The sequence below is a fragment of the Dromaius novaehollandiae genome, chromosome 1 (genome assembly GCF_036370855.1).
Source record: "Dromaius novaehollandiae isolate bDroNov1 chromosome 1, bDroNov1.hap1, whole genome shotgun sequence".
In the NCBI taxonomy this organism is placed as follows: Eukaryota; Metazoa; Chordata; class Aves; order Casuariiformes; family Dromaiidae; genus Dromaius; species Dromaius novaehollandiae.
In genome coordinates, this window is record NC_088098.1 from 198,715,112 (window position 1) to 198,859,290 (window position 144,179).

At 40.5% G+C, this 144,179-nt stretch overlaps 1 long non-coding RNA gene across 1 annotated transcript; it reads right to left on the reverse strand.

Moving 5' to 3' along the window:
* Nucleotides 1-38,536: 38,536 nt before the first annotated feature.
* LOC135330395 (uncharacterized) lies at nt 38,537-118,309 on the reverse strand. Its single transcript, XR_010392449.1, has 3 exons — nt 118,194-118,309; nt 72,931-73,011; nt 38,537-38,599 (listed from the first exon to the last, which is right to left on the reverse strand). It is a non-coding gene; the product is annotated as an uncharacterized LOC135330395 (long non-coding RNA).
* Between the last annotated feature and the right edge of the window lie 25,870 nt (nt 118,310-144,179).

Genomic DNA, 144,179 nt, shown 5'->3' on the forward strand with positions numbered 1-144,179 from the left:
TGATGTCAATATTTGTGCTCTTTCATAAGAGCTTTACTTTAGCAAAGACAGCAGCATCAAGCCTAACACCTTGGCCAAAACTTACAAAGGGAAAGGAAAGCTTTTTCCATTTAAGTTTGTATCAGCTGAGCCAGCGGTAAATTCCTCATCATGGAGGGAATCCTATAATCTTACATAGTAAATGTTTTACAGAGTTTAATCTCCATCATGAAAACCATTCATACGCAAGAATTGACCTTCTGCCAGTCTGTAAAGAAATCAGTTACATACTGTAAAATAAAGCTATCGCTAACTAAAAATAATATTTATTCTTTAGCTCTTATCTATTTTTTCTGAAAGCAAAGTAATGATTCTATGATTGTGTCCTTTTTGTCTCATCAAATTAATTGCTTCATGCAGCCAGAAATCCTTCAGTGAACTACAGCAAAACATCAGGTTAAAGGTGTTTATTTTTGATGGATTGATTATTTCATAGTCATTACATATTTTCTTCATTTGCAGCCCAGCTCTAATTATGAAAATGTAATGTTTTCTTAGTGGGAAAATGAGAGATTCCCATATTGAAAAGATTTAGAGGCTAAAACATGGATCCTATAACCTCTTCTCTTGGCAACATCCACAGTTCAGGTAAGCAATCAAAAAACATTCCGTTTGCCCTATGGTTGCTCCCTGTGCAAGTATCAGGTGAGTGAGAAAAATGTGAGAAGTGGAAGTATAACCATCTCCTTCCCCATTCCCTTATTCATTATAAGATTGCAGACAAAGAGTTGAGTTGTATCTTCATCACACCTTCTCCAGGGAATGCCATGAAGGAAAAGCACTGAAATATATAAACTTATTTTGTTCTCTCTATCTATGCTTCTGATTTTGATCATTTGGCATATATTATGATCTGCAAAGTACCATCTTCCCAGAAAAGGACTAGGAGCCAATTTATAACATCAACATTACAAAATGGGACCTGCACAAGGAACTCATTGTTATACATTAATTAAAGTTATCTCATTATATCTAGCATGGTACCTTAACCACTACATATATATTAATTCCTCTTTGATAACAGTACAGGTCCAAGAAAGTCCAATATCATTTATGAGTATCAGTGCCTACCTATGGGCTTTTAGTTGCTTCCTTTGAACTCGTATCTGTACTATCTATGAGAGAAAATTATTTCAGTTTCCAAAGAATCCATCACATGGCTGGCATTAATCAAGTGCCTTGCCAGTGATTTCTAAAATGCCAGGTCCCCATCCAACTGTCATCTATCAAAACTTTTGCAGCCACTTCCTACGTCCACCACTGACATTTGAATTATGCAGCCAAGGTGATTCAGAAGACCATTTTCCACAGTCTTGTAGGCAATCAGGACTCTGGAGCACAGTTTGGAAACTACTCCCATATGCTATCATGGGGCAGGTTAGAAACAGGAACAGATAACACTTTCACCAGTATATTGCCAGCGTATTCATCAGCAGATTGGGTGCATTCCCCTACCTGTGATTCTTCCTAATAAATCGTGATTATTCAGCACCTCTGTAAATACAAAGTCTAAGGTTTTCATTTGATAAAAAAAAGTTCGAAATAGCACAAAGAACTCCTAAGTGCTCATGACTTTCCTAATTCCTATAATCATCACCCTAAAATACACCAGAGAGATGACAACTGTGGAACCTCACTGTCTGAAGTGTGCTTCTAAGTACTCTCTGCATTAAATACATCACCTTTGTTGAATCAACTGCTTAGCTGTATCTATGATCAAATAAGCAAGTTTTGAAGCCTCTGAAGTTCTGAAGTATCTGTTAGCCTGGAGTGGGAATATTCAGGCTAGTGATTTCATTGTGGTTATTTCTAATACTAATACTATGAGTCAATTTACTATGCATTGCAAACATTCGGTTCTGTATTACTCCAAGATTTTTACTTACAGCATTTCATACTTCTAAAGTGTTCTGTGAGTGCAGAATACTAAAGGGTATAAAAAGAAAGAAAGACACAATGTATTCGTGTCTACTTTGATGGGAAGGATGATGAAAGTGTTTAGCAAAGATCCTAACAACTGATACACTCTATACAGTACAGTTGACTCTACTTGTGAATTTGAGTGTTTCCACATGTGCTGGGCAGCTGGCACCTGTGTCACTCTGTGCCTGCTCAGAATTACTGGACTGGGGGAATTTACCCTGTGAGAAGGGAGCAGAACATAAGCAGAGCTCTCTCAACAAAAGTAACCATCACTGATTAAACTTACCGTTACTAGGGAACCATAATAAGATGACATTAAATAGTCATTGACTCATTTCCCAATGAGCAATGAGAACTGAAAGGGTTACCATATGCCATTAATTTAAACAATATCAGAGGGGTCTCATAAGAATGAGAAATGACTACCATGAGTAATTTGCACATATATTAGGTCAGGTTATTTTTGAGTCTTGAGCGTTTGCAAATAAAAGGAATAAAGATTTTAGAGATTCTCCTTTCCTACTAAAATATGATTCTCTAGCATGGAACTCTAAGAGCAGAAGGGACATAATTTGTTACAACCTCAAGTAGATAATCACTCTATTGAGACCATAAATATCTATATGTAAATAATTAAGGGAACTAATATTGTCTTTGACTTACATATGTGAGGATCAGATTCTTGGCTGGTGCAATAATCAGCATATCTCCATCCAAGTCAGTTTCTATAGAGCTGCACTGATTTACAGCCATTGGAGACCCAGACAATGTAGACAATAGCTGTTCTTAGAAAGCATTCATTGGAAGAAACTGTTATGGTGAGGCCAAGCTCTGTACCCCTTACTCAGATACATGGTCCCAATGGGATTAAGAGCAAGAAGAGAAAAATGTGGCCCATCTTCTGAAGGTTACGTCTGAGAGTTGAACATAAATTCTGATGCAGCATAATAATGATCACATTTGAGCTACATGCATGTGTAAAACCGCATAGAAGAAAGCTTAAATTTTAAAAGCAGTGGTGCCTGAAACACAAGCAGGCCTGAGCTGAAAAGATAAGAAACCAATCCAAGACATAGATGCTGACATTGTTCTCCCTCTCTTACTCGACAGCTGCTTGTCTGAGGATCTGTCATACGGAAAATATGTGAATGCGATGAAACATCTGTTATTGTATCTCTGCTCCCACCCAACTCCTTAAAAGCAAAAACTGCAGGCTTGTTGCTATTTTCAATAGTGCCCAGACACTTGTTGTACGTATGTATTGGAGTATCTGAACTGTAGATAGCATGGTTTCAGGGCTGCCTGCATGGGGGTGGAAGGGCAGAGCCCTGGACACTAATCTCAGGCATGTGAGGTAATACAAATACAATGTCTTAAAGCAGCATATAATCCTGAAAAGTGTCATTCCAGCAGATTTCCTTTTGAAAATGCTTAGCGGGAGGATCCCCAAATGCACAAGTAGCTAGTTTTGCTTGTGGTATACTCTAACTAGGGAAATAATTACTAGCCCAGCTGCTTCTGTTGCCTCTTTTCATCTTATCAGAGAGCTACTTCTCTGATCTCTTGCATGTTGACAGCACATGGCATTTGTGTCTGCTGGAGAGACAGACAAATTATTCCTGGCATTGGTTATTATTGTTTTGTTTCTCTGATGGAGAAACTGGGAGAGTGTCAGCAAACTGGGTGCAATTAAGAAAAAAACAAGGAGGCTCCATTTTCAGATAGGAAAGGGGAAAAAAAAGCAAAGAGTCCAAATGTTTGTTTCTGTCGGCTTTAAGCAATAGCTAGGCAGCTTCACAAACTTAATAAAATGTGCTCCCTACTCCTTAATGCCTATAAAATATATATCCCTGTACAGAAACACCATCTCGCACCAGGCTGAGATTTCAATGAAAAAAGTATGTTTGTTCAACTGAGTGTTATTTCTTTTACTGACAGGCAAGGTACTTTGTGTCATTTCAAAATCAAATAGCCAGTATGTTCTCATTTGGCTGCTTTTTCACAGTCTGTAGACGCAGCGGTAAGCAAGTTTAACCACATTAGGAAATTTTAATTTTTAACCTAAAGATGAGACGACAATCTGTCTTGGTTGCTGTCATAATCTTCCATCTCAAGCTGACATGTTTATTCTTGGGCATTTACACTGGTGGAGAATGCCATGAAGGATCTGAGTTACAAATGTTAGTTTTGATTGAATATGACACTGCAAATAAACATGCCAATGCACTCTGTAGCTTTGTCATCCTCTTTCATCCTCACCAGGCTGTATCTGATACTGCTGGGCACCTGCTGCCAATAAGTCCATAGAACTGGTATGGGCATCAGACAGGCATATATGAAAATGGCCCAGAATATCAGCTAATAAGAACAGAGATTAGGTGTGAAACCATAGCACTGTGAAAAATAATGTAAAAGCTCTGGAAAAAATAGCTGACGTTCACTGTGAAACTTCTTGCTACCTAGCCATCATACTTCTGCTTAAGGAAGAGAAAAACATAGCAGCAGAAAGAGAGAATTTGCACAAAATATCTACGCACAACCTCAGATCAGCCAAGAAAAGATTTCTTTTAAAGAGCAGTCTTCATTGTGTTACTCTCCCTGTAAAATGGGTGTAGAGGCAAATCCCATACAATGACGAAGGTGGAAAAATCATAGTAAATCTCCATGTCAGTGCCTTTTGTTTTTACTGCTTTGGATGTGCATTTTGCAGAGCCATAAAAGCATGGAAAAACCTACCAAACAAGTAAATGCTCTTCTTTAACCCTTTGGCACTGGGCAAGGAGTGTCTGGAAATCTTGACTTTTAGTTTCAAGGGTATCAAAACAAAACAACAAAAAAAAACAGCTCACAACCCTCAAAAGTCTGGCAAGAGAAGTAAAGAACATAAAAGCTGTGAAAATGAGGCTAGCTAGACAAAAATAAAGAGAAGGATTGGCTCTAGAAAATATTAGTCTCTGACTGATTTCTGAAGAAATACAAAGAAAATTATTTTTTTAAAAAAGACACATTGCTTCTGCTTTGAAAAAGTGGGATTTACAGCAGAAAATGAGGGATTCATTTTATTGCTAATAAAATAACAGTAAACTAGTCTTCGTAAGCTGTCATCTTTTTGTCATGTTCCCCCATTCTAATCAAAGAAAAAGTTCCAAATAAGGTGATATGACAAAGCATTTTTGAGCATTATAAGGTCACTTTGCTTCCCAAGCTTGAAATTCCAGTGGGATTCGAAAAGCTTAGCACCATGGCTTCAAAATAAGAGAAGAAGGAAGTAATCTCTATTTTGACACTGAGTTATGAATAAACAGAAAGTTAGCTGGAAAACTTCCTTCTAGCTCTGACACACAGAAAAATACTAATAGGTTGCTCAGGTAGTATAGATAATTTAAATAATAATCAATATAAAATCATATGAAATCAATATAATAATGTCAACGTTAGTAGATAATTTGGTGCAATACTGAATGTTTATATGTTCATAACAATGACTAAAAGCAGGCATATTTTTTTTGTGTGCATGTGTGTACTGCCTACAAGTGTACATCTTGATTTTACCAAGTTATTTTGCATGGCCTGTCCTCGTCTCTGTATTGTCTTGGCACCTGCTTTCCCAATGCACACTTTGCCTCCAGGACTCCCTACCAATCCCACGTCTCTCCAACTGTGTGAGTTTTGCTCCTCACGTATCACAGGTACATGGAGTTCAAATAAAGATTACCAGGGCTGCTGGACATGGGGCATTCAAAACAGCAAGCACCCAGTGCTTGGGTGGTTTAACTGATGACTCCTAGCTTAACAGCAGCCCTAATTTGTTAACACTGAAGTGTCTGGCTATGCATATGGTACTTCTGGGTGCTGCAGTGCTCCAGCCATTACCTTTGTTCAATCATTTGAAGCATTCAAGTGTATAATGCAATAAAAGGGATTGATGTGAATAACAGATCAACCATCCAGAAGGAAGTTGTTTACTAAAAGAAGAGATGATAAGGAGAAGGGTGAAATCTTAGTATGGGCATCCTGATAAGCTTGCTCCCATAGCTGTGCCCTCATTTCTGAGCTAGCACTCCACCGTTACCAGCTTGTGCCTGCTGGGGCAGGCCTTAACCAACATCTTCTCCAGCTGTGGCCATGGGTGAAGGTGAACGTAACTGCTGCCCTCTGAATTGACCTCATCACTTCTTGAATGCATCAGGTGCATTTAGTGGAGCTGGGCTGTGGTCAGGGACCTTGCTGTCTGTCTCTGTACTGCTGTGGCACACAGGTGGCAGGAGAGGGACCAAGTGGTGAGACCCATGGGAGCTCCAGGAAGATACAAGGGAAATCGCGGTTCAAAATGGTGGAACGGAAGGATGTCAGGGGCCCCCCAACAGGGAGGTCCAAGAGCAGGCTGTGCAGTGAGCTTTCCCTGATCAAAGTGCCTAAATCTGTCTTCAGCATTAAATCAGGCAGTCCAAATAATGACTGCAGTTCACCGCTTGTAAAATGAGAATTATAAACACATAGTTACTTGGAAGGGCTGTTATGAGGATTAACATGTGAAAGATTGAGAGGAATTCAGATATGACAGTAATGGGGACAGAAACAGGAACCATTTCTATAAGAAAGCTGAAGTACAATTTCTGATGTTCATGACAAGAATAATCTAGCTCATTCTTCTTTCAGTGCTTTTTCTGTTCAGTGAAAATAAATGTTTGGCCACACTTCTGGATATAGAGAGTCTTCCCGTCTCCCAAGCAGAACAGCAGAAGCCTCTAGTTCTGTGCTACATGTGTGTCACTAAAGAAAAGAGAAAAAAATAGGTAACAGCAACTGTGACTACAAGACCTGCAGGTGTGTGTCCCATGATCACAGGCAGAGCAGCTGCGAGGTTAGGAAATTGCTGGTTTCAACTTTGAAGAGACTGTATAATAAATTTAAACTAAAATTAAACCATCTCTCCCCCTGGGAAAATCAAAAGCATTTGTTAAACCTGCAAACCAACAGATTGTATATTTTACCTGTACTGAATTTGAGCCATTTAACTCTTCCTTCAAATTACATTTACATTAAAGGACATAGAGCTATAGTATACCTTTTTGTTCTTTCAGCCTTCTGCCTTGATGACTATTACAGCTGCTGTAGATACCTAAAAAGTAAATAAGAGGGAGAGAGTTCTTTAAAGGAGCAGTGCAAAGTCCAGCTTATATGATAGTATTTCCAATTCAGCAAGTAAACTGAAGCAAGCATTTGTAAACTTCCCTAGCAACTTAGAACACAAAAAGGATGCTTAATTTTTAAACCCCTTACCTTTTCCTCTGTGAATATGAAATACATGATTCGCACTTTTGCCTTCTTTCAGTTAGTCAGGTTTCAGGTCTTAAGACCTAGGATTTTGTTATTCGACTTGTCCTCCTGGTTCAATGATTATAGCAGTTTATACTTTTCATGACTCATATGAAACAAAGGGCTGAATTTCTCATGTCAGTATTATAGCATACAAAGAACTACATTAGGTGACTATCGAGCCTGCAAAGTGAAGTCCTCAGAGTTTCGCATCAAAGACAACAAAAGTTGTTTAGACATTTAAAGTTATGTGTGTAAGTCTAAGCTAGTTAGCCAGACTCCTTCTATAGACAGCAGAGTGAAACAGATACCTCCAGAGTGACTGCTGCCTTCCTAAAGACAGTTCTTCTAGGGCAGTTCGGATGAATTGTCCTTGGAAGGAGCCTATTTCTTTTCATACGGACAAGTGATTTGCAAAAATGTGGACAATCAGTTAAGGTACATCTATCTTCTACTCACAAATATGGGAGAACTGGTTAGGGATGTGGTAGTCAGTGGCAGCCTTGGCTATAGCAGTCATGAGATAGTTGCATTCAGGATCCCAAGGGGAGTGAGGAAGCAGACCCTGGACTTCAGGAGAGCAGACTAGTTAGGGAATTGGTAGGTGGGATCCCATGGGAGGCAGCTCTGAAAGAAAGCTGGCAGGTCTTTAAGGACAGCAACCTCCAAGCCCAACAGTCTATATTAATAGTCAGGAGAAAAGGTATCAAGAGACAGGTTTGGATAAGCTTCAGCACAAAAACACAGTACACAGGATGTGGAAGCAGGGACAAGCTACAGAGGAAGAATTCAGAAATATTGCCTGGGCACAGGTGTCAGGAAAGCCAAAGCTCAACAGGAGTTGAGACTTGCAAGAGACATCAAGGGCAACAAGAAGAGTTTCTACTGCTATGTTAGTAGTAAGAGGCTGAACTTGGAAAATGTGGGTCTGTTGCTGTATAGGATAGATGATTTAGTGACAGCGGATACAGACACGGCTGAGGTATTCATTGTTTTCTTTGCCTCAGTCTTCACCAACAAGGTCTCTCAAGCCTCTGTGCTTAGTGAAATAGTTTAAGGAGGAGAAGAACAACTGGCAGTAGACGAGGATCCGGCCAGGGATTATTTGTGAGAACTCAACCCAAGCAAGTCCTTGACACCAGGTCGGCTGCCTCCAAGGGTGCCGAGGGGTTGACTGATGTCCTTGCAAGGCTCCTCTCTGTCATCTTTGAAAGGTCGTGGAGATCCACAGAAACTGAGGGGAAGCAAATAATGCGCCCATCTTCAAAAAAGTGTAAAAGGACAATCCTGGTCAGCCTCACTTTAATTCCTGCGAAAATCATGGAGCAAGTCCTCTTGGTAAACATTCCCGGGCACAAAAAGAAGAAGGTGGCTGGGAATAGTCAGCATGAATTTACCCAGGGTAAACGATGCCTGACCAACATTGTTGCCATTTGCAATAAAATCAGTGGATTTCTGGACAAGGGGAGAGCAGTGGATATCATTTAGCTTGACTTTAGCAAGGTTTTCAACATTTCTTTCCTGCAACATTCTCATATTCAAGTTGGCATGTAATGGTGTGGATGAGTGGACAACAAGATGAATAAAGAAAATAGTGGGATAGTTAGGCTCAAAGGGTAGCGGTTAATTGGCTGCACTCGACCTGCAGGCCAGTAAAAGTGGAGTAGTATAGGGTCTTTCCTAGGACATGTGCTGTTTAACATCTTTATTAATAAACCAAAAGAGGCAATGGAGTGCTTGCTCATCATGTTTGCAGATGATGCCAAATTAGAGGGGAATCAATCGATACACCTGAGGGCAGGCTGCCATTCAGAGAGTTGACTGCTGGAGGAATTGGCCAACAGGAGCCTTATGATATTCAAAAAAGACAAAGGTAAAATTTTGCTCCTGGAAAGGAAGAACCCCTGGCACCAGTAGTCTGGGGACAGCTTGACTGGAGAGCAGCTCTGCAGAAAAGGTCCTGGGGTTTGGTGGGCAGCAAGGTGAGCATGAGCCAGCAGTGTGTCCTGGCAGCAAAGAAGGCCAACAGCATCCTGGGCTGTATAAACAGGAGCAGAGCCAGAGATTTTCCCCCTTTACTCAGCACTTGCTAGACCACATCTAGATACTGCGTTCAGTTTTGGACTCCCCAGTAAAAGAAAGATGTAGGTAAACTGGAGTGAGTTCAGCACAGGGCCACTGAGATGGGCCGTGTGAGGGGAGGCTGGTGGAGTTGGGCTTGTTCAGCCTGGAAAAAGGAGTTTTTGTGGGGGAACCTGACAGCAGCCTGACAGTGATTAAGGAGGAACTAAGGACGAACTTTTTCCCCATGAGGACAGTCTAATATTGGTATAGGTTGCCCAGAGAGGCTGTGCACTCTCCATCCTTGGAGGTTTTAGAGACCCAACCAGACATAGACCCAAGTAACCTGGTCTGAATTCAGACCTGACCCTCCTGTGAACAGGAGGCTGGACTAGAGACCTCCTATGATCCTTCTGACCTGAATTAACCTGAGATCCTGAGGTTCAATCTAATGTTAGTTAAAGTAAATCCCATCCCTCTGTCTAACAGCCCAGTCATGCGCATGCACAGACACAGTCCTCTCTTCCAACAAGAGAGAATATTCTTTCAATACATCTCATCTAGAGGCAACAATGAGGGAGCCAGCGGCATTTTCTCACATCCTTTCCTTGCTTCCAGCTCTTTGTCCTGTGCCCCCTACCATCATTTTCCCAGCCTGCCCCTCTGCCCATCTCGCCTCCTCAACCTGTCCCTTTTCCCCACTCCATCTTTTCTCCTTCTTTTCCCCTGGTACCAACCAACCCCTTGTCTGTGTTCTCTCCTCCCAGCTTTGGTCAGCCAGTCAGGCTGTCCACAAAAACTCAATGTTTTCTCCTCTTCCCTCTAAGTTTCTGAGCTGCAACCAGGAGAGCACTAGGAGCAAAAGATACTAAGTGATGAAGTAACAAAAATGTGGCAGTTGTCTTAAAGCTGGGCCCTCTTAATCCATCCACCTTAATCCAAGAAGCAGTTATGCCCGTTAAAGATATCCACAGTTTTACCGTGTTCTATCAGCTTATAAAGGGAAGGCTTTTAATAGCATTTCAAGAAAAATGCAGCATTTTTACCAAGATTTGAGATTTGTTCATTTAGTATTAATGAAACACGAAATCTGCCAGTTGCCAAACTTGCCAGTGTAGGCAGGTTTCCAGACTGGCCTGCTTTAGTACTTTATTTTCTTTTTTCTTTAGTGGTGATATGAAGTAAAAATAACATTGGGGATTTTGTTTTGCTATACTTATTTTTTATCAGCATCTGTGGAGGCTTTTTTTTACTGTTATTGTTCAATATCATATTCTCTGTGTAGCTTCATCCATTAGCCAAAGATAGCTTCAATTATCCAATATAGACTATGCAGGAAAACACAGCATTATGGATCCTTTTTCTTCATTCTATATTTTGCATCTGTAATCAAGCTCATGTGCAAATAATGACATTTAGACATCCTATTACTTGATTGTGCCTTTAATTTGGGAAGTGAGATAAATAAGTGGTATCAGCTGGGCCAGCAATTAATTGCACATTAAACTGCAGTTTCAAAAATAGAGCCTGAGTCGACACTCCTAAAAAAACTAGTCCCAGAATATCAGTGTATCATGTGCATTTGTACATATATTGTAAAAATGTAGGCAGTCATCAAATGCTTTTTTTTAATATGCAGAGGGTAATATGAAGTGGATATGTACTACTGAGTACGAGAGAGCACTCTAAAAGACAAGAATGGACTCAAGGGCTCACATCATGAGTGACTATCTGACATCTTCAGGTCATTCTGGGTATGTCTCCGTGACAAGCTGCAGTGCTGCACATGGTCCTCCAGGCTTGAGGAGCACCAAAAGCAGCATTGCTGCAGTGGTAGGGTTCCCCTGTGGCTGAGCGCAGCACGGAAGGACCCCTTTTCGCTTCCAGTGCCTGACCTGGCTCTTTCAGTGCTAGCTTGGGTGGCTCAGCCCATGAAATGCATTGCATTAATAGCATCTGGCAACATGAAGGTAGCCAAAGTACAACACAGTCATCTCTAGTCAGACTGGTGTGGAAAGGCCATAACCTGCTCCATTCCCAGACAGTACTATATATATATGCATATATATACTCAATACATATACATGCACACTCTAGTTGCCCCTTCTCTGAGCAGGGGGGTTGGACCAGACAATCTCCAGAGGTCCCTTCCAGCCTCAGTGACACTGTGATTCTGTGATATATGTCACTGTGCAAATGTCAACACTATCCACCTCCTCATTAAAAGGCCAAGATATCACTACTTTGAAGTACATCAGAGTAAGTGGATGGAGGAGGAGCTGGGTTGATGCAAGGGGAAGATGTGAATGGAGAGGTCTACGAATGATAAAATCTGAAATAGAAGTGCACGATGGGGGCACAGGCAGCTGGTCTAGAAAAGAGTTAAATACATTTTCAGCAGTCTTGTTTTCTGAGAAAGAACTTGACATAGTTACTGTGAGCAAACAATCTGAAGACTTCAGCTATGTTCTTCTCTTTGTGAATCATTTGCAGACATATCCTTAATTTTGTAAACTTGCCATAGGTAGTTGTCCAGTAATTTATGGAAATCTATTTCAACCATGTACAGTGTTCGTGGAATATTGGCTATTATATTTTTAAGTTGTAGTTAGCCTGCTTTGGATGATGATTGAAACTGTTTAAGTAGGAGAAAATAAACAATTTAGGAAAAATGAGCAACAAATACTCTTTCTTCCTGCACAGAAATATCCAGTTTCTAGGTGAATACATACTGAAAGTCACCATTCTTTGAACAGATATAAACAAAGCTCCATTCGATAAATGTACATAAATAACAAACGGGAAAGGTTTGTATGTAGCACAGTCATCAGAATGCAAAGAAAAATTGTTACAAATTCTGGATCGGATATCCTAGGCTGGTGTAAAATCAGCATCATTCTAGTGCCAACAACGGAATCACTGAAGTTGCACTGATTTATACCAGACGGAAGTCTGGACTTCCTTTTTTCCATTGTTCAACCAGCTTCATTTCTGAAGATTAGAAGGAAAGGATTTAGGAAGACCATAATAACAGGCAATTGGAACAATGAGCTGTGACTTGATTAAGGTATTCAAGCAAGGCAGAGAAAAAGAGAAGCCAAAACCTGGCAATGTTACTGTGGTAGTGACAAGTGGACTTAGGGATGAGGGAGATGAAGGAGAGAAAGGAACATCTGGGGTCAGAGATGAGTCTAAGTTTTATGGGTTTAGGAACAAAATAAAAGTTTGATTTAGCAAGGACAGAAAACTGGGAGAATGACAGTCAAGCATTGTTAGAATAAAACGGACATTTAGGGGCCAGAAGTACAGAATGATCCAGGTTCTGCAGTGATTTGATACTAACCTTAGAGAGCCAAAAAAACTCTTAACAAATTAACTGGTAGGTCAGAGAAGCAGAATAACTGATCAGCAGCATTAAGGCTGGCCTTATTTAGGACAGGATTTATTTACCAGATTTACTATGGTGCTGGTTTTGGTTAAAATTCTTTTTTTACTGAGAATGAGAACTATGAAAGCGTTTTTCCCACTGCCTGGCTAGTATCATTGTGACAGCAAAAAAGATATTTTTATTGAGGTATTAGATTGCCTGGACATGTGAAGCCGTTTCCCAAATTTTCCCGGCTCAAAGGAACCATGAAATGAGAAGAAACAAGCTTGCCTCAATTTAAAACCAAAAAGACACAGTGTACAAAACCACACCAGTGGCAGACCCATTGGACCAGAACATATGCTTCACCCACTATCTCTGCCATAATCTCTATATACGAGTGTGCACCAGCATTTATATACGCACATGCATATACTTGGCCATCCGAGAAACCTGAAATGAAGAAAGAGATGAAATTTTATTTTTAAAATGCTTTAATCCACAACATTATAGAAAACATGTGGGAAACAAGAAAAAGCAGAAATTTAGGAAGAATTACCATTTCAAACCCAGTTGCCTATATGCCATGGCATATTCACAGGAACCCACTATTTAATAAATCAATACTATTCATATATAAAAGTTAACAATCTGAACTAAATACAACCTACAGCAATGCTAGTGAGAAGTAATTTACACTGACAGCTTTCCAGAGCAGCTAGTTTTGCTTGATCCAAAATACAATTTTTAGGAATACACCACAGCTATTTCTAAACCTGCCCTGTACGTTGCTGAAGGGGAAATGGAATGGGAAGAAAGGATAAGAATGAACGAAGAGAGGGAAAGGCATGGAGGGAAATGCCTGGCCTCGTCCCAGCATGCCCTGTTGCTCTATGTGGCTCCAGAGCAAAGTAAAAATGAAGAAGGCAGGAAGAGACAGGATGTGGGCCTGGACGCTAGTACCATGCATCAGGGGAACCACTGGAGGCTGTGCCTGGTCTGGTCTTTACATGGGAGTAAAAATCAACCCAAACTGAGAAAAAGCAAGAGGAAATAAAAGAAACAAAACCAGTAGTCAATGCAGCTTAGAAGACATAAGAAACATAGGAAAAACCCTTTGCATGGCCCAAAAGGGCAAAACAGAGATATATTGATAGTAAACAGGCACAAATGGACCCAGAGCTCACACTCCAGGCAGTGCCTCACCAGCATGCCCTGCACAGCAGAGCAGAGGGGTCTGCACCACAGCAGAGTCTGTAGCCTCAAGCAAACGGTTCTGCTCACAGGACTGGTCAGATCTTGATCTCCTTGCACTGCTCCCTCCCAGTTCCTCATGACTTAATGCCAGTTTAATTGCATGATAAACCTCCTGCAAGGATACAGGGCTAAAGGCCAGCCAAGGCCCAAAGAGAAGTGTGTCACTCCTCCCCTAATTAATTCAAGCAGAAGGAACCTGATCAAAGAAGGGCTGACATTCAATCAAAAGTCAGACAATATGCTCATGAGTAATAAGCACTGTCACATTTTCAGCATGTGCCAAGACTTCCACTGAAGTACACACTGGAAAAGGGGGAGGAAGGCCAGAAAGGCAATTGCACAACATATGTAACAGAGGCTCAACAGAAGTAAATAGTTCCCCAGACAGAAAACACCCCTCCCTGATTCCCCTGTGCACTGCAGGAGGGTCAGACAAAACACTATTCACCCTAATAAGACTGTATTTCATCTATAATAACTGAATGCAGGAGGCTGATCCGGGTGCAAATTCTACAGGTACCATACTGTTTGATAAAAACTTTCTCCAGCACAAATGAAAACAACACAGTATGTGACCTTAAAATATCAAAGGCCAAGAGGACAAAGAAAAGGTTGGCAAAAATTGACCGGTTGGGAAAACAAGTCCACACAAGAACAAGCCATGGTTTCTGGTCTATCAGTCAAAGCTGCTGAAAATCTGCCTCGCCTCACTGGAGTGAAGTGGCAATAGGTCTCCAAGTCTTCATCATCTTGAGTCTGTCCTGCTTTTTAGGTAACAAGATCAAAAAGCTTCAGTGGCAAGACAACTGCAAAACTTTCTCCCTGATGCTCTTCCTAAAAAACATGTAGCACCCAGGCTCAGACATGAGCAACAAGGCATATAGGACAATATGGGAAAATCATCAAAGAGGTTGTCTTTCTCTGGAGCTATTCTGCCTGAGAAAAAATCAAACCCAGAGCATGTCCAGTCCTGCTCAAATCTTTCATTGCCAGTGCTGAAAGATGTATGTGGCATGTATGACCAACAAAAATATTGAATATTTACTTCTTTATCCTCATGCCATTGCTTCCTCAAATAAAACTCTTACCATCTCCTATAAACACTAGTCCTCACTAGTTAAAGGACTCTTAGTCTGACTATTCATTTCCGTAGTCTAAAGCAATTTTGACTGTCTCAGGCACCTCTTATGGCATATTTATCAGACAATACAAGACGGTAAGTTCTAAAAATCATGCCATTAACTTTCTCCCATACTTCCTTTTAATCACAAAAAAATTTACGACATCTTCCAGGATACATCCCACTTCTTGGAGACCAGATCCCATAAACCACTAATAGGTGATATTGTCTCCATGTACAAATGTTCACCTCTGCAGAAATTTCTGACCATGAACATATTAATCAAGCAGAAAATGTCCTCATGAAATATAAATGACATATTCTTACTTGAAATCAGGCACACAATAATTTACATTAGAAAAGTGTATCTATGGATGTGATGGAGTCTCCTGTCTTGGAGCTTTTAAATCAAAGCTCAGATACTAGTTGCATGAACTTGACACAGAAATTCCTGGTTTCTGTGGCCTGAGAACTAGGGGAGATGACCAGAATGGTGAGTGTCTCCCTGCACCAAAACCTATCTGAATCACATGGAGTGCTGGGAGTGGACAAGCCATGCTATATATATGTGTGTATATATGTATGTGTGTATATGTATGTGTGTGTGTATATATATATTTAAAGAGCTCGTTAAATGCTGTGATACCTGAATACCACTTTCATGCCTGTGCATGCTATTATAACTTTTCTCATATAAAATAGCAGTTGCTGTCTGGTTCTACCTAACAAATTGGAAGCACAACTGAGGGAGAATTTGGTGTCACCAGTTCTTCACCTCAGTGCCAAGAATAAGGAGAAAAGAAGCTATAAGAGCAGACGAATAAGAAAAGGAACCTGGCAGGGAGTGTCTGCGAGTTTCTTGCCTCCTCTTAAGACAAGGAACATATGTGTTTCTAATGGCATCTTTTTATAAAGTACATTCAAATAAGGTTGGGTTTTTTTATCAGTGCATATCCTTGTTATAAGCTCTTCCATCTCTTTATCTGACAAAATAATCAAGAGTAGGTGGTGCCTGCAGTACCTGTAGCTCTAAATACGAGTCAAAGTACAAATCATTGCTTGTAATTTTTTACAATCCTGTATTATTTTACCACTTTCAGACACCAGCCACATTATGCAGCACACAATGGATATTACTTTCCACAGGTCCAATGAAATGTGTCTGTATTCAAATTCTTAAGCTGATGTTAACAGCTAAGGTCATCCCTATAATGTCAAAGTAATTCATATATGCCAGGGATGTAAAGGGTCAACTCTTCTCACATATTCAAACATTTTCCATGTCTGAGAAACACTGGGTCTGATGTTCTGTAGAAATGAGTATTCATCTCTCCAACAAAAATTAACAGGAGCCACGGACACTCAACATATCTGAAAATTAAAATCTAAAGTTAACAGAGCCTTTTCACAAACATACCTGCAGGTATGTGTGAGCAAATTTTAGATTTTGGTGTTTCAGAAAAGAGATAAGTAAAAAGAAAATGCATTTTGGGCCAGTTCATCTAACATGAAGCACTTGAGTTTTATTACGGGCACTTTTTACTGTTTTAAAAACATTATCCAATGAACAGAAAGAACATTTGGAAACACATCCATTCATTCAATTGAAACATCAAAACATTTGGGGTAGTATTCATCTCACTTAGCCTTGGAAATTTCCAGTTACACATCTAAATCTGAGTAAGTCACTCTAGGCTCCTCTGAAGCCAATAGTAAGGAAGAAGTGACTTTGGATGAGATATTATTTTTGTTCTTTGTTGTTGTTACTGTTATTTTAGAGGTAAGGAAAAACTAAGAGACATGTATTTTGGAAGTATTTGGTCCTCTGGGAAAACATAACACAACAGTTTCCTTACATTATATCTACATCGAGTGGAAAGAGGGGAGATTGACTCATCTGCTGGGGTATGAACCCTCAGGGACACTGATCTCTGGATGCATCAGGCACGAAATAAGGATCAGTGGCTTACCAGCATTGCTGTGCTTCACACATTACAAGACAGCAACAAAGTGCTGAAGTTCCCAGGAAATTTCAAGTGGCACGCATGGTTCTTTTAGGCAGAAACACAAATATTCAGCAACAATGAAAAAGAGGTAAAAAAAATAAAATAAAAAGGGGCAGGTGGAAGAGATGGGAAGGGACGCAAAAAAGTCATAAGTCATGCCAGGTAATGGCTCGTCAGGAAAATGTTTTTACACCTCAGCCCACTGAAACTAGATGGAAGCTCCACCCTGTGTAATGTCTGCATTTTAACTGTTGATAATTGAAATGGAACACACCAGCCTTTACTTATCCTGCCTAATGAATGTTATCGTGTGGAAAAGGTAAATCAATAACAGCTGAGATCAAACATACCAATCTCTTTCTGAGTGTACAATGCTCTCATTTATATAAACCTTTACAGCCTGACTGCCCTTCTCATTTAAGCACAGTGAGTGAAACATGGCCCAGCACAAAAGACCTTCTCTGTCTTAAGAATTCTCCATGCTGTTTGAAAGGGTAGCCCAAATGAACTGCTGGAATGACCATTGAAAGGGCTACTCGTTAGCTATGATTGTCCTTGGGAATTAGCCAGATGTGAGGTAACGAGACCACAAAGTGCTGTTGGTGTTGGCAGCAAAGCCCAGGTTCATCATAGTACCTCTTGTCTAGACGAGGGATGTAAAAGGAAATAGAAAACAATTCTTCGACTATATGCACTTGATGTTCCATCCCCTTTTTCTATAGAAAAATGCAAGACATTTGGAATTTTTCACTTTTATTTGGGAAAGACAAATTTGGAAACCAGAGTGACTCATGCTGGAAAGTGTCTTACTGGCATGTGATAGCCAGCTAGCTCCAGAAAGTTAGGGCTGTAGGAAGAGTTTGAGGAAGGCCTTGGGATTCAGATTTTAATGTGAATTAACTCTTAGTATCCTCATAACTCATGTTCTTTTTATTCACCGTGTAGATGACGGAGAGGTCCATTACAGGCAACTTATTTGTTTACAAGCAAGCTGACATATATGAACAGGTCCACATACCCCAAGAATAAGAGCTTCAGTTTTAGGTGTGTATTATGGGTCCATTCCCAAATCCATTGCACAAACATCCTTCTAGGTAATTCTGCTGCACAGATAACCATGGATGGGAAGCTCAGATTACCCCTCTATTTCCAGTTCACTCATGGACCTGAAAAACAATAGGTTTTCTATGCAGAGCATACTGGCACTATGCTACCCTGTCTAAACTGAGATCCACCCACCCTTCATGTAAAGTCACTTCTCATTTCCAGCTGCTGCACTGCCTTCCCTAGCCCCCTTAGGTTCAGTTACAGAGGGTCTGGCTGACTGAAAGCTATAGTCTGAAGCAAAACGTATTCTTTTTTCAGGATTTTCTCAGGCAGCTGAATTGCGCCTGTCTGGGGATTTTCTTCCATCCAGTGGAAGCTTTACAACCTTCCTCACTCTCCTTTTCCCCTTTCCTTCAGCGGGGTTCTGATAACCTCCCCTTTCATCCATCCCTCATTTTTGGGGAGAAGGCTAGGCAATGAGCTTCTTCAGCCAAAATGTCTGTCTTAAGAAGTTTTCTCTCTCAGCTCTCAGCATTTACACCTTGTCTTATTTCCTAATAATAAATCAATAGGAAAAATTCACGATCTTCATCCTCGATTCTTTTTAGCGCCCCTACTAGTGGAGGCTACGGAGAGGATAAGTGCTCTGGGCATCACAGAGCACTTTACCATCGTCTGCGATATGGAAAAAACGTATTGTATTCCTTTGTAGTTTCCAAAAGTATGTATTGCTTCCAACTTTCTGTTCCAGTGAGAGGTGTCAGTGTGGTCTTCATTGTGCTGACAAGTTCAGAAGCTGACCTTTCCTCACCTATTTATCATTCCTGCTGCCTATCAAATATTGCCTGAGAAAGACTCTTTGCTTTTGGCTAAAGTGTATAAAATTCAATGTCTTTGCAGACAGGCACGATTTAGCAGCAGGGCCAGTGGGACTCATGCATTTCTCCCTAAACCCACTGCATGCATGCTGCAGGTCATACGACACAGTAATGCTTGTTTGTCTGTCCCCGCTGCCACAGTACCTACACCCAACCCCCCTCACAAGGCGTTTTTTCATGATCCTCACATTCCAATACTTCAGTCCCAAAGTGCTACCATAGGGTCACGCAGGCCAGGACAAGCTTTCTATGCTGGACACTCACCATTTGCAGTGTCAGAATCCTACCAAGGTAGGCAGAGATGCTCCTCACCTTCATTAGGCCTGGGTAGCTGCCTCTTGCCAGTTTCTTCGACCTGCCTGCATCCTTCTCTGGTCTTTTATTGTCACCTCCTCACAGAAATGGCACCCTCACATCCCAGCCATCCTAGGCCCTTGAGGCTGGTGTTTCCCCTCCAGCTTCTAGTGTGAGCATGCCACATCAGCTGGGGAAATGCTTTTTGTTTACAGAAACCTGGAGCAGTTCTAAGGAAATAAAAACTTTGAGGAGTACGCTCTTTGCCTAGAGAAACAATTGCACAGATGTGGGCAAAACTGACACAAGCACACACTCCCTGCCTCCTTGTCACTCTTCTATTACTCCTTGAGCTGAGGTGGAGTTTGTTAAGGAATTAGGGTTCTTCCTCTCCCAGCTCACCCTCCTTTGACAGTTTGTTTTCTAAATAGCTCTCTAACCATATGGCTTCTTCTCCACTCTTGCCCTTCCATTTGCGTGTTCAAACTTCACTTGTGTGGTCTGTGAAAGACTCTCTCTTTGACAGCATCCAGCATCTGACGTGTGACAAGAATATGCAGGATGTCTTCAATGTGAAGCAGAGCTCAGTACTCATCCAATTCATCACAGAAACCTTGAAGAGCAGGAGTTCTCCTCTACATGTTTGTTTTATGAAAAGGAATGACAGAATAAACTGGGAGGGCTTTAGATAAGGACAAGACAAGAATGGGAATAAAGACAAGAACAGAAAAACAGAACAATCTGTGTAGCTGCAGCAATGAAATCCTAGTCTGGCTCCTGAATCACAGGCTATCTGCCATGGTGCCAGACGTGTGTCTCTTCACAATTCCTTGATTTTTACTTTGAGCTTTGCACGTGATTGCATTTATTGAGATACTGTGTTTTGGCCATGTATTTCTAAGATTTTTTAAATTTCTTTTACACACACCTTACCCATCCTACTCAGGGCCTGGTGTTGTATTTGATAGGCATTCCGTGTTTAGGAAACATGCCCTTTGGTTTGCCCAAGAAATGCAGTCTCCATCTGGTGTCCTGTTAATCCATAGATGGAAAATTCATCCTTTTTTTAATCTGCTCTGAAACTAGTCTTTATCTCATACTTTTGAGTGTTCAAGACATTTTTTCTCTAGCCTTTTGCATTTCTCATTCTTTCTGGACCAGAGCTAGAAGTCTTACAGGAAAGCATCTCCGCATGAGAATAAAAGCCCATTTTAAAAGTTTGGAATAGTTTGGATCAGGTATATGATCTAAAGCCAAAAGGCTTTCTCCAGCGCTCTTATAGTTATTTACACTCAATCACATGTCAAGACCGTAAATCAGATCTGCCTAACTAACTTTAATTCCCTCTATTAGATACAGAAATGACAACAAAATAGCTCTCTTATCCAGGTTTATTCACTGGCTTTTGTCAGCTCAGCTGAAAAAAAAAGGTTGAAAATGCAGAGACTGAACAAAGGCTAAGCAACAATTTTGGTGTAATTTATTTCGTCACAGAAAAGAACAGTTTGGGATTGACAAACAGAATTTCTAAATTTGTGTTGAATTTAGCATATAGTGAGCCCCCCAAAAAAGGAAAAATAAGAAAAAGAATTTTCTTAAATATGTTATTATAAAATGCGTCAATTCTTCTGGTGCTTCATTTGTATTAAATTTGAATATAATTAACTAAGCTTTCAAAGAATTAGACAATTTAATTTAGGACCAAGTGTTGTAGTCCACCAAGAAAAGCTTCTTTTTTTTTAATTTTAGATATAAAATAAGAGAGATTTTTCAAATTGAATTGACCTCATGTTAATTTTGTTTTCAGATTGTTCAGTTCAGCTGTTGAATGAAAAAATCATTTTTTACAGAGCTCCAGGGACTTCAAGATCCAGAGGTAATTAGTATCTTTATGGCTTTGAGCTACACCTGCAGAGTTGTTGGTTGTCCTGCCTTCAGAAAAGTAGAATAATACTTTCTGCTCCCATCTCTGCTCTCTTGACCAACGTGTTTGAAGAAAGTCATAGAGGAAAAATATTAAAGTGTTATCTATCATATTGTGTTACATATTGTTGTGTACGAGTGCAATGTAATATTCTCTGATACGTCATTCCTTTATCGTTTTAAAAAGACTATCAAAATTATATGTCTGAAAATAAAATTTTCCATTCACTTTTCTCTATTTAATCAAGTTATCACTTGGATTGCAGCAGAGGTACTGCTCACATCCTAGACCCTCTTGTGTTAAGCTCTGTGGGCAAATATAAAGGGCATTTCTTTTCCTAAGGAATCTTTACTTGCAAGTATTTTTTCTATTTGCTATCATAAGTAGCCAGATTGATTTCAGTGAAAGGAAATTTTACTACACACATATGTATCTGCACAATTGAGATAGAAAATCAATTTCTGTAGACAAAAAAAATTAAGATTAGCACACATGTCTCAGGAGGAGGATTTATTTGGATATGAAGGTGAGTGAATAAGGTGAGTTAAGATTAAGACAATCTTATTTTGCAGTGAGCAGCTAACTCCTGTAAGAGAGCTGGGCTATATTTCCCTTTACCCAATATTCATTTAGCTATCTAAGATAGTGTAACTTATCACAACAGTTTTCTTTGAAGTGAAGCAGTCTCTCTATATCACAGTAGTGGACATACACTATATCCTATATGACATACATTATATCCTATATAAAGGATATATTATTATTATCATTATAATTATTATAAAAGGCAGTTTTTGCAGGTTGATCTACAAAGAAATGAGATTAGCATAGTTCTTTGTTTAGGATAAAGAATTCAGCACAAGCATTTGCTCCTTACTTAGCTCCATGAGTGACTTCTCCACATTAATCCCACACTAACCAGCCTGTATAACATTGAACAATCACAGTACCATAGATCACAGAGTACTTTAGCTTGGAATGGACTTCCAAAGGTCATCTAATTCAACTCCTTGCTCAAAGCAGGGTCAAACAGACCAGACTGCTTAGGGCTGCATGCAGTGGAGTCTTGAATACCTCCCAGCATGCAGAGTTCACAACCTCTCTGGACAACCTGTGCCAGTGTTTGACCACTCACACAGTGAAATTTTGTTCCTAATACCCAATAAGAATATTTCTGTGTTTCAACTTACGTCCACTGTGCCTCCTCCTCTCACTGTGCACCTCCAAGAAGAGCCTGGCTCCATCTTCTCTACGCTCTCCCATGAAGCGGTTGAAGACAGCAGTAAGGTCCTTTGCCATTCTTTTCTGAAGGCCAAAGAAGCTCTTTTCCCTCATCCTCTCCTTGTCTGTCCTGAACTCCAGCCCCCTGCCCATCTTGGTGGCCTCCGCACTCCAATTTATTGGAGTCTTTCTTGTCCTGAGGAACTCAAACTGGACACAGTACCCCCACATGTAGTCTAACAAGTTCCAAACACAGCAGAATAATGACTTTGCTCAACCTGCTCGCTACACTCTTGCTCATGCAGCCAAGAATGCAGTTTGCCTTCAGTGCTGCAAGGGCACATTGCTGCCTCATGTTCAGCTTGCTGTCCATCAGGACTCCCAGCTCCTTTTCTGCAAAGCTGCTTTCTGCCCAGTCGGTCCCCAGCCTGAGCTGTTCCATGGGGTTATTCCCTCCCAGATACAAGGTGTTGAATTTGTTTTTGTTTGTCACGCCATTTCTCCAGTACATCGATGTCCCTCTGATTAGCAGCCCTAGCCTCCAGCATATGAACCACTTTCCCCAGTTTGGTATATTGTCTGAACTTCTTGTGAATGCACTCCATCCCATCATCCAGGTCATTAATAAAGACACTATACGGTACACATTATACACATATAACCTATATATTGTTACAATATACACATGCACATATTGTTTAGTATACTTGCCCTGGTCAGTCATCAGCAGAACTAGGGCTAAACTCTTACCCTCTTTAGCCAAATGGCTCACACAGGTGCCTGCCCTCATTGCAGGCATTTCTGGAAAACTCAGCTGAAGAGACATGGTGTTGAATTCAGCTAGAGAAAATTTTTATGTCAGGTCTGGAGATGGGGAAAAAGTGCTTTTAAATGTAACTTGCCTTGAGAAACCTTTAGGCTCCATGCATTTGAACTTCAAACATGTGAGCTGTTCCTTCTTTGCCTATCCTCTCACTTACCTTCTTTCTCCTTCTGCAAGCTCTTTACAAAAAAGGTCAGGCTGAGGTAAATGGAGGGAAAGGCTATTTGCACTAGAACACTCTAATTCTTTCTATTGCTCTTCCACAGCTGTGAGGTTCCATAAACAAGCAAATGCACTATGCAAATCCACTTTTCCTTTCAGGAAAGGAAGCACCATCCATTGTGGCTTGCAGAGAAGATATTTCTCCCTCAAGGTAGAAAGGACCTGATGACTCATCTTTAGTACTCCAGCTTTGGGGTTGCCAGTGGACATCTGAAAACCTGGCTTTATGCCAGGTATATAGGTGATCCTTCAGGCAGGCATCTTTACCAGCTGAATGTCTCCTCTTAATACACGTCCAGGTTGTACATTCCTCGCCCCAAATTCTGCAGGGATAAAATGTGTTTCTGTTACCTTGTGAATCCTCTTTGAAAGGCCTGCCAGCCTTTCCTCATTACTGTGGTTTGTGCCCCATGGTCACTTGGCCACAAAGGCAGTTAGGCTGAGCGTCTGTGCCCTTCTCTCTCTCCAACAGCTTCAGCACTGCTGATGCCCTGAGTCGAAATCACGAATGGCTGTCTGAGCGGGACACTAAGGTCAGAGCCATCTGAAAGAGCAGTCTTGTTCACTCACCTTCATATCCAAATAAAATCTCCTCCTGAGACATGTGTGCTAACAAAAACTGGTCACAGCAATTTCTCCAGGAATGCAAACAAAAGGGGTATGAGAATGACAGGACTGAATCACGATTTAGGTTTCACAGAACTGGCAGGAAGTTGGCTGTGTTCTAGTGTTTACTTACACAATTGCTCTGCTGGCTATAGTGACTCAAGGTCTAGGAGTGAATGAGCCTGCACACTTGTTGGCTTGCTCTCTGAACTATATTTGGCCAGTAATGCTGTGTTGACTGCGACAGGTCATGCTACAACCAAAATGTCACTTGCAACCACATAGCAAGGAAATTTGTCTTGGGGATTAGAGTTTTGTTCACGAAGTCACTGAACTTCTCTACTCTCTGCTCTCATTCCTGTGCAGCAGAATGAATATTAATAGTGATGGTGATGGTTTGATAACAATAATGGTTTATTACTAATACCTTTGTGCACTGTACCTTGAAGCAACAGAACGTAAACAAACAAGTGATGTCAGTATGTGTAGTAGAGAAAAAAAAAGTCTATGAGAACATACCCTTTCTTGCATATAATGACATGTTTTTGTTGCAGAAAATCCCTAAGGCTGATTTCTTACTTGCAGTTCCAAAACATCATCATTAGCAAGACACTGGGGAATAAAACTGTTCCATGAATCCATTTATATTTTTACTGAAAACGCCACTTTTCTGTATGAAGAACAAAGAACAGCAGTCACTCTCAGTTTTTTCCCTCACAGTCTTCAGTATGGTGCAGAAGACCATTTCGGGTAATACGCATAATATACCCTGTTAATCAATGTTGGCTTCCTAACTAACAAAAGAAAGGAGCCAAACATAAAATCTGCTGTCATTCTCATGACCAGTCATATGTTATTTTTACTACTGTAGGGCTTTCTGTTTTAATTTGACTTTTGTTGCCCTCATAGATATTTTGGGCTTATACTGAATTAGAAGACAGATATTTACTAAATAAGTCATCACTGAGGCAGGAAGATAATTTGGCAAGGTTCTTTCCCCCCCCCCCCCTCAGGCTTATAAATTCCAGAATTTGTTTGCCCCACCTATTTGGCACATCCTTCCTCCTTCTTCTTCTTCTTTTTTTTTCTTAAGAGCAGGAATAACAAGATTAACCCTGAAAACCACAAACTAAGGGAAATGCTATAGCATTTTTTTACTTAAACCTTTAATTGAGGCCCAGTCCTAACCCCTTGAGTCTTTTCATTCAATTCACTTAGTTCTGGATCCAGCCCATATACAGGATTGCTTCTGTTCCTCGGCGTGTTTCAGCTGACAGCCAGGACTGCACAAGAATGCATAAGAGAACCCTCTGTCCTTGGCATAAACTGGCCGGGTGTTAATCATTTCTCACTGACTGACATTTTTTTATGCCTTCTTACTTTCCAGGTCATCTGTTTCTCTCTTCCTGGTGCTCTCAGACACACCACATTCTGGTTGCTTCGGGGACTCCAGCCATTCTCTGCCGCGTTTCATGTCTGAGAGTCTCCCGGTAGCCAGTGCCTCCCTGTAAACATGGCTCTGCCAGCCTTTGACTGGCTCCGGTTTGTGCAGCTGCACGGCACTGGGAGAAGCAAAGAATATATTTCATTTAAAAGTGAAAGAAAGGCTAGTTCAGTAATCTGATCTGCTGCAAAACCACACTCTCCACTGAGGGCAGTCAGGTAAAATCCATTACACAAAGAATTTCAAAGATTCTTTTTTCTAAAGTTGTCAGTAACAATGCAGCCCATTGTTTACATTTTAATTAACTTCTGTTTCACTGATTTTTAAATAAGATTAATTAACTTAATGCTTTCAGCTGAATTATTGTGAGCTGAACCTGTTCAAGACTTAGCTGAGAGCTTTAAAGACTACCACAGCTTGTTTATGTAGAGGAAATCAAATTAGCAATGCCTTTATAGTGATTTAATAGCTCATGGACACTGCAGTGATGAGAAATATTTCTTGGAGAACCTTTCCTTCACAACTTCAGCCCTTAAAGCAGTTTTATACTTTATCTTTGTGGTACATAAAAGCATAGCAGCTACCTAGAACATAAGAAAAGAGAGGTTACTCGTGCTGTACAGCAAAAGATCAATACTGAAAAAACAGAAATACCCCTCTTTTTGTGCCAAAAACAAAGAGGACACCCGCTTTTGATGTTACCTCAATGAATATAAAAACAGAAAAGATATGCTGAGGGCCACTGTTCTGTACTTATTACCCTCTCACCTGTAATTTCACTGCCAAAACTCTGACCCATAAGCTTATTGCTTTTATGCTCTGCTTTTCAAATACAATTTTCAAGACCATTACTAGCTAATATTGAATAAATATGGGTAGAATTGGGGAGACTATGTGTAATTGTGTCATTCTGAGAACAATGCTACATACCTGAAAGGAAGTATACAATTGACTCATTTATAGAAAAGATATGTATATATAAAACATGTCTGCATTCATGAATCCCTGATATGAATCATTATGGCCTCTTGATGGTATACATGTAGAGCCCTAGATCTTTGGCTAGAACTACAAAGCATGTTACACAACACAGGAAATGTGAAAAGGGAGCTTCAGGCCAAACTTACAATGTGCCACTCCCAAGGTAGTGACGTGCTGATCTGATCTTCCAACATAAGTTGTTTGCTTTAAATTATCCCTCCTGTCAGTAGCACAAAAGTGCTGTGACAGCAGCCAGGAATTGCCAGGAAGAAAGGAAGTTCCCAGCCATGCCATCTTTTTTCTAGCTACAGTCCCTACATGTGCATTGCCATCTTGCCTGGCTCCTTCACTATTGTCTCCTGATCCTCAGTCCCCTTCCTGTCTGCTTCAATTTTTATTCTTATTTTTAGCATGTATTTTCTTAACTAAATCTTCTGACTCTCCATATAATACATTAAGAGCAGAAATAAATCAACCAAGAGTTGATCAGTCCTTTCGCCATTGCCCACAGACCTCCCAGAGAAAAACCCATCCCTTTCCAACCGGATTTCTTGCCCTGCTGGCAGGCTCTTCGTAGCATTTGTACTCTCACGGGCAAATCCGAAGAATGTTTTGCCATGCGTCCCCACATAGCAATGTTGAGTTCACATAGGTAAACCAGCTAGACTGAACACTGGGGACATAAGAGGTTCTTCCCAGTTCTGATCAGTCAGTTCTGCAGTCTTATGTCCATTCCACCCAGGAAATGAACAGCAGAAAGGTTACAATCTAGGAAAAAGTTTCATTTTTCAGCACATCCCCAGAGGATAAGCCAGTCAATCACAAGACCAATAGGCTAACAAGCTGGGAGAAACCCATAATCATCCGATGACCTCAAGCAGCAATGCCTTGTCCCCTTGCCATCATTTCTTCCACAAACCAAAAATATCCCCACAGTTCACTGAGGCATGCAGACAAACAAGTAACAAAGGCTAGACAGGATTGCCTATGGTACCAAAAACACCTTGAATCTACCTATCAGTAGCATGAGAAAGAGCAAAGGAAAAGTTTTCCTTAGCTGTCATCACACCAAAAGCATCCCAATGAACTGGCTAGTCCCATGGGCATAATACAAATTTCAATCCTGATCATTCTTGGGCTTGGTTTGCTAAGAAAATGGAGTGAATTGGAGAGGACTTCCCTAATAATAATAAAAAGGTCTAAGCTGTCCCAGGCCACTTTTTCCATCAAGCTACTTCAGAGCTTAACAGCTTTTAACTTAACCATTGATTGTCAAAAAGCCTTAGAAAATGCTGAAGTCACTATGCCAAACAGAATCGCATCTGTTTTTGTTGGTGAATAAACAGAAAAGCTTATGTTTGCTTAGTATTTACAGATATCATGGCCACAAAATACCTCTGAGGTCATCCAATCTGATTTTCTCTTTAACAGAAGCCATATGTTTTCCCATTTTTATGACTTTTTCATTTATAATAGCTCTATGTGAGTTAGATTCTATCATTTAGAAGTCATTCCATCAGTACCAGAATGGATGAAATAGGTTTCCTATGAATTTGAGCCTCTTGACTGATTGATTGAGTTACCTGTCCTGGTAGTTTTGAACTCTGATAAGAGTTTGTCCTTTAAGGATTCACTCTTTTTAGAGTAATAATCACACAGTACGAATTAAGTGTTAGAAAGCAAAATTAAATACATTCAGAATAGGCTTAACACTTGCATTTTTAGCAGTGAGAGAATTTAACAATCATGTGGATTCTTTGGTCATAATAATTTGTGAACACATGACACATCTAGGATCTCCTCCTTTAGGCTGCCTTTTTTCAGAACATTATGAGAATGTTGCCTTCCTGTCAAACTGACTGGCAATTAGCCAATAGGTTTGAAACTGAGCAGAGTAAACACAGACAAACAGACAAACACAATTAACATGATCATGTAAACATAGTTTCTACATGAAATCAAACTTAGATCTCCAGCCTTGATTTAAAAAATATTGCTTGCAATGGAGAATTCATCACATTGCCTGCTAAGCTGCTCTAATAGTTAATTTCTCTCACTGCTAAAAACATGAATCTTAAGCCTAAACTCTGTTTTGCTTCAATTTTATCACCCGCTTCATACTGTATGACTGTTTGAAGACCTCATTTGTTATCATATCACTGTTTCACAATGCAGGTACTTCAGAGATGGTGAGCAAGCCATGTTTGATGGTTATATTCAATAAATTCAATAGGTTGCACTTCTTGAATTGTTTTGTAATCCTCTAATCTTTCCTGTGGTCCCTTCCAGCCCCAACTATTCCGGATTCTGTGATTCTTCCCTCTCCAATTTTTCAATACACTTCTTGAAGATGGGACACCAGAATTGAGCTCTGTATCCCAACATCTATCACATCAGAGTCAGCTACAGAGGCAAAAAGGTGATACCCATACGATTCTTTTTTCTGGCAATATATTCATTTTCACATAGCTGTTTTAAACATGATTTCACATTAGTTAGATGACCATTGCCCTCAAGTCTTTTAGAGTCCCTATTTACAAAATACAGTTAGTTCTCCTCTACAAGGTCATTCTATGTTTTTAGGTATACAGCAATGCAGCTGGTCATGTTAAAGCTCATATTATTTGCTTGTTCTTGATTTACTAAGTGATAGAAATAGGCCTGTATCAGGTCAAGATTCATCTCTCTTACCTTCAACCACCTAAAATTCTGGTCTGTAGTTTAAACTAGCCACATGGGCTCCTTTTAGAGTCATTGGAAAGTCAAAGGTTCCAGAGGGCACTTCCTCACATCTGTTTGAGATAATGACATGGGATGAATTGTCCCCTGGAGGTGCCAACAACTCACCATTGACTCTACAGGACAGGACAAGCAGAAAAGATTACACACCTGACTTTGTGGTGGCTAACGATGGGATGTAAGACAAATCCCATCCCCAGTGATGTCTCAGTGTCATTATTTAGCTCTCCCCTGATCTTTATGTGCTTTCTAGCCTTTTTTAAGAATGGTTTTAGATCTTTGCTTAAGCCATGAATACAAGTTTTAAAATGGAAAAAGACCAAGGACTTATTTCTACAGGGCTCTGTAGAGACAGATACACAGTCTTAATGATGGTATGACTGTTTCCAATTACATTTTTAAAACTCTTGTTAATTTAATTGTATCCAGATTATATGAATTGTTTTATATTGTTCTAGGATTTTTTCTTCAAAATGTGGCGTGATTTCAAATAAAATCCAATGCAGAATATAAATACTTTATGATAGCACTTATCTTTATCAAACAGTTTATAAATTAATGAAAAAATCAAGTTAGTTTTATATGTTATCCATAAAATTATTGTGATTGGCAATAATTACATTACCCTTCTTCGGTTTTTCCTTTGTGGAATCCCATTCTCCTTATTCTTAGCATCAGGGTCAGGCCAATACATTTTAAAGTACCTGATACGACAGTAACGTTCCTCCATTCCTCTGAAACTTCCCTATTGTGGCAAGACTTATCAAAAATCAGTAGTAATGGTTCAGACAGCTAGCTCTCTTTAAACAGTTAGCTATTTCAAAATATCTAATTTCAGTATGTGTAGTTTAACATTCTCTTCAGTCATTATTAGAGTAAAAGATTTTTCATCAACCTGATTTGAATTTCTAGCCTATTTTATTCAATTGATAATAGAATCATTTAATAAATACTTTTGCCTTTCTGCCTTTTTACTAACATCACTGACTTCCTTCTACAAATAAAAAATAAATGTCATTATTGTGATTTTTCCTTTCTTAATGGCTCTTACAAGCTCCTTGCTTTTTCTTTCCTGTTTAGAAAAATTTCCATTTCTGAGGTCTACTGTTCATAGATTTTTTCTTATGTCTTTTTGCTTACCTTGTTAATCTTCTGCAGCTCTTCCCCCTTAATCGATAACCTTTCCTCTTCTTTATTGTTAATGTTCCTGTTATAATGAACCAGACTACTTCAGAAGAGTACCTTGAAAAAATGCAACAATCCATCCAATCTTCAATACAATGTAATGCAGAAGACCTTATCAGCTATCCCATTCCTGGTCCACAGCCATCCATAGTCTTTTGCTCCCAGACTTTAGGATCATGTAAATTGCAGAAAATTTCTGCAGCATGTGGTATCTGCTACTATGCTGGATACTTTGATATGAAGATTTTTTTTTTTATGTATGTCCTCAGTTTAACTGTTTTTTAATTCCAAAAATATCAAAGATGATACAGACCCTTTAAAATTTCTTGCTTAGTTATAGAAAGATGGCAATGATCTCATAGTATTGCATGCTAAATTTTTGAGGTGCAGAAAAATGCATACCCATTTTTATCCTTGTAGAGGTTTTTGAACCCAGATAAGACCCTGAATAGCTCAAGTCACAAACAAGAAAGTACCACAAATTTCCTAAATCTCAGGCTTGAATGAGATGAATTGGGAAATTTGAGGAACTTGAATGCTACAAGCAGATGCAGAACAGAAAGATATTTGCTAGGAGAATTAGGTGTGCAAGGAGTCTGGAGTTATATCATGTAAATGATGAGAAAAGACAGGGAAATAAAAGATTCCTTTTAAAAATTTTAAGCCACGACTATTTTTTAATAGAAACAAATTACTTTTTCACTTTCTGTGAAATTCCCTTGCACTAATCACAGAACCTAGCACCAGCAAAAAGAGCAAAGTGGCCAGGTTTTCCAGAAGAAAAGATCAAAAAGAAGCTGATTTGGAAGACTTAATATGCTAAATGTCTACACTGTAGCTGCGCCATATCCAAAATTCTAGAGCAATAAAATCATCTGAAAATGTATCTAGTAAAAGAGGATAAAAGGTTACACAAAATATATACTTGCTATGCAAGAACACAAACATATCTCAACTTGCCTATAAAGCTAAAGCTTACATTATATTCTTAAAAAAACATGCTCTCTTGGATGGTTTATCTGAATTGTGAAATACGTATATAACAACGGTCTGTAAATCAGCATTCTAATACTTTATTACAGGCCACTTAATATTGTCCATCCGACTGCAGCACCACTGCTCCTGCTGCAGAATCTATGGGCCTCAAAGCACTTACAACAGCGAAACAAGTCAAAACACCTCTTTCCAAAGTAAGCAAGTTACTGCTAATATACTTCAACTTATCTGTAGTTACAAAAAAAAGTACCAAAAATTCAGAAACTGAAATGGTCTGACCTGAAACTTTTGAATAGAAAAGTTCATGTCAGCACAGAAATTTTGTAAACTTTGGTTCCAGTTGGCCTATTTTCATTTATTTATTGTGGCTTAGTCACAAACCTGGAAAAAAAATCACCTGTTCACCCAGCTCTACCAGTAAGTCTGAGAGACATTTGGGAACATAGGAAGAGAGCCCCAAAGCCTGCCCCAGCCCCTCTCCTTTCCTATCTCTTTCTTCTTTTTTCCTCATGCTAAAGCAGAAAAGGAAATAAAGCAGCTGCTGGGCAGAAAGCTAAGTAATGAACTACCGGGCCAGAGGAATTTACTTACGAGGAAACACTACAAGCTAAATGTGGATAACTTGACTGAATAATGGATTGTAGGTGTAATAAAATCTACAAATATTTGAAGTGAATACTGTCAAGGAAGAAAAGGGATGATTTAAAGTAGAATAAGCTACTTTGTGGAAAAAAACAGAACAGACATAGTAAGACACACAATGACTCAAAACGCTCATTGCATGGAGTGAGATAAAATAACACCTGTTTTTACACTGGTTCTGTGGAATTATTGTGAGGTTAGTTATTTTCTAGTGAATTACTGGCATGGAAAAATCAAAGGTCTTCAACCGTCAGCATACAAAGATTCAGGAACAGCCTTCCATGAGGGAAAGTGGACTTAAGTTTCTAACTAGTTTTAAGAAGGCACTTGGTAAGCTTACAAACAGAATTATATGACATGGTTGTTACTCCTTTCCAATGTGCTTTCAGTATCTTTAGGAGTTCCACTGTACATTGATGAGAACTCATTTTCCTCTCTCTGTCTTAGCAGGTATTTATAAAATACTTGGTGATCTGGTACCTAAGTGCTGAGCAAAATTAGGAAAAATAAAATACGGAGGGGAGAGTCTTGTCTGCCTTTGTTCCTTTAGTCAGAGATAGGTGTCAATGAACATGCCATATGTCCATCTTTTTTTTTTCGTATTTTTTCTATAGAACAGATCCCCAACTTGTATCTTTACTAAGATAGAACTCTCTCCACTGAGAAAATCAATAGGACTTTGCTATTGATTTAAATGGGGTCAGAGCTCTGTTTTCAGTCCAGTTTCTGCTCGATCGGACTACAGCAAAGAGTTCAATAACCAGGGTCAAACTGCTGAGAAATCTGTCCCTCTGCAGTCAACAATCTAAATGCAAGGCTGTTCAGTTGCACGATGTGCTGTGTGCATCTGTCAGCCATCAGATGATCTCTGACACACACAGATTTGTGAATGAGCATGCAGGGGAGACCGTGGCTTTGAACCCTGTTCCAAAGTGAAATAGAATCAGTGGCATTTACAGTGCACAAATGCGTTTATTGTTTGATTTCTTCAGGAAAAAGGGTCACCATGACTTAGGAAAAACAATGATCTCTGTACTGGCTCTGACTTACAGTCCTGCTGGTTCAGTATCATGTCTCCAACAGTGGGCAGCACGTGACTGGTCGTAGGAGAACAGAAGAAATACTCCTGTAAACAAAAGGCAATAGCACACCTCCCATGAATGTCCTAGCCTTATTTGAAAGATCTGCTGGTGCTCTGACACATAAGGTTCATATTCCTTCTAGAAGTTTGTTCCATTATTTAAAGTTCTATTATTTCTTTGCCATAGTCCAGGATACCTCTTCCCAGCAAGGCAATAGGGTCCACAGACTAAAATTCATCCACTTTTAGAGTTCTGATTTGGCCCCAGCAAGCTTCAGTGTATGTTTCCTTGCTCAGGTGCTACAGGCTGGAGGAAACAGAGATCCAAGCCTGCCTTCTCTGAACCACTTACTCAAATTGGATTTTATTCCCTTGGTTATATTGCTTTGGGGTACCCAGTCCAGAGCTCCCATAAGACAAGTTGTATCAACAACTCACCCAAAAGAATTCCAGTGGAAGTAGCTTCCTTGGAGGAAGGAGCTAATTTGGAGAATCAGTAGAAGACATGGAAGTTAACTTTTAAACTATGCACAGATTTGATCAGCAGAGGACCATGATGTCCTTGTAGTCTTAATTTCAGTATAACAGTCATTCCAATTTCATCCAGCAACTCCCACTTCAGGCCTGCAATTTCTGGCCAGGTAAATCTTCCAGAAAGATACTTAGTTCTGACTTTTGATGCTGTTTTGCCATAACTCAAGACATTGCATAGCCCCAGCCACAAAAAAGAAAGTTACATAATTGCAGAAATGTAAACAGGGAAAATAAGTTAGTATTTCTAATTTAAGTCTGTTATACCATCTCTCTTGAAATTTTGCTGATTAAAACAATAAACTCCACTGAAGCAAAATAATAACAGATGTACTGTAAGTGTTCCCAGACCTAAACACCTTGGAAGGTTCGAGGTCACATGCATTAAAATTGATCCTTATCTTAAGCAGTTTTGACACATATTCTTAGCCTTGGTGGTAAGCAAGTAAGTCCTTTGAAGTATTCTGAAGCAGGCAAACAAGGATACAGGGCTCTCTTGACCTTATATTTTTGCACAGATTTCTCCAGCTTAGTTCAAGTCATAAGGATTTTTCAAGTGATACTTCATGGACATGACATTTTAAAGCAACAATGCATCTGCCTGTGCATGTGTGTGTGTATAAAATAGAAAACAGCACTTATATATTCAAAATTCATGTTAAAATGATAGAATAAACTGGAGGTGACTGCGCCCTCAAATGACTATAAAAGTATTATCTAGTGACTAGATTGGAATATATTTTCACTAGAGGCATAGTATCTTACTTCCTTCACCTTTTTCCTGATTATTACTACACCACTAAATGTATGAACAATCTTTTCTGATTCAATATACTTTTTAGTTCAGTATTAAAAAGTGTACCAACTATTGCAATATTACATGATGCACATGATGAAAATCATCCTTCCAAAGGGTAGGGTTCAGAATTTAACTCACAATGTTATGCAATGGTTCCAATTACAAATGCTGACATTCATGTGTTGGTGGCATAAAGAGCACAAAGGGCAGCCTCACCAAATCTGTTTCAGGAACAGGTTCATTATTACTTCCCATATATTTGTAGACAACCCCAAAATCACAGCTGACAAGATCCTGGGTCACTCAGGGCATTACCACACAACAAGCTGGCATTTGTACATCCTAAGGCATTGACTTTTAACTGTGGCTTTACATTTCTGCTAACCAATATGAAGTTTTAGATGAAAACCTTTGTTAAGAGGAAATCCTAAGGATCAAAATAAGAAAATACAAATGGAATAAAGAAGTATATGTAGGTTAATGGGAACAGAAAGACATTATTTTGATATATACATCTACAGTAAAAATTTTCAATTATGAAAAGGCTATCAGAAATTGCAATAGCTAGGTATATAGCTAGATAACCAGCAGGGACTACTTGTAATTATTTGGTGTTGAACTCAGTAGGACAGTTCTTATGTCCTTGTTACATAATAGATCATAAAAAAATTAAGGACAATCCACATAAAATATGCGCTTTCTAGAGCTATATAACTATATCCTTTTTACCGCTTCTTATGCTCCCTCTTTGTTATTATTTCTGTTTTCTTGCCACCCCTCCTTTTTCTTCTTTATTAGGATGAATTTCTTGCAGCAAGAATCTTTTTTCTTCCGAATTATATAGAAAAAGTAAGACAAACTGGGTTGTGATCCTGACTTGCAACTATAGACACTTCCATAGATGCTGCTCACCTGATCAGCAGCAGAGTAGCATCCCTCATCCCTCACCCTGGTACAACATGCCATTAGGTGTTTTGTGGAATGCACCGAGCGGTGAAGAAAAGCCTGGTTTCCAGCCAGTGTTGTCTGCGTAGGGTTAGACAGAACTTAGCATGCAACCCAGCTCTCTCTGTAAACTCCCTGTACAGCAAAGCTGTGGGTTAAATAGCTATTTGCTTATTTTGTAAGCCAAAAGGTTCTAGTGAAAAGTTGCTATCTTTTTCTGAAAAGGTTTCTGGTGAAGTGAACCCAAGTCTCTTGCTAAGGCTTGTTTTCAGCATGGAGGATCGGTTATGGGTAGTGAACAGTAACATGTCAAAATATAGAGAAAAGCAGAATCCTAATTCAGATCTAAATTAAGGCTTTTCAGGCAGGCAGGCAGGGTCTCCCTTCAGAGGCATCCTCTCCCCATCAGCTGAGGAAGGAAATTGGGCACTTATCTGGGCAGAACTGTCTCACTAAGGGCCTACAATTCAGCCTTAAGTTAAGTGCCTGTAATTATGGTGACTGGACCCCATCCAAAATCACTTCAGTTAGTCAGGACCAGGCAGCTCTAAATGAGCTGAAAGTATCACTGATAAATGCAAAGTAAAGCACATCAAAGGAAAAAAGTGAAATTACCTTACAAGGCTTTAGATGCTATGTAATGGTTCAGCCCAGCAGGCAACTGTGGGTGCCACTGCAGACCGCACAGTAACAGCATGCTTGTGGTCCCAAAAAATCTAACTGCCCTTGGAAGCATAGACGAGATGATAGAAACAGCATGGAAAACATCATAATGCTTTTAAGTATAAAAATGATAGAACATATTTGAGATATTTCTTGCAGTGCCAGACATTGTGCCCCATAAAACAATAAGAGAGACTTGGTGAGACTTCACAGAAAAATGACAGAAATGGAAATGTGGTCATATGAAGAGAAACTGGAGAGATGGAAGTTTTTCCCCTTATAAATGAACAAGTGAGAGGCAAAATGAACACATTTTACAAATTAATGTTATCATATAAAACAGTACAGAGAAAGCAGATCAGGGGCTTCCACTCTGCCTCTGGAAGGAAGAACAAGGCATTCATTGAAATTAAAAGGTGGGCAAGTCAAAACTGATAAAAGGAAATACCTTTTTATATTACGTGTAATTAAATTGTGGAACTCATTGCCAAAGGAAGTTGTTGAGACCAAAAACTTAACCAGATTCATAAAGAGATTGGATATTATATCAATATCATGGATATTCAGAGTTATCATAATTAAAGAAAATAAAATTTTTGGAAGAGATATTAAACTCTGTTCTTCAGGGCATAAGCTAATCTCTGACAATTAGAGATCAGGATCAGGAGACCTTTGTGGAGGCGGATTATTCTGCCTCTGCCTCCTGCAGGGTTCTTCTGTCATTCTTTGCAGCATCTGGTACTGGTTAGATCGGAAAGAGTACTAGACAAAATGGCTTTCCAGTCTGACTTAGTAGATGATTCCTGTATTCTTACATTCCTCTGTAAGGAAGCTGTACCCAGATGTGGGTGTGTGCGTGTATCTTAAACCCTTGTGTGAAAGCACAGGATGAGGCCACAGTTTGGCCCTTAGTCACATGCGAAGGATACGTAAACACAAGATTACGTGCTTCTGGGGTTTGATTGCTTTCCAGATTTTGGTTTGAGGTTTGCCCAGGACTTCAGGATTTGTTCCTCTGCACGAAGATATAAAACAGTCTTTGAGAGGTGTTTAAAGGAGTTATATTTAACTGCCAGACAATCCAGATCATTTATCAACATGTTTGTGGTCCCCAAAATAACAAAACCTGTGAAAAGAATGAGTCAATACCCAAAGCACTGAAAGAAACATGTTTTGAAAGGACATCATTCAAAAGTTGTATTTCCCCTTGTTTTAGTTTCACTGACTCTCTGCATAAAGTTTGGATCCTTTCTTCCTGCTATGGGGGGCCTCTATATGAGTCTGGGCACTCACATAGATCAACAGTGAATTGACCAATTCCTTGACTTCTCGCCCCAGGCAGGTATCCTATCCCCCACCTGCAGGCTAAACTTTACAAACCATCAGCAGTGAACTCTTCTAATCCAGGGCTGGCAAGAGGGAAATGCCATTATCAAGGAGGTTTGTGAAGACATCCTGCAGTGGACTGTCAATCAATGGGAAAATACGTCTTTTGTACCATTTGCGTAGTACAAAATGGGGGGGAGGGGGGGGGGAGCCCTTGGAATTGATCCAGGCATAATTTTTGCCACTTTCTGAACTAACAATAATTGACCTAGTTTTACTCCAAACAATAACTGACCATTACAAACATAGGGAGAGGCCTTTAAAAGCTGCCTTTTCATCTCACCCACCCACCCAGGCACTTTCTTTGGAGAATTAAATTGCCTCAGTATAAAGAATTCACACTAGCTTTAGTTTTGGAAATCTGATCCTACATTTTTTTCCCATGAAAAATAATTCCTTGATCTGTTATCTTTGGCACTTTTCCTAATCCTTACAAGCATTCATTATCTATTTTGTTTGGTTGGTTTTTAAGCTACATTTGGAAATATTATTGGCAAGTACTTGCAAATATACAGTAGCCTAGGTAACCCCTTCTTTTGTGTTTACCTTCACCCACTGGGTTAGTTTAAGCTACTTCTATCTGCCTGGGTGAAATTTAATAAAGTTCATAACTAGAGCTTTACTCCATATGAACATCCTGGAAAGTAATTCATTAAAAAAGACACAGTACTTGCAGACCTAAATTAGAAACACTAAAGACATAAAGATTTGTACACTTTTTATTGTTATTTTTGCCCTTATCTGAGTGGATTTAAAGATTTAATTCTACTGCCAGTTCAAGCTTTTCACCTCACATGCAAACTTTTTCATTATTTCCTTTTTAAAAGCATTCTAACAATGGCAACTAGTTGGAACATTTCTGCTGTCATTTCATCTGTCCCCTTGTAAAATACGCATACTTTCAAAAAAATTGGATCAAGAAGTCAGGTATTCTACAGAAGCATTGCAATTGAAACACATTTTAAATTCATAGTTGCTTAGTCTTAATTTCCAGTACCTTATTTAAGTTCATGTAAAATATAACAATCTGGAATTCTATTCTTTACACCTGGATCTTCAGATTTTTCCCTATTTTTCATCCTCTCCTCCTGTACATCGCCCTGGAACAGGAGACAGGAGACAAAAAGTGTGTGAAGATGAGGGAAGAGAACACTTTCTGCATTTATTTAATTCTCCTAAATGGGGAAATTAAGAAGAAGATGAGGGTGAGAAAAGCATGTCTGAGGTGATAAATAGTAGCAAGAGTAATAGTATTGTGACTCTATAACCACATAATATACATATATACAAATATATATATATACACATAGTGCAAGTACTTTTAATTTATGAATGTAAATGAATATATACAAACTCCCCTGCAAGCCCTCAACCCTCCTGCTCTAACCCAAGTATTGCTGTCAAATAATGCAAAATTTTAGCCTGGAGAGAATTTTTATAAGTGACTCATAACCCACTGAAAATAGGGGTATTTTTAATGGGAATGTTGACACGATGTCATCTATTCTAGCTCAGACAGTGTTACACAGCTTCTTGTACATAAAACTCATTTAAATGCAGTGATGACAAGAGCTTGTTTTTTCACAAGCCCTATAAAGTTCAGTTCAAACAAATACCTGTTATCAGGCTATTCAAGAAAAGGAATGTGGGAGGAGGGGTTGTTTTAATGTTTTCCTTAGTTTTGAAGTGGTTGAATGGTTCATCAACCCACTGAGTAGTTTCCTTACTCATTTTCTTTTTAATTAATAGACTTGTGAACAACCACAACTGCTTTGTGGGACATCAGAAACACTAAACAGATGACTAACTTGCAGTGGGCAATCTACTCAATACAGCCTGCCTTAATTTAAGCCATACCTGATGAAAAATAAAAGCATGGCAAGTATGCTGCTTATTGTATAGTTTTGTGTCTGTTTTAAGTTAAAACAAGTCCCTCGTGAGCAGAAAGTAACATTTGGAAAACTGAAAGCAGTATTTTGGATTTACCCCACCTGTGAGCATGATTTTGAGCCCTGGTGGGGACATGCCTTATCAGCCAGGTTAGTGTCACATCGATTCTCCATAGTGCTGATGGCAGTCATGCCTGCAGGAAGGAGCAGCCACCTCAAGTGACAGCCCCCAGGCCGGAAAGCAGCCTGAGATGGCATTAGCATCTGATAGCAGGAAAGACAGCCCATGTTATCTCTGTGCTTCTTCAGTCCTGCTTCTGGGTAGGAACCATCTACTGGGGGTTCATTAGAAACCAGCCTCGAGGCAAGCCGGCTCTGTAAACTACAGCTGTCTAATTGGTTTTGCTTGTGTGCACTGTCTTTGCTTTTATAATGGGGGAAAGCAACACAGCCTTTCTAATTAGATTGTTAAACATAATAGCTGAATGGCACAGCAGTAAAGAATTTGCCCTACTCTTTGTAAATCCAGAATAATGCACAGCAAAGATCCAGGATTTTTCCAGCCCATTTCCCCCATCATCATACCCAATGGTAATGAGACTGGGTTTTTTTTCCCTTAAATTAAGGCAAAAAATTGTAGGCCTTGATGAAATCCAAAATAAATGTCAAAACAGAATTCCAGGAGCAAACACATATCTCTCTTTATTCTGTTGTTTCTCCTTTCATTCTCTCCAAATGCTGAGGCTATGCACTAATTGGTGCCTTTGTTGGCAGTGAACACAGGAAAAAGCCCGAATGGGCTTGGAAGATGAACTCCCCTCTCTGCCTGGAGGTGGTCCCCCTCGACCAGGGCTGAAACACACTGGTACTGTGGGGAAGGTTCCAAAACTACCATTTGCTGTACCTGCTTTGTGTATTAAGAAAGGAATTCAGTCTGTCAGTTCAGCACCTTTCATAAGCTCTAAATTGATTCAGAGGGAAAAACAAAATTCCATGAAGCCAATTTTCTTCCCAATGCCTTAGATTCAAAGTTTCTACTTTTTTTATAGGTCCTTGCTGTTTTTCACATAAGGCTTCTCTATCAGGATGCTGAGTGGCTGCTTAAGGATGCAGAAAGGCCTCTGCTTCCATTTGCTTTCTGCACAGTAGAATTCAATGCAAATCCTTACAAAGATGATGTGGATATTCAGAAGGATTCCTAATACAGTTGCAACTTTTCCCTTTTCTTCCAGGTCAATCACGTTCTCTTTCCCCTTCAGGAACTGATCCCAGCACAAAGAGATGACAGGTCTCCTCAGAATAAAATGGAGGAGTAGACAAATACTCAAAGTATTGTGCAATTTGTATTGATTCTAGGGTTTAGGTCAATCCTGACAACATGCCAGTGAAATATCAGCATATTATCTTACCACAGCCTTCAAGACGTTCAATGACACCTCAGTCAGACATCCTTTCTGATATTTTCCCAATTAGGAGATGGGAAAAAAGAGCATGGTTTGATAGAATAATCAAAAAATGAACCTCCTCATTAAAACCTTGTTTGAGAAGGTACATTTTTCAAAATGTCTTCCCATGCTAAAGAGTCATTCTTCTGAAACAGCCAGAAAGTAAAGTTTGAGATGATATATGAAAATGTGTCAGGAATTATCAAACTATTCAGTGTGCAACTCCAGTAAATAACTATTCAGTGTGCAACTGCAGTAAATAACAGCAACCAGAACCAACTGAGCAACTTTTGTGTGGGCATCTCAAAGGAAAAAGAAAACAAATAACAGAAGTGAAGTGCCCTGCAATGAGCTAGCAGCATGTATCTCTGCTGCCTTAAGCCTTCTGAGTCAAAATGAATTTGATTTCTAAACAGTGACACAATTATCTCTCAGGGTTGCATATGACTTTGCAGAATGTCAGGGTATGAAAGGGAGAGGTTGAACCTCATCTTGCATGGTCTCTTTCTATTATGTCATGGTCCCATATTACCAGAGCAAACAAAACCAACTACTCTTATTGTTTTCAAAATCAGAGACTTCTTACCTTCGCTTTTGTCTGTAAAACATGAGTTTATATATATATAACTATATATATATAACGATATATATATTACTATATATATTTATGTATATATTACAAGTTTCTTCACTCTTAAGAAGTAGTAATGCTTGGTAGGTGCTGTAAATAACAAATACTGAAAAAAAGTTTTTGTTTACAAGACTAGGTGATCCCAAAAAGCATGTTCTTTACTGTAGAAGAATATTGCTGAATATGGATGTGACTACTGGAGACTTTTAAGAAACTTAACAGTCATTCTATGAGTGACTTTGCCTCTATCTCATCCAATTATTACACAAACATGGTTTTCATAAGTAGGTTCAGCACTACCACAATTGTATTCACCATCCTAGAACTCACAAGAATGGTAACACCTGATAACAAAAATTAACTTTCTAGATCTCCATTTGAAACCTCCACCATAAGTTGTGTGTGAAGAGAACTTTGGGAGTCATTTGGCCTGACCTCCTAACAATTTTATTGTTACATGAGGTTGCTCAGGGCCTTTTCAAGTCAATTTTGAGTATCAGGATGGAGATTCCACAACCTCTCTGGGCAACTTGTGGCAGTGTTGGACCTCATGGTGAATTTATTTTTATTTTTTTAGATGTCCAGTAGGAGTTTTCTTGTGCTGCAGTTTGTGTCCATTCCTTCTCCTGCTTTTTCTGTGCACCTCCAAGAACCTGGATCTCTCATCTCTATACCTTACTGTTAGGCAGCTCTAAACACCAGCAAGAACTGTTCTTTGTTTTCTCTCCTTCAGATTGAACAGACCCAGTTTTCTCAGCCTCCCTTGTACATCAAGTACTCCAGCTGCTTATTATCTTGGTGGCTCTTGGTGGCACAGTGGACTCATTTCAGTATGTTGGAGTCTTTCTTGTCCTGGGGAGCCCAAAAGTGGACACAGTGCTCCAAATGCAGCCTTAGGAAGTGCCAAACAAAGAACAGGCTAGTCCCTCAGTTTGGAGACTATGCTGTCACTAATTCAACTTGTCCACCAGGACTTCCATGTTCTTTTCTGAAAAGCCACCTTCTTCCCAGCCTATATGGTTATATATTATTCCAAACCCCACTGCAGGAATGCGCATCTGCCTTCGTTGAACTTCACAAGGTTTATGTAAGCCCATTTCTTCAGTGTACTGAGAACTTCAGAGTGTTTCCTACCCCTCTCTCTTGCTGCTTTCTTGTAAGAGAGAAACCTGCACTACAGATTACCATGACTGCTGGGGAAAACCTTCTGTTAAAACCAAGTGAAAAATTTTTGCTTTAGAATCAGTTAGTTACATTCAAGTTCAGTAAAAGCTGCAGGTATGAAACTCTCACCTATCTGCAGCACAACTCCACAGGAACAGGTGAAGTAGGAACCACAGGAGGAGCTGCAGTGCTCCTGCAAGTGCTGTAAAATTCCAAAAAGATGGATGCTGCACTTGGTCTGTAGAACCTGGAAAGAATATGTTCTACTGGCACCCTACTCAACAGGCACAGAGAGGGCAGAAAAATGAGAGCTGTTCCTCAGCTGGCGGGTCTTGAGACAGCTGCCTGGGAACAGTACAAATCTGCTAGCATGACACTGTGCATGAGCTATTAAACACTGCAAGGCAGGAGTAGAAAAGCTAGTGTGCGTCTTCATCTTTCCAGGTAGGTGTTCATCAAATGGAAGGAAAGTCTGGTTGAAACCATTGGCTGCTACTGAAGAACTCTTGTTCATTGCCAAAGACCATCACACTTCAGTAATCCGTACTTTTTCTCTGCTTTTTCTCCGAATGGAAAGCAGTCAGACTAGAGTGTATCCCATGGAGGATGAAGTTCATTTAATAAACAAACAAATGTGTGCAGCTCGTTTACACTAAGTTTTCCCACAACATTTTAGTGAAAAGTAATAAAGAGGGAGAAAAGGAGAAACAACAGGGGTAAAACATGGCTGTGTATCCAGATCTCCAACAGCAAGGCAAGTAGTTAATTTTATGGTTTTCAATACTGTTGGCCAGGACCTTCCAACAACATATTCTTTCGTTAGAAAGTGCCAGTTCTCAAAACCCAAGCATTTTGTGGCACCATATCTGTTTTAAGAAAATTTTGTGAGGAAAATTTCTGTACTTAATGAGAGGACAGGTGAGAAATGACCTGATAATACAGTGAGTAAGAGTTTTTCCATAGGCAAGAGGCCCTTCTAGAAGATACTAATCAGCCTTGATTTAGCTTCTCTCTTCCCAGTCCAGTGAGGTGAAAGAGGCCCAACAGCAGACACAGACCCATTTGTGAGGGCACTCACCTACATTAAGTAGCCTTGATTCCCCACTGTGAATCAAGCCAGGCAAGGGCTTGGCTCTCTCCCAAGCACTCTTCAGCAAATGCTTTAGCCAGAAGCCTACTGTTCTGGGTAAGACTCTCACAAATTCCAGAATTTCAAAGACTGTTTCTACTTTATTCATAAGTGAAATGTAGCTATTGTTTTCTAGCCAGACCCAGACACAGGTTCTGCCAAATACGCAGAAGACAACAAGGCTGGGATTCATCTCATTTAACCCCAAGCATGATCTTATAGTCCATGGAAAGAATTAGGCTTTTCTGAGGTGTGATACATCTGGTCTGTCTTAGATACTTTGGGTGAGGTTTATCTTACCAGATGTACTTACAACTAAGCCAGTCTTCCAAAGCCTTCTTTTATAGCCAATGGACCAGAAAAGGTAACTCCAGAGCACAATTTGCCCTGTTCTAAGGTAAATGTCTAAAACGGATCTTGTAATTCACACCTAAAAGTCTCTCCATTGACTACAAGGAGAAATCAGGAGGACAGTTCAAGGTTAAGAATCTTTCTCATAGATATCTGATATTAGATGTGATGAATCCTATTCCAAGACAAAAAGTTCATGCCCATTTAATGTGAAGTTATGAGGTCCAGCTTTAATAAAAGGAGTGGGAAAAACAGGGATTTGAGAGAAGTTTTAGGTTGTTTTTTTGTGTATGCCATAGGCTTTCGTAGGCTTTGGAAGAAAATTTATATTGTATTCTTAGGATATGTGCTGAAACATGTGTTTATGTTGTCAGAGATTAAATAATTAGTAGAACATGGTCAAGATCAAAAGGCTGTTCTATGTCATAGCCAATTAGAAAGTTACCACAAGTATGACAACTAGTGATTCCTGCTGGTCTGATACCTGCTGTAGCTAACCATGTGGATTCAGAGTGAAATGTAATACGCTCACATTGTGTTTTAATTCAAATACTCGTAAGTTGTTAATTTAAGAATTGATTATATTTACCATTCTGATCTCCCAGTTACTGTTAACATAAAAATGAGCAATTGGTTTGAATTCTAAGCAAGAATAGTAAGTGAGGCACCTGGCCAGTGACCTCTGAGAGATCAGTTACAGAAAAAATGTGTATGCAACAAAAGCGTTATGCTGATTTTATACACAGCTTTACCAGAAGATAGTCTCACAATACTGCTATTGTATCTTTCTTTTTCTTTCTTTTTTCCTTCCTTTTTCTTTCACTCTCCCTTTCTTCTCTTCTTTTCTTTCTTTTTCTTTTCCCTTTTTCTGTTTTCTTTTTTTCTTCATTTCTTTCTCTTTCTTTCCCTTCCTTCCTTGCTCTCTTGCTCTTTCCCTTTCTCCCCTTCCCTTCCCTTCCTCTCCCTCCCTCACCTCACCTTTCTCTCTTCTCTCTTTCTTTCTCTTTCTCTTTCTTTCCCTCTTTCTCCTCTCCTCTCCTCTCTTCTCTTCCCTTCTCCTTTTTCTTACTTTCCTTTCTTTTTCTTTCTTTATTTCTTTCCTCTCTTTCTTCTCTTTCTTTCTTTATTTCTAGCCTTCTTTCCCTCATTCCCTTATTCCCTCATTCCCTCTTTCCCTCTTTCTTTCTTTGTTCTATCTATCATATCTGGCATATTTAGGGCATCCATTTATGTAGTGTCTAAGAACCAGTGTCTTTGTTATGCTGCAAACACAGAAAATGATTGATTTAAAGGATCATTTCATTCGGCATTATTCATAGATTTGAAAAGCTGTAAGCAAGAACATTCTATTACTCTGAGGCAAAAAAATAGTCACTCTGTGCCAATGACTCATGCATCAATGCTTTGATATACATAAGCTGAAACATTCACCCCCAAATTAACCTTTGTATCTTGCTGCAATCTACCCACCTCCTATTTTAACCCACAGATGCTATTTGTATGGAGTACTGTTCCTACACACTTCCTTGTACATGTACATGAATGCATATGCTATAAAATATAGTCTTAGACTTCTAAAAGACCTCTGATCTGGATATTTTGATTTCAGGGAGAGAACTGGCATAGGCTGATGGCCAAAGGTGAGAAGCACTGTTAACTCTTCCAGCTGTTGTTAACCAACTTGGTATGGCAGCTGTTCTGAGGTAGCACTACCAACCACCATGGGAAGGAGAGGCAGTTTTGAAGATCTGGACAGTAAAAACTGAGTCCCACTATCATGTACATCAAGCTTGACATGACTTTCAATTATTCAAGATGAGACTGCTACGCTTAATCTTTCAGAGGCTGTCATATATCTCATCTCACTGGGAAAAATCAAGTTCTATCAGAGAAGTAGCAGGCTTTCATATCACCTGTCATTTTCAGCTTTTCCCACCTCTTCTCTCTCCCATTCTAAAGTTATAAGTCTGTTCATTCTTCCGTATTAACATGCAAAATAAAATCCACCTTTTTTTAGTGGAAATGGGCTTGTCCCTGCTTAAACCTCTTACCTTCAATATTGCTTTTAGGTACTAATTTTTCTCTCACATAGCCTCAGCACTGACCTCAAGACCTTCCAAAAGACTGTGACTCTCTTTTTACCCTCGTTCCAGCCATGATTCCAGCTAAAATTGTTGGGAATGTTCCATTAAATATTTTTTTGGCTTGAAACAGATATAGCAAAACTGAAACTTTTCATTAGAATGTCTCAGCAGTGATTACATGTAGCAGACTCAGGGCAGCATGGCACAAGACGTTACCTTTCGCCAGCTGAACTGGGGAAAATGTCAGAGTGTGTTTGAATTTTGAAGGTCACTGAAGGTGAAATAAGGCAGCTTGCTTAAATGTCTTTATCTTAATCTGCAATGAAATTCAAATTACATTACATTTGCTACTAATTTGCTATGCCGCTCAAACTTGACTGTATGCCCAAGCATTTTCATGAAGAAAAGCTTCTGAAGGCCAAGAATGAATTTATGGTCAAAATAAGAGATTGAAGAAGAATCCACTCTCCAGTTACCACAGCTTAGTGGTTAGGACACTTGCCTGCAGTACAACAGATCTTGACTCAAGTCCCAGGTTGACTTTCTTTCTCTCTCTCTAGCTTTTAGCAAGAAAAATGCGAAAGATCCTATTACTGTTTCATACTGGGACTGAGCCATCTGGAAATTTTGGTAGAGAAGAAAACCATCGCCCTGCTGAAGTGGATATACAGCTTCTGACTCCAGAGGCACTTGGGGTTAGCTGCATTGCTTAGTGTAGGAATGCTTTTAGGCTCCTCCATTTCTTTCACACTTTTTTTGTCATTCACATCTTAAAATCCATGTGTATATTTATTTTGTAAACTATGTCCTATGACATAGGTAGGATGTTATGTCAATTTTTAACATGTAATGTGACAGCTATCCTTATTATTCTGTCTTCTCAGACAGGCTCTGGTCACCTTACTATTTCCCTTAGTGGGAATGCGAAAGATATTGCAGAGCTTTTGGATTTCACCTTCACCTAATTGTCCTTTAGCTCTCTTCCTTCAGTTCACGGCTGGCTTTTAACTGTGTTCCAAACTGCACTGATTAATTTACTTTGGAATTTTGTTTGTCTTTGCTTGCTTGTTTGCTTTTTTGTTTCTTAAGAAATATATAACAGGGAGTCCAGAAGAAGGTCTTCTAAAAACATCCCTTTTTACTCTTTCATGTGTCAAGATTCACACCTCAGCTGTAATGGTGTAATTTCAGTGAAGACAAAGAAAGTGAAATCAAATTAGCCCTCAGGGCAGAGGATTCAGCATTGCCGCAGGTACCGCTGTGAAAGACGTCTGAACCACAGTTTACTTTGGAGAACAGGCTGGAAGATGCTGACCCAGATCACAGGGTAAGAAAGCTGAGCAAATGCCATGGCCCTCTGCAGAAAGTGTAACCTTTCAAACTGCTGTCAATCTGAAAAACAATGAACTTTATTTTGAAATCATAAGAGAGAGATGAATTATTAGAGTGAGCTCAATTCTGCTCTTTCTGACTCTAGGGATGTGTTTAGAGATTTCTGTGGAGAAAAAATATAACAACATGGCATCTTTTTTGGAGTGTATGTGAGGGTTTATATGTGAGAAAGTATGTAGACATTGCCTGTCCAGCTTTTATTTCTGCAACTCAGTATGATCAACATTATCATACAATCATAGTCTTTATTAAGTCTGGATAAAGAAATTATTTGTGTATTTTAACTTAGGCGTGCATGAATAATGGTCAAAAATAATGGGCTAATCTCTTTTCTCAGTTTTTTAATATTTGCTTGGCTGAGGTCCAGAGGGATGAGCTGAGATGTGCGGGCCATCCCTTTTCTCTGCAGCCTCCCAAGCCAGGCAGCAAATCTGTTCCAGTGGGAGCCCGCAGGAGCCCAGGGCCGAGCACAGGGACCCCGTGCTCCTCATGTGCCAGTCGGGGATGGGACAAGCGATTCACAGCAAGGAGCGGCCGCTCTCTACATGTACTGTGCCCATACGGAGGAGGTTTAAGGTTTTAAGGGAGAGATTTAAAGCACTCTGGTTGCTGTCACACCGCCCCTGCCAGAAGGGGTGGAGGAGAGCATCCAGGGAACAGGTGAAGTGAGGAAAGGACACATCGGTGCGTGAGCAAGACCTGCAGGGCATGAAGCTGAAAAACAGGCCTCCTCCAAGGGAGAAGACGAGGGACATTGCCCACAGCAAAAGGCTATAGAGAAAGTTCTGTGAGAGGAGTCTCCGGGCCCTGCAAAGCGCCACCAGCCCTGCCTGTCCCTGCCCGCCCTAGGACTCTCCCTGCCCAGCCCGGGGCCGCCAGTCACTGCCCTGCGATGCCACAGCAGTGCCGGCTCCAGCCCCGCCACGGCCCAACCCTGCCCAGCCACCGGACCCCCAACCACCAACCCGACCCGGCCCGGCCCAGCCTGGCCCCATGGCGGTGCCTGACACCCCCCACGTCTGGGGCTGCCCCGCTGCCCCCCGGGCCTTGCTCTCTCGGGGCATGAGGATGGCCCCAGTGGGGCAGGCCTTGCCGATACCAGCCCCGGGAGCCACCAGCCCACGCGGCACCATGTCGAGGAGCTTTGCTCCGCCATCTCACAGGCTTCGCCTCTTCTCCTTCCAAGGCCCACACAGGGTAAACAGGCCTTTCTTCGTGCTTTAGGGTACTTCAGTACAATTTCTTCACTTTGGGGCTGAGATGGTAAAAATCTGTTACTTATTTAAGAAGGCAGGAAATTCAGATTATCCTTGATTTTATCCCTAGTTCTCCTTATATTTTGACTCCAGCCTGCGCATTCCCTGCTGCAAGCAAGCAATCCAGAGCCTTGGGAATGGGAAGTGTGAGGAAAGAAAGGAAACCCGCGTGTCACCCCTTCATTTCTGTGCCTGGCTGGTAGCCCTAGGCGAAGCTACAAGAGGGAAAAACAGCAAACCCCTTCCCCCGGGTCAGGAGGAGAGCAGGGAACCACCGTCCTCTGAGCCGCAGCTCCTCTCCTGGCCTGCTCCCTGGGAGCTGCAGTCACAGCCCAGGCCTTCATCTGCAGCAGGGAGAATCTGAGATACATACTTATATACATATATATACATATACATATATATATATGTACACACACACACACACACATATATATATGTCTGCTCTGTGATAATTTTTCATTACCATTTTTTTAGGGAAAAATATACAAATACTTATGAACACAATTCGTTATAAAGTATCAGTTTATCAATACATTCTCCTATAAGTTTTCTTCCTCGTGTGCAAGCTATTAAGTATGATCCTTTAAAAAAAGATCAACTGGAACTGTTAAATATTTTTGTTATGTACTTTTGGAGAGACTAGTTGTTTTTCCCTGGGCCAATGAACACGCATATCAGAATTTACAGAGTATACCACATATATTCTTGGCAAATATAAGTGTGGAGATGTAATTACAGTGCAATAATTGATTTCTGTTTTCTCTCTTGTTTTAATGATAGCACCAAAAATATTACAAAGGAAATCTGACTTTAAGTAAGTGTTTTAATTATGTGTTTCAAAATACTACTAAAACACTTTCATGTCACCTTTCCCTAAGAATTTATTTTGTTGGTTACATGTGAGTGTGCATATGCATGCACAAGTCTGGGGGGAGGTGTATGCGAGGCAGTAGAAAGCCCATGGAGATGCTTTCTGATTTATTGGGTTGGGAATTATCAAAGCAAAAAATTTGCTACAAAGTCTTAGTTTTTGTACTTGAAATGAAACATGACAGTCTTTGTTTTTATTTTACCTACTTTCATAATGCCTATTAATAAGAAAACAAGGGGAATATCTGAGGGGAGAAATATTTCTATTGCAAAATGTTCTGAAAGATATTAGAAGAGCTTGTACTTTTACGAAACTATTTTTAAAACAGCAGTAATTTCCAAATGGTGGGGAGAACTGGTGTAACAATCAGCTCAGTTCTGAAAGTTGTAAGCATATAGAGGGCTAAAGACAGCTAATTGAGGTCTCATTCTATACTTAGCAGAGTACCATCAGAGCAGTTACACTACAAGAAAGATTTCCACTTTTATCTTGCTTATACTAGTAAGAAAATACATTGATGAGAATGAATCTGAAAAAGGGTAGTGGTCAACATGAAACTTATATCCCAAATTTCTCTCTAGCCTTTACCATTTACCTGTCAACATATAGCTCCATGCTTTCTGTTTTCTAATGCAAAAAAAAAAAAAATTATCTACTACCTCACAGTAAAAGCTCCAGCTCATCACCATACATTTGTATTTTTGGTTGTGCACATGCTTAACTTCATGTCTATCTTATGTCTCAGTAAAATGTGGTTTTCCTGATTCTTTCAGCTCAGTACTCATCTCTTAGTTTAGAACTAAGGTTTTGAACAAAAAATAAACCCACTTAAATACCAAATGTTCCTTCTTGCAATACACAGAGGCATTTGCTCCCATATTATCTTGAGTTTCAGTAACATCCATCAAAGCTAAATCAGAAGGCCATGCTGCTGCTGCAGCTTGTGCTGCTGTTCCAACTGCATTCCGGGTTACTAGATACAGGGGCACAGTATCACACTCCAGCAAAACAACATCTGCTATAGTGATTAGAATTACGTCAACGCTGGTGGTTAGTTGGAGAAATGTTTGTAAAAGACTTTGAAGATGAAAAGTCATATGCAAACGACACTTGTACACAAAATTCTGACAAAACACACAGATTCCATCTTCATACATTTTCCTCTCTACTAAATACCTTATCAAAATCCCCATGACTTTGTTTAGAAATGTTGGACTAAATTTGTCTTTGTTGTGAGGACAGATTAATATAAACTACTGAAATTATACAGGTGAAAATTTCAGTTTATTGAACTTGTTTCAAATGATGGGGTAGTTTTGTACATCTTCATGCCTATGATCATGTGTTGTCACATTAGGCTGCATTTGTGCATATTTGGCTCTCACAGAATACTGCAATGTGCGTCTAGGGACTTTGAAAGCAAATAAAACATGAACAGCTCCTCGGAGGTCACATGATATGCCTTCTCTTCTTAATGTTATGTAAATATATAGCTGGACCAGGCGAAGGACCCTGTATCTGAACTTTGCAAGTGTCCAAAACGTGGCTAACAGTCCTCGTATACTGGCAGACATAAAGCATGACCACCCAGGCACTGACGATGAAATGCACCAAGGAGCTACAAATGCAGGCTCCAGCTGGAGAAGCGGCTGAGCAGATCACTGGAGAAAGAACTTTTCTGAGAACAATTTCATCATGGATCTGCTGAAGTCCAGAGACAGCAGTTAGCGACAGCTGTCCAAAAAGACAGAATAACCCTCCCATCTGCCGGGGAGCTCAGATGATGTGCTTCCAGCCTCCACCTTTCGTGTGTACGTGTGTATGCACACAATATTGCATTATCTCATCTAATGACTAGGACAGGGCTGCCTGAAGTTAGGTTTCATTATCCTGTTATAGATAGATAGATAGATAGATAGAGAAGCCAAAGAAGGTAGAGGGAAAAAAGAAGTTTATATTGCTGAGGTCAATGTTGTCTGACTCTGACATTCAACTTTCCTAAAATAAAATACAGGTTCTTAACAGCAGCCATGCATATGATACTGTTATTGCATAAGCACAGCAATAGGCTAGATGAAGTAAAGAGATTTTTCTATCTGTAATTTTCCTCATAAAATAGGCAAGGGTTACCATCATCAGAGTGCAAAAACTTAGCAATTTCCCTGTGCAACATCCGGCACAAAACCCCTAATCTTCATTCACTTATCACATTGGCAAATGTCTGTTAAATTTAATAGCAATCTGCCTCTCATATAGAACAAATACAAGCTGGGAATTTAGGATTTAAGGCCTACTGGGCTTGCAAGGACTGACAAGTCTTCAAAGAATCTGTGGCATGGTTGGAAGAAAAACCTTTGGTCTTTCTGACTCTCTCCTTCTATACTCTCTTCTACTTTTATCTTTACCTTCTCCAGTTTCTCAGACATTGCCTGAGACTTCCTTGTCTCAGGAGAGACAAGGACTTGCCTAGTCCCAGATTTAGCTGTCTAAAGTACAAGTGTTTAATAGAGACTGATTGTCTTGGATGGGGAAAGACTGGCATTTCCAGTCCCATCCAGCCACCCAGCACCCATCCTGCTTTTGTAGAAATTTCCCTTCAGGTGTGACAGGACACTTGGTGCCTGTCTTTGTCCTTCAGCTGTAGAAGGGGTTTAAAGGACTTTAACTAGTCATGGCTAACACCAGATTAGATGAATATTACCCTTCCAAATTTATGCTCAGGTTGTAAGCAAGTTCCCATATCCCTGTAAATTTATGCTGTAATTCCCCAAACGATGCTCTTTTTGTTTATTCCATTCCATTTATGTCTGAATTATTCACTGTGTTGTGTTTTATAAACATTTGCTATGTTGATAGGTTCTGAAGGGTAGAAATAACACTTTGCCTGCTACGAATGTAGGCATGCCTGCCAACTCCAATACCATTTGTACAGAGAAAAATGTCTTTACTTTCCTCTTCAAGATATTGATAGGAAATACATTAAACTTCTAGAAAGAACATTTTTTTGCTAAAAAGTAGTATTCAGTACATAAGCAATTCACTTTTCAGAGGAGCCTGAATCTAAACCATTGCTTTAGGAAAAATAGTTACAACAAACTGTATCAATAACTGTAGCTGTTTTTTGCTCTGACATTTCGTTGTCATGAAAAAAGCACCTTTTGACCTTTTTTACCTTGAAAACCATTTTGTCAGAAGAAAAGAAACAAAAATAGAAAAATGAAAAATGAGGAACTAAAGAAGAAATTTCTAGAATTAAATTAAATGGTTCCAAAAATATTAAAAGTTTGGGGTTAATATAGGGAAGTAGAAAGTCTATGACAAAATTTCTCACAAAGATAATGGTTTGTTCAAGATCCTTTAAAAAGGCTTTGAAAACTGACAAAAATTGTCAAGCAGGACTGTGCACTCTGGATGGCTGATCTGTTTTGGATTGAAACTGCTGATTTTTTTTCAGTACTGAGGCATTGCCACAGGGGATTATTATTCCACAGGATCCCTTCAGTGTTTGGCAAAAGTAAGAGCAGGTTCCCAGGCCAGAGAGCAACAATGACCATGCCTCCGCAGCCCCACGGGAACTGCCTCACTGAACACTCTTAGCCACAGGGCACCTTTCAATGTAGCCTAGTTACTAATGAGAGAGTGATAAGCAGCCTTATGCTTGTCATAAAAGTGAGACCAGAGCTCAGAAACTGGTAGTTACCACAGAGCAGCCAAGACAGTTATTTTCTATGGCCTTTGCATCTGTAGTTTCATACACGTAGTTCAGGAATGCTAGTGAGGACTGATACTAAGACCAAACTCTCAGTCCCTCCTACCTGAGCACCATGGTCAATTGTTGTAGCACACTAGCTAAACAAGCCTTCGTCCCAAGTCTCCTGAGAATTACCTTGGAACAAGCAGAATACATACTGACACTGCCATCGTTACAGGATTCAAGCAGCACAAGTATGAACACTTCCCAGCTCAGCAGAAGGAATATCTTGGCTTGCCCCACTGCAGCCAGGCACTACTGTATGACTGCCCCTGGGGAACCAGAGAGCTGTCCTCACACCCTACCAAGGAACGCTTTCTTGTAATATTCTAAATGTGTTTCTTCCATCTAGGTCACAAAGTTAGGTTTAAGTGTATCCTCCTTCTAAGGTGATGAAGATCACCGTGGTACAACAAGGGTCCTGACACTAGCAATACTCCCATTTCAGTCTACACAAAATCTTCACTTCCAAGCTGACATGGCTCTCCTTCCATTTCTTTCTGAGCCCTTGTGCAGAGATGGGTGGAGTGGTAAAGAGACATAAGTCAAACATACAGACCTGCCATCACCTAGAAATAAGCAGTAAGAAAAGACAGCACTAGTTAGGATAGCACCTTTGTTCAAGAGAGAAGACACAGGTAAAACACTCTCTCATCTTGATTTTGTTGTGGTTCTCAGAAGGATGGTCAGAGATCTGTCTTGGGATATGAAACTTTCTCTTGGTCCACCCCAAAATTATGCTGTCCTTTGAGCAAGTGGATATGTCACTCCTACAAGACAAGGAGCACCTATTCTGACTTTCAATGGGAAGCACAGTAAGTTTTGCTCCATGTTGCACTCACTAGCATTCTCCCTGTACTCCAGCTAGCTCATCAGAGGCAAGCTGGACAAGCTCTACAGGGCCCTCTGCACAATGCTGAGTGTACAGGAGAGCTGCAGTCCTTGAGCTTTCCTGAGCACAGAAACAAGATGTCAGCCTCTTGCTTCAAGATAGATGTTTGTACTAAGGTAGTGTGAGGGGCCTCGCATCTACTGAGGAGGGATATGGGCAGCTGTGTTTTTCTTTGATGATGAACTGTCCTAGCAATAAGACTATCTGACAGTTTGTTTTAGAACTATTTTTTTTTATTAAATACATTTTTTGTGAGAACAAGACATTTTTCTCAAAAAAGAAAAAAACTTGACAAATTGAAATGAAATCTCTCCAACAGCTTCAAATGCTGGAGAATGGGTATTTCAACAAAATCTTGCAATTTTTCTGCTGAGTGTATCAGTAAAAATGAGACTATCTTCACTTTGCTTTGTGAGTGTACAAAAGGCAGACCAAAACAGTAAGTGATATGCTCATTACGTGACCTCTCTGGAAAATAAACTACCAGGAAGAAAAAGCTACTTAAGAGCCACAAAGTCTCTACTTAAACTCTTTGGGAGTTTAGACAGAATAAGGCCTCCAGGGCTTGGCTTTGGAACCTACACACCTAGAGTAAGGAGGAAAAACAGTCAGGAAAAAACATGTGAGTTTAATGTAAATAATTATATTCAGTCTCCCATGTTTGAACATTCTTTCTAGTATGAAAGACTTTCTTTAAGGAGAAAGTCACTGCCTTGTACATTTTGGATCCTACCCCTAAGGAATACACCCCCTCTGATCTACACCCTGAAATCATATCTCTGCCATTAATGACTCTGCATGAAGACTAAAAGCCTCTTACATTTCTCCTGTCATACTGCAGGGAAAATTTAGGACTTGCACACAAAAGCAGAGGATTTCTGTTCCAGGACTGTGATCGTTTTTCAGCTGGCTGCTGTGCTGATGGTCACATTTGCTTTGTAACTGAAGCATGCTGGAAAGCTTCCCTAGTTTGAATATCCCTTCCAGAGCTGGTGAAAGCATGCATCTTTTTTTTTACCAAGTTATCTTGTTTAATCAGGACTAAGTAAACATATTACACACTAATAATAAAATCACTGGAAATTCTCCACTTAATCTCTCTGATTTTCTTTAAAGGGTTCAAACAAAGACCAGCACAATGTCTAATCTTATGATCAACAAAGTTACATCACAAAGCAGCCTCTGTTATATCTGTTTACAAATGAGCCTAATGTTGTTAGAGAGTGGTGACATTAACTGTTACTGTATCAGCAGATAATGCAATTGCATTAGGCAGGCTGAACCTTCTTGCTTCTGGTTGCAATTGCTTTGAGGAAACTCTAGAGATTATTTTTAATACCGTAGGACGTGGTTGCAGCTGGGAGATCCTGGCCTGAGTTTGGAGCCTGAGTTTGGAGTAGGTCACAGCACTGCCATAGAAGAAGCTGTAGGAGGACCAGTGCCTTCAGCAAAGCCTCCAGTCATGTAGGAGAAGGCTCCCGGCTGCGATCCCTTAGGCTAGTAGCGCATGCCCTTCTCTATGCTCAGCTAAGTGGTATGGAGAGAGGGACCAGAGGAAACCAACCTGATCTACTCCTCACTCCTTTGACAGGCTTTACCACCCTGCCTCGTCTCTAGGGGAGGCTGGGTGCAAGCTCAGAGGGATGAGGGCTCAGCAGGCAGTGCGGGCAGTCGCTCACGAACCCATGAAACAGGCAGCTTGGGCCAGGGCCTGCCTGCCCCTCACCCAGCGCTGCTTCCCAGCACAGTGGGCTGGGGGGTGGGGGCGCGGCCGAGGGGCTGCAGCAATGCCTCCCTGTGCCCTCCCCACTGCATCCTGGAAAGAGCCACAGCTGATTATCATCACACCTCCCACATAAGAGGGATGTGCTGGAAGGAACGTTACTCCAAAGAGCCTCCCACAGCTCCCTGCTTGAAGTTAGCCTGATCTAGCCCTTAACAAACAGGAATAAAAGTGCTAAGGAAGGAATTTTAATTGGCCAACTCTGTAAATGCTTTGAAGATGCTGCATCATTATTGACTAACTTTCAGTGCACCTGAGCCAGCCAGAGGGCAGTGATGTTGGTTTTGAACATGGGATGTTACTGTTATTGCGCCTCGGCACCCCACCGCTGGCCTGCATCATCTGCTTTCAGTGAACAGACCCGTTGTGCCTCACAGTATCAATAAAACCTTGCCTTGCTTCTGCATTGAGCTTGCAGAGAGGGTGGTGCTGGTTTCTTCTCATACCTCTGCCTGGCTCCGTTCCACCACCGGCACATGGATCACCCACGTGCAATTTCTAGCATCTGCAGAGAGCAGCAGCACAGCTAACCACCCCCTCCATACTGCTCCATCAAGGGGACTCGCCTCCCTGGCCTGGGCAGAACAACACAGCATGAGTTGTTTTTTCTCCCTACAGCTGCCAACACAAAAAGAGCAGGCATAGGCAAGGAAGGAGAGTTCATCTGGATTGACACAAAACCAAAAGTCTTTTGGTTTGTCATCCAAATGGGAACCTGAAAGGATACACACTGAACCCAACAAAACGTTCCATAGGGCACTCAGATACCAGGTATTTATCAGATAAGCTGAAGAAGTTAGAGTTAGATTCAGAAACTGCTGTTTTACAGCTTGTTCACAATGGTTTTCTAGCAAATATGAGAACCATTTTATCCTCTGCTGAAGGAAGCCTGAGCCTATATTTCCCATTCTTCACAGGTGAGCTAACCACAGGATTGTGGAAACTTTTTCTCTTTTTCCTTTAGAAAAGGTTCTTTTGATTAAAAGCAAATGGCATCTGACATTCGGGTGTCCAAAACCTCTGTGCCTATTTTCTCCACCTGCCCACTGCAAGGACATACAGGACTAAATCTGAAGCTTATGCACAGATATAAATAAGCCATTATTTATGGGAATTCTGCAGATAGTGATAACTGGAAAAGTTCACTGCTTTACATTTTTGGTTTGCATGCAACATTGTTCACACATATGTTTTTAAACATCCAGGGGAAAATAGCAAGCTTTTATTTCACACTCATTAATGCTTTCTTGGGAATTCCAGCTTCCAACAAGAAATTTCTTCTGTGCTTTTAAATCACTAGTTACAAATTTCTGAGAATCATTTTTACTCCCATTTCCTACCCTAGCTGGGTAGCACCCTGAGAGGGTGCAGTATGCGAATCCAGGAATAATCAGGCCTAGATGCAATCGCAATGGGGAAAAGGAACTGCAGTGTCAGATGGGCAGACCTAGAACTAGGGATGGGGGAGGATTCCTGCACCCTCAGCCCCACCAGCAAACTGTCCCTGGTGACAGCCCTGTCCTCATAATGGCAGCAACGACAAAACTGTGCATAGAGAGTTCTACTATTAAAAGAAAGTCTATTCATTTTTATATTCAAATCTCAGCGGGGGGTTTAGAAAAGTTGAGCCTGTTCCTCCAAAGGTCAGTAGGTGGTACATGTGTTATCCTGAGATGTTGAAATGCCTGAGTAAAAATAAACTGTTGAATGAGAGACCTTCTACAAATGAGTTTTCTAATAGCTTTGATATTGTTGTCAGCACAGATTTCATGGATGAGCTGAAACTAGCCTGAACTTGCTGTGCCACCCAAGTTCATCAAAAACTGCAGGAGGAGTTTGGGTGGGGAGGGGAGAAAGGCCCTAAAGGGGATTCTCGCCACCTTTAAACCTAGACCAGTTGTCCAGAACAGCTCCAGTGGTGTCTTTGTGGTTAGCCATCATCTGGAAGAAATCATCTGAACCATCACTGATCCCAGACATGAGACCATGCAAAATAGGTGAGAGACAAGTAGACAGAATCCAATAACATCAGCCTGAGAAAGTTCAGGTTGGATGTTTCTTTCAGACAAGCACTTCATATACATCGTGACCTTCAGAGACTGTAAACTCTTATCCTGTTGGGGTTATTTTAAATCAAAGGCCAGTGTGCCAGCAGCTGCACAAGTGAGGAATGCCTAAGAAAATAAATACCAGTTAAGAGTGCTATTTAATGCCGTTAACTGCAGTGGGTGGAGGCTGGAGGGCAGTAGCTTTTAACAGGTTTTATTTGAAAGACTAACTCAGTGTGGTTGTCACGACAGTTGTCTTTGTGGCTGAAGTTGTATTGCTAACAGATGGAAATCTGGCAGCTTTTTCTAATTTATGCAGATGCTTTGCAGAAGGAGTAACCATCCTAAGTGATTCTAACATTAACCTTACACAAACCTTTCTCCACTGTGTTAATAAACAGAACATTTTAGGGCTGTTCTGCTAAAAACACTCACAGAAACGTTCAACTCCCTTTTCATCTCTTCAGTTACTCTTAGAATTTATCACGAAAATTCTTTTACATAAAATCTCTTACTGAACTGAGAATTGGATATGTAGCAAAAGTCAATCTAGTCCTCAAAATATCCATTTTAATTATAAAATTACCTACCAGGTTGTGTCTTCATTAATGAGCTAAGCTGGTGGACTGTCTTGTTCTTGAAAACTGGCATTCAGTAAAATATCTAACAAGCATGATTTAACGAGAGAAGTATCTAAATTGGCAATCATTTAAAAGGACTGAATAATATTCTTAATAGCTGCATAATGTTTCATCTTTTTGCTTTGATTGGCACTTTTTTAATTGTTAACACTCTTTTCAAACTGGCAACACATTGCCTCATTCTAATCTACAGTGAGTCCAACTGTATTACACACCATCATGAGTGCTAAGCAGGCTCAGGAACAATACACCACTGAGACTTTTTATAGACATAGTGTATGTTATGGCTCTCCGGCTGTTCTTTACAGCAGAGTTTAGGAAATCAAGGGACCATATACTTTTGTTTTCCCCTTTGACAGTGGTTTGAACATGTATGTGTTGCAGAACTTACTGATTCAAATGTGCTTGTATAACCTGTGTCCTGATTATATAAGACGAGTAAAGTGGATACTTGCTCTTACAACTGTGGTTCTTCGAGACGACTGTTTGCAGAGATCCATGCTGTAGGTGCCTTACGTGCATGAGAGCAGAACTCTTGAAACTGGTATTCACTGTTTCTGTGTACACATGTAAGTCTCCGTTCCTTCCCTGAGTACATTTAAATGGATGATACTTCAGCCCTCACTAACTGAAGAAACTAGTAATATAACTCTGTAATGAATGCAGAAGAAAATATGTAACATAGAGAGTCATGGAGACCATAGGAGCATTTCAGAGAATGAGTCAAAGTTAGTTTTGATTCTTTGAGCATTATCTGCATGACTCATGAGCCATCTTTTGGGTCTGAGCAACCTAACTTGAACCAAGAAAGATGCCTTCCCTTAAATAACACACGCACCCTAGAAAATAAATCAGCTCCTAAGTTTAGATACCTTATTTAGGCAGGCCAAATCTTTCTATGGAGGCCTTCAAATGCATTTCCCTCTGGCCATTGTCTCTATAGGAAACACAGACACTTCCTTTGGGAGACCTCTTCCATCACAAATGTTTAAAGCTAGGCACAACTGAGTTTAGTCAAGAAGATCACCCGGCCTTTATTCCCATGTTTACAAGGAGACTGACTGATCTGCGAATGAGAACTGTGTACCTTTTCAGGTTGAATCTTGAGTGGTAGCTCTTGAAATGTGAAATAGTCCTCCTGGCAGCCCTAGAGCACGGAGACTCAAGGGACAGAGAAGAGAAGTGGGTGTTGGTTGCAGTTTTGGCAGCAAGTTTGCAGGCATGTGGCACAAACTTCACTGAAATAGCCTGTCTTTCATGCCTAGCAAACTCAGGCAGCCTTCCAGAGAGAAGTGCAGCTTCCCCAGCTGGGCAGTGGTACCTGCCTCCTGCTGCTTTACATCTCCAGGGAGGATATTGGCACATGAGTCTCTCCTCCTTTTCCCCTAGTGATTAGAGCAGAAGAAATCTCAGGTTGTGGTGACTAAACATACCCTGGAACTACTTGTAAGTGAAAATTTCCACCTCCCTCCTAAGGGATATAATTCTTCTGGATGATGCTGCTGAAGTGACCAGACCATCTGCTATTTCTCATTTATTTCTCTGTCAGGACGTTTCATCTGAAGAATGTCAAGAAAGTGACAAATTTTCTTTTATATCACTAAAAATTTAACATCCTATGTCCAAGATAACTTCTGCTGGAGTTCTGCAAAAGGAATACAGACATTCAGGTGGAAGGACACTAACTGTGTTACAATAATGACTAAAGATGAAAAGAGATGAGAACTGTAGGAATATTTCCCAATTCCTCTGACTGTGAAAGCTCTGACAGCTTAGCAAAGGAGACAATCTCTGCTTGATCACGGATTTTGTTTTTCCACTACAGGGACTGGGAGATTACAAACTCCATAGAGAGTGGTCTAGCAGTGCCCCAGCTATCTCTACATGGGGATGGGAGAGTCAGTGGCCACTTCTAAAATCCAAGGCATTCTGAAATAGAAAGATCTTTCAGTTGCTTGACAAATGTTATAAGAGTCCTGAGAGTTAGACAATATGTCAGGTGGGGAGTACTGTTGGTCCCAAACAGTTTTACAAGAAATTTAAACCATAAAAATCCAAATTCTGTGCATAAGTAATACTACACAATTGAGTCTAGTAAGCTTTTATAGTACTTTGTGCCTCAGGCGTCTTGTGAACTAAAAAAGATCAAAGGCTGAGTGCCCTCAGCACTCACTCAGACCTTCAAGGAGTCCAGTATCCCTCCTAGTCGATGACTGCCTCACAGGAAACACTGAGCAGCTTGAAGAATAGGGCCCCAAATGCATATTTGGCACCCAGTTAAATTTTAAAGTATTTAGGGTTTTTTTAATCAACCTTCACTAGATCCCAGAATAAACCACAGCTAAAAGAAATCACATGCGCCTGGTTTAAATCTTGGTCATTAATTAACTAGGCTGTCACTAGCTAACAAGATGTCTTTAGAACAAGAGCATATCTATTTTAGTTAACCAATTAATGTTATCGTTCATGTTCCTGCAATTTTTGTCCTTCATAGGGCCATTTATTATATATTTCACTTATGAAATTCCACTGCTTATATAGATAAATAGTAATAATCCATGAAGTATGTCCCCAGCTGTTTTCAGCTGTTGTGACCTATGTAAAAACTGATCTTTGAAATAATTTATGTTAACTTCTACTGAGAATAAGTTAATTCTGAGGCTGACTGATTCTAAGTATTTTAAAGGCTATAAATACGTGTGGTCTCAAGTGAGTTTTAATTTCGTATTTCATCTCAAAACAAAGCTAACACATTCACAAGTTTAGCTAGCAAGCTGTAAATCAGTACCCTCTCCTCATGATATTTGTATTCTCACAGGTTTTATATCTGTATTAAAAAGGCATCTCTAACATTTGCAATACATTAAACTCGCACTGCAGATTTCCCCTGATAACAGAGTGCCCTGTCAAGTACTACACAGTAATTTCAGTTAATTCTACCCAGATAAACAGCAAATGCATTGTGTCATATTCAAATATACCTACTATAACTTTTAAAATATGCAATGAAATCTGTCAGGCAGTCATTTCTCTCTTCAAGCCCAAGAAATAGAGCCCTTCAGAAGCAGAGTTCTGAATCAAATGATATTATTTGTAGTAATCGAAATACTGGACAAAGGCCCATATCTTGGTTTATTCTACTCCATATTCCACTCTTTCACAATACTCCTGGTTTTGCAGAATACATTCATTCTGAGATGACATTTTCTAAGAGTTTAGAGTCTAAGAGTTTGCCGACTCCTAAGAGTCAGCAAAACTAGATCAGCAATTTTAGGTTTGTGTGAGTGTGCAAAAGAAGCAACACTTCTCTACATGATCCAGTTGTAAACCTATATAAGCCACTCCTTGTGCTGATCCACATACACAGGCCACAGCAACTCTGCATGCAGAAACTCTGGGGGGACAGTCACGTTTTCAAAGGGCAGAATCTACCTTTGCACAGTACAGCCATGCAAGAATGTTCAGATGAAGGCTGGAAGCAACACAAAAAAATGGCTATGCCAAGAGCATAATGAATGTTATGGGGAATAGCAGGGGGAGACCCTGCTTCAACTACCAGGAGGTTTGAGTAAATGATGAGTAGATGGAGGACTGGAGCTCATTCTTTACTCCCACATGTATGCAAAACTCATGAAACCACAGTTCCTCTCTTCTTGTGTTTTCAGTGACAGCTGTTTACCAGACAAAAATTTCAGCCTTGAAATATGTATTTCCAAAGCTTTTTTGTTTATTCCTTTGCAAATAGACCTAGATGAGATGGTCGTAAGTGTCTTTTCTAAGCAAAGCACTCAACAATCAGATTTCACATCCTTGACAAGTGGCTATAGAGGTTTAATTTCAGCTAGAATTTTCCTGAGTGACTCGTGCCCATCCAAAATTGTTATTCCATTTATTCAAGTTAATTGACATTCAGTGCTTCAAGTGCTGGGCTGAATGACATTCAATGTCATGAATTAATATTTTACAAATTGAACAAAAATTAGCCATGCCCAAGATTTCTCACATTAACCCATAGTGAAGGTGCATGGTACATGACACCAGACTGTCAATTCTGATTAAAAAGCTAAATTCTATCTGCTTTGGCCATGAAATCCTACGTCAGTAAACAGAGCTAAGTGGACAGTAAACTGAGGGTGAGAGGAAAGAAGGGACTGCTAATGACTGCATTAAGTTTAATGGAGCTGTGGAACATAACAAAGTTACAACTGCTACCCAGAAATATAAGTATTTAATGCATAATCCATTTCTTTAAAATTTATTACTATAAAGAGAGTAACATTGGTTCTTAGAGTCTCACCTCATGGTCTTCAAGAAGAAGGGACACTTGATTGGATCATAAGGCAGGACACTGCATTTGAAGAATGGGCTAAAACAAAAGCGCACATCCCTCCTCTCAAGCCCTTGCTACCTCAGCCTGTAACACACCCACAAGAAGTTATGACAGTTTTCACTTCCATGTTGATCCTTCCAGTAGGATGTCAGACCAGGCTTTATTATGAAGTGGTTTCTCTTGGCATTACCTTGAACATAAGCATATTTTGGAAAGAGGCACAATTAACCTCTTTTTTGTACTAAAAAAGCTAGTGACTGAAGAAATTTTTTTTCCAAGACAAATTTTTGTGACAAAAATTTTTTTTCCAATATCAAGACATTGCACATCATCAGTTTGCCAGAGAGATCTTTGGTCAGTTAATACAATAATAGCAGAAGTCCTTGTTAAAGCATACTAAAGTCAGACCAATGTAAGTTTCCAGGATGTTATGTCAAAAGCCAGAAGCATTTTTCCACGGGCATATTTTTGATGCATTTTGATGCATTTGTACATAAGGGTACAGGCCTAGTCTTTAGGTTATACAATTCTGAGTAAAGTATCTGTATTTATATTATCTGTGGTTTGATTCTATGCTGTGTAAAACTAAGCAAAATAAAGTCTTTACAGAATGAGGACCATATGTCTTGGACAGAAAAAAAACCATTTAAATAGTCTTCATCTAGCTCTGTCCCTTCTCAATAACCTAATATATGTATGTGTATGTGTGTATACATATGCACAAAATGTTTATTTTTTTAACTGATATTTTGTGGTTACTGATTAATAAAAGTAGAAAAATGGGGTTACCTGGTAATAGAAAATCTGGCATTTAGCCACGGCAGCATCGGTGGAGTATCAACTGCCCTTGGGAGTCCTGTAAATTCATTGTGTTGGTCGATCCTCCTATATGGCTGTTACACTTACTGCAGCACATGCAGTCTCACAGAATGTGTTGCTATTCGGCGCAATATTTTCCCACACTGTGCCTATATGTTCTGATTAACCTGGCTGTCTTTCCTTCACTGGTTCCAACAATCAACTAAAACAACAGACACTTCTAGTGTGAGATCAACTAAAAGATTCTTTCAGCAACTGTCAGCTGAAAAGCTTTGTAGAATCAATAAATGCTTCCAATCACGTCCAGAAATCTGTGAATCACCTAACATGTAATTCATTTTTCTCAATAGAATAGCCTAAAATTCTCATTTTGTGTGTTTATTCCTTTTGTTTATTTGTTTGCGTAAAGGCCTTGGTATTTGCATGTGTGTGTTTTCATCATGAAATCGTGTAATTCTTAAAGGAAAGTGAAGAATTAAGTACTTTTCTTCGTTCATGCACAGAATGGCAGTAACATAAGCACCAACAGTTGAGGTTCCTCTGTCTTCCTAACACATCTTGTAGTTCCACCCATCTCTATGAAAAGATATCTTAGCTTTTTAAGTCTATTAACCATCACTCTTTTCTACTGAAGCTATCAGTTAGACCCTCATTTGTTCTGTACCATTGTTATTTGTACTACAACCTCAAGGAAAGTTTAACAAACTCATCGTAATAAACATAGTTCCTTACCAAGAAAGCAGTATAGAAAAGTCTTCTATTAATTTCCAAAAATACTGGCTCACCCATACAACCTAGCAGACAGATGAAACAACGGTGCGGTGTTTGGGAGGATGTAATAGCAGAAACAGGAAAACCAGAAGTCACCACTTAATAGTACCAATCAAAAGCTGCAAGTGTTATGGATTTCAGAGCAGCATTCAACAGAAGGCAGGGCTACAGATAAGAACAGAAAATATAGGACTAAATACCAAAGAGCTATCCTTTATGAAAAAGGATAGATAACAATCCAATGGAATCCCAGGGTGCTCCCAATGCCTTGAGCAAGGTCAGAGTTCAGTGCCTGAGTTTGTGTTTGGTACAATGAGAAGTGTTGAAAGCAAAATGGGGATGCAAGGGCTGCTCAGCAGGAACTGGATGAGGTCCTTAATTCATTCTTCCTGCTTTAAGCAAGTGAACAGCCACGGAATGGTAATGACTTTCAGTAGTTCCTGAGCTTATAAGTCAGTGACCTAGTAGTCATAGGCATCGTATCACACTGCAAGTCAGTGAGTCATTCAGGATTCCTGTGTATTTAGCATGCTCAAAGAATTTAATTCTGCCTGACACAGAGCCAACAGAAGGTGCTCCAAACCAAAACATAAAGATTTTTTTGTATTTACTAACTCTTATTAATCAAAATTCGAAGAAACAAGGTTGTTCTGATTAAGTTACTACTGTGAAAATTAAGAGAGGTGATGGTAATTGTACTGACCTCTGAAAAAGAATTATCTGCTTGAAAGGACTAAAGGACTGCCCCATATATTGCATATCACCACAACTGCATAGTTATCATCCACAAATTATATATGCTTCTCCTGCATGATAATGCCATAAACGCACTTGGCACATTTAATCTAGAAACTGACTATAAGTCCCTGTAAGGCTGTAAACACAAAGCCAAAAGCCTCCCCAACACAGAAAAGAAAAAGAAAATAAACCATGTTAGACTGGCCAGAACAGATTTTACGTCATAAAAATTAGATGGCTAGCTATGCGAAGGATACAGGATCGGCATGGGATGCTTTTTTGCAAGTAGTGAATGAAGAGGAGGTGCAATCAGGTAATATCAGAGTGAAAGAATCTCTCAGCAAGGAGAATCTTGACACAAACACTGACACAGGTTTGAAGAATGCAGAGGTTCAGGTGAGAGCGGGATGAGATGAGAGCAATGGAAAGGATTTTGTCAGCTGCCTCCTAGATTGACTGTGAGCTGTGAGAGGAGCAGCCAGGAAGGAGGAGGTTGGAGATATCAGGAGAAGGTAACTAGTCCATCCATTACCTTCGTAGTTGGAGATGAAAGGGAGAAATGAATTGGAGATGTAAAGAAAGCTACCAAGATAAAACAAGGACCTGGAAAGAGAAAAGCGAAGTATACTTCCGTAACTAATTACATTATGCACAGAGGACAATAACAGCAGTGCTGCAAGAGGAGAATTTTGTTCTTAAGCTCAATCTACCACAATTGGAGGGTAGTGGAACACCTTGGCCCTCTGTGTATAGGAGAGTGCCAAGAGCAACGTGATCTGCAAATGGCGTGATCAAGCCCAGTTCTCCAGGAGGAAGGAGAAGCTAGATTTTGAACTGGGCTATGACTATCCAGTGGCTACAGATGTCATCCAACTAATGGACTGGAATTAGTCTGGTAGGAATAAGCAGGAGTAGGAGTAGAGGTTGCTCAATGTAGCAATAATCACTTTTGAAGTAACAGTTCTGTAAATGTTTTGAGAGGTGTGCAATCACTGTGCACTGGAGCAGAAAGCTGAGCTCTCTCAAAGCAAATGCCATTGAAAGATGTTTGGCGCTAACACAGCTGCTCATAAAACTGAGTAGGATGTTGTTGGGAACATGAAGATTGAAGTAGCAGCTGATGCTGTCAGATTGGAGAGTTATCACATTTTTAAGTGATACAAGTCCTTTCTATTGGGAGTTTTCATTCTGAGCTTTAACATTTATTTTAACAAAGTGTTGGCAAAAGAATCATCACAGAAAGAATCTTTCTAAGGTTTACTCCAGGGTGGATACTGTTCATTGGGGCACGTTTTGTAATAATTACATCAATAGTTTCCTCTCACAAAATATTTTCAGAAATATTGCATGAAAAGTGTTGTATTCACAGCTGACAAACAGCAGCAAGAAAAAGGACCTATTCTTGTTAAGGCAAATTTCCACTCCTCCACAGAGCTACTAATGAAAACAGGAGCTGCCTGGAATGAAGCTCTGTTTTACGTAGCCTTCCTCCCTCTGAAATGCTGACTAGGAATTGAAAACTAAAAATTATTAGTCAGTTAATTTACATGAGGCTTGGCTTTTGGTTTGGATAATTTAAAAATGATGATGTATACAAATGCATTGAGTGCTTAGGGCAATGTGTAAGGTCTGTCTTTCTGATGTCCTGTTTATCACAGAATGGATTTTTTTATTTTGGCTTGTAAAAGAACAAACTTTAAAAATTCTCATTCAAACTATATGGGCTACTTTCAGAGCAAAAAGACTCCTAAGACTTGGATGGTTCTTTCCAACATCCTTCTGAAACTTTTCCAGTTTTCATTTGGTACCTCCTGGGCCCTGTGAAGTTATAATTAATGAAATCTTGTCATCAGGAGCTTCCTATTAAATTAAATCCTTTCACAGAGTCTTCTCTCCATTTAATTCTCCTCTTTTTTAGCTGAATGTTTACTGATGAGTCAATTAGCCGCTATTTGGTTTGTTCTACTTAATGTCATCACATCACCATGAGATCACCACAACAAACATTCATCAACAACAGCACTGTCATCTCTGTCCACTGCTACAGCACTCAGGGTCCTCAGGCTGTTCGCTGTTCCAGGAGACTGGCTGTCCAGTGTGGCCTTGGTCAGACTGAAATGGGCTCAGCAGGATCCATGAGGGGCATGGGGGTTGGACTTTCCTTTGTACTCATTGCTGAGCTGCCTGTGGTGCAGCTCCTCAGTCATATTCTGGAGCTGCACAGTGGATTGCAAAGGCAGCCATGATAACAAAGTGCAAGTGAATTGATGGTCACAGCTGGAACAGATCTTACTGTATGGTGAGAGTGACTGCAAGGAGCAGCTATATTTTTAAAACACTGGCAATTATTACAGAGCAAGGTTCCAGATATTTAGACTTATATCAATACCAACATATATCAACACATATCAATATACCACATCAGCAAGTTCTCAATATGTTGATATACCTGGACAAAGATAGCTGAGCATAAGCTAGCTTTGCATGCACTGAATGGTACCACCACAGACTGCAGTATTCTGGAGTCGAACAGAAGATAATAAATGCAGTCACTCAAACTTACCTGGTAACTTACTTCCTCAAGGATAGCACACATCTATCTACCCAGTCCTCACAGACTGTGCTCAGAGATTGTTCTCAGAGATTGTTTTCTCAAATACCTGTAAATGGTCAGCATCCAGCTCAAGATATAATCAGGTGCACCTAAGTATGTCAGGTTCAGGTATATGCAGTGAATGATAGGTTTCAGATCTTTTGAAATGGAAGTATCATAAAGATAGAATGCATTTGCTATTGTTTTGGCTGCTCTAAGTGGAAGACACCACAGATCTCAGTATCAGGGCAGATTGGCTATGTTGTCATTCACACTATCATGTAGGTCATAGACCAGTCATGCCTGGATGCTGAAGCCAGTACTTTCTATACAGAGGGCTACTAAAAGGTATTTTGGCGCAGAGCAAACATTTGTGCCTCTTGGCACCTCCAGTACTGTTGCTGTATGACCTGATTGCTGAAGCACTGGTAGTCTGGATTTTGTGCAACTGTGGGGAGCAAATAGCCTTTATTAACTGATTTTTGCACAAAGTCAGGGAGGAAATCTCAAGTGAAGCCAAGCTTTTCAGATGTCTTTATCTTACCAGTCACGTCAGCAGCACCCACTAACACAGAGATACTCCATCCCAGTGGAACAGTGTAGGACTTCCTGGGTGAAGACCAGGAAGACAGACCTAGATTCATCTCACCTAACTACAGGCTTCAAAATGAGTCTTTTTTGTTTTTGTTCAATGGAGATAAGATCCTCTCACAGAGATACCTAAGATCTGAATCATTCTCCAGAAGTACTTGTTGCAAGTGTTTAGGCAAGGCAATTGAGCTCCTAACCCAGAAACTTCAGCTAGATAGACAGGATGAGCCTGGAGCAGATTTGTCAATTGCCCCTTTAAAAAGAGTGCTAGTTTCTTTCTCTCTGCAAGTCTTCTAAAACCCTGTAATACATCCTCAGATTATAGTGGGCATAGGAATAGTGAGAAGCTGTTTCAGAGGGAGAAAGATTTGGTGTTGATACCCAGCAATGAAGCATATCTAAGCTAACAAAGTCAAATCAGTCCTGAAATTCTATGTTTTGGGGAAGTGAGAAAAAGAATCAAGTAGCTCCGCAGCATCCACAACATGGTCTGTGTCCTCTGTGAGGTGCAGGCTCTAAGGCCTAATAATATTCTGGCACCAATACATAGCAACAGTGCAATTTCAATAATCAGCACATTTTGTCAAATAATTGGTACGCTGAACACTGATGGTTATAAGAGGTGACACTGCCAGTATCTCATAAAGGCTGAAAGAAATATTTCCCATTTCCACACTGCATAAACAAAGCATGCCAGACAACCTCAGGAATGCTAATGATCTCCAGTACTTTAATATATTAAGTATTCATCAATTGAGCACAAACCACAACAATGCACTGAGAGTCCTTCAACACATAAGAAACACATGAGAAATGATGTAAAGTTTATATGAGCTCATATAATCTTGTTTGGTTATGGTGTCAAGCATAAGATCATAGAAATAAGGTCATGCGTCCCATATCTTTCCTACTACAAGGTTGTGCCCTACATTATATTTGCTGGTGGCAGATCCAGCCCAGATATAATTGACTCAGGCAATGAATCATCCATTACATCTCCTACAGCATTATTCCCCAACCTAGCAGATGACATTGTTGGGATATTTTTCCTGATAATCAGACTTCTCTGTCCTTAATTTCATCCTTTTATATAATACTTCACACTTATATGGTCACTTCCATCCACAAGCTTTGCAAGTGTTAATTAATTGAGTTTCATAACAGCCCCCAATAAGATAGCTAAGGTCTGAATCAGAGATACATACACCAAAGCTGCTCACTGTAGGCCACATATGGGATCATATCAAGCACAGCTGGGTCTATCTCATTGACAGAGAGTTGTTTGGATGCAGTTTATGAGATAATCAAGTCATAAGTCTCTTTTCTAGGATGCAACTCAAAGCTCTCTCCTACTAGTATCTGTTTGCACAACGAAACACAGTTTACTCCTTTATTAGTAGTTGTGCCTTTAAAACATTCATATGTATATCTTTCCCTAGTCATTATTTCTGTACTGTTGATATTTGCTCTGTCCATAAATAAACCAAGCTCTTTATTATTTTTTTTCTTTCCCAGTGACTCTTTCATGTGGAGACATATCTTCGCAGATTATGTGCCCAGAACTGTACACAGTGGAGTTTATACGGATAAGACATGCAGTGGCTGTTAGCCTCCCAGGCTGTGATGTGCTACTACAGGCATAATCCATCTGGTTACTTCAGACTTTGTCAGCTGAGGCAGAGTAGCTCACTGTGCATGTGCTGTTATCCCACTGCAAGGCAAAGTAAAGTGAACTCATATGTGTCATTAATGAACTGACCTTTCTCCATGCAGTGCAGCAATGCACCTTTCTCAGTTACCACATCTCCAATGAAGAACATCTTACAGCTGGCAGACAGTAACCTCTATAGGCCAATACAGGCCTTCATCTGACCAAGCCTTAATTTTCCTTAATTAATGCATTTGTTTTTAAAATACAAAATTATAAATGACATTTTATTACATGCAACAGTGCAGGATCTCAGGTTTACAATCTAAACAACTCAGGCAATATTTTGGATGATAATGCAAATACAGGAATGAACAAGAAACGTTGCAGCTGCTTTGCAAACTAATCTGTGCTCTGGTGTTCATTGCTGTCACTGAACATAATTGCTTTCTAAGTGTTTCTCTCCACTAAATTTATGAGATTTCTGGTGATATTTATACAACAAGTGTTTTTCTAAATCAAATTTAACCCTATTGCTTATCTTTGTTTCTACAACACCTCACTCCCAGATTATTTTGCAACATATTTCTACTGTCCTCACTGCTTTTGGTTGCCTCTCTTCATGAACTGAAAGACAGAGTGGATGATGAAGATTCCTGTCATGTAAAGTTCAAGATACCATAACATGGCAGAAATGCACATGTGCAAAAATTTCAAAAGTGATGATTAAGTGAACTCTTTTCTGTGTTCTGCTACATACTTTATTACAACCTAAGTCTTCATAATAGAAGCAAAGAGAGAAAATACAGCATTGTCTCCTACAAGCAGGTTTTTGGTACACAATCTTCCTCGAAAGTATCTTTATGTAGTACCCATCACTCATTCTCCCTACTAACAAAGCAAACTCTCATAGGAGAATGAACAGTTCTCCCTTGCCAGAGCAAACCAGCCCTGAAATACCAGAAAGACCTTTCTTTCCAGGGAAAAACAACAATAAGAGACAGTTCAGGGTAATTTTCCAAAATCCCCATTGGAACTAATAAACCACAGTGATTGTCACACCTGCATATTTAACGGATATTGCTGAGCTATTTACCTATCTTTTAATTTGATTTCAAAAAAGTTGTCGAAAACGGAAGATAACATCTTTCATTAGCCAGGACTGCAGCACACAGACTACGCAGAAAAATCTGCTACCTGAGCATAATTAAAGGATCTGCAAACTACCAGTCAAGATAAAAAGATCAAGGGCTACCATAAATCTTGCAGCCACATGGGATGAGCTCACCAGCAGCAGAAGACATGTATTTTTCTTTCTATGAGGATTAGTCACTCAGGTATGGTATAGGAGTTTGAAGATTTCCTCTCCAATATCTGTCATGGAGCTCTACTTTGGACACAACTGAATGTGTTTTTCTAGGACAGCTCCTGTATCCACACATGCAGTCAATTCTTTGGCTGCTAGGTCTGCCATTTCAGTGAGTGGACCTACTGAGCAGGGCTAGTGTGGAATTTTCTTTATTTATTTCATGAGAAAGTGTTTATGGGCCAATGCTGAAATTTTCATGGAAATGTATCAATTCAGATAAATCTTTCAGCAGGAAAGTTTCCTAATTTCCAAAACCTAAGTTAGAGAGACCTGGGGAAGGACAGAGGTCTCATGCTGGCAGTAGCAGAAAATTCGATATCTATCTTACACATATATTTTGCTTTAGATGAGAATCGTAATTAGTAAGCCAGAGCCATGCTGCTCTGCATCTCTCTTGTCAATTTTTAGCAAATGCTGAAAGAAATTAATATTCTTTTCTCTGTATTTCTTATTTTCAGTGTGTGAAGGTTTGGTTTGATCATAATGTGGAATACTGAAAAAGGCTGGAGTATCTGCAAAATATTTCTTGCTTTTCATTAATCTCTAATATTGTGCCTGTAATTGAGATCATCTTCCTCTTAGGACTCTATGTAATATCAGGTAATCTGGAAGCAAAAATTCTTATCTCTTTTATTTCCTAATCTACAGAGAAGCTGAGGAGATAAAACCATATGATCCCAACACCACTTTTCTCAGGAGTTAACCCCAAATTACGTCCTTCTTCCACCAAACTCTGCTATTTTCTCCTATTGTCTGTGAAAGTCACATAAAACGTTGGAATAATCTGTGAATGGAGGTGTAGTTTCTGAAATAAAAAGTCAAATTTGCCTAGTTACGAAAGACCACCTTGGGTGAAGAAATCATTTAGCTGGAAATGAAGATGGTGCAGTGAACAGGAAATGAGAGAGCAAGAGACCATGCAACACCAGTCTTCTTTAAAAGAATGAAGAATACCTATTTTTGATCACTTTTGAATGAGCAACTTTAACCATCCCTAGTTTTTAATACAGACATGAAATAAAAGCTATGTCAAAATCAAATTCGGTTTTGTAGCAATTATTTTTTGCTTGACAAAGTAAGCATTAATTCCTCTGATTTATTCACTTAACATTAAATTTATATATTTCTTTTTGAAACTGTTAGGAATAGAAATAATGTTGATTAAAAGTTTTGAACTCGAGCTCTATACAAGCCTAATCAATCACAAAGTGCTTTCAGACATGATGCTTTGACCCATTGTACCTGTTCAGGGAGATGCTTCCAGATTTTCCTGTGACTGTAGCAACATTTGGCCCGTCTCACTTGAGTTCATGCCTTTCTTCACTATAGAAAAGAATGTTTAAAGGTAAGTTTGATATAGCACACACCAATGAGCACACAGACTTAACCGCCTCTTTTAACATTAGAGTGAATGCAGTTGCTGCAACTAATCATGACCATTCTCAGATAAACTCTAGTAATACTCATCTGGACAATCTTAGTTTCTCCATAAGAGCCAAATTAGGGCATATTAAAAAGTAAAAGTAGTCTACAAGTCAAAGCTGAGAATGTCCAGATGTGTGTTGCTAGGGGTCATCTCTATGCCTGTGCTACTTTTTACTGCCACACACACACATGCAAAACAAAATACATTAATCATGGTACTTACCACATCCAACCTACTTGGATTCTGCAGCCCTTGGCCCCTATAGAGTCCCAAGGCATAATTAATTTGCCTCAGCATAGGTCTCATGCCATTTTAGATGCCGTAGAGTATCTGGTATGGCCTCCAGCTGTGGCTTTCAAAGGTTGTGGGTCTCCCATGGATCCTGAACCCTTTCTCCCAGCTTTGTGTGGGTGGCTCAGATAACTTACAGTATCTCTAAAAGGGCATGAGAGACCTGTATTTTGGCAACCAATTCCTGCTCCCAACGTTGCAAGCTGTGGAGAAGCCATATTTTCACTTTCAGGAGAACCCTACCTGTGAGAGAGGAGAAATGAGGAAAAACCTCATTGGGGGCAGGTTTGCTGTTGCAGATGTGCAGAGGGTTGGTGTGCTGCACTTCAGCAAAACACTCATTACCTTTTTTGTACATCTAGAGGGAGAGTCATAACTACAGTGAGGAAAAGGACTCCTATGAAACTGCTTGCTGACAAGTGCTCTGTCTTCATGTCCAGAGTTGAAGTCTTTGGGAACTACCCTATAAAAGAGAAACCACCTCTGTGCCTACTGCTGCTTGGAAGTGCAACCTAGGACATACCCTTGGCAGTAAATGTACCAACATGCCCTGTCTGGGACTGCAGAGGGGTGCAAGTCACAGCACACAGGGCCGCATGGGGCTCTCCCCGGTGAGAAAAAGGTGCCATGGCTATCGCTCACCCAGCTCCTGCCCTCCTCACAGCACCCGCTGAGGGGCCCATGCTGGCCCAACAGCCGAACAGCCCCGGGAGAAGCTCCAGGAGCACTGTTTCCCACTGAGCAGATCTGCTGCTCAGGCGGCAGCAGGCTGGCTTTCGGCTGACATCACTGCGAGCCCGTTAAGTGGAGCTGAGGGAGTGCAGGGGAAAATTCTCACCTAGCAAGCCTTAAAAGAAAGGTGCAGTCTCAGCTCCTTTACAGTCAAAGAGGGAATGGGCATAACTTTAAAGCTGTACAGCTTGAAAAAAAAAAAAGGAAAGAAAGAAAATCACATTCACCCTCTTTTTTTCTCCACACTTTCATCTGGTGGAAAATCTGATTCAAATGGGAGTTGTGTGCTTCGGAAAATCTGGCTAGTGTGTCAGTTCACTTTAAAAAAGAGCGGAGAACAAAAAAGCCAAGCTCTCATGCTCATGATGACCCTCAAGGGAACTTAATTAGAGGTGATGGCGCATGACAGGTAACCAGTTAAGTATCTACCCCAGACAGGATACTGTAAGCCAGACTATTCAGTGTGTGTGAAGATAATGTTTGTTTCTTGTTCCTGTCTCTCCTGCCTTCCTCACTCCTCTGCTCTCTCTGCCAAAGGTGGACAGAAGAGCAGAGGAGAAGGCAACGGGCAAGCACTGGTGCCATTCCTCAGGTCCTGTTCCCCAGTGAATTGCTCTTCCAAAATTTTGATTTTACTCAGCTTCTTTTTACTCCTATCAGGAATATGACCCAGAACTTGCCTGACGCTTAGCAAAAAATGAAAAGAAAAGGAAAGAAAGAGAGAAATCCTGTGCAGATAGGGGTCATGTTCCAGTGAACTCCTTCTAAACATAACTTTTCATTTCAGCACTGCTGCTCTGGCAGTAGTCTGAATTCCCTGTCCACCTGGTGGCTCAGGGCTTAATGTTGCTATTCCCATCACTCTCCATCCCTAAAAAAAAAAAAAAACTCTGCAGCATACAGCAATAAGATAATAGGTTTCATGGGGCTGGGTCTTAGGACTTTTCATCCATATAGTACAATTAACCTCCCATTATTCTGCTTTGCCTCCTGCCATTTCTTTCCTCCAGTCTCCACCACAAAAATTTGCCTTTGCTCTCCATTTTCACATCGCTTCATTAAAATCTGTCTTGAGCCACCTTCTCGTGCAAGCCGCCTGTGGGTCCTCCATACCCTTTCACCAGCAGGGCCAGACTGTGCCTAGCCCGCCTGTCCTGGGAGGACGGGGAGCAGCCGCAGCAGAAGCAAACCAGCAAGGCAACAGCCAGGAGCCTGAAAGAGCCTATTTCAAACTTAGCTTTTCTATGATTTGACTAGTGCTCGTTTGGGGGACTGCAGAACAGCATAATAAGGCTGTGAGCTCATTACAGCTGGCTGGAGCTGAAATTGCATGGATCTGATGAACCGGGAGGTGGGGGGACATGACTCCCATTTCTTCTTTTAGCAGCCCTGAATTTTTTTGCCTTTCCTTATCTATGAAAAATTTGATGTCTTAATTTCGCTTCCACACTTCATTAAAGCAGGGGGCAGGGAGTCAGGAGGGGGCTCTATTCTTGGCACAGGATTCCTGCCTGATGTTGGTAAGTTACCCTAATGGGATCGTGCTGATGCGCAGCAACTCTGAAAATCTGGCCACCGAGATGCCTAAATATGGATGAGATGCCCACATTCCAAGCACTGAACTTAATCGCTTTGCCCTTCAATTTCCTTGCTTATAAAAAATTAAGTTAATAATGTTTTATCTGGCTCAGTGCTTTAACGGGGAGAGAAACTACAGTGACTGGCATGAATTTCCAATAAAAGTATATTAATTCATTTTTTAAAGGCAGTTTAGGATAATAAGATGAGGATGGTATATAAAGGCAAAATATCTTAAAATTTTTTCTTTTGCTTCTCTATCCAAATATATAGTTCATATTTGTAAATGTCTGTAACAGATGTCTGTCTTATTAAATACAGACATAAGCAACTATTTCAAAGCAAATAGCTAAGATTAATATTAGCTTATTTTTCTGTCAGAAAAAATATTAATATATGCAATACAGATAAAGAAAGAGAAACAAATAGGTGCTACAGAGAGACTTCAATTTGTAAGATGTACTCAGAGTCTCACACTGATGAAATGTCATAGGCTTTATAAAAATTATAGATCATAAGTTTCTGACACAGAAGGTTACTTTGCTTTGGACTTCATATGATAGATAAAGATGAATTAATCACTGGAGTAGAAGTTGGTGGTTGCCTAGGAACCAATGATCATGACCTCGTTGCATTCAATATACCCAAACAAAGGATAACCCCAAAGGATAAAATACATGCGATGCTTCAGAATGGTTACTTCCAAAAATCTAAAGGAAACTAAGAGCTACATTAGCTCAGAGGAAGTCATCTACTTTACAGAAATATTTTAAAGGAACTATGCTTAAATAACTTTCTATTAAGAGTCCTAGAAGAGTTAGCTAAGGAGATCTTTGTTCCACTGATGCTAATTTTTAATGAACCTGTTGATAATAATGATGTTTCAGAAGACAGGAAGACACTCAGTTTAAAGAAAAATTTAAAATGAACATGCAGAAATCTAGGTATCTACAGGGTGATTAGTTTAATGCTCCTTCCAGGCAAAATAATGGAAATGGCAATATGTACTTCAGAATTAATTTTTTTCAATCAAGTAGGTGTTGTAAAACAAACAAAAAAGCAAACAGGTCATAGTCTTTCAGATTAGAAGTTTAGGCAGCAAAGGTTATTTCACAGATGTGACTTACTTTGGACTATTGTAAGTCATTTAAAGTAAAAGAAAACATAATATTCTGATTAAAAACAACACTTTATCTCTGGAGCACCTATTTAATGGACCTAGAAAGAACTAAATGACAACTCTTGGATACTGATAGGGAATATTCATTGAAAAGATACGTTCCTAGTGGGTTTATTTAGGGATTGTTACTATGCCTTATCCTGCTTGGCATTACTACCAATAATCAGGAGTAATAAAAATAAATTTGCTACTGACTTACAGATTAGTGGAATGATATAATGTGATGGGGACCAGACATTTGTGTAGAGCAACTTGATCTGTTCGATAAGCTGGGATCTATTGAAAAAAAATGTATTTTAATAGAGTGAAGAAGGACAAGTCTACTAAGCGCTATTAAAAGATGTAGCTGTAACAACTGGCTTAGCTGCAAGTTTCTGGAAGGTGGAAGGTTATTACGAAGGAAGGATCATCCTACACTTTACCTGTCTTTGTCCGCTGTCCCTAAGCCTCTCTGAGAAGAGGCAAGGCACATGGTTAGCTGAACTTTCCGTCTGCCCAAGCACAGCTGTCCTTTTGTTCTAAATGGAAAGTTACAGGTCTAGGGTCAAGGAACACATATGGTACAAGCAATGGCTAACTAGCTAAAGTGTACAGGAGATCAGACTAGATTTCTAAAAATTTCTTCTAGCTCTAAAATCTGTAAATCACAAGCAGCCTAATGCACAAGGTGCTCAACAAGGAGGAGCTGAGTCCTGCTTTTGCTGCTTAGCCTTTTTAGTGTTTTATATTGAACGATATAAATCACCAGATATAAATCCTAGAAATCTTGGGAGCAGTGACCAGACTTCACTGTGTGCCCTAATCACAAGGCTCAGAGCAGTCTCCCGGGAGATCTGGCACGTCAGACATGAATTCTCTCTGGCTAAGGAGGGACAAGACTCCCAGTCTCTGTTGGTCAGGGGACTGCGCAGGCTTTAAGTGTTTAACAGGAGGCAGCTTCTTCATCCCAAAACTGGTTGCAAGCAATCCAGTCTTGCAGCTGTGTGTGCAGAGCTGGGGTGCTGGACTGGAGTCTTGACACCTCCTGATCATAATGTTGCACACTATGTGCTTCCAAAGGAAAGAAACTTCCAAACAAGGAATATTGGATCCCCATTTTAGATTCAGGCCTTTATGTCACCTTCCCCCATCCTGTCTTGCAGCTGCCCCCTGGATGCCTCAGCAAATAAGAAATGGTAGCTTGATACTTCTGAGAAACCATGTGTGTCCCTTTCTTCAAGTCAACACTTAGCATATTTGAGTGAACCAGGCAGAAAAAACAGCAACACAAAGCTAATGTGTAGGATTGTTAGAAAAAAACATTTAGTTTAATCCATGTTTTGCCACTGATGTACTACGTGAAAGTATGGTTTATTTTCATATTTATCCTGCTCCTTGCACATAGAACTTATATTAAGCTACATTTAACTAAAATTAATCTGAATTCTCCTCAATTCCTCCCTGCTTTGTATGCCCCTGCTGCCTTGACTTTTTTAGATTCTGTTGAAATTCTCATGTTTTTCTTTTTCTTTTTTTCCCAGCAATCGATAAAGCTTGCTTGAACATTTGACTTTTAAAAGAAATATTTTTACTCTATAAGATTTTCATAAAAATCTAGATGCAAAAAGAATTGAAAGATTTCCCCAAAGTGAGATGGCACACCTGGTTAGTAAACTAATGGCACAAGCCAAGTGCAACCCTTCACTTGTTTTGTCCTTTTTTCTCCCATCTGCAAACCCAACACCTGTCCCAAACCCAAACCTCATGAAGACAAGCCAGACTCAGTAACATTAAATACATATTAGCAATGTATATCACCAGTTCTAAAATCTACATTATGTCAGGAAAGAACAGAAAGGAGGGTCTGAAAAGTGAGCTGACCTTGAAAAAAAATAGCCAAAATGGGCCAAGCCAGCATATGTGAGAGATCTTCCTCACAGAAAATGTAATAGCAACACTGAAGCATTTAAAATAGTCAAAACAGGAAAAAGTTCAACTTAAGTGTAATCATGCCACAAGAGTTGTTCGAATAGTTCTTGGATCGATTCTCATGGTGCTACTTAGAGTAATGTCAGAGCTTACTGGTTCCCTTCCAGACAATCTACCAGCTGCCCGCTATCATCATTGCAATGCTCTTACACTCATATTTTTCTCTTCATTACAAATCTGACTGCTATTGCTTTAAAAACTCTTTTCCCCTAAACAGCACAGAGATCCTATTTTTGTGCAGTTATACTAAGAACAGCTGTTTTATTAGTAAGTACTTGACCTGTTGCACAGACTTATAACTGTATGAATTCTAAAGTATTTCAAATAAATTGTTGTTAATTATCACACTACTATTAATAAAGGCTATGATATACTGTATCCTGAATACTATATACTGCCTTGGAAATAACATTTGTATGAAACATACATTCTCCCTGGCAACAGAACATGGATTTTGTGCCATTTAAAACTGTGTCACACTGCTACAGAACGCCAAGTGGCTGGTGTCGAAGAAGGTATAGGTAAAGCTGTGGTCGGATGCAGTAAAACATATGAGGTACAAACACTGTCAAGGAAGAGTATGGAAAGGAACTCAAGCAGTGCATTTAGTAACAGTTCTTACCCACCTTGCACTTTTCCAGTTATTGGAAAGTTGAGCACCAACATTAAAAAGACTGAGGTATATCTGCCCAGCTGATGTGTTACTGTACATAGCACATCTGCCCTTGGAGTCACTGAGCAGTGATAGTGTGAAAGGCACTGTGTCATTCTAACAATTTTATAGATGAGGCTAAAGAGTAAAAAAACTGTAGAGCATCATGGCAGGAAACTCACTGTCCTACATGTGAACAAAAATACATGTTGTTATTGCAAAGAATCTGTCAAATCAGTCACTAGATTTAAGGAGAAAAACAGAACTGAAAATCTGGATAACAAAGGTTGAATTACTTTAGCCAATAATTGACAGTGGGGAAATGCATATGCTGTGGATGAAGTCCTGTCTTCACTAACTGTGACAGCAGATCTTCTAACTGAGCTCTTTTAGGACTGGAATTTGACCCTAAATATCTGCACAATACAAATACACTAACTATAGATAACTACGGGGACTTACTAAAGAAACTGAACGCTGAAATTGGGAGAGAAGTAAACAGGAATGACACAAAACCTACTATGTATTACTGTGATTTTTACAAAGCAGAGGGGTATTCAGCCATACTTGCATACAGACAAAGAGGGAAGAAATAAGTAGGAATAATTTTTTAATGCAATTACTTTCTTACATATGTATGCTTAATTATCACTGTATTTCTTTTACTCAACTACCTTTCAGGCTAGCATCACTAAAAACAAATTGGAAACTTTGTTCTTAATTCAGAAACTTTTAAACTATCAATCTGTGAGTAAATGCCTCCTTGCTTGAGCAAATCATATTTCAAACACATCCTGTGACTCATTGTGGATCTGTGGCCCATAAGCACATACTTAAGTGTCAAGCTGAACTGGGGACTTCACATGCTAGAAAACAAATTGCATTCACTGAGTACTGCAAAACAATCACAGATAGGCATGGATTTATGGGAGGGGTGTCTACAACAACATCATGTCTCCACACCTCACCTCAGCCTCTCAGTAGCACCACCACTGGTGCACAGGTCCGAAACTGCACAACCCAGTCATGGCCACATGACGCCACTGGCCCCTTGCTCTGATTAGGGCAACATGCAGGTGGATCATATGTGAGATGCGATGTTGCATCTGTTTACTGGAGCACAGTGACATTACAAAGCTAAAAGGGAGATATGGAATAAGACCAACAGTTTCATTGTAGAGTGAGGAGTTGTGCTCCTATCCACCTCAAATACTGTTGGGCCTCTGAATGTTCAGCTGATATATTTTACCTTTCTTTCAAATTGTTTCAGCTTTTGACTTGTATTTTGGGACAGAGAAAAGCATGGGAGGAGGAGAGAAGGGGGGACATTCCACAGCTCTGGATTACAAGACACACACAAAACATCTCTGCATAACTGAAAGCACAATCTGAAACCAAGATAATTTACTGGGTTACTTCTTTACAAAATAAATTGTTTATCATACTTTATGAAACACCCACTCCAGCGTCCATGAAAATGGAATGCTGTATTTATGAGGCAACCCTTACGAGAGGTAGTATAATTTTAGTATCTGATACTTGAACTATGCTAAAAATATATTACTTTTTCAGCAGGGAACAGTTACAGTAAAAAGAGATTGCAACCTTGAAGACTGGATAGCTCTGAATGGCTGAGAATTAGGTAAGGAGTTCTCTGGTGGTCTGGTGCACAATTAAAAATTACAGTGGCCATCTAGCCTGTTTGCCTAGCCCAGTCCTCTGCAAGTTGCTTTCCATCTTGGGCTGGTCCTTGACAGGCTCCTGCACAGGCCTGTAGTTTTTTGAAACTCCGAAGCAGCTACAAGGATTGTGGCAGAAAGCAGAGGACTCATGTCAAGCTGTGTGATCCACTACAAAACCCTGGAGGCTGTAATTCTACCTGCTTCTCCCACCAAACTGCAAAAGCAATTGGCAAAAGCCCGAGCAAAGTGCCTGCTGCACACTCGCCGCGAGGTGATCTGCTCCCATGTGTCAGTTTTCTGAGCACAGTGGTAGCAGCTGAAAACAGTCAGGAGTGTTTAAGTATGTGCACAATCATCAGAAAGCAAGGAAGAGAGCCTTTTCTAATGAGAGGGAAGGTAAATAGAGCCTGAGAAACTGGAAACATTCTTTGGTTTGGCTTACAGTGGGAAAAAAAATCTTAAAAGGCGTTGTGCACGGAAGAGGCCATTAATCATAGGAAATGCACTTCCTCAAGTACAGTAGGGATATGTGGAAGCCTGTCATTTGTCAGACCAATACTCAAGAGCTTTCCAGAATTTCACAATATGTTGATGCCTTCCTTCAGACACAGGTTACACAGCCTGGTAATAGAGTTATTGATTTGAAGATGGTAGCATAGAGCTTTGTTCGGCTGCAAAAAGTCATCATTTTTCCAAGCTTTGGGAGCCCACCACAAATTTGACACAGTGCCTGGTTTGGCACAGCTGGCTTTTTCCCAAATATCCCACTGGCCACGCGTATGAGTGACCTGGGAACCTGATGAATTGTAAATGGTCCTCTCTCTTCTGTTCACTTTCTGCATTATCCATCAAATCCTGAAACTGATATACACTGCTATGGCAACTATTAAAAAAATTACAGAAATATTTCAGAACCTGTGGGAAAATTGTCATGCCTATATCAGCATCTAAAAAGAGACATTTATTTAAACTCGTAAAGAATCTCTCTGCCTTGGCCTTTGAATCTAAAACCCACAGACAGCTGCCGTATTTGCATTGTACAACCAATGATGGACTGAAACAGAGGACTCTTCGCTTCTGTGGTAGCTGGGGGAAAAAAATCCCTGCTGCCAGCAATGTATTAGGGCTTGACAGGTTTTAAAAGTAAGAATTTCATACAAAGCTGGCTTTTTGGTAACACCAGGCCCTTATTTCTCAGTTCACTGCATCCAGCATTGTCTGTGCAAGATCCTACATTCAAGTTCAACTTCCACAAGACCCCACTGAACTGAGGCAAATTTGCTCTAAAACAAAAATCTCTCAGCAGGTCCCCAGCTAGATGGTAAAAGCTTCAGCAAGGATTAAGGAACAGCACCAGTGAAGTTCTTCCTTCCTGTGGTTTTGCCTCTAACATATAGGTAGTAATCATATTTGTTCCCACATTTCTGGACTACATTTCTTTGTTAGCAATGCAATAGACCTGTACTGTTGGAGAAACGGTAGGAGGGAAAGTTTTTCCAAGAAGCTGTACACATTATAACGAGTCAGCCATGCTCTGCACAAAGATATGCCCACAGGAGACGGGCTTTTCGGTCACAACAGCAGCCACTGGTGTAACTCCAGGACGCTCCCCACAGTCAGTCCACGAGTCGGCATTGGCTGCACATTGCTATGTCCTTGCCAGAAGGGTTTTCTGTGGCTGCACATTGTTTAAAGGAAGAGGAGGGAAATTATAGGGGAGAAACATCAACTCCATACGAAGCTGAAAAGGTTTTTTCCTGTTTATAGCAGAAACGCCTCTGTAAAATCCCAGGTACACAGTGGATGTCTAAAACTCTGTTTTGAAATGAGCAGGCAGAGTTAAGGGAAGTGCTTTTTAACTGCTGTCACAAACATTGCTGACAGCTAAGTGACACTGGAAATCTAAAAGCAGGGAGGTCACAGCAGACCCTGTCAGTTTAACTCTTTATCGGAACTTGTTTAATGGGATTTTATGTTCATCCACGTGAACTTTGAAATACCTAAGTTCAAATTTCACCTTCAGACTTCCCATCTGTTCTTATTTCATCCTCAGACTTTCCATCTGCTCCCATCTAGGCCTTCCTAATGTGATGCCCACTCAGACAGTATGCTTTTACCAGGTGCTCCTGTCTTGGAAATTTTATGACATATAAGAAACAATAAAAATTTATGTTATACATGTTACCTGTGTTAATTAATACCATTGCACAACAATGTTTTTAAAATGATATTGTCCAGAAAGTCTGTTAAAATCTACTGTAGATAAATATGGCAATATTTTATAGCTCCTCAATGCCAGATGGGTTTGCAGTTCAGACATTTGTGCTAATGCATTTTGCACTTAGGTGCAGAGCTGGGAAAAATCGGCTCCCAGTGACAAAGAGTTAACAGTAAAACATGGCTGTTAGCAAAAGGCAGTGAATGCAAGGTAGAGGTGTGCTTGTCTGTCCTGATTTACACTGGAAAGGAGTATAGAATGACCTGTTGGTACGCCATTTTACAAATTCAAAAAAAAAAAAAAAAAAGTGAGAGATGTTATTTGGTGACTTCAACTTATTTCCTAATGATCATATGTAAATATTTTCACTTCTGGAACAGCAAGAATGTGCTGGCTAACAACCAAAGATGTGCCGGATAAAGTCCCCTCCACCTGTTCAGAGGACCATTGTGCTAGAAAAGAAAGATCATAAAATAAGCAGTGTAAGTCCGATATCATGGTAAGTTTAGTAAGAATAATTAGTGTATTAAAGAAATATTTACTATCCAAGGGCAATCCTATAATTTCTCAAATCTCAGAACTGAAAGCTAACAGATATCCTGAACCCTGAGTGCATCAGTGGGTTACACAGTGGGGCTTGTTTTGGACAGTTTTTCGTTTGCTTGCTTGTTCCACGAGATCGGGTAAACAAGGCTTTGTGCCAAGTGCAAGCTTTCCTCCCGAGACTTTCCTCTCTCTCTAGCACTCTCACGGCTGCACCTCCCGCACACGAGGAATCCATAGTGAGACCAGGGATCTCACATTTGAACCCAGATGCTGTCAGATACCAGGCAACGAGGGCTTGCCATTGCAGCAGATTCAAAAGCAGCCTCCTGTGAAAGGCTCTGTCATCTCCATCACCACGGGAAGCTCCCTGAGTACCAAACAGAATTGGTTTTTAAGTGGCAGCTCCATCAACACCAAATCATGAGGGTTAAAAGGTACAGAGTTGTTGACCAGGGAATGGCCCTCAGCAATAAAAATGAGAAGAGGTGCTTCGCTCAGATTTGTTTTTCCTCAAAAAAAGAAGTGTTCTGGGAGGAGAAGGACAGGGAAAGGAAAGGGGGAGCAGGCCACAACATCTATTAGTGCAAGCTTAAAGCATGGATATTATCGTGTCTAACAAATCTCTGGAAGCTGACAAACAGTTACAATCAATGCAGTTCATTTGCTCAGAGATTCAAACAGGAAATTGTATCATTGTGAGAATGGGCATTTACAATAGTGCTGTGATTCAAGAATACTTTTGCAAATAAAAGAAATAAGTAGAGTTTCCTGTTATTTGTGCTTTTCTGATATGTCATGCTTATAAATCCTCACACAGCTGTGGGTATTTGTCATGATAATCACAAATCTTCATAATTTCCCCAAATTTTATTCCTTGTGATTCGTCCCTGTAAATGATGCCAACACCACGCTTTTCCCTATACTTTATTCCAAATTATTCTGTTTTTAAAGCAACAATCTTACTTTGAGGGAGAAGAGATGATACCTGGGTGAATTAGTGGCTAATTGTGATGCACAAATGAAAAAATATATAGATATACTGATCAGCTTGCAAGCAACCCACAGACTAAAATCTGTTTGCATAAACTATTCAATGAATATTTAATCAAAATAAATATATTCATGAATAGAAAAAAGGATAAATTTGCAATTAATATTTGTGTTGAATAATTTTGATTTACAAATGGGGACATTTTGTTCAAGTTCACTAATTACCGGTTAGTTTGCATGTCTGTGAACAAGTTAATATCTGATGCTTCCCGTAAGTTTTGAGGTTCTTCATATATTTTTTGTATCCTCTAAAACATTTCAGATAATACACTGTTACTGGATTGCAGGTAAGCATCTTTCTGAAACTGACACCTTGCTTAACTTTAATGGGTATTACCTTGATCATGATCCATTACCATTTCACTCATTACTTTTTAGTTCAATAATGACGGAGGCTGAAGGACTTTGAGAATTAGCTATAGGATACGGAGCCTTTCTTTTCTGTCTGGTTTGGACACATCCCAGGTCCATAGCAGCCAAAAATTGCTACCATCTGTTGGCGGACCAACAAGCTACAGTATGTGAAATGAGTTTGTGGTCAAATGTGGGTGTCTCACGTACTGCAATTAAACATATTGCCAACTTGTCACGAGTGTACCGTGGGATTAGTCCCAGAGAAGGTGGTGGAAATCCCATCAGTGTGCAGTTGAAGAATCCACTGGCAAAAGCAGCAGACCATATGTTCTCAGGAGCAATCCCGTACCGACCGCAAAGGCCCTGAGAAGTCTGAAGATTTCACACGGCTGTGATTCTGCTGCTGATTATCAGCAGATTAATCTCTTTGGAAACCTAACACTGAGACTACTCTCTTTTGTACAAGAGGCATATACATATACATACACAGGAATTTCTTGGTTTGAGGTTTAAAAAGACATATATCCCTTAAGTCCCTGCAACTTCACTGCGTTTTACAATGAAGACATGGTAGAAGCACTGTACCTACTGACTTTGTATCATAGGTGTAGATCTGAACCATTGTAAGGAAGAACTAAAAAGTGTTGATCTATGCACAAATCTATGTTAAAAAACTAGTTTTATTTTAATTTTCCGTTCCTTCCAGAAAAGCTGTTAGGAGTCAAGGCCTGGAAAATCATTAGAACATCATTGTTCCTGTAAGGCTACAGGGAGTTACAAGACAATTTAGCAACCTCCCAGGAGTCATCAGTTGCAGGTGAAGTTACGGTTCACCCATTTCTGAGTAGAGTTCATCAGCAAGGGCTGGCTGTGACCTGCTCCCCCCAGCTCACATCTCTTGTCAATCAAACAAGGCTCAGCAAACACACTTCTTTACCTCAGACACTTGCCTCTCCAAGCAGTGGGTTATGTATAAACTTCTCACCACAGTGAAGTTACTGTCCTCAGCCCAACCTCAAGCTACTCTCTTCTGCCCCCCAGATTTGGTAGTTGAGCTGCTTCCTGAATAACTGGAGCAAAAGGAGCTGAGCTAACTTAAGCAGTTCAAACAAGTAGGTCTTTGTTAATCTGTCTCATTTTCAGCTTTAGTCTTGCCTGGAGGTGCTACTAAACACAGGTGAAGATGGCAAATACATGAGAGATCTCTTGGGAAACCCAGAGCTGAAGTAAGTCACCTGGGAAGCTCCAAGAGTCCTTCTGAGGAGGGTGATTGCAGGGGCCCAGGTCCAGGCCCGGGCCTGGGGAGGAATTTCCCTGGGCAGAGCTGAGCAGGGCCTTCCTGGCGCCAGCCACCACCCTTGTGCTCCCCAGGCTCTCACAGGGAGCACCTCATTCATAGCCCATTGCTGAAGGAAGTCTGTCAGACCCTCTGACGGCATCACCTTAATCAAAAATAACTGTGTCGAGTGCATATGAGTAAACAGAGGTCGCAATCTGTTGCAGCCCTAAAGCAACTCCATCTCTGGAAGAACAGTTAGGCTGGACTACGCGGTTTGGCAGGGAGGTGGCAGACACACAGCTGCTGTGCAGGCAGACCCCAGTTTACTGAGTCAGTGGAGCACCTGTGCTCTGACTCACTGCTGTTTGCAGGAGACCTCCGCTTGATGAGTAAGCGGATGGTATAAGCTGTCTCACTGCTCCAGTGAGCTGACAGAGCACAAGAATATCTTGGGGAACAGAAAGTCACCCAGCTGAGCTCCCTCCCCATCCCAGGTGCAGAACTGCCACCTACAAGTGTCTCTCTTCCCTTTTGCAAAAGGGCCATCCTCACATTCCTTGCCATTTTCCTGGCAAGGACCTGGCAAGGGACTACTTCCCTTTTCTCCTGACCCAAGAAAGTTTCCTCCCTCCAGCTCTGTGGTAAACAGCTCGCACGCCTCTGTGCTCTCCTCTGTCCCAAAACGAACAAAATGAAAAGCTCTCTCTTTCTGAAATGAAGTCTGGCTTTCTCCATGTGTAGGAAGAAGAGTGATATTTATACTCACGTCATAAAATCTTAAATTTCACACAGGAATTCAAAATCTTGGAAAGCACACGCACATAGCGACACTGTCTAAAATAAGTCATTCCGTCGCTTTGTATCTTTAAGCTTCCGTGGCCTAACATAGGAAAACAAATTTGTGAACACGGTTGGGCACAAGAGAGAAAGAAGGCAGCTAGTCAGTTTGGGTACCTTTGAAGGTACCTAACAGAAGCCCCACAGGTAGGTGTTTGGTGAAGCTTCATAGCTATGAACAGTGAACACGTCAGGTTCTCGTTAACAAAATGTGGGTTCATAAGGAATAGCTTGCTTGTCAAACCTGGGAAAAACTGACTCAAAAGAAACACAGATTCAATTCCTCTCTGTCAGGTTGAGAAGAAAATTTTTCTTCAAATCCAGAGAAACTCCCCCTTACCAAAGTGTCAATGAGTGTAATCAAAGCAGAGCAGGAATGTGAATACAATTCATCTTGGTCCCACAGAAGTGCTTGTGTCAAGCGGGGCTGGCTGTGTGCTTGTACTGCTCTCTCCTGTGTCGCCTGGATCCTTCTGCTTTTTCCTATGGAAGCATGAAAAAGTGTCTATCTTCCTGCAGTATAGAGCAAAATGCACACTAAAACGTCAACATTTTTGTTGAACTGAAATGTTTTCTTCCAGCCATGTCTAGTGGTCATGGAATCTTTTAAAGTATTTTCAGAAGTTCCTCAATTACTTAGGAAGCACTCCTGCTTGCTCTACAAGTCCCAAAGCCCATAATAAGAAAAACTAATGCTTTTAATCCCTGACACTTTCAATCTTTTCTTGCTTCCTCTGAGTTCTAATTATTCCCTGGGAAACATTTTAAGTTTAGAGAACATCTTGATCACAAACACTAGGTCAATATATTATGGTGCTAGATTCAAAATGAATCTGGCAGGAAATATATCAACTCCAATTAGCATTTACTGCATTTTTAATTCAGCACAAAGACTTTCCTGGAATCAAACACATCATCATAATTTTAATAATTCACATTGACCCTCTGGAACTTAGAAGTGAAGTGAAAAACACAGCAACATTGTCTTTTGTTATTGCTGTAAGTTGTTCAAGGATGATGAGCAGGGTTTGGATGAGGGCTGTTGTTTTATAACAGAATTCTTTTTCATTGTTTTTTCCTGTTTTCTTCTTTATAAATAGAAGTCCTTCAGTCCTTTCTTTTCCTGGAGGATTTTCCCAGACATGGCTCCCTGACAGCCCTGCACTATGGATGTCTTGCAGCACTTCTAGTTTGTCAGAGAAAGCCCATCCCTTCTCGGGACATCATAGACTTGTAGATCTGTATCCTGGTCTCTAGCTTGGGATTCCTTACTTCAATTTCATAAACTATACTAGGAATGAGTTTCTCCTTAATATTTTCTTCTCTGTTCTGAACTGCTGTAAATATGTCTGTTATGAATAGATCATGATTAAAAGAGTGTCCTGAGTAAATAACTGGTTGGGGGGGGTTCTGGTTTGGCTGTTTAAAAAACATATATTTAGATTGACCCAAAATAAAATATTTTCTTTTTCTTCTTTCCAAAAAAAAATATGATTCATTTAACCCAAAATAATAAACAATTTTTAAAAGAGTTAGATTCATGTTTCTGGGGAAATTTCCTCTTTTGCCTATTGGCCTCCATGAGGGCCTACCTGAAAGTCCAGATTAGTTTCCAGAGCTGCCTGGGAAGATCCAGACTTATGTTCTCTAACGGAGGACACCATTCCTGTCTGGTTTGTAAAGAGGGCTCCTTTGGCATTTCCTCACACACTGTATGGGCATCATTAGATATTAACTGAGCCAGAAAGAAACACAAAGGACTATTCCCTAACCTGGTGAGAATACCTATGTTCTGTAACTGGTTCCAGTCAATATTTAAATATTTCTTCAGAGAGGAAGAGTGAGGGCCAGAGAGACTGAGGGAGCATTTCTCTGTAGCACTTTTTCTGACAGTGGTTAAGCCATAGTCTTAGGAGACTCGAATCCTCAGGTACTGCTGTACCACCTATTCATGATAGATATTGGACTAGTAGAGAAAAATCACACTTTTTTTTTTTTGCTCTACCCATCCTAATCTCCACTTTTTCAATAGAAACTATCTAGAGAATCTGCATCAAATTTGTGAGTAGAGGGAGAGCAGGAGAGGGAAGTTTCAGACCACATGCTTTGTCCCCATCGACTCAGAGTGATGCTGACCACCACTCCTCAGGTGAGCAAAGGTGCTTCCCTGATGCAACATTTTGCAATCTTTTGACTGGAAATTTTAACCTTGTTTTCAACTAGGTGATGTCCAGGTGAGCTCAACCAGCAGCTGTCATAAGTAGGAAGATACCAGGCTTAAGAAGCAACTGATTAACCATCCTAAAATCGTTTTGGCTGTCAGGCATCTGTTTGGGATACTTGCAGTTCTTTCTTTGTCTGGTCCTGTTTGTGGGCTCTCTTCTGATCCTCATCCTCACCTTCACAGCAGGGTTGCAGAGAGGATTAAGAGACTGGCAATAAGCCTGGGTCACCAGAGATGTCTACAGCTATCAGAGGTTCACAATGTTCTCTTTGCATTTCCAAGACCCTTGGTGCTGGCTACAAACACATACAAGCTAGCTTAACCTGGCTGCCCTGGGGTGATAGACCGAGATTTTTAAACAAATGGCAAAGTGTGTTTCCATGTCCTGGTCTTTATGCCCACATCAGTTGACTCTATTACGTACTAGGCACTTGCATGGTTAAGTTAATTAGGAGTGTGCCTCACACTACCTAGACATCTGTAGACACGGTCAATCCATTTAAATTTTAACCCTGGGATTTAAGTTGTCCTTAGGTCCTGAAGTCTCAGTTAATGATTCAGAACACATCTTCTTGATCATCACAACCCAGCTCCAGGAGGAATTGCGTTCATGACTTCAGCATACCTTTGCAGGAGAGGTTTGCAAGGCATCTTGAGTAGCATTTCATCTCAGCTTGAGTATATTTCTTCTCTCCGGCCTGTCTTTGTCCCTTCTCTAACCTGGCTTCGGTTTTCCTCCTGCAACCTGCCTTGGGTCTAACTTTGCATTTGGTTACATCTTCAGTTCCATCTTACCTCAGTCATAGCTTGGGTCCCAGGCCCAGCCTTGCCATGGCTCCAATGCCAGCTGGTCTTCCTGCTAGAACCAGAACTGCCCGAGCATGAGCCTGAACTAGCCTGTGGCTACTCTAAGGCTATTCACTGCAAACCCACAAGGCTGAATCAGTAATTCTGTTAGGAAGCAATCCCTCCAGACTCATTAGCAACATCACAGGCACATAAAAGGTTACTAGTTGACCTTCTGCATTGATAAGCTTGAGTAGGGATGTCAGACTAGACTGAGAAGTCAAACTGTTTGTCATAAAATAATTCTGTGAAATTATGGCTAAGAGAGATTAAGACGATTTTTAGAGACTGTAGAAGAGTGAAAGCAGCACAAGCTGTAATCATGCAAATAGGAGAAAAAGACAGAATGCGGCAAGATTTAGATGTCTCTTGCAGTTAGTGCAATTTTTGAACCCCATCACCACACACTGCATATCCTGGAAGAGACTGACAGGGCAGGCGAGATTGTCTTCACTTTGGAAGACCACTCCGAGGGACTGGATGACAAAAGAAAATATGTACTGATGAAGGTCATTTGCCCATTTTGTACTGTTGTTCACTTCCTGCAAAAGAAGCCTGTGTGGATGTGGTCTGTTTGTGATTTTTCCTTAAAGTGAGAGACCACCAAGAAGCAGCAGGGCTTCTCACTCACGAGAGCTACCTGATCCTACACAACCAACAAACTAACAATTTCCCTGATCCAAGAAGGTAAAAAATTATGTACCATTGGCATGCGCTGTCCTCTCCATGCCAATCAAAAGTCAAATTATACCATGCTTTTTAGTATTGATAATACTAGTGCATTCCAACATGCCAGCACTTTTAGTTTCTGAAGAGTTCCATAAATGTCCCTTGACCAGGGAATGTAACATTACCATCCAATCCAAATGTCCATTTGAGGCTGCAAAGGCCAGGAATGGGTCCCTGTTCATTCAAGGACTGCTTATTTGAGTGTAAGCAGGAACCCATTATTTCTGATTTATTCATACATACCTTTTTTACTTTCACCCTGGCAACTGAACAGCACAATCCCCAAACTCTGATACTGGCTCACACTCCTGCCTTCACCAGTATTTTGACAGGATTTATGTCCAAACAGTTATGGATTCAAACGCCATGTACCAAATGTTATTATTCATTCATGCTATTGTATCTGTTTATTTTGCTCTATCCATGGACTCTGCATATATTGCCTAACTGTGTCTCCAAAGCTCTGTGAGCCTTCAAACTTTGTATGAGCCCCAGAAATTGGCCTTTGTGCTCACCAAATGAGAAAAGCCATTCTTTTCCCACAAGTTTTTCAGACTGCTGTCTCTGCATCCTAGAAATATTCTGGGTCTTCAGGACCTTTTTCCTCCCTCAGGACTGAGAAGCCTCCTCCTGAAGTTTTCTCTGATGGGTTGAAATAGGCAACCTCACTGAACCCATAGATCATGCCCTGAGCCTCAGAGATCCTTTTGGTCCCTTTGTAACTGAGTAATAAATTCCCTGATGGAATGAAGGATTTGGTGTTTCTGGAGGCATGTATCGTGTGTGTGCCACAGGCCTGCTTCTTGTGTTCAGCGTTATCTAAACTTTAGGGATGAGAGAGGATCCTGTTCCCAAAAAAGAGCTAATTCATACATTCCACAAACATATGGAGGAGAGATTTGCAGAATTATGCATGACAGTTATCCTTTCTGGCAATATTTAAACCCACCCTAAGTTCACTGGCACTTCCCAAATTAATTTTCACCAACTGCTGTGGCCTGTCTTAACTTGCCATCTCTGCTCCAGTCCTGCCTCAAATCCTTGCTCTTAGTCCCACCTTGACTTCTTGCCTCAGTCCTTCCTTCGGTACTTCTCCAGTCATAGGACTAAGTTTATCTAGCCTCAGCTAGAAGCTAGAGCTATCATTGAACACCTTAGAGCACCTAAATTCAAGTACATAATCTGAAGTCCCTGGTTTGGCAAGGCAGGTGGAAGCTAGCCATCTAACCTTCAGCATAGTCCATAGACGAGCAAGAAAATAACTAAATCCCACATAAGCTTTCAGAAGAACCTTACTTATTAGTTCACTCCTGATTCATTCAGACAGCACTGAATTCAGTACAAAAAAATGGGGTAATGGAGCTGCCCACACCTTGGTCAAAAGGCTCAAGTGTCCACTTAAGTAGTGAGCAGGTTGAAATCCAGGCCCTCCTCAATAGTGGAAGAGAAGCAAGTATGACTCTATCCCAGGCAATTCAATAGCTCACTAAAGCTGGGCCACAGAGCATAAAAGCAATCAAGATTCATGGCTGAGAAGAAAAGACAAAATACACAGTGGAGTGGAGGAGAAGGCTTAATAATTTTCAAAGTCAGGACTGGATTCATCTTTCTTAGAATTTCTGGAGCCAAATAACCCAGGCAGTAGTATGGACCTGATTCTCACTTATGCTAATGTCCTTTATGTCTTGCATTAACAGTTAATTTAAACCTCTTCAAGGTCCCTTTACATCTCTAACGCAGTGTAAAGGAGCCACACTATAAGTTAGTCTAGGCTGGAAACCTTTTCTCTCCTATTATTTATTCAGCTTTGTGTGGAATTCTTCAGTATGGAAACTATATGAGGTTTTAATTGAATTTGTCCCCAAAAGCCTTAAAACATTACTACTACAGCTGATCATTTCCAAGAACTATTCTCTAGAATTATTTATGCACCAGTCTTGCTAAGAACAAAAAGATTCACAAAGTGAATATGAATTATCATACAGAATACTTGGGCTTTTGCCAGGACTTACATGAAATGAAAGCATTTACATAAATGAAAGGACTGCCTGATTTTTCTCATGGTTTGCCTGTATACTTGGAAAATTTTGCCAAAATGTTGCATCACCAACTGCTTTATGCTTCTGTCTAGAGCAGATGGTGTGCAGTTCACCTCTATGCAGAGAACTAGCACAGCATATTTTTTCCCAATAGCCCTTTGGGTATAAAGGGACTCCAATCACCAAGCCTTCTGCACACAGTGAAGGCCACAGGAGATTCTGCCAGCTCTGCATCTTTGTGAAGATCTTCTTGGCCTGAGAATAGCCAACCCAAACTCCAGTAACCAAACTCCATTCCAAAACAGAGTGCTGCAGTATCAATTTTGTATTTCATATCACCAGAACAAACAGTTTGCATGGCGATCACTTCATAAGAGCGTCAGTGGTAAATTGTTATAAAGAGTTTCATTCGGTCGTACCAACGCAAGTTGATTTTGCTAAGCTTTCGTCTTAAATGTAAACTATTTGAGCCACTGTAAATAACAGCATCTATGGGATAAAATAACAATTGCTTTAAAAGGAAAATGTGGTATTTGCCTTCATGCAAAAACAATTCATCTGTAAAATCTCTTTTTATCTCCCTCATTCTTCCTCCACCAGGAGTCTCTTGCAGCCCCAACTGCTGAAATGTAGCATGCAGTAACAAGGCTGTCTGCTTCTGACTTAGAGATCTTTGAAAAGCAACATTGTCAAAGCAGGTCATTTTAGTGGTATCTCAATTGCAAACTGTTGATTATGCTGAGTTTCCTTCCCAGAGTAACCACTCTGAAAAGCAGCTCCCTTTATCTGGCTCAAAGCTATCTCAAGTCTACCACTGATCTCAGTGGGGCCAGTTTTTCAAATTACCAGTCATTCTTGGAATTAAAACATTGTACCCCACTTCCAGCCATGCTTTACAAATCCTCAGCCTTCTTTTGAACTAAATGCTCCTTAGGTTCCTGCTTTATTCTTCTATCAGGCTCATATGTCTGAGAGGCTCAGTGTATGAAATGGTTGCTCATTACGAAAGGAAGGTAAATGTCTACTATTAGAGACAAACTGGAAATGTATACTGAGGCCTAGATTCCTACTACTTGGCTATAGACAGCAAACTAAGGTGTCTTAATTAGGAGTGTAAGTACTTTAGGGTGCCCATAGAGTCAACAGACAGAGAAAGGCACCTCTTAGATGCAGAAATCTTCACATAAGACCGCAGGCTCAACAGGTTGGAAAGGTGATAGGACAGTTGTATAGCCAAGCTGAGGTGCCTGAGGCTGGAATGAATCAGCATCTGAGTCTGCAGTGAAATAAGGAAGATTCTTAGATTAAGATAGAAGCACTTCCTTACTGTGAAGGCAGCTGAACATTGGAACAAGCTGACAGAGAGACTGTGTAGTCCCTGTCCTTGGCAATAATCAAAACCCAACTGGACACTGTCCTGGGCAACCTCCTGCAGTTGACTCTGCTTGGAGCAGGGGGCTTGAACCAGATGATCTCTAGAGGTTCCTTCCAACTGCAACTATTCTGTGATTCTCTCATTCTGTGACTTTGACACATTTATATTATTTTATCCAGCCTGAAAAAGCTGATTTGCAGTAAGAAGCCAAACTGTAGAATAACAGAAGATTTCGGGTTAGAAGGGATGTCTGGAGGTCAATTAGTCCAAACTCCTGCTAAAATTAGGGCCAGCCTGGACATCAGATGATGTTACTCAGGTCTTTGTTCATTTGACTTCTGAAATCTGTACCAAGGGTACAGATTCCACAGCGATGCTCTAGTATTGCATAGAAACATTCTGTGACAAGTGAGTCTAAGGTTAAACACACCGGGAGAGAGAATCACATGATGAACAGTTTTGGACTAGTGAAGGATCCACTTTTTAACCAGAGTGTTAATGCAAATTTTTGGCTAGATCTCTATACAGGTGTGTGAAGCCACAGTATGAAGCTGAGCATTGCAAGGATTTATCGCAACTAGGATCACATCCAGTGTTTGGAGGATATCAGCACATACACCATGCATGCTCCTGTTGGAGCCCCATCTTCTTCACATACCTTCAGAAATAAATCCGTGTTTCTTTACATGTTGAAGTCACTTGGCCTTAACCTAGGCTGAGAACTTTTGTTGCAGGCTGAGGACCTAACGATCAATCGCACACCACTAGGTGTATACATCGTTATATGAACTAGGTGACAAAGAAAAGCATAAGTTGAACAATTCTTTCTGGTGTAAAGAACATGTGAGAATCTAAAAGAATCTCAAAATGTAAACATCAGAATCAATGCATCCTGATAAAATTAATTTTCTTATTCATGTGTTTGATATCATTTTGACTTAAAAACTGGGAAATCAACTACTTCAATCATCTGCACAAGAGTCTCTGTTTTAGGCATAATGTTGGGAAAAAAAAAAAGTTCTATTTGTAGGGTCCTGGGTGCTGCTGTTAGAGCTTATGGACAGCAAATATTTCTTGTCAACTTTCATCATTTGTTTCTGTTTCTTTTCCTAAAAGCTGCCCGTGCTGTCTCTTTTACAAATTAATCTGAAATTTCAAAAGACCACACACTTGGCTTTTCCATTTTTTTTTTTCCAGAAGCCCCTAAAAGGGAGAGGAGCCTTGTTAGAATGATTTCTTTCCAGAATAGAGCTTGAACTGGAATTCCACTGGTGAAATGTTATTTCGCTCTGGCCAGCATCCATAAGTTCCATCTTCATATTAGAAGTTTATTGTCTTGCTTAAGCTGGAACTGTGTCCAGCTGGGGGGATGCCATTCACCTCCCTTCTTCATCTTATTAAAGATTCAGAGAATGAATTCAAACAGCTAAAAATGTGTGGCTCATAATATGCAGCCTGAATTTATAGTAACACTATCTGCACACTAATAAGGAATTTGCAAGCTATAAAGATGATTATCTTTGTCCTTAAAGATTTCTGTCGTTATCCAGGCCAGTTCCATATTAGCGAAGAGAGGCTAAGCAGTCACTTATTATAAAATTGCCAACATTTCCCCTACCTTCTTTTTTGAAGCAAATTGCACAAAGCTCAGAAATTTGAAATGAATCTGAGGTTAAGATAGAAATTGGCATAATAACAATTTACTTCATAAATTTTCAGGAAATAAGGATGTAAGCCGTTATGCCACCAAACAATTTGTAATAGAAAGATTCTGATAATAACATTATTGTGGCTGCTTACAAATGCTTAAAAAAAAAATTGACTCCAAGCAAGTACTCTTTTATCTTAATAATATGCAAATTTTCATCTGACCTCTGCTGACAGTCCACAATTCCTTGAGGTCAAACCCATTTCTCAGTACAAAATCTTGTAGTTCTGTGTGAAAAAGGACATTGCTCTGTGCAAGTCAAGAACTTCCCCAGGCAAATGTTCACATGACAAATATTGCAATTGTGCTTTTAGAGACCATTTGTGAGCATAGTCCTTCAGGAGCGGTCACTTCATCCTCAGTAGCAGAGCTGACCTAATCTTCCATTAAAACATAATGGAAGTCTGCCTAATCATGTCTCACTTTAAGCAAAATTTTATCCGCGGACTAGTCACCCTATGTGTTTGAAATTAATTAGGAGATAAGCCATGGATATGGAGGGTCCACAACGTCAAGATGAGTTAGAGATCAGAGAAATGAAGGTGTGGAGATTAAGGCCCGGATCTGGGGGTTTTACAGGGCTTTAGTGAAGGGAGCGCCTCTTGCTCAGCAGGCCGATGAACTCGAACAGTTGACATGGGAATATGTCCAGACAGCTCCTGCCTGCCCACTTGGTGGCTGCAGTCTCCAGAAAGCAGCTGTGGCCTCCTGGGGACCCTTCAGCAAATCCTCAATGGCCTTTTGGCAATGAACATGAAGCAGGGACACCTCAGCCACCTTAATCTGACAGCCAAGGATCTCAGAGGAGAGGACTTTGTCCTCCCTAACCCTCTGTTTCTCTCATCATGAGCCAACATGCACATGTGTGCTTGTATCTCCATCACCTTCACACCTGAGCCCCCAACAGCAAGCACAACAGCCTCATGGTTCCTTCCAGCCTAGTCTAACACTGTTTAGCACTGTAGTTGCCCAGGACAGTACATTTTATTTTATATACCAATGGTAGATTCAATCTGGCAAAACATTCTCTTGAAAATTCAGCCTCTCTGGTCCAGTAAAATACACTAGGTTTGCTGTGCCTGGCTATGAAAAACTTTCATTTTGCCAAGGCTACATTGTCTGAAGTCTCTAAGTAGGAGTTATTGTGTTATTTGAGATGAAGGGTAGAGTAATTTGTGGTACTTGGGCATGACACACGTAATTTTACACTTTATCTGTAGGTGTGATATTAGATTCTGCCAGAGCAGGCACCTGGTATCAATGTTCATTCTGGCGTTGGTTCAGCAGAGCTTACAACTCCTGAGAAAAACCATGCATTCATGTATACAAAAATAACCTAGAGGGTCCAGAGACAGGCTGACATTAAAACTGGGTGACCTGCCCAACCATCTGTGGGTGACAAGAAAATGCGAGGTGATATGTCTCGGGGGGGGGGGGGGGGGGGGTTAGGGGTTGTGCTTTCAGGGTGATGTGGCAAAAGCAACTGCTATGTTTGTCTTGGTATTAACAATTGTTTAGAGAAAGTTACTTATACTAATGTAATGTGCCACTTATCCTAGAGCACATTAAATGAAACTTAATTTTGCTCTCAGGAGGTATTTTTCCTGTTATCTGCCTGCTGTAGCTGTTTGCTCTTGGCAGAGAGATACTCTACTTCAAGAGAAGGAAGACTTTCATCACAACTTTCATGGACTGAAAATTGCAGCAGTCTCCAAACAACTGATGTTTCTGTGGGCAGGCTAGGCATTGAGCATCAGGGGATATTGTTATTTAGAATCAGCGCTGAGAAGGCTGTTTCTAGTGTCAGTGCTAGGATGAGTCATTTAAAATCATTCCTGGAGCTAGTGTAGAACAAGTTTATCAAATTCATACGCTGATCCAGATTATTAGCATGTAACTGCATGCTGCTCATAGAGAGAGCAGTTGCAGAGGCTGGTCCATTTTTTAAACGGTATATCCAGAACTGAAATAATCCATGGTAGAAACAGCCACTAGTTTAAAGCTGGGTCAGCTGGTCAAAACTGGCAGATAGCCTCATATTTCCATTGCAGGTTACCAACCTTGTTATCCACATATCTATATTTTTCAAATTACAGCTTTTTTCTGTTATAAAAACAGAAGTTTTATGTTGCACATAAATGGAGGTGACTGATTTCACAGCAGGTCTCTATGTACAAACAACTATAAAAGATAGACTATATAGGATTTAGCAGGTCATGCTCAGAGTACTAGCCATAGTAGTATTGTTCCACATTTTTGGATTTATAGAGACAGATCAGTGTAATGAGAGAATCAGTGATTCATTTCTCCCACTAAATAAAAAAGTATGTTCCAACCATCATGACTTGCCATTAATAAAAGCACCTGCGCTTTGAACTAGATAATCAATAACACCCTCAGTTTTGGAACAGGTTTTTATACATTTTACACACAATTTTTTTTCCTAACTTCATAGTTTTGCTTCTTGCTTCTTCATCATATCAGGAAGAACTAGTCAAGTGTTAAGGTAGTGAATCTGAATTTTTCTCTATTTTCTCACTCCCATAAACTGCACTTTTGAAGGTCAAAGACAGCATCTCAGCAACTGAGGTTTAACTGTCATTTGGCAAACTGAATAAAAGTTGAGAGATTTCCTTTAAGTAACACCTTGAAAGCTATATGTCAAAAAAGCTCTCTCTCTTCCCCTCTGCAAATAGCCAAAACAGAGCAATAATGAATCATACATAGGTCCTGTCACCTTTCCTGCAACCATTGCAACTGCGACTGTCTCTACTGTAAAAGGGGTTATAAAAAAAGTTGATACAACATGTGACAAGTCACAGTGAAGCAACACAGTTTGTCTGCACTGTTTTGAATCTCTGGAGAAAATTTGCAACATGGTTTGAAAAAAATTGCCATTGCAAAATGTCACTGTATAATATTTGAATATCAAACAAAAGCATTTCCATGTACACTTGCATTGAGATAGGCAGAGAGAGAAAAGCAGAAAAAACATGCTGTAATTGTTTTCAAAATCTTACAGATGTTTATTCATTTTCTCTGGTTGAAACTCTATTTGGTATGTGATCAAAAGCAACTGTATAAAGGAGTTTGCCTTCTTTAAGAGCATTCCTTCCATTAATGATAGTATTAGAAGACCGGCCAAAGAGAGGATTTCTGAATGGAAACCTTGTTGACAGTTGTGGTAATCCAGGCTGCAGTTGGCTATTTTTCCATGTCATTGTTGGGCTGAGATTTTTGTGTTTGGTTGATCACATTTTCATGTTCTGCACTGTCTTTCACAGACAGCTTCAAACTAGAAAAGCACAGCTGTATTCTAAAAATATGTTCATTTCCTCAGTTATCATAATCTTCAACAGCATTCAGGAATTATTCTACTATGTAGTTTACAAAGGATACAGATATGAAAAAAAACCCCACGCTATAACAGCTTTTACCAAATTCAGCCGTAAACTTCCTAGTTACACTACTCAACAGAATATCTATAACGCAAAATTTGGTCTTTGCAGATCATTATTATAGTGGGAGAATTCCTCAGAAATGGCCTAGCACAATAAAAAAGCATGATGTTATGGTTAAATATCCTTATGTAGAAGTAGCCTGACTCACATGAGTCATCCCCATTTCAGAGATTCAAAGGTTAGAATGAAAACATTAGATCATATAGTCTGTCTAATTCGAACCATAGAATTTCATCCAGTTACCCCTGTATTGAAATCAGCTGCTTAGGCTTGCCAAGAAAAATCATCTGAAAAGACATTTAGCCCTGATTTGCAAAGAAGTAGTAATTCCTGTCAGTCAAGTTATTCACCTATTCTTTGAGAAAACTGAATTTTGGTTGGTGACTGTGTTAGGGCAATTCCGAAAAAAAAGAACCCCTCCCCCCCAGCAATGATAAGTTAACAAACTTCATTCTACTCATCCTATATATCACCAGATGAAAAATGCAGGAAATTTTTTGCAAATAATCTTGTGACATTTAGAACAGCAAGTGTTGTTTCTGAACATTGATGAAAAAATAGGAAAAACATTAATAATGAAAATGTCATAAATGTATCCTCAGTATCTGAGGACCTTGAAATCACACCTCAGGTTTTACATTAACATTTAAATTAATGTTGTCTCAAAGTCCATGACTGGAGGCTGGCAGGAAGGCCATAAGGCACTATACCCACATTATCTCATAAGTCAGACATGCAGAATCACGACTGTTTGAAAAATAAACAAACATATATGCAAGATATAACTAAAGATCTATACATAAATAAATATAGGATTCTTGCTATTTAAATTGAAGATTTTAAGTATTTGTTTATATTTAATTTTTCTTTTCTTCATTTTATTTTTATGTGTTTTTATTTGTTGTACCCCCAACAGTTTTAAAGGGCTCACATGTACTGACAGAGCTTTGAAATGCTGAAGATTTCACAATGCCACCTGTTATAGTCAACAAACTTACATAAAAATTCACACACACACACACACACACACACACACACACACAAGCTATTTATTTACAGTGAATAATCTGCCCTGCTGCTTGTGTACAGAAAGGTACCAGCTGCTGACTTCAGAACTGAGTTTCACCCAAACCCTTCACTCACTTTTTTAAGTGACAGTTCTACCAGCAACCCTTGTCCCACTGAAATTCAGCATATCTGAAGAAGGCCATTCCTTAACTCCTTTTCAAATAAACAATCTATCCCAAATTATCCCCTTGACAAATTTTGTAATTTTAAGGGTATATTTATTCTAAAACAGACCTCAAATTTTCTTTCAGTCAGTTCAGTAAGACTTTTCCTCTCTTACAGTTCTTGGAAGGAGAATGTATAAGTTACAGCACTTTTCTCAATGCCTGCCAAGAAAAGATAGATCAAGTGTTCAGTTACATATATAAAGATCCAGTGGTGATTCCAGAATAAAACACGTATCTTCATTGGCTAATGACTTCTTGGAAATTTACTGACACAGACCTTTGGAATAATCAATATTTCATAGAACAGCCAACAATGAAATAAGCCACAGCTGTAACAGCCAGTCATAGAAGTTCATACACATAGCAGCCAAATAGCAGTAGAAAAGAGGGAATCGTGCAAGGCCACTCTCAATCATCTTTGAAAGGTCATGGTGATCAGGAAAGGTGCCTTAGGGCTGGAACAAAGCAAATGTCACGCCAGTCTTCAAAAAGGGCAAGAATGAGGATCCAGGGAACCACAGGCCAGTCAGCCTCACCTCAGTCCCTGGAAAGGTGAAGAAATAGCTAATCTTGGAGACCATCTCTAAGCACATGAAGAATAAGGTGATCAGAAGTAGTCAGCATGGATTCCCAAAGGGGTAATCCTACTTAACCAACCTGATAGCCTTCTATGATGGAATGACTGGCTGGGTAGATGAGGGGAAAGCAGTGAATGTTGACTACCTTGACTTGAGGAAGGCTTTTGACACTGTCTCCCATAACATCCTCCTAGGCAAGCTCAGGAATTGCAAGCTGTATGAGTGGACAGTGAGGCAGACTGAGAAATGGCTGAATGGCAGAGCGCAGAGGGTTGTGCTCAGTGGCACGAAGTCTAGTTGGAGGCCTGTAGCTAGCAATATCCCCCAGGGGTCAATACTGGGTCCAGTATTGTTCAACTTATTCATCAATGACCTGGATGAAAGGATGAGTGCACCCTCAGCAAATTTGCTGATGATCCAAAACTGCGAGGAGGGGCTGATACACCAGAGGGTTGTGCTGCCATTCAGAGGGACCTCAACAGACTGAAGAGATAACGAGTAGAGAGGAACCTCATGAATTTCAACAAAGGGAAGTGTAGAGTCCTGCACCTAGGGAGGAATAACCCCATGCACCAGTACAGGCTAGGGGCTGACCTGCTGGAAAGCAGCTCTGCAGAGAAGGACCTGGTGGACAACAAGTTGACGATGAGCCAGCAATGTGTCTCTTGTGGCCAAGAAGGCCAATGGTATCCTGGGCTGCATTAGGAAGAGCATTGCCAGCAGGTCGAGGGATGCAACCCTCCCCCTCTACTCAGCCCTGGTGAGGTTGCATCTGGAGTAATGTGTCCAGTGCTGGGCTCCCCAGTGCAAGAAAGACATGGAGCTACTGGAGCGAGTCCAGCAGAGGGCTACTAAGATGATTAAAGAACTGGAGCATCTCTCGTATCAGGAGATGCTGAGAGAGCTGGGCCTGTTCAGCTTGGAGAAAAGACTGAGGGAGGATCTTATCAGTGTGTTTAAATAGCCAAAGGGAGGGTGTAAAGAGGATGGGGCCAGACTCTTTTCAGTGGTGCCCAGCGATAGGACAAGAGGCAATGGGTACAAACTGAAACACAGGAAGCTCTGTCTGAACATGAGGAAAAACTTCTTTACTGTGAAGGTGACTGAGCACTAGAACAGGTTGCCCAGAGAGGTTTTGGAGTCTCCATCTTTGGAACTATTTAAAAGTCGACTGTACACAGTCCTGGGCAATGTGCTCTACCTGACCCTGTTTGAGCAGGGGGGCTTGACTAGATGATCAACAATCCTGTGTTCCTCTATTTTCTACCTGAGACCTAAGGCTGCATCTGACCTGGACATTCAATGTTTTTTTTTTTTTCTTTAATTCCTTTCAAACATGGATTTTTTCCCTTACAATACAATATTAAAATCATTTCCTTTAGGGGTATTTTTCTTTGCCATGAAGATTACATGGATAAAGAAAAATCTAGTGAGAAAAAGGCATAGGATGGTTGGTGTCAAATCAGTAATAGCTGTGCAAATAGGAGGTGACTTCTCTTTTAAAGTCTTGGGATGAGTAAGGGTAGATAGGTAAGCAGCCTGTTTAGGTCCTCTGTTTTCTCGAATTCTACACTCTTAGGTCATTAGTAAACAGGGTGTCATTGCATCTTAGCCACAATGGGTAAACTTTTACATGTATAGATGTATAGAAATGAATGCTAGGAATATGGATTTAATTTACATTTCTTTAAAGGCATATGAATGAAATTTCTCATATGAAATGAGTTGAAGACTGCAGATGTTAATGATAATAGAAATCAAGGAGGCTCTTCCTGGAAAGGATGAAAAGTTTTGTCCTCACTAGTCCGTTTTTCTGGACAGCTTTGTTTCATCATTGTTTGTGTCATTAATCTAGGTAATTGATAATTTTAGTATATTTGCACACTTTTTATATTTCACTGAAATATTTCTTAAAGTTGCTTGCTGAAAAATAACAAGTTTAGCTGCTAACTAAAAAAAGAGTGAGAACACAGGATTTACCAACGGGAATAGCACATCTGGTGAAAATATGTTACAGCTAGAAAAGTCAATAGTCCACTTTACATGTCTTAACCTTCAATATAGAATACACACACATGTCAACTATATGTCTACCTATAAGTGCAACATCAAGGACAATGACAAGGCCAGAGATGTCATTTTACAGTATATGATATTAAAAGTATTATAAATAGTTGTGTTCTCATACATCGGGCAAAAACCAGAATGCCTCGTATTCTGAATTCATTTATTTTCCTAAATCATAACCCAGGCACTGATGAGGAATGCTCCCTGGTGGGTAAGGGAGCTGTCAGGTCTCCAGTGGGAATGCTGGACAGCAGTAGTTGTGCTGTAGTCATTACAAAATGGAGTGCAATGAGTTAGATCCCACTCATAGTGGCACAGGACTTAGCAGAGTCATCCTTGCAGAAAGTTTGGCAAAAGCATCTGTAATGTCTTTTGCATGCTATTCTTTTACCCATACAGCTCATGGATCTTCATCCTTTTTAGCCCGGGAGGCCTCATATAACCATGGTAGACCTGAATTACAAAAATTAGTCGAATGAACATATTCTAAAATGCATTTCTTACAACAGAACACTACTAAACTTATTCTTTATATCCTTGATTTAATTGTTATATGGTATGATATGAGTGGGCTAGCTTTTCAGATGGCATAAATTAAAGCCAAAGGAGCTGTGAAGATTTAAACCAAATGGGGAGCTGGCCTGCAGGACTGGAAGCAATAAAACCAAGGGGGTCTTTGTCTAAGACAGACGAGAGAAGACCTGGTTCAGTGCTGACTTCCCCCCACGATGCCACTGTCCCAATGCAGGAAAAGTGAACAGTACCTCTGCAGAGTAGTAGAAGATACTCAGTTATTGTACATCTGCGGGGCACATGTCTAACAACAGGTTGACATTAACATCTGTGGTTCTGGTAGATTATGGAGGGACTGACAGCTGGAAGGTCCTCTCCCCTGATACCTCGGTCCCTCTGGGAAGCCAGGACTTTGGGGATGGCCACTGTGAGGATGCTCAGCCATGGCACTAGACACTACACAGCACTCACTAGGAACTGGTACCATCTCAGGGTCACAGCACAGTGTGATGCCTCAGAAGAAGCCAATGATTTTGCAGTGAAATTCCTACATGCAGTTGGGAGGGAGGGAGAGCATATATTATAAAGATCAGATGGTAAATCACTCACATAGTATAATACATTTATGAAATGATAATGAAACTCACAGTCACAGCAGGAGAGGGGAAGATAAAATACATTTAGTGCTTAAGAAGTTGCTAAATATTTGGTAGGGCAGAGGGATTGTTTTGGCACTTTCCATCCCCTACATGTAAGTTGCCATTAAAAGCTGATTCAACCCCAGACATGTTCAATGCTATTTCAAACAAGAGATAAACTTAAATATTAAGTTACAAGATAATGAAAGATAAATAAGAGAAGAAGCTGAAGCAATAGAAAGCAAGGTGAGTAGGAGGCAAAAGAAAACGGCAAGGCTGAGAGACTTTTAAAAAGCTTGCCATAGAGAGCAAAGCAGAGATAAAAGTGGAAAGATAGCTATCTTGCCAAATGACCTGTTGTAAGAAGACTTCCTCAAATCTCTAACTGAAGCTAGCTTCCCTGGATCATCAACACATGTGGCTGCCATATGGCCCGTTAACACCAATAGGCTGGGTTTCTAGTGTATGGGCTGACTGCTGGGAACATAGGGGAGATCAGATGGCCTGATCCACATTATACTTCAGGCTGGAATAACCAAGGGTTCCAGGGGTTGGCTCTCATGGTTTGCCAATGAAGCAATCCAGTCTGCATGGAATTTCAAGGGGTGTGGTGAAAATTGCAAAAATCCTATCTCTAATACTTTTATTTTGCTTTAAGGCAAATTGTTTGTGAAAACTTTCCTTTTGATTTCTGCTATCCAAATAATTCCAGCTTAAATTGGAACTCAGCTATTAATCTGATAATGACATGGCTGAGACGCATTCTCTGACGATTGATCTCAAATGACTTACCAGGCTTTACTTTACCTCATTGTCTGCATTCCTTTCCAGCCAGGAGTTCTGTCAGTGTTTAACACAAACACAAAACCCCCTCAAATGTAAGTATTAAGATGATTACACTGTACCTGGAAATATCCTTTAATTTGAATTTTCTTTTATTTTATTTTTAGCTTCAAAGCTTTCCCAGGAATGAACACCTGTCTTTCACAGCATTACAAGAAACAGTCAGATACCTCAGATGCTTTGTTGTGTCAAGTCCTCTAATAGGGACACTGTGAGTATAAGTCACATTTTAATTAATGATCAAAGCACAGGACACCTGTAAATTTTGGTTCAGTTTCTTCAATTCTTTGATATCAGGTTTATCCATTAGAAAAGGACTCCTTTGATGCATATCCTGCTGACACAAGGTATCTTTCATGCCTAATGCCATGGTGACTGGAGCCTTACAAATGCTGAAACAGAACAAAACGAAGAGAATACCATGTTTTTTACCCCATCCCACATATCAGTTTAAATCTTATCTCCAAAAGCAGCAAAACTCACCATCTCATACAGTCTTCTTTTCTCCCATGACTCTTATTTCCATTTCAGACTGCAGCCAGTTTAGAAGATCAAGATGCCTTTATGAGTTTTTGTTAGGATCTGGCCCTGAGGGTTAGTGAAGGATTTGTGCAAGCCTTGCAGCCTGCTCACCCTATCCGTGAAACCAGCACCGGGAGGCTGGGATAAGGAAATGCCAGTCTCTGAAACTCTCTCCCACTTCCATTGCAAAAAAATGGTGAGAAATCCCAGCTCAAATTTCCATTCATTAACAAGGGGAATGAGAAGAGGGGTAAAGCAGTAGCTCAGCCATCCCTCATCAGCCTGTGCAGCCATTCCACCCAGTGTCACGTGGACAAACCCTGTACAGCACGGCCAGGGTGAGTCACCACTAACACGGCCTGCCGTATGGAGGGGCTGCAGGATCCCCCTTCAGATTTTGCTAATCCTGGGGAGGCCAGGGGAGGATGACTGGTCCTAGCTAGGCAAGAAAATATCACCTGGCTCCACCTAAAAGATGAGTTTGGAAGCTGATTATCATTTATCGTGGAGCTTTTTCTCCTGAAAAGATAGCATGTAACAGAAATCAGTGTAGCATATAATACTTGAGGCCAGACCATGTCAGCGGCACACCTACCCGAATGAAGTCAAATCTGTTCCTCAGGAAGTACCTTAGTCCTCTACGTCAGGGTCCTAGAGTTGAAAAAAACCCTAGGAGATTTAGTTTCCTGAATTTTGGGAAGCCTATTGTAAACCAAGTCTAAAGACTCAAAGATTATAACACAATAAAGATTTGAAAGTAGGCAGTATTGCTGCACATATAGACTGTAACTATGGGGATTGATTTCCCTAACTTTGTCTAAAAGTTAGGTAACCAGCCTAAATTAGTCATTTGGGTTTCTTCTATGATCACAGGCGAGCAATAAACACCTTCAGAGTGCGATGTATTCTGTCTGTCACAAGCAACGATGTGTCTGACTTTCAACAGAGAGGGTCTGGATACTCAGTGACTACAGTTAAGTGAAATGAAACCCACTGTTAAGTAAAATATAAGCAATTTGCAATGAGAGAATTTAGCTGAAAAGCAGATTGGTTTTTCAGAGGGAAGAAAAAGGAATTCTATTTAGCTGGATCTCATTTGTCTACATATAGATCTCATCAACTTCTTTAAACTAAGTTTCAAAGGAAACTGTACTCCAAAAGTTGGTAAGTAGAGTGTTTAGATGGCAGAAATGAGTGATTTTTGTTTGCTTTTCTACATGAAAACAAATGTGCAAATCCTTAGCAGAGAAAAGTTTTGACTAATGTGATAGCAAATCCATCAGCCTAACTGCACACAAAGTAACTGCTGGAAAGGACAAAAATTGCCAGAAACACTCCCTCTCCCACACCATGCAGATCTTATAGACTGTTTTGTAGAAACTGGAGAGCTAAGGTGAAATACCAAATCCTCATATACAGCACTATGAAATCAAACATAAAACTACAGATTACTTCAGTGTCAGAAAGCCATCAGATCAGATCTGAAGGAACAGGAGAGAACTTTGCATGATTTAGACATCATCTGCTTTGCTACATGTCTGTCTGTGCCTGCAAGGGAAGGAAGGAAAGTACTGAAGATTATTTGCGCTTAATGGAGACAAGAGGATTAGAGGCAAGAAAGAGGAGAGAAATATCTCTCTACATATCATATAAGGGAGAGGGGAAAATAATCTTGCAATATATCCTTAGCAAATATTTCCTATATTCTGTTTTCTTTACTGGAAGATACAGAACTGAACATCTGCCTCTCTAGACCCTCCTCCCTGCAGGACCTCAAGGCTTTGCAGTCATCAGTGGATTTACTTTTGCTGCATCCCTGTAAATGGAGGAAAGTACTATTATCCCCTTTTAACAGATAGAGAACTGAGACACAGAAAAGATTTAAGTATCTTCCCCAAAGTAACAGAAAAGTCTGAAGTTAAGCCAAGAGTTGAGCCCTGTTCTGTTACATACTAAGACGGTAACCTACTCACTAGACCATCGTCCCTATTCATCTTGCCCTAACCTGAATCATATAGCCAATAAATTGTGCCTGTTCTTTTGCCAGAGACTCCAGTAATGTTTTGCATAGATATTGTCACTAATCCAACAGACTGCAGACAATACTTTCTTTGCAGATATTACTTCTTTTGTTGGTAAAACTGCACCCCTGACCAGAGTGGGCTTAATACCTAATATAGAGCAGCTTAGGAATTTTTCCATGAAACTTTGGGAAAAGATGATTTGTTATAACCAAAATTTTCCATACTATCTTGCCATGTTCAACAAAAGTTTTCTGCAGAAGAGTCTGTGAACCTTAGGAAGGAATTCTTTTTCAGAGAGACTGCTCTGTTCACAGCCTAATGCACTGGACTTGGTGTGTGTCCCTGCTCTGCCTGATATAGAGAAAGAGGGTTTTGCAACCCTCATGAGCTCCTGGCAATTCTGCCATGAGTGTGTTTTGCTTCCTAGAAAAAGTCCTGACAGTTTTCAGGTTAATCATAAGAAAAACAGGAAATTCTAAACTCTTGAAATTAATTAGAGGACAGACAAAGTGGTAGCTAAAAGGGTTCCCTTAAGTCTGCCTCTCTGAGGAGGGTTTAATCCAGATCTGTAGGGCATTTAATCTGATGGGTTTAAATATACAAATATAATGTAATATAATTTAATATACATTTTCTCTTCAGGGAGAAGAAGAGTGTTAGTGAAGGCAAACATGCTCTCCGTTCAGCTTATCCTCTATTTTGCTGAAAAGCACTGATCTTTCAATTGCTTGCACTGCATATACGATAGCCTGTTCCCAGACTCCAATGTGCAGTAACTAACTAGTTCTTTGGCAAAAGAAACAGGCAGGGAAGAGAGAAGGCTTTGCCGCAGGCTGTGCATATCACCAGCAGTATGGATGCAGTTATGTCAAGTTTCTCCCTCCCCACCCAGTGCAGAAGGAGCCAGTCTTCCAGCAATATCCCAGCAGGATTCACAGTCTCATAGCCCTCACCTTGTGCTCACGCCAAGCACACAGATGTCACTACCTCAGCAGCCTGCTGTAAAATCCTGAGTGCAGAGGTTGGCAAGCTGCTTGCTGTGCAGCTACCTGACTTATTGACTTCTAACATAAAAAAAAAAAAAAAAAGAAATCAAGTTCTCTCATGGCAGAGAAAGGGAACTGGGGCTGAGAGGGGACTTGAGATCACTCTCTTGTGTAGACCACAAAGGAGCTTAAATATACCAAATAACAATATTGCTATCTGGAGGCATAGGGCTAACACTCAGCTCCCAACTCTATTAAAGACTTCATGCATGACCATCCCTCACCTGCAATGTGTATACAAGTGTTCTGCCATCCATACTGACAGCAGTCTCTCTACAGCCCCTAATGATGCACTTGCACATATGGGGTTCAATCCATGGGGGGATGCCTCTAGCTGTTACTGTTACCCAAACTATGAAGAGCAAGCCTAAATTCAGGAACTGGGTCTCTGAAAGGATCATCATTACCTTTCTCATACAGAAGAAAATTTTAGCTTTTGAGGGTTTTTTCCTTAAATTACAGAATTCCTCCATTTGGAAGGACTGGAGGAAAGAGGAGTGTAGAGAGGAATGGGGAGAGCTCTTTGGGGTTTTTTCATTTGGATTGTTTTATGTGAACTAGTTCTGACTCCCTAGTGAAGCAACAGAGACCTGACAGATGTGCAGTTTATCAGCCATGCATTCAATACTGAAAGAGGTGTTGTTAATTGAAGCTAAGTGATTTAGCAAAACATTAATATCCTCAAAGGACTTATATCTGGCCTTCACTGATCTAGCCAGGGAGGCAGCTCTGAGCAGCATTCCAGTTAGCCCACTGGAAGCAGAGGTACTAATGTAAATGTGTATGTTAGACCATAGCAATGGGGTTAACATGTGCCACAGCACTGGCAAAACAATTCAGTAATGGAAGTTGAGCTCCTGAAAAGGTAAAGTTGCTGTCTTACATCGTCTTCATCAGCCAAGATCTGGTAAATTCTGTGGCAAAACTGTTCACTCTCCTTTTTCCACCTTGGAAGGTAAACACCAATTTGTCTCTGCCATCAGTAACCACGAGTCACCCCACTGTGCTGTGCCCCAGCATCCTGCAGGGAAAAGAACGGGGCAAAATATTACTGAGAGTGGGGCTGAGGTCAAAGACAGCATAACTGTAGGTAGGAGACCAAAGGTCCTCCCTTTCTCCCAGCTCCATTAATGCTGATTTCAGGGAGGACACCATGAGCTGGGTGACACATCTGCCCTATGTGGCCGCACTTCCCCTTCCCCCATTTACAGCAGGGATGGGTCTCCCCCTGAGCCCCTTGACAGCCTGGGGTCAACTTCTGTATTTGCTTCCTATAGCTGAGGAAATCTGGGAAGAATCAGAGACACATCCAGAAGGACAGCTAAACTCTTCTGTCATATGCTCCAAAATAAATCCCATTGACCCAAGAATAGGTCCCATATGATCTAGGGCCATCAAATGTCAATCATCTGGTTCTGAATCTCTGAATTTTAATGTTGTTTGTAAGTATCCAAGTCATTCCCACTAGCAGGATGAAAAGCTTCAGTTAATTTAAACTGTAAAGAGACTGTAATCTTCTGTCTTTCAAAAAAAAAGTACATTCCCAGATATCCAAAATATAATAGATTCCTGAGATTCTCTCAGAACGGAGCGTTACACAATCCAGAAGTGTTATACTATCCAGAAGGACTGATATTCAGCCTATGTGCTGTCCCAGAAATGTTCGCTGAAGCCATTTCCAACAACAGTTCAGCTGCAGCTGTAATACAAAGGACAACTGCTGTCCTGAGCTCTCACAAATATGAGTAAACTGGACAGCAGCCCTTCATACCACACACATACCTCTCGCTCTGCTTGTGGAGTGCTGCTGTTTGTGCACAGTTCCCTCCTTTGGGAGAAACTTCATATCACCTGTAACACAGGGGCTAAAGCTGTATTTTTGCCATAGCAGGCTGGTCTTTTCCTGGGGGCTGGAAATCATGTACCAAAACTTTCTACACTGAAGAAGAAAATCCTTTCTTCCCCTCCCCCCAGTAAGATGCTGGGAGTATCTCCGTGTTAGCCTCCTCATTTTTCTCATTTTTCAGTCTTCTTCATCTATATGAAAGCCACTAGGGTCAACAATAAAACCGCATATAGCTAATGAGGCACAGATCCAGAGGAAAGGGATTTATCATACCTCCTGTACAAAAGTGTTATTCAAACATAGTGCAGACTCTGATGTGAGACTCTGAAGGTCAATCTTTAAATAACCAGGTCTTTTGGGATCTGACCTATCCAGGAGCATTTTAGCTGTCACTGGACTTTCCTGTCCAAATTCAGTTCTCTGGAAATAGAGCTGTGTCCAAGAGTACATCACCAGGGCAGGGCTATTCCTAGAATAACAAGTCAAAATCTGCTTGTGTCAATACTACTCATGTTGTCACCAAAACCAAGCACTGCAGCTGTGGATGCCGTTCCTGTTGTGCAGTACTGCAGCACAGCTGGCATTTCGTTCTCTACGCCCTGTGATTTAGTCTAACCACGTTCAAGACAGGAGGAAATAGTACAGTGCCAAGAGGCCTCCCATTCTCTCAAAACACATGAACTGCTATCCTGCCTTAAACATGAGACAAACCTCATCTTGTGTCCCTGAACCATAGGCTTGAAGCACTGAAGGGGGTAGTTGTCCCTCAATTATCCTACTGCCCTAGAAATAGTTTCTTGTTAAACCTGACTTGGATGCTTTCAGGGCCTGACAAAATCTGGGAATGGGACAAATCTATATCTGACCTGTATGTGGAAGAGGTGAGAAGGCAGAGATGCAGGTTCATGGAGGATGGGGAAATGGCAGGAAGAAAGATCAGGTTCCAAGGTCATTTGAAGAGAGAGAAGCGGGAGCAGTGAGCAAGCAGCTCTGAGGATCCCAGGTCATTCACAAAGGACAGCAGGGAACAGCATGGTTTTCTGAAACTCTCGCTTTAGGGCAGAAAAAGATATAGAGGAAGCCAGGGGGCTGCAATGTTTTGCTCCAGACCAAAGGAAGAGCAGTTAATCTCCAGCTCTGCTTCCTCTCACATCACAGGTGTGCCTGGAAAGTGTTGACAAGGTAAGCCCAGCACAGCAAAAAAATGACTGAACAAGCTATAATTATTCCTGGGCAGATTGTAGACTTAATTGCCCAGAAAATGATCCAAAAAATCTCCAGACTGTTCGCCTCTCATGGTCTAATCTTGAATGTCCCTTTTGTAGCTTCAAGCTGAAGGTCATGCATACAGTGTGCTAATCATTTTCAGGATGAGGAGGATGAGACTGCCACATTTTTAACCTATTCCACCCCACAGACTCTAGAGCCCCAGATAGAAGACAACAGAAAGCCTGTATCATTACAAGGCAGAATGCTTTGGTTTGTTGCTATTATCAATGCTTTGGCCATAACTTTTTGAAAATCTGTTACTGTTTTGGATGAAATCAGAGCTAACATACCTGCAAAAACATATTCTCATTTGCCCTGGTCACTTGTCTGGATCTTTTGAAAAAGCTTCCATTTTTTTGCAAGGGTGTTTTTGTATCCAATAAGTCCTTGGCCACATGCTTAATGTGCATTCTTTATAAAGCCAACTCTTAATTGCTAGTTTATTCATAAATATACAGTGAAATGAGACTTACATGGTCTATGCAATCCAGAGCCCACTGAAGTCAATGGAGAAACTCCTATTGACTTCTGTCAGCTTTGGAAGGGCCCCAGCATTATGCCAGTGGGATATTCAAGGCCTCAAGCTTCCAATATTGTCACTATGTTCTAGTTGTTACCAGAGAGAATATGGAGGTAACCCCAGAAGACTTGCTATTTTTATTGTTGCTACATTAAGAAAAGAAAAAGAAAAAAGAAGCACACCAAAAATACACTGTGCAAAATTGTAGGTCTAGTTCACACAGAAAGATTTCAGAGTAATGAGTGCTTTCTTGACCTTCATTCAAGGCCGAGACTTACTCAGCAGTTCTTGACACTATTAAACTGACCGTCAAAACCTAAAGTTTTGCATCAAATTCAAAGGAGTTAATCAAAAAGTTTCATATTTTTTAAAAGCATGAAAATAGTCACAGTTGTTACCATGCTTCTCTTGGGCCTCCAAGCTCAATGAGGGAGAACCATCATAGTCATTCTAATTACAACAGAAAACAAGGATCAGGGAAAGAGCCAGCTTACTTGAGGCTGTAGGCAGGCATACAGACCTACAGACTCATGAGAATTATCCCCATTTCCCCTGACTTCCAGGCTAACGTGCTAACCACTGAACCACACTTTCTCACAAAACTGTAGCTTTTAATTCTGTATGCTTCAAAAGTACACAAAATGTCTATAATGTGATAAAGAATAAAGCAAGTGTCAAGATTTCAAGAAAGGTATTTCGGAGCAGTTCAATTATGTTGGAGGGGAAGCATTCTTCATGTCAAACAACTGAGTTTTCTGTTGCCAGTAGATTTATATTGACCATATCTGAAAGAAAAGATTTTTGCTGTGGTTACAAACCCAGAAGTATTTCAGTAAACTGCAAATAGTCCCTGAGTTCTGCAGCCCAGCACTGCAGCATGACATTGACAAATATTAAACCAAAGCAGGGATTAAATACTGCACTCTATAAACCAGCTCTCAAATCTTCCAGTAGTGGCAGTTCAATAGCAAAAACAACATAATCCAATGCAGGGGGTCAATGCATAGGAGGGTCACCATGGAGAGACTGATACTTTTCCGTGGCTGCAAATTGAAATTCCCCATTCTTACAGTCCATTCAGGATTTCTCAGCCACAGCTCCAAGCCTCTCCGTGAGCTGTGTGCCAGAACTGTGCAGCTGCGAAAGCAAATGAAAAGCCCAGCCAACTAGCTCTTCACAGGGCATTTAGACATACAATATTTTAGACTTGTGAGTGTGGTCTTTTAGAGCAGACAAAACACAGAGACAGCCTTTGCATGCTGTAGCCAGCGGCACGCTCCCAAGGTTCCTGGTACAGATGATGAAAAGTGTAGCACTGAGAATGCCATCAGTGCATCACGACTCCTTTCTGATCATGATCCTTTATATTTGTTAATGTTATGTATGAAGCATAACAGAGGCCTGAAAAAGATCAGAGCTACATTAGGCCATGTTATTCAGACACACACAAACAAAAGGAAAGAGAGTGGAAAATTCCTGTGTGCTTGTTTCTATGGTTATAGCTGTCAGACTGAGACTATTTTACTTACATACTAAGGAAACAATTTTATGGCGGAACTTACTAAATTTATGAATGGGACTACATGATGTGGTTGCTCCCTGTACCTAGGGAATCAGAAGGACCTTTCCAGCCCCATGTTCCCCTTGCCCAGTTCAGTTCAGTGCAGTCTCTATCCCACCTTGCTCTCCACTTGCACCCTCATGGGATGTCTGGTCTCTTTTAACTTTCTGTATTCCCTACCTCTCTCCCTCCTTTACATTTACAGACAGTTAATCTGCTATAGACCTCTCTCCATATTTCGAGCCACCACAGCCACCAGAAACAGACTTATCTGAAGCACAGTTATATTTCTCCAGAAGAAATCCAATTCTCAAAGAATAATCTGTGATGATGGCTTACTGCATAAGACATAGGACAAAAAGGTCACACACCACAATATGGAAAGCAGTTGGTCTCCTTAGGATAAAATGCCTTAATACATGCTTATTGGGATGGATAGATAAGTTTTCAATGTAAAAGACCAAGCTGGGATGAAAGAGTGGATAATGAAGACTTCTGGACCTTTTAAGACCTCATAAGAATTTCCACTAATCACAGTTTGTTCTTCCAATGCTGGTGAAGCATAACTGAGAATGAGAGCTTGAGTATGATCTATCTCCTTTCCTATAACCACCTTGAACCAGAAGGCTTAGCTGCCCTTGGTGCAGAATGTGGACTGAGGCTCATATCTCCAAATAAGGCTTCCTGTTAAGTTCTCTAAATCCTATTTTAGGCAGTTAAATAAATTATCTGCTTCTAGAGGTGCCAAATTCCTGCATATTCTAAGATAATAAAAGATCAGCTGCATATTTTTTGTGAGAGAGAATTTAAACTCCATATGCAAGTGGACTGACTCCTTCCTAATGGATTAGCATCAAAGCAATATTTTTCATAGAACCACTGCTGAATCATTGACATTGGAGAAACTTTTAGGTCATCTAGCAGGAACATGGCATGATTCCCTAAAATTATTTGATTAAAGCAAGACAAATGACAATAGGTACCACAGAATTCTCTAACTCTTGTTATAACTCATAATCCTCATCCTTCCTTTTTCTCTTATTAGGAAGCCAAAGCTGGAGAAAGCCAAGGTATTATTTCAATGATATAACTGTATCTATCAGATTGACAGCCAGAGCATCCTGCTACAGAAGTACTGCTTATTGTTGGAACTAGCAATAGGTATATTGATCTGTGTTTCAAGTATAAACTTCATTGAAAACCTGGCAGTCAGTGTGACACTGCTTTTCAAAGGTCTGAGTATATCATACCCTAGGAGTACTGAACCCCTAGCAAGTACCCTATGGGACTGTTTAACTTTCTACAGAACAAAACTCCTACAAGTTAATTCTCACAGCACTTGTCATGGTGAGCTGCACTTTATTTTGCAGGTGTGACAATGAACAGTAGAACTGAAGCGGTGGGGTATGAATTTTGAGACCTTTTCCAGTCAGACTCAAAGTCTTTCTTTGAAATGGTCAAGTGAAAGCATTTCACTGTCATTCCAGCAACCTTTTTCTCTTCTCTTTGACTTTTCTGGCAGTCTTGTCTTTCTTCTCTTCCGATTCAGGGTGTGGCGAATACTTAGGGGATTCATATGGTTCCTGCTGTCATACATAAATATGATGCTTCATACATAAATATGATGCTTCTGAAAGCATTCATGGCATCTCCACCTCCATTTTTCAACCTTTTAAACTTCAGGGATTCAAGCACAGATTATTGCTGAATTCTGTAATGCAAGACTGAGATTCTTCAGGGTCTTTTTGAAGTGCACAATAGACTGTATAATGTGTCTCTTGCGTCTTATTAGAAAACAGAGAAATGCATATTGAAAGTGTGCCTTTTTCACCAATAAAAAAAAACAAGAAAAATGGACACATTGCTGTATGCTACAGTTTTATACGGTGATATCCTATTTTCATATGACTTTTCAAATATAGCCGTACATATGTCTACACATATGCATTTGTGTGCACACACGTATACAAATACAGAGATTTACATAAAAAACAGATAACTCAAGGTCGTGTCCAGATTGAAGGGCCTTAGAAGACAGCTCTGCTTTACCTGGAAACATCTCATTTTGCCCCGTATTCTGCCTTGCCTGTAACACATACAGAGGTGTGTGTGTGTATTGATATACATATGCAACATATGGGTTAATCCTACATACTATACAGGCTTTTTAAATCCTCAAAATATGATACATGCACTTTCTGTTTGTGTGCATGCATGCAGAGGCTTCACTGCAGACTATATTAAACTCGGTCCTTTCTTTGAGAAAACAGGAGAGTTCACACAAGCCATGTAAACAAAACTTGGAGCTTACATGACATGTTAACATAATGTCACACTAATCTGATGTCACCATGCAGCTACTTCTGTGTTTACACTGTCAGCTCTTCAGGACAGAGTGTGTCAGGGCCTCCTGTGCCAAATGCTCAGCGCAGCAAGTTAAGGCACCCTCGGGTTTCTGCTGGCAGGCTCCTGTTGCACAGTAGCACTGTCTATTTTCTGCTGAGTAGCTGCATGGGACACATGGGATGGCATTCACTCCCGCTCCTTTTACCACCCACTGACAGCCGTCAGTGGTTAATGCACCAGAAAGATAAAGTTTTATCCTGCAGTTTTCTTTTCCTAGGCCAGGTTGCTGTAATATGTCTCTCAGTGGTGCAAGGTTTGCTTACACCATCATTATATTACTTCTTTGTCAGTAACTCGTTGCATTTGGCTAACCTGATTGATTATCACTATATCTTGCTTCAGATAACCCAAGTCCTGCTAACTGCACTGATAGCAGGGCAGGAAATGTTTGTTCCTTGGTCATGTTAAGGGCCAAAATATATATATCCAAAATAGAGAGCAATTTCCTTGAACCTTCAGCCTGATGCCTGCACTGGCCACACTATCGTTTATTTTTCAGTCTATTGCTGGTTCAGGCTTTCCCAAGTGGGAAAGTGGGAGCATCTTCTTCCAGTTCTTGCCAAGACGTTGGCTGACTCTCAGATCTATTTTACTCTTTGTCCCGCCAAAACTGTCAATAACACGTTCAAACAGCTAATGCTTAATCTAAGTTATTGGTGTATCTTAGGGTTAGTTTATGCCTGTAATATATGTTAAAGATATTTCTTCTGTCTTCCATATATTATAGAGACCCCACATATTTTTTAACATATTCCTTCATTCAACAGAATAGATATTAGGGATGGAGTTTTGTAAAGCTTTTTTAGTGCTGTTTAAAATGGCACATATACTTACTCCCAATTCTCTAAAGAAGAGTACGTAGAATAAATATTTATGCCTCTCTATTCAAGAGGCTTGTATACATTTTATACGTCATTAATATAAGACAAGCCGTGAGAGAGACATGGTCACCAAGGTCATCTTCCTTTCATTTGCATTTTGGATTTTATGCATTTCTCACCAGATTTAAAATAGCTTATGGTACCACACAACATGATTTCCATTGAAAATGATTTCCATAGGCTCATAGCTTATTTACAAAGGCTATATGTTTTTTTTTCCAGCAATAGGTCAATATCAACCGTTTTCCTGAACAAAAGAAGTAGCTGGTATCTGTAGTAAAAGAAAATGCTCAAGGTCAAGAAGAAAATTTAAAAGGAAGAAAATGCAAAGGGAAAGGAAGGAAAAGAAGGAAACAGCACAGCAACTCTGATACAGCTTACTTGCATGTCTCAGACAAGAATTATCACTGGCTGAGGACTGCACCATGGGACATCAAGCGCTCCAGCCATGTTCACACAGCAGGAGCCCGTCTTCCACCTCTGCTGACACCCAGCACCCTGAGAGAGGCAGAAAAGCCAGCGCTGGGCTGACTGAGCCATGACTCTCATCTTCCCACTTCAAACGAGACAGATTCCCACAGAAGTCGGGCTGGGATTCTTAAGTTGTTTTTCACACAACAGATGAGCAGTGCTGGATAAACCAGAACATCTAGTGTAATTAGGCTTCAAACACTATGTACTAATTACATGCACAGAGTTATGTGCATTTTTAAGGAGGGTGCTGGAGAGGGGCTTAGGGAGAGGAGCTCCAGCAAGCGTGGACACTGCTGAGCAGCCGGCCGCCACGGCCCTGCAGAGCCCTGCCTGGAGACAGGACCTCGTCGGGCACAGGCATCGCTGCGGGGTGTGAGAATGGGACTTCTGTCTCCTGCTCTCAGGAAAACTGTCCTGGTGAGGGTCAGCAGGGGGTTAAAACGAAATCTTATGATGCTTGGGAAATAGTGCAACCAGGAACGGGCAAAGGGGAAGTTTAGCCAGAATGTCAGCCAGCAGAGCCAGCACCAGGTCCAGCCACGCAACTTCATGTGCAGGAGAGAGCAGAAGGGTTTGCTGGCGACGATGCAGAGGTGGCTACAAAGGGCAGCCTTCATGCACAGGTAACATGTTTTGCGGAGGTGTGCTAGACACCTTGCAGAGCCCCAGAGCCTCTGGGAACAAAGGTTTTGGGCCAGCTCAGATATCAGTGACAGCACGATGGCTTTCTCTGTGGCTTTACAGTCCATGTTGAATTGTAGCACTGAATATCAGCTCAAGTGGAGGCTATCAGCTGTGGGACAGGGACCTGAAACCACCCCAACAGATCAACCACAGAGGAAAAGGGTAAGGATGGGGAGGATCATCAGCAAAGCTGGGCCTGAGCACAGAGGTTTATTCTCCAGCACCGCTGTGAATAGGGCTGTTCCCTCCAGCTCAGATGGATTTCTTCTGCTTTTAGGAACCCCTAAAGGCTTTGCAGTCCAGCTACTCAGCATGAGCTATCACTGTGATCACCTTGTCACCCCTGTCCAGTTCACCTGGGCAGGGACTACTAGCAGAAGGCCTTTCCCCCAGATTTTTATCATTTTCAGCACCAGAAATTGAACCTGATATTTCTGTTTGTGCTGAGCCTTTATTCTCTTCCTTTGCCTTATTCAGTAATCTGCTTTCCTGAAGCTCCATTTGCACCCCATCCCCAGGCCAGTCAAGTGCAGCAGGTAACAGGCATATGGGAGAACAGGCACACAAAACAGAGCTGTCAGAGGTCCTGCCATGCATCCCCCACCTCCAGAGCCATGTCTTGCTCTGGTAGTGGCAAAAATACCATGTGAGTCTGTGTGGGTGCTGCTATGTCCTGTTATGACCCTCAAAAGTGTGTTTACCCACACCATCTGAAGCAGGAAACAGAAAAAAAAAAACAAAAACAGGGAGATGGTGGCGATCAAAGTTAGTGACAGGATTACCATGTTTTGCAATGACTGTATAGTTCAGGAATATACAGAGAAAGTAATATCCTGTATTCTTTGATACAGGACACAGGATTTGAGACTGTAATACAGGAAATCCCATATTACACAGCATATCTGGCAGCCATAACGCTGTTTTAGAAAACACAAATTTTATGCTTGAGTATGCCACAGAATTCTTCTGTGATGCTGCGTAAGTCACTTTGAGCAGATTTTCACTAATTCTGCATTCCTCGATTTTGCATCCTTCCCATTCCCATCAGGCTACACCCTTTTCTTCATTGTTAAGGTACCAGAAGGAAGAACAGCAGGAGCAGAGGATATGAGACCTTGTATTAGACACTGTGCCATAGCTGTACCTGGTAACATGAGGAGAAATTACAGGGAAAGTCATGTTCATCCCCTGTAGCCTTGGGGTGAAGGATGCCCAGTGCAGATGGCATCTTCAGAAACCTAAATGCCAAATTCTGCCAGGTCACTACTGAGCAAATAAGAACTAGGGTTTCAAGAAACAAATACCTTGGCCAAATCTGGGTCCTTCTTTACAAATAGGAAGAAAAATACACACCATTTGAAATTTCTGAAACATCTCAGGCTTAGCTGTCTAACCCACATGGAAAATATTAGTTAGTGTACCCAGGCCATTTGACATAAGTAACTGAAAAGTGGGGTCTTGTAATGGGCAGCCTTGAATCAAAGAGACTTTTACTCATCTTGTTTATAATAATTATATTAAAATAAAGGCCTTATACAGGACTTCTTATTTGTGCTTACAATTGTAGTCAAATTTTAAGTAACGTTAGACTCAGTCTAGAGAGGATGAAAGCTGCTGCATGAAGCAGCGAAGTAATTTACCCAATAACCCACATGAGGCTGATGGCAAAACAAGACACAAATGAGAAGTGGAACCCTGGACTTAGCAAAGTAAAATGAAATTTTGCCACTGACCTCCACAGGATCAGCCTTTCTACACAGGTTGGCCCATTACTAGCCTGGATTTTTTTTGCCCATCCATGAATAACAGTTGATACTCACATGAAATACAAAGGCTTAGCAGTACTCCTCAGTTTAGGACAGGTGGGGATAAATAAACATATGTTTAACTGAAACAGCAAAGAATATTTTAAGCGTACATAATTGCTCAAACTGGAATTTGGCTGGGTCGCTACAGTTAGTACCTTTCTGTCTTTATGCAAAGACATTTCTCTCTATTTAAGGTTGGGTCTGACAACTCTGAATCAAAGGAACTAATTAAACTGTTAAGGAAATATAAACCAAAACATTAAAAACTAGATTTTCCTGACCTTCCCTTTACAGTAAGGGGAAACTGCCATGTTTTCAATACATCTAAATGTTTTTCTTCAGTTTAAAGGGATAATATTCTTTCTTTATGGAATTTGAATGAGGTTCTAAAATAAATGCCCTATGCATAGGAAGTCCATATGGTACGATTACTTTGGCATGGAACCAGAAGGTCTCTCTGGTTTGATCTTTAACTTCTCCTGAGCCTATTAAATAACTGCTAAATTCTATTTCTAGGTAGTTCAACTCCTGTACTGGGTTAGAAGCTGTTTCTCACACTGAGAAAAAAAATCTAGTAATAACTCATGATGGACAGGTAGGGAAATACCTGTCTCTTTCACTGTTGGTTCTTGCGGGTACCTCCAAAATACCTGGCATTGCCCAGTAGCCAAATTTGCCTAATATCTCAGTGTTCACTCATGTATCTGATGTATACGTGAAAAAAAATTGCAATATACAGCCAAGATTGCTGCAAGCTGAATCTTAGCTTATGAATAGACAAAACTTTCACCAAAATAAAAAAAAAACAAGTCACCCCCTCTAGACCACACAGACTTCTTTGATCTCTTCTGCTGTGACCACAGAGCCTGGCTGAGTGAGGCCACCCTGCCTGGGTGGGAAGGCAGAGGCCTCGGTACAGGGCCCTGGGAAGTGCCACATCAAGATACCTGGTTACCTGCAGTCACCTCCCAGGGCCACAGATATGCCCAGGAAGAGGAGGCAGCTGCAAGGAGGCCACACTCCAGCAGTGTCCCTCCAGCACAGCAACTGCCAAGAGGATTTGCTAGCTGGGTACCACAAGGGCACCTCAGGGATGGGACCATTCGGAGCCACCTCCCGTCCTGGTAGCAACAACAGTCCACATAGTCCGCCTGCTGCCACAAATCTGTGACAGAAGTCCTATCCCATTGCTTCAGTCACCCAAGAAACCTTGCCTGGACAATACCTGAGGAGCAATATTATGTAGCACACTAAAGGGAGGAAGGCTGAATAAAGAAAACACTGACTTCAGGAGTCTAAAACTGTTTAAATAAGTCTGCAGAATATTTTATTTTTAAAGGTACTGAAGTCAGAGCTGGATTAATTTTCTCCATTTGGAAATTTTGATGTATACCTGAAGATCTTTTACATGCATTCCTCAAAGGAGAACCTGAATTATTATTTGACATTACATGTAAGGAACACTACAGGTCTAGATTTGCACTGTGAAGGTTAAAGAAGAGATTGTAGAACGAAAAAAGGGATAAATATTAGGAATAGCAACTTACAAAAGCCTTAAGCCTGTCTCTCTCACACAGGAGTTTTCCTTGATATTGCTACAAACTATGTGTAAGAAAATAATAATCCTGGTACAATATTAAGGCTCATTTAATGTGTACTCAGATTTTAAAATGCCAAAATCAAGCAGCAGCTTGCTCCTTCTAGCTCCAGGACATCATAAAAAAGCAGTGTACAAAAGAAAAATTTAAAAATGGCTTTTGCTTTGAGATGAATATATATGACATAGTCAGAAAAAGAACCCTATTGCTGTTTTGGCAGAAAGATTTCTTTCTCCAGCATTGCTGAAGAGCCAAATTTGAACTGTCATGGGTCAGAATACAAACCCTCTATGGCTTGCAATGTTCTAAGGAAATCCACGCCATCCTCTTACAGTACCAAGCTGACCTGCACTCTCTGCATACCAAAGCCCTTTGTGGGTCCATGGAGATAATCTCCTTGACTGGTTTTATTACAAGCAGAACGTTCATTTGAGAAAGACATAACTGGCACACAATGATCAAACATTGTAACGCTATTTGCAGTGAAAGAAAAGCTCCATATAGAAACCATGGGAAGATTATGCAAATAATTTATTTTAAGATGAGTCACCTAATGTTATGGCTAAGATCAATGGAGGAAATTACATTCCAGAAAACAAGATGACTAGACACAAGAGGGAAAGAGTATATTCTTTTTTATGTGTATAAAATGTAAGTTTAGTTAAAAGTGAGCCAATCATGATAATACTACAACAGACTTGGCAAATAGCATATCATGTTCTGCAATGCCAAGGGGGCCAGGCCTCATTGCTTTTTATTATTCAAATAAGATCACAGATTCACTCAGATTGGAAGGAACCTCAGGAGGTCTCTAGTCCCTCTTCCTGCTCAAAGCAGGGGCAACACTGAATTCAGACCACCTTGCTCACAGCTTCGTCCAGCTGGGGCTTGCAAACCTCCAAAGATGAAAATTTCACTGCCTTGCTAGGCAGCCTCCTGTTCCAATGCCTGGCTGTCCTCAAGGCACATCTTTTTTTTATATGCAGTCAGAATATCCCTCTTTCAGCGTATGATCACTGTCTCTCATTCTCTCTTCATGCATGCACCTCAGAAAAAAGCCCAACTCCGGCTCCTCAACAACCTCCCTGTAAGTTCTGGTAGCTCCTGTCAGGTGCCCCCAAAGCCATCCCTGCTCCAGGCTGGACAAACCCATTTCCCCCAGCCTCTCCTCGCAGGACAAGTGCTTCAAGATCCGCACAGGTTAAAAAGTTCTCAGATAAAATCCCAAGGCGATCATAAGTGCCTTTTCTCCTTTCCCTCTGCCTTCAGTGCATCTAGGACTACTTTTATATGGAACGAATGGCTTGCACATCTCCATGTACGTATGTAGCCTGGAGGTTTTTTCAATTTTCCAGTAAAACCATAAAATATTTTATAATATTAATCACATAGTCCCTATAAAAATTACTTGTTACTCTGCCTGTCTTCATATCTTCATAACCATTCTGACCACCACCACTCACTGCTGCACTGAATACAAGACTCCCAAAAGATCCATGAGACTGCTTTTAGCTACAACATGCTTTACATTTGTAGACAAACATTCATTCAAGTTGTGGAAAGCAATCTCTCTGCATGACACAGCTACTCTCCCCGTTCAAGCTGCTTACTGCAGACAATAAGAAATGGGCAGTATCAATATCTCACTCAAAATATGAGTAATTAAAAATAATCAATAGAAATGTTCTTCTTACTGTAGCAAAAGGTTATAGTGGCCTTTGTTGCATCACGTTCATGCTTTTATATCAATATAGTATTGGTCTGCTTCCACTTTCACTTTCAGGAATTACTTCTGCATTATTGTATGCAGAAGGTCCAGCTGATTCAGCAGGAAGAAAGGAGCATGACCAATCTTCTCATTCCATACCAAATAATCATTGAGCTTTTCCCACTTAACCTGCCTGGACAGAGAAAAGCTTTGCTATTGTCCAAAGGTTTCCAATTGTATGAAAGGGATGTATCCACAGCCTGCTTGTTACTTGCTTTTCTGTCATTAAAAAGTCATTACAGTCTCATTTTTGATACTCGGCATCAGTTTCTGACAAAATCTCTTCAGATTGCTATAGATTATCAAGAGTAATAGATAAACTAACATCCCTACCTAAACTGCCTCCGAAAAGGTCAGCAATACTGACAACAACCACCACATTGTGTTGAAACATTCAAAATAGCAGCAGTTTCTTCTGTATGCAGTAAAAGCAGTCTGAATCATGGCAATTTCTTTTACTACAAAATATCTTTTCAGAAAGAGCAAGACATGTCTCTTCAGAAATGTTTTTCTCCAGACCATTAGGCTTTTCACAAAAGGCTGAATCTAAAAAGACCAGCGTTATGTCATAGTTGTATCTGATGGCCAAATCTGCACTGTTTACAAGGTGTCTCAGACACAGATTTTCTTTTCATCCTCAGTGAACTGTGATTTACCAACTCAAATTCAGTTAAGACCAATTTCAGCATATCATTTCTGATCCAGTCTAGCTACTCCAGTTCATGCAAGTTTCTCTACCAACACTGGGCCAACATCTGGAATAATTTGTTACCTACACCATCGCCCCATTGATTAGTTACTAAGAAAGTAGTTGGCTCCCAGGATGCTAAAGGGGCTCCTCTGTGTCCTGGCCCCTCATGGGACAGGGGCTGCCAACACGGCTGGTACCGGCCTGGCTGCCAGGGTGCCAGGGGCAGCAGGGCAGCCCCAGCCCCAGGGAGCATCAGGCATTACCGTGGGGATATGCCAAGGCTGGGCCAGGCAGGAACTTGTGGGTCATGGTTGGGATAGAGGTTGTGGGGGTCCAGGGCTGGGCAAGGGCAGGGCCGTGGTGGGGCTGAAGCCAGCACCACTGTGGCACCACTGGGCAGCCCCAGACTGGGCTGGGCTAAGATGGTGCTGGAGGTGGGCAGGGACAGGGAGGCCTGGGAGTGCCCCTGGGGCCTGGACACTTTGATACCATCAGAGAAGCCTGGTTATAATTCAGTTGCCTGGGTTTTTCTTTTAATGAGTGTCTCCTGGGAATATAAAAATTATGGAAGTTCTGTGGCATTGCCCACAGCCACATTCTAACTGATAAAGGAGGTGGTTTCTGACTCTAGAGCTGCACACCACTTTCAGACAGCTTATATTGTTTTCTTGAACTTTATCTACCCTGCTTTCTGGCTGCTTCTCTTCCCAAACTAAATCTCCATGGCTGGCACTGGACTTCCTTTTGCACAGATCTTACTCCAGCTTTTTCTTCCCCGCATAACACCCCTAAGGATCTATAATTCATTTCCTTCCTACATTCAGCACGTCTCCCAGAAGGAGACTAGCTGGCGAAGCAGGACATCGGTGGCCGCCAACCTACGCCACCTCTGATGTGTCCTAGAAACACACTATGTAGTTCCCAGAAAAATGGTCATTAGGTTGGCCTCTTCTTCAGTTTGACTAGTGCAGGATATGTCCAGAGAGAAAAAGGAAATTGTAAATACAGCCTGGAACATCCCAGGGTTTCCATGCTCCAAAGAACTGGAATACAAGATGTCTCCTGCGTGGACAGTCCTTGTGCCGTGATGCCCTGAAACCGGTAGGAGAGATCTAATCACCCCTCAACCATCTCTGCTTTTGTAGGAAACACGGCAGGAGAGTCCTCAGAGATGTCAACAGGATGCTTCAGTTTTCACCAACGCACTGACCTACTAGAGAAGAAACAATATATCCCCACAGTCCATCTCTTCTTTGTTTAACCAGAGCCAAAAGATAACCTTTCCTCTTCTGTTCTACACTAGAGAGCAGTCCTAAAGGCTGAGTCTTATCACCTGTATTATTACGTTGTAATCCACTGCAGCTATCTGAATCCTGATAGCTGTGGATGGTATTTTTTGCCCAATGAGATATGTCTCGATTAAAAGCAAACCCCAAAAGAGTGGAGAGGAATAATTTCCATTCCACCTATTCAGCTAGAAGGCAAGTTAAAAGACTAAGAAATTCACTAAGAAAATTATTCTTCCATAGACCAAAGGTGTTCTGTACTTACAGTAAAGGTCCCCTTTAAGAAGTTAAACATGCAAATAGAACTAAATTAATATTTGCAGAATGAAAGGAAGCAGAAGTCCCAACAATATTTAACTCCACTGTCCATAATGACTGGATACATGCTTCTGAGCGATAAACTGACCACAAGATACAATCATCAGTCATTGGAGAAAACATGAGAACAAGACTTAACATCAAAATAAAGGGAGCAGAATGGAATGTTCTATGGAAGAATGCAGTAAAAATGCCTCGAAACACCAGAATAAAAATACTGAGTCTGATGTCTCTTCCTCACACACACAGATGTGAAGCAGGAATAAGCCTGATAGGCCAGTGGTAATTATTAATAGGTTGATATACACAAGCTGTAAGTGAAAAGAATCGAGCTGTTGTTAAGTGCACAGAGTTCACATGTCTGTCAGCATTAGAAACATCAGCTAATGGAACTGGCAAGGACTGGCACTGGCTGAGCTAGAGATGGGTAGGAAGAGGATAAGGTTTGAATTTTGAAAAATAATACTGTTCCTATTAAACTGTTGCAAATATAAAGTGGTAGTTTTGGTTTGGCAAGTTGTGCAGTTGAGTTTTATATACCCAAAACCACAAATGTTTTTATCTATGTCCCAGTTTACCCAAATCCTTAATTTCAGGGGAATTTGATATGCATTAGTTCATCTTTCGGTTTCATCTTAATGTAATCTGTAGTACTCTAACCCATAAAATGTATATGTAATAGTTCTTACAGAAAAACCTTTTCAATTAAAGAGATCTCTGATCTACATGTATCTACACTCCAGAATTTTATCAGGCTTGGACTCCAACTGAAGTCTGAGTCTGTCGAGGTTTTAGATCTAAAACTTTCTTCCACCAACTAAGTTTACAGAAGTATCAGATCTTGCAGAATTTCAGGGCTCAGGATTTTAATATCACTCCATGGATGGCTCCACTTTTTCTTGCTTCCCCAGAAGCTCATCATCTTCTCAGTGTCACTGGGGTGAGGTCTAGCAGCAGATGAGAAAAAGGTAGCATGGGTTAGGCCAGTATTATATTTTAGATAATATTGTCCCTGCTTCTGTTACCTTCCATGTACCCCCGTTCACATAATAAATTATCTGAGGAAGAAGACCATTAGATCCTCTAGACCTCTTAGATTTCATAGGTCATCAACTGTTTACCCCTCTGCTGAGTTTAATATCTTGACCGATGTTTTTCTTCCAGAAAAGCAGCCAATTTCAAACTCATCTAGCTTGGTTTTGTCTGGCCTCCACTTCCAACTAAGGGTCTTTGTTTTCCCTTCGTTAGAAAGCAAACAGTAACAAGCAACATCCACCACCACCACCACCACCCCCCAAAGGAAGGCACTAACACACTGAAATCTGGGCACCTCACAATAACCTTTTCTGGCAAATGCATGGCCTTCTGAGTCTCTCACTAACATGCATTTTCCCCTTGAAAAAATTTTGTCAGTCTTTGCACCAGCCTCTGCAGTCTTTCTTTTTTTGAATGTGGACATGCCCAGACTGCACACACTATGCAATTAACAGTCTCTTCTAACAGATATAGAAGTAAAATCATCTCCTTTTCCTACTCAATCATCATTCCACTATTGACACAGGGACAATTCACATTGTGTCTTTTTATTGTATCACTGGACGAGCAGCACATTTTCAGCTGCTTCATCAGTGTGACCCACAAACCTTTGCCAGAGTTGCAACTTCCCAGGATATAGTCTTCTTTCTGTGGGTTACACCCACCCTCTTTATTCCATTACTTCTGTATGTATCAAATTACTTCTTCTGACTGAATTTACCAGTAGGTTCAAATCACTATGTAACTGCAATCTGCAATAATTTTGACTTACATATCTTTGTGTCACTTGTAAAATTTAGCAGAATTTCAGAGTCCTGCTTAATGTCCATTGTGTTAGCAACAGAAAACAGATTTTAATGCAACAAGATAACCATTATAATCATTTATTGGTCTGATGTCCTACATGAAAAAGAAGAAAAAAACAGACCATGGCATTTCACTCAGTAATTCCTGCACTGAACCCCAAATTTCAGATTTGCTTCTTCTGAGGAAGAAATATACAGTATAAGGATTTCAGTGATGGAGCATCTGCCACATCCTTTGTTGAGCTGTTCCAATATTTTCTTAGGCTCGTTCTAAAAATATGCATCTGACCACCATTCTGAATTCATCACTGTTCCTCTCTGAGTTGTTTGATATTATAACTCTATGTTCATTTTGCACCCTTACATTTCATTTTAGAAATATCATGTAATTCTTCCTTGGCGATGATCATACTGAAGTCCATAAATGAACATAGGCTCAAGAGAGGATATAGTATATTGCAATATTTTTATTGTTGATAGAAACATTGCCGAAGGAAAAAATAATTTTAATATATACTTTGCATTATATAAAATCATAAGGCTAGGCAAAGGCCGATTTTTTTGTCTCATATTTAGACCAAAGCTCTGTAGCTCAATTTGCAGAAAACAGGATGTTTGTTTATAACAGCAAAGTAAAAATTATTTCCTTTTTTCTTTTTTTAAGCTGCAATAATGGTGCTTGCTTTTTTGGATATTTTTAAAAGAAAAAGGTCTGAGATCTGGAAATATAAGCTCATGTTTCTTAATTTAGTCCTTCAGTGTCAAGCCAAGGGAGCTGTTAGTATATTGTGGAGATGTTCCTGCACAACTGAATTAAATGGGAGTTTTGTCTTTGATTTTCATTCATGCTGGATCAGACTCTTCATGTAAAATTAAGAAAGTGGTTGTTACCCCAGAGCAACCAGGAAAAGAAAGCTCTGAAATTAGAGGCTGGAAACCTAACCATCTTGGCACTTTGACTGAGCCCATCAGCTAGAGAGAACTGTTACAGCAGCTTACTGAAAAAAATATAGACTAAAGCCCTAAACACACTTGTTTAAGTTCATTACTTAAGCATGTGCTTAGTTTGAAATACAGGCCACAAGCTCTGTGGACTCTGACAGGATTTAACCAGGTACTTAAAGGTCACTTAAAATCTGATTTGGAATAACGTTCTGACTCAAAACAGAACAAAAACTTTAAGAAGGAGCAAGTTTTTCCTCCAAAAACAGTTAAGAAGATGTTCTGCCTTGACCACAACAATCAGAAAGATGAGGGGAGATTTCAAATTATTACTCTTGAAGATACAAATGCTTAGTTAAACCACAAACTATAGTAAATATGGGCTGACCCATGCAACAGACATCATAGAAAGAGGGTTTTGACAGAGAATTCAGTCATGCTCCCCACCAGACTGAAAGCAATTTAATGCGACTCGCTGAACTTATCTCACAAGTCTCTCCACATACTCAAACACACCCGCCTCCCACTGAGACCTTTGGAAAGACAGTTTGTGAAATATTTCTAGGGTTTGGTTCCTCGCTATATTGCTGATGGGAGAGGAGCTATTTACAGAGGAAGGTTTCACCCCATGGAGGATGGAGCCACCAGGATGAGATCCACATGGAGCACCAGGACGTGCTGGCAGACAACAAGCAGCGTCTCAGGAGGCCAGGCTGGAGGGTGCACGGCAGAGCCTGCAGCTCTGAGGTGGGATTTCTGCCTTTGCACCTGAGCAGGGGCAGGTCACAGAGGGAATCACCTTGAGAGGCCACAGCAAGGAGCTGAGCTTCGGAGAAGTGGTTTATGGCAGTAAAGGAAGGAGCTGACTGATTTTAACAGCTAGCTGTCCCCATCCTTCCAACACTGCATGTCCCCTATCAAAGCAGGCACTTTCGCTTTATTATCTCAGAGCATACAGAAGCCTGACACGCACTTACAAGGAGGTGTCTACTTTTGCATCACTCCAGCCATGAAAGGAGAACTTAAAATTGGAGAAAGTCATATCGTTTAGAGATTACTGACTCCTCTTGAAGATCCCCTATGGACTGCCTATCTCTGTTAAAGACCTTTCCTCTAAATACCAGCCTGGATCCTATTTTGAGTGAATAGGATGGACTTACTAGAAATTATAGAAATACTATAGTCAACCAATTTGAAATCACTTGAATATAGCCAGATGCCATTACCATAACATCTTTATAGTCTGTCTCCTGTCCTGTTCTTAAAGAAGGTATTAGATATGTATCCTTCACTAGATCTCTTCTAAAATTTTCCATTTAAGAACAAAGATGATGCCGAACCTCTTATTAGAAACAAAGTTATAATTCAGTGCTCCTGCATTTCCTCTGGTGCATTTGGGGTGGCTCCATAGTAGGGGAATATTGTGATCCTGGGACTAGATGAGACCATAATTTCAGGGAAACAAAAAAAAAATTGGCATTGAAAATTCATGACTCATCTCTGTGATCCTTACAGCTGTGCTTTACACTGAGGTAATAAATCATGTGCAAATAATAATCATTGAAATGAAATATGTACATTTTGAATAATACTACCTCACTGTCACCCGCTAATAATAGTAATTTTGTTTAGTAAATGGTATTGATATCAGATACTTCTATGGTGCAGCTTTCAATTATCAGGTCGTGTATTTCATTTTAAAATGGTACAAAGTTTCATGTGACTTTCCTCATTAGAAGCATAATTCATTTTCCTTGACTTGCATATTTAAATATTCAGCTTCCACCATTATGATTAAATGTGTATACTGTATGAATTCCTCAGAGGATTTTCATCTTTCCATTGATCTAGGCCTTTCCCAATGTAATCACATGTAACCCACTCTCTAGCTAATCTGACTTTACTCTACTATATATGCTGGTCCCACAGAAGTCCTTACACTGCCCTGCACCCTAGTACATCTGATCACTTCCTAAGAATATGCTAGTCAGCAAATTAATATCCTTTCTTTATGGTTTATCCTCATGCTGTCTCCCCAGGAAGAAGCTGTCTGGGCAGGAGAAGTCTCTTTCAGTCATGATACTCTGTTTGGCTTTTTGCTTGTTTGGTTGGCTATTCATTTTGTATGTGCATATTATTTTGGGCAAGGTTCATGTCACCTAAATTGAGGCTTAAGGTGTTTACAGTGTAGATGTCTACATCACAGGTAGTAAACCAAGGCTCCTACTATGGGCTGCAGAAAAAACACACTTTGGAGATAAAGTCCTCTGATTTGTTTTAAGTACCTGTTTGTGGTTGGCATGAATTGTACCTTCGGAGTTCACTGATCATTCCCTCCATTCACTGGAAGTGTGATCAGCTTAGCTGATCACACTTACAGGTATCTTACGTGTATCATACACTCACAGGTGTCTGTACTGGTCCAGAAGAATCCCACCTTTCCACATACATGCAGAAGACAAGGTTAGAAAACATACCTAGCACAAGAACAAGGATGCAGCTTGCCATAGTCCCTAGTACTGGGGAAAATTCCTTCAACATTATCCCACAAGTCCCTGACACCTGCCTAGAAAGATTTTCTGCTATTATTACATTTTCCATTGTGCCAGAGGGGTGGAGCTGTTGATTACAGTCTTTACTCCCTGCATTAAGCTGATTTTTGGATGAGCTGGGCTAAGCCCACTGAGCTCCTTGAAGGTATGCCTGAGGCCTTCAGCTCAACCTGCTATACCATAGGAACCACATGCACAAGGAGGAGGGGTGTCAGTGTGCTCCCAGAGGCTCACTTTGAGGAAGAAACATGCTTCTGCATATCAGGCTTTTCTGTAGGTTGACAGAGTCATAAACAGGTGCATTAGGCAAATCTGTCTGTTCTGAAGGAGCACCAGTGAATGGCTGTCTATAGCTCATATTTTTCACTTGTTAGTTTAAATTTTGATTTTGTATTATTAATAGTAGTAATATTATTATTGTCATTTATTTCAGTTGGCATACAGGAAATTACTACATCGCTGTTTATTTTGAAGTCTCTGGATGCTGTTTTCCTATCTGAGCTGCAGCTTGAGTTGATAGAAATTTCTGTAAAGATGGCAAGTCCAAACTTCCCTCTCTCCCTCTGCTGGACTGCCTATAGGTAGATTGCCATTATACCAACTTGTTGCCAGCATCAAGAAAATCTTCCAACATGGGTAAGATGCTCTGAATGTCCGATTTATTTAAGTAGAAAAAATAGGGGGAGGAGAGGAAGAATGATAACAAAATCGGACAATACTTAATAGGCCATGGTAATGCTCTTACATGTGGATATAAGAACTTTCTTTTCTGTCTGCTATAGCAGGAGTCAAACAGGGGTAAATACTACATTTTATATAACTAACACTCAGCCATCTCCAGGACATATTTGTTTGCTTCTAAATAAAGTAACACATTAGATGACACATGCACTTTTGGAAAACATTTCTGACATGCAAAGGAGAGAGTAATGATTTAACAGGCTTGAATTAATGCTTTAAGAGCCACTACAATTTTCTGAACACTTATTCTTGACAAAATGGAAAAAAATGCAGTTGCTTGTATGCAGTAATAGTCACTACCCATAGTACCATGTCTGAAAGTTAATCAGTAGCCTCTGTAAGCCATACCCAAAAGCAGAGACCACCAGCTTACCTTTATGGACATCTGTAAAATCTGAGACTTAGTCCCTAATTTCTTCTTTCCTTGCAAAGGTAAAGAGGACTTTTTGTCCACTTTAACTTGTGCTGGCATACTAGGCATGCTAGCATACTGGGTGTACTTAGGCATATTAGCCTGTGACCCAGCCCGGACTCAGCTGGAAATTTCATGAGAACTAGCTTGTTTCTTCTTAAGGATGCCACCGTATCGTCAGAGAAACAAAGGATGGTATTTCCCATGGTGTTTCAGCACTTCTAGTCTTAGCTGGAACTCACAAGTGTGAAAGCAAATGGAAATGTAAAAAAAAAAGAAAAAAAACCCACACGGTTATAGAAGCTTTCTCAAGCGTCAAGAAAGGATTTGATTAAGGTGAAACATGATTTTGGTGTCATTTTTATCTGGTCTACTCCCTGCTCTCCGCTTGTGACATCTTTGCATGAAGTGGACCCATGACTGTGTCTGGAATCTCTTTTTGCTGGCGATTTTGTCAGACCATGCTGCTCTGCTGAGGCTGACAGGCTTCGTGGAAAATTCACTGTGTTGATCAGGGGGGAGGGGGGAAGTTTCTGAGACTGAAGAAAAAGAGAAAGGGAGAGAGCAACAGAAATTTGATCTTTTTCATCCAAAAATCGACTTTTCTTTCAACTACATTCTGAGAAAATGCTCAGGAGGTTTTGTTTTCATTCTAATATAGAATAAAAATCAATTCTGAAACCTTCAAAGTTATCATGAAGTGGGACTGCTGTTCTCCAGCCAGCTCTCAATGCATCATTAATGGACTTGGTTTTGATCTCACTGCACAGGTGCTAGGTTGGCAAGAGTCCACTGTCATTAGTGAGTTACCCCAGGCTAACACCTGGCTGAAATGAGATTAAGGCCCACTGACCTTAGACTTTCTCCAGTGTACTGCATGTGTTAGAGCACACAATGCCTCTCCCTTGTCTAAAAAACAGAAACAGAATATACACTGTGTCTGTGCTTCACCACCTAACCTGTACCTAAGCTTTAGGTGTAGAAGTAACCTGTCTCCTGAAAGAAAGTGCCAAATTTCTTATATAGTCTGTGGAGAGAAGTAGGTGTTTGTGAATACTTCCAGAGGGTGAATATGTCTGATTCTGTTTGGAAATCCTGTAGGCTTTCCAGCTCTTTCCATTGACCCATCAGAGAACTCAGACATTAATATTAGGGTGATTGGTTCACTGGTGCTTAAGATTTAAGCAAAATCCGTTCTTACTTTATAAGGTTTGGATCTCTTCTACTACGAGTTTGAGGGGATCAGTACTTTTGCCCGGTACCTCCATTATAAACATGACCATTAAAATTATCACAGAAGTAAACAACATAAAAACAGTTGGAAAAGATAGAATTATAAAGCCTTCTTAACTGCAGAAGTAAGTTCAAGCTTTGATTCTACTTCAAAGCTCATGTTAACTCATGAAATTATGTCAATGCCCTACTCTCTGCCTAGGGTGTATTTATGCTGTTAGGAAGAGGATATCAATGTTAACACAACACTAAAAATTCCCTGTACCTTGTAAATGAGTTTCCTATATTACAGATGGGTGGGTAAGTTTCTAATATTCACATCAGGAATATCAGAAGAAAATCTACAAATCCATAAAAGTAGTAATTTCATGTTCTGTACACTTTGTGTGATCCAGCGGAGCTCCCAACTCAGAAGGATGAATAATCCAGTAATCAATGGCCATCTCCTGAAGTAGCTTGTTCATTTCTTGACCATCAAAAATCTTCCAGGATTGTTTATACAGTAGAAAAAGACTACTAGAAGATGGATGTTTGACCATGGAAAGCCCACCTCCTGAAAAAAACGGTACACCTTTGCCTGTAAAACAAGCCCAGCTGTTACACAGTAGCTGCACATTGATTTTTGTCTTCCAGGATCCTGTACTGGTTGATAATGACCACAAGTACATCATCTGACTGGCGTGACTGATTGTGCTTGTAAGAGATGCATTGTTTAAGGATGGTGGTTCCCCAAACACTATCCTTGATCACCATAATGTATCATTAACATGTTTCTCCTTCTTCCATACTATGTTACTTCATCCAAACTCTTCCAGCAGAACCATCTTAATCTGGAAGTAAGAAAAATATTTGCATAGTCTTTTCATGTCGTTTGACAGTTTTCTTTTTTCTCTCATCATCTATGCTTTGGTGGTCTTTAGTTATCATTATTCAATCTTACATAAAATGAAACAGGTTAAAGGAAAGTTAATTTTACAAAGTTAAGTATAATTCACTGTTGGCCTGTGTTATTAAAACACCAAATATGTGGTAAATATGGCAAGCTGAAACATACTGAGTGACAAAGACAAGCAGTACATACCTGCTCCTTAATACTTTGTGCATTCTGTGTGTTGGAGTCCTACTGGAAAAACAAGCTATTAAAAACTTTCATAAAGTATGTACAGGAAGGGAATAAATTGAAATTCCATTGGCAATCTTCATTCTTGCATTTAATGAGTTCTTAATGTTTGACTTTACAACCTTATCTTCCTCTTCACAGATTTCTTAGGTATATAATTCCTTTTCTTTTTCACTGCAAATTAAGGTGTCAAATTATGTTACCCTTCTCATTCTTTATCACATTCAGGGGTCCTCACCAGCCTCATCTACCTGCCTGGGCAGACTGGTGGGTCCTGCTCCCCTAACCAACTGGCTAGGGACTAGTTAAAATGTCCCATGGTTCCCAGCCAGCCCTCCTGCCTCTAACAGGTTGTCTCAGCTCCCTGGTCTACCCTATTCCCTTCTGCTCCCACTGCCATAGGTTGCCCCTGCTTCCCCCACTGGCTCTGTGCTACCCCAGCATCTGCAGGGGCGGCATCCAGAGCACAGGAAAGGCAGGTTGCCTCATCCAAGCTCCTGTGCATGGCACTGCTGGCATTTGGGGGTAAGTCCTGCTCAGTGTTCATAGCAGGTCTCTGAAGTCAAGGGAGGGAGTCAGGCTTTACAGAGACAAGCTGGGGAGGCTTAGCTTCACATCCACAGAGCTCACAACAGGAACACACAAGTGGACTCGTGAGCTGGCACCTTTCCCTGCTGTTCCCTGCTTTTAATATTCTTGTTGCTACTGAAAATAAGAGCATGTGAATAAGTGAGGTTACACACCCACCAAGTATGGGTAAGAATTAGATTTCACTACTCACTATTACACTAGAAAAGCATTTCAAGTGTGGTCCTACCAGGTTCTGCAATGTTTAGTCTAATATTTTCATGAATGACTTGGATAACAGAAAAAAAGAGAAAATATATAGAATTTGCAGAAGACATCAAGCTGGAGAAGCTGCAAGATTTAAGAGGTTAGGATCAGAATTCAAGAGACCTTGATAAATTGGAGGTATTGTATAAAATTAACCAAATGAAATTCAGTAAAGGCAAATGCAATGCCCTATGCTTAGGAAGGAGAAGTAAAATGCACAGACTTGGAGTAAATGAACAGGCAACAACTCCAGGAGGAAGGATTTGGGGGTTATACTGCAGGACAATTTGAATGTGCATTTACAATGTGATGCTGAAGTGAAAAAGGCTAATTTCATTCTTGGTCATGTTGAAAGGAATGTTGTATGGGAAGCAGGAGGGGTAATTATTCTGCTTTACTGCTATTGTGTCCAGTTTTGGGCACTGCACAGTAAAAAAAGGATGTAGATACACTGGAAAGTAGCCAGAGGGGGAGTAACAAGAATGATAAGAGGTTTCAAAAACTGGAGCAATGAGGAAAGGTTGAAGGAATGGGGTTTGTTTAGTCTAGAAAAGAGAAGACTGAGCAGGGACATGATAACATTCTTCCAATACATAAAAGGTTATTCTGAAGAAGACAGTGATCAGTTGTTCTTTATGTCCACTCTCTGTAGCACAAGAAGAATTTAGCTTACTTTACAGCAAGGATGATTTTAGTTAGATATTAGGAAAGCCTTTTTCACTCTAACAAGAGTTAAGTACTAGGACAGACTAGTTTAGGAGACTGCAGAATAGCTGCAGAGGTTTTTAACTGAAGGTTAGGCAAACATCTGTGACCTTGTGATTTGTCGGAGGCTCCAAACTAAGCCAAATTTGAGCAAATTTTCTCAGGGATAGTATAAGGCACACCCCTGGCAGCAGTGCATGTTTCCTGACAAAGCCCTGATCTCTGATGCAAAGCACAAAAATGCTAGCAATTGTCAGTGAAACCAATTCAACTGTTTTCATGAGAACTGTTTTCACACAAGTTTTTTCCCTTAGACCTATTTTGGGAAGCAGTTGAACACTGGGTAAAACTTCACTCAGAAAAAGATTCCATCCCAGGCAAGCACCTAAATAATTTCAGCCTAAATAGTTAATCTGGAAAAATTATACGCAACCAAAAACAGGATCTTAAAATACAGAGGGTTAGGAAACCTTAATTATAGGTGATGTTACCAAGCTCCACGCATAATTTTTATTACAGTATCAACCCAAGAATCTGGCTGGGATCACTGTCCTGAGTACTCAGTGAAGGACTAAGCATTCACAAGGAGATTAAAATGTGTGTGTGCGCTAATAACAGTCAATAAACTCATAACAGCTGTTCTTCAAAAGCTTAGTAGACTATCTCTTGGTATTGTCAGTCCTTAGCCTTCATCTGGAAATGGGCTAAGTTTATAAGCTTAGTTCAGAAATCATTATTTTTTAATTATTTTTCTTGCACACTCTCTCTTTGCCCCTTGATCCTGCAAGATGACTTAGCCTAAGTTTTGAAGATCTTCTTTATAAATTTAAGAGCTAGAAATATCCCTTTGGAAAAAAAAAAAGAAAAAAAGGAAAAAGAAAGCTGAGACCTTCACCTAAGCACCTGCCCTGAGGAGTTAGAACTTCAAGTGAAATACTGTGAGACTCATAATAATAGTGTGAGAGTTGGCAACCCTACTTAAGGGTGTAATTTCCATTTCTTCTAAATCCTCTTTATGCTAGCAAAGTGGTCACACTGTAAAGAAGAATAGCCCTCTAATATTAGAAGAAATTCAACACTTTTCCAGCGCAAAGTAAACTTCTCAGTAATTTAACTATTTTTCAGATGCAGAGCCTGTGTGACAGTGTCACCGACACATGTAAGGTCACAGTCAAAAACCCTCTCCGAAGCTAGAGGGTGGCTGTAGTCCGTGAAAAAATTACCTGGGATTCTTCTTAAGATAGTGAGGAGGTTGTAATTAATGGAAACGTATCTCTATACACTAGAGAAAGGAGGAGAAAATAATTGCTCTGCAAGTTAAGTTTAAAAGAGTGAAGTAAAACAAGAGAGCAATAGAAAGATTTTGATTAAAGGGTAGAAGGAGTCCGCATACGTGGAATATGCTTCATTTTCCATGTTTGAACTCCGGCCATGAAAAGCCAGCTAGTGCTGGAGGCTTGTCAGAGCTTGCATCAGGGCAAGACAGTCAACACAAGTGCATGGATTCCTCTACGAGGGACCAGGCTGGGTGCAGCAGGTGCACACCTGAGCAGGTAACCGCATGCACCGGCCCCCAGCTGCGCGCTGCCAGCACAGAGTCAGCACGTGGGCAAGGTGTCTGCAAGGAGCAGGAAGCCTGGCATTGACTTCTGCAGGCTTTGATCACATCCTAGCAAGACAGCTTGCTTAAGCTGGGCTAGTTTGCAGTAAAAGGGTTTTCAGACAAGCTTTGGCATTCCTATTTTACATAGATTTTGCCCAATACAAAAGAACATAGTGCCAGCCAGCGCAGAGTGTATTTCAGCACAAGAAGCTTCTGTTCAGATATTGTGCCAAGACTGACGAAAGCACTGCAGAGGTGGTTTTTCTGCCAGGCCACCCGCTTCCCATCATGATATTCTTTTTTTATCAAGTCATCTCCTGAATGAATGTGTGGAAATGAACTGAAATTTGTTTTCTTGTCATGTTTGCAAAATATCCCATAAAAAGACTGACAGCATTTGGTGTCACTTAAACTTATGCTCAGTGAAGGAAGAGCTTCAGTCTGTCATCTGGACAACGCAGTATCAGCCAGTATTCACATCCACCTGTGCCTCGACAGTCATAGAGCAGGACGAGTTCAAGGAAATCCAGTCTCCATCTGAAGGACTCTTCCATACCCAACAGTCCTGAAGCAGCAGACGACCACCAACCTGTTCCAGTGAAATCCAAGGTCATGAATTCAGGTCATTCTGAACTTTGATTCATCCTATACTCCAAGGTTTTCAATGCAATCTGCTCCTGGGTCTCAGGTATCTAAAGAGGTGATGCAGGAGAATCAGGCAAGGATGTGCTATTTTGGTTTTAGGCAGAGTGAGAAAATGCAGTCACCACACCAACTATAAGCAAAAAAGTTTCCTTCCAACAGAAAGCTTTGCCTCACTTAGAGGACCAGATTTTGACATAGGCTGAGCCCCCTTAATTCCCAGTCACCCTTAAAGGAGTTAAAAGCTCCTGATGTTTCTGTGGAAGCATTTTACAGAAGAGGGGGCCGTCATGGAAGTTTTGGCACATGAAATGTATACATAGGTGTTCTACAATCGAGCACTTAGAGAATTTTGCATTTTTCTAGCTTTAGCTTGCAGTGCTTAGTGGCTGCTGGGCTAGGAAATCCAAGCTCTATTACCTGCTTCTGGAGGGAAAATGCCATAGGAGAGAACTGGCAGAGGAGGATTTCAAATCTGGAAGGAGCTACTTAGTTTTTAAATAAATGTTTAAATACCTAATTCCAAACATATACCTCTATATCTTTGCTAAGATAGCAGCATTTAAAATTAAAAAGAGCTTTAAATATATATTTTAGGGAACATGCAGTTGAAATATTCTCATCTTTTTTGGACATTTTCAAGTTTTCTAGGACATGTTTTACTTTTCCCAACAGGTAATTTTTCTTAGTCTTCTCTTAACCCCTTAAGGGTTTATTTTAAGTTTTCTATACCTAAGTAGAGCATCCCAGTTGGGTAGAACAATATAATATCTTCTAGTGCTGCATGCTCTCCATGATTGCAGGCAACCAAATTACTGCTAAAATCTCCAACATATAACTGTCTTTGTTTGGTGAGCAATTTTTCCTCTTCTCTTCATAAAGAGAGACCTGGAAGATCCCCAGGATTTCATATCACTCCTCTGGGATTCTTTCTCAACTCGGTGCTGTGTCTCAGCTCCATGCTGATGCTCTGGGATTTGATGCATTTGCATGGGGAAGCTGTGTCTAAATCCTGATGGCAAATAGCTGTATTTTTCTTTTAAGGTCATATCTCTTTAGTACCATGTTAGTGTTGTCTGATACCTACCAGTTATTTGCATCATATCAAATTAGTTTTTGATAGGAGATGAAATTTATTTGGAAGCACCTGTTCCTGCTATTGCAACACACCATGTTCTCATATTAGCAGTAAAACTTGCCTGAGAACCACCCTTGCACTTGCATGTCAATTGTGCAAGAGTTTTAGCTTAGGACATCTTGTATTGAGGCTTCTGTTCTGTATGTAACTCAGGGCAGCTCCCTAAACATTTTGTAGCCTTGAATCCTTTCCAATGTTAAATAGCATCACAGTGTACAGGCAAGTCCATGTTGTAGAGGCAGAGCATTCCCAAGCTGTCCCCATGTGGTCATTAAAAGCAGCTGATGTCCATTGAGACATTCTGAATTTGCTGTGCTTGCAGATCATGTCTGCCTTCTCTCCCAGTGAGCCCTTCTATTCACTAAATTTTGTACATTGAAAAATGACCTTCAGTAATGCAGAAACTATTGTGAAATTATGGACACCTTCTGAGTTAAAGGAAACTTTCTGGATTCAGTCAAGAACTATGAAAGAAGTAAAGAGAATTCTTCTCTCATCATCTTCTCTGAGAAAAGTTTCTTTCCTCTTCCTCCAGCTCAACCATAGACCACAGACCAGAATCACTTCCAGATTCCAACAAATATGTGTATATATAGGAAGGGAAGATTGGAAGATTTTTTATATTTGGAAAATAAAGATAAGGAAAAGCAAATGTCAGAACTTTGTATATATTGGTCGTTCACTATCTTTAGAGGCATCAAAAGTTTAATCTCCAGAGGTGAAAAATCAGAGCTTTATCACAGGTTCACAGATTCTCACAAGCTGCTGTAGATTAACTGAACTGGGCTAAAGTCATCTCTAGTCCATAGAGTCCATTTGCTAATTTTTACCTCCTCAGCCTGCACACTCCAGCCAGAGTGTGCAGGCGCTGTATAAGGTAACAGGGAACACTGCTGATAGCTTATGATGAGGTCCTCGTTACCCTCTTTGGCCTATTTAAAACATACAAATGATTTGGAACATGAAGAGGCCTCCAAAGCATCAAGTGGGGAAAGATCCCCCCTGAGCTGACACTGCAGGAGCAGGAATATCATTGCCTCCCAATGGCTCCTTCAGAGGCCCTGGGATGGAGAAGACCAGAGGATGGGGCTACAGACAGGAGGCACATGTTGAAGGGACAGGAGATGTGTAGTACCTCCAGCCTTAGAAAGAGATCAGGGAGTATCACAGCCCATGCTGGCTGGGCTGACATATCCAAGCCATCTGGGTTTGCTTACGTTTAAAATAAAGGGCTTTCCATATCCTGGGGCAGTCTAGGATCTCAAATACTCAGAAAGGATTACAGCAGCCTTACCCCTCCAAGCATGCAAGCTCTGTGCAGGTCTTGGACCTACAGCATAAGGACATCTTGCTTTTCAAGGCAAGAGCTGCAACATCATGCTCACAGAATATCTGAGTTGAACAAGTGTAGCTAGCTAGCTGAATACAAAAATAGCAATGGAAGTGAAAAGAAGCATCTTTCTCTCTCCTTCACAAGCTTTTGCCTCTGAAGTTCTTTCACTTACCTGTTGCTATATTGGCATCTTAGATAAAATCTCCAAGGCTGATTTCTCACTGACTGCCATCCAGGAACACTACCTGCAACACAGGATTTGGCTTCACTCCAGCTCTTTCTGAAATTAATAAGAGACTTTCAGTTACTTTGCATATCCTCTCTCCAGTTTCCTTCTCATGTGAGACTAGTACTTAAAGTTGTTTTACTAAGCAATAATGGGAAATAGCAATGATTGCCACAAAAAAGGCCAGATACTGTAGAAGTTTCAGTGACGTACCTGGTTAAGATGATTTCTATCTCATCCCTATAGCAAGAATAAGCCAAGTAGAAAGAACGGGGTAATGTGGTAGGATTTTAAATTCCCCTCCTCTCAGAACAGCATGCAATGAAAGCATCATATGGGCATACAGACACATTTTGCATGCTGTTCCTCTCCCTCACTGCTCCCTTTCAATTCATCTGTCTGTCACTTGGCAGTGGCTTGTGGACACCATGTCTTCCCAGAAACATTTCACGTTTATTCAAGCGTTGCTGTGCTGTGAGACTAAGGAAGCAGACCTGTTGTTTCCAGCTAGATGTATTTATTTCCCAACACCACTGTACCACACATTCTCATACCAAAGACAGGAAGACAGATACCAAGTTGAAAACAAACCGGGGACTATTTTCCTTTCTCATGTTCCCTTTATTCGTCCATGGTCCTTTCCATTTAGGTGGTACACACTGAATTCAAACAGAGTTGGCAAAACCTGTGTGAAATCAAGCTTTCTTTTTCTCCATGCCATTGTGATTCATCTGCTTTTACCACAAGACTCTGCTGAGCTTAATGTATAGCAAGAAAGCACAACTTAATGGAGCAAGGACAGCCCTTAGCCCTATAATGGAGCCTTTAAGGACATGGTAGACCCATTGGCCCCCTTTTTTAATGAACTCGACTTGGTCTCCACCAGTAGACTTAACTGGAGTACAGAAGGAGTAGGAGGGGCTGTATGTGAGTTGGGTGGGTACAGTGCGATTATCTAGGGAGAGAAAAGCTCTTTCTCTCGTGTTAAATTTGAGTAATGGTTGCTGCCTGATCTGAAGTAGGCTACAGGCTTTTTGTTCTTTGGCCTGACTTGCCCTGTTTCTTTTGTGCTTAAAATGAAGCCTGGGTAAGAGTCCTTCTTTGAAAAGATGTGGTACTTGTTATCCTGGCCTGACAGGAGGTAAAATGAGTCTGTAGATAGTTCACGGTGTTGCTTGAGAGTTCATGCTTCTGCAGGAGGCTCTGCAAGTGAGCATACCCAGCCCTCCACCGGCTACGCAATACCATGGCAGCTGTGCTGCGGCACAAGCAAAGGTTGCTTTCAGCTGATGACAGAGGAGTAAACACCTTTCTGCACAGGGTCAGAGCTTGTGCAGAAACACCTACCAAACAGCAGTTTGTGTGCCGTGACTTGCTGAAACAGCAGTTTCTGCTCTCTCTAAGCCCACAAAAAAGCAGAGAGTGGGATTGCCCATGGTGGCAAATATAGCAAATTAAGATAGTGTTTGGCATTTAGAACGAGCTACAAGAATGACAAAGGATTATAGCTCACTACACACATGCAGTCCTACATGAGCATGGATACAACGGGCTAACAACAAAACTACCAGGATGGTGAGATTGTCCATTTTTCTACAAACAAAAATGACTTCTATTAAAATCAAGTTCAAAAAAAGTGCATATGCTAAGAGGATGCCAGAAACCAACTCATTAGCATTGCAATAAAACCCACAAGTTAAACAGGTGAAATTCAAAGCTTGCAATAGTGAGCTAGGCTGCATCATGGGAATACATGAACTAAAAATGTATGTAAATTTATTAGAAAAGACAGACCAGAAGGAAAACTGCCAGTAGAGGGAATAGCTCTTGCTCCCTACAGTGCAAACTTGATAAGGACACAGGCTGATCACTAAGATGGTTGTGATGAGCAGAGAAGGAAGGGCTGAAACATTGCTTGGAAGGGAGAGCTTCATCCAGCAGCATAAATTAGCAGCCTGCTGGTTAACTGCAAGAGTTAAGGCTCTGAAGTGTCAACAAAATAAACTTGAAGGCTACTCCAACATAGGTCTAGGTCTAGAGTGAAACCCGGGGATTGATGTTTAAAATTTGAGACCAGAAAATGCGGGTGCCAAGTGCTCTCATGTAGAATACTGGGGTTTTATCAAGGAATAAAAAGATCTGTTTTCCATATAGACAGAAGATCAGTCGGCAGTGAATAGCATATAAGCAGCCCTAGCTAACAAAAGGGGCTAGATAAACATTGTCTTTTCATATGTCTCACAAACATGAAAACTAACTTTCAGTGTGCAAATTTACAAAAGGAATTAAAAATTGTAAGATCATCTGATTGCAAACATGATTCCTTGAGCTTATGAAACAAACGCTAAGAGACTGTATACTTCTTCATCTGATTAAGAAAAACCTGTCTGCAAACAGAACATGGATTGTGGTTGTCAG